At 37.4% G+C, this 144,179-nt stretch overlaps 1 protein-coding gene and 2 long non-coding RNA genes across 5 annotated transcripts; 1 reads left to right on the top strand and 2 right to left on the bottom strand.

The window, feature by feature from the left end:
• Positions 1-67,652: 67,652 nt before the first annotated feature.
• On the bottom strand, positions 67,653-115,277 carry ZNF608 (zinc finger protein 608). Of its 3 annotated transcripts, XM_053473896.1 has the most exons (10): positions 114,893-115,277; positions 113,227-114,257; positions 96,340-96,595; positions 74,886-74,973; positions 72,258-74,694; positions 71,637-72,045; positions 71,091-71,266; positions 70,408-70,555; positions 69,859-69,940; positions 67,653-68,669 (listed from the first exon to the last, which is right to left on the bottom strand). In XM_053473896.1, exons 2-10 carry the CDS (start codon positions 114,091-114,093, stop codon positions 68,663-68,665), a joined length of 4,470 nt encoding a protein of 1,489 aa, XP_053329871.1. In that variant the 5' UTR covers positions 114,094-114,257; positions 114,893-115,277; the 3' UTR covers positions 67,653-68,662. The 3 variants fall into 3 exon arrangements, with proteins under 3 accessions (XP_053329871.1, XP_053329884.1, XP_053329878.1); XM_053473909.1 differs by lacking the exon at positions 69,859-69,940; XM_053473903.1 differs by lacking the exon at positions 67,653-68,669 and having other exon boundaries at positions 69,591-69,940.
• LOC128503741 (uncharacterized) lies at positions 104,310-104,897 on the bottom strand. The gene is made up of 2 exons (XR_008355295.1): positions 104,487-104,897; positions 104,310-104,428 (listed from the first exon to the last, which is right to left on the bottom strand). It is a non-coding gene; the product is annotated as an uncharacterized LOC128503741 (long non-coding RNA).
• Positions 113,791-116,331, top strand: LOC128503734 (uncharacterized). Its single transcript, XR_008355290.1, has 2 exons — positions 113,791-113,866; positions 116,171-116,331. It is a non-coding gene; the product is annotated as an uncharacterized LOC128503734 (long non-coding RNA).
• The last annotated feature ends 27,848 nt before the right edge of the window (positions 116,332-144,179 follow it).

Here is a 144,179-nt window from a genome sequence, read left to right as displayed (position 1 = left end):
CAGATACTCATGCACAGATATTCATTCACTTATTCACAAATACTTATCCATGTACTCATTCACACATACTCATTCATACATTGACTCCATGGCATACACGCAAAAAGCATATGTGAAATGCCTCATGTGTAAAACATTTGGACACCACTTATGGAAAAGACTACTTGTGGAAAAGATTTTTAACTTGCAGTAAGCTGTTTTCACGTTGATATTTATTAAAAACAGGAAATTATTTTTATAATAATAAAAAGGTTGCCAACATGGATATCGTCTGGGTTTCAAGCCAGAACAAACCCTGTTTCAATAACTTTTCAGGCCACAAACATAACCCATATACACACTTGAAATTGATGGAAGGTTCTGTAAGTTTGCTACCATCACTTTATTGTGAATGTGAGGGAATTGATGGTAGGCTCCTGAAACACATTGAAACACTGTTGACACAGACTCCGTTGAAAGAGTTATGATTGCCTCAACTGACATTGGCCACTGCACTAAAAGGTAGAAAACCTGTTGAGCAATTTTAGGGTTGCTCCTCTTGATGAAAAAATTATACAAAATGCCGGACTATTTATTGCAAAAGTACTTGGTTCCTCAAAAGCAACTGTGATGTGATATGATTTGAGCAGTACCACAAAGCAAAAACTATATATTTTTTTTTTGCTGTGTCCACTTTCCTCCACAGTGTTCTTTCACATAAAGCATGCATACCCTCCATGCTATGGATGAACATGCTTGAGGGAAAACCATCATTATACCCACTTCAATATGGTTACGCAGAGGAAGCTTTTAAGCCCATCGTAATGATGGAATATTTCAGACCTCCTGAATTTGCGTTTCCTGCCAGAAATATTTGTCCTTGGAGAGTTGAAAAGATATCTTGCTGTCCATTTTGCAAATGTAAGGAATACAATCTGTTTAAATGTTTAAATAAAAGTGCAATTAAAAGAATGTGTTATACAGTTTTGTGTTTTATTTTTCTGTTGTCACATTTGGAGCACAGTAATTGCTTTTTTAAACTTTGTTTTTAGCTTTTTTGGATTTAAAAAAAAAAAAATTTCAATGTTACACAAAACACCCTACATTGTGTATCAATTATTTGTTTTAACAAAAATGACCACCATTCAGATTGTATAGAAATAGCCACAACAAAACAAACTCCTGGCTCTTACAATTCCAACAGAAATCTCCTAGATTTAAATGAAAATTTCTTTCATCCTTATTTTCGTGCTCCATCTAACTGAATAGATGATGTGTCTACATATACAGATAATTCTAAACGCTTGTAAAGCTCAAAAACCGTGGCATATACAGCACATGGAGTATGTTGTCATCCAAAATGTTTTGGGTCACCTTATTAGTGGGTCACTTGGATAGACAAAATTTTGGCAGTCATTCCCTGTTCAGCAGAATACTGGGTGTTGTGCAACCAATACTTAAGGGTTCTGAGAGTTTACATGTCAGCAGCACCTGAGAAATACCACTTTCATTAATGTTAACATGCTCTGTTAACTTCCTACCCCAATTCTTTGTATAATTATTAAATTATCACATGTTAGCATAGTTTACTTCTTAATAAAAATGTATAATTCACTTCTGTAGCTTGCGGTGCCAGAGTCCTGTCTTGTAATAAATTACATTAGTTGTATACTTTTGATTGATTGGAATCGTAATTAAAATTATTAGACGTTATACAATACCACTGAACACAGTTTAAGGTTGACTTAGTTCAATATAAGGAGCCATTGTCCAAATCAAGGTAGTCTTACATTAAGCTATGGATTTGTGGAGCTGCCTTTTTTTTAACTCTAAAAACTTTAGGTGTGTTGGACATTTCTGTTGAGGTTCCCTTATGTGTCATTAACCTAAGGATGTTTGCTGACTGCATATATGTATGTTTTATGTTTCTCTTGATACTTCTGCCTCCACTGAGAAGCTATAAATACATTTTTATATTTTATGCTTATTTATTTTTCACAGGCGATCATGATTGTATGTCCATGGTCTACTAATCTATGTCTACAGATAATGACAACAATTATCAAAGGTGACCTCTCAACGTGTTTTTATTACTAGTAACATATTAAAAAATGGTACCACTTTCTTTTTTTTAACAAACAAAAAGTCTAGTTTATGCATAGTCTTTTTTTCTGGGTGTTGCATATAAGCCATTAAGCTCTGATATCTTAGCCCAAATCAACTAGACAAACGCTCTAACTCCTTATCTTACTGTGGTAAACAATACATTGGCTCACTGCTAATTACCCAAAATATCACAACACATTATATGTGAACTGTCTGGTACTAAAATTGAGAACATGTTTGCACCGCGCCAACACATCTGCATAGAGTTAGAACAAAAAAGGACTATGAAATATTAATATTCTGATCATCCCTTTTCTACTAAATGTTCTGAATTCTGGAAACATCACAGTTCTCTTTGTTCTTTTACCCTATTTTTTCTGCATTGCTTTGCTTAGACAAGACTTGCATTAATTCAGTCTCTCGAGGCCTTACTGAGCACAAAGAACTCTTCACTCCCACATTAGAGTTAATATATGTCCGCATTAGTTATGAGACATAATATTTAAAAATTAATAAAGTGCGGTGATTATTATTTAACAATTGCATACATACAATACAAGCTCATCAAAAATAGGAAAAATATATTGTCAACCAAGTGTAAAATCAAACCTGAAATGACCACCTGAGCTGGTACAAGCTCTAGAACTACAGACGTGGTTCCTAACACTTTTAGTTGCATTTATATGAAACACAAATAGGATTCTTATTGTTTTTGCAAACTTATATTTAAAATTTAGACACTGGAGAGATGTTAAAACAAATTGTATAAGAATTGGACTATTATATTATAATTATATTATATTATAATATAATTATATATTATATTATTATCTTTTGTATCATTCACACACTTTGCTGTTTATTCGCCAACCTAGTTTAGTTTATGCTACACGTGGCATTCACATGACACTCATTGAGACTGTTCTTGAAGTTTCAGTATGTTCAATACCACATATATTTCAATAGGGAACTAACTTAGGAGCACAACCCATGTCTTGATTCCATAGATTACTCCACTTTTGGAACTTCTTTATCTATTTAAAATGAAGTGAGATTGCATTTGTGGTAAGGGTAAATGAGTAGGAATGGAGAGGAGGAGGACAAGGGGGTAAAGAAAATTCTGGTCTTAAATGTGCCACCAGGTAGGCCTAGAAAAGTGCCCCCTATTAAAGAACGAAAGGAGACAAATGTTATTTCAGTATCTTTTTCTTCTTATTCATATCAACAATCCCTTCTACAGCTGTTGATTGTGCCTAACATTTTTAATAGATTGTAAACTCGTTTGAGCAGGGCCCTCCTCACCTCTTGTCTCTGTAAGTCAATTTGTTATGTTGCATACTACTTGTTATGTCCTGTCTACCCATTGTAGAGCGCTACGGAATTTGATGGCGCTATATAAAACAATAAATAATAATAATAGGGCTTAGCAAAATAAAACAAAGAAATACAAATTACATTTTCATCTCACCAGAGCTGCAGTGAAACCTGCTCAATTGTGCACATATATGCTATAACTCCAAATTAGCTGCAGGAATAATTGTATCGAGGAAATTACCCCCTTGAACCTACACTTCAACTAGACAGAGCTTTTTACTATAGGATATCTATCAGCTAGTTGACCACAAAATAATTAATAGCCTGTTGTCACACAGCTATTTCATCTGTTTGCACCTAGGGACTCATTTTTGTCGAGACTCAATACCAGGCAGTGGACACTAAGCAGGTATGTTGATATGAGAAAAATGACAGCCTGTTGACAAAACAAGTTTTAAGACCCAACAGATAAGAGTAGATGTAATTAGGATAGTCTGTACTGCCCTGGGGCTAGGAGGCTTTATGTTCACTTTTATTTTGCTAATTACACTGCACCAAACAGAGAAGGGGCCACATGTAACATGAAGATGTGTTGAAACACTCATATAGTGTGTTATCTCATCTGTTACACTGTCAATGAAAAGGCTATTTTATGAATGTATCTTTTTTCTTATTTGTAACAGACTGCTATATTTTGCTGTTTGCTTTAAGTTGGTGATTTTGAACTTTGCCCTTTTAACATGTCATGTAAGGAGGAGGGGCTAGAGTGGCAAGAAGAAGAGGACAGGGGTGAAGCCATGTTCTCTGGCTCTGCAGAAAGAAAGTGTATTCCTACTGTTTTTTTTCCCCTGATTATCCACTTCTGCTGGGACATTGAAAGAAAAGCAAGGGAGGTCTAATGCACTGCAAGTACAAGAGTTAGAAGACTGTCATTTTATGTTCAGCTCCCTGCAGACATCTGGAACTTTCTGCAGTTTTCACAGTCTGTCAGCAAAAGGAAGAGAAAGGATTGCTATCCTGCTCCTGCCCTCCATTTTGCTGGACTTCTGGATATTTCTGGTAAGGTGCACTCACAGCCTTGTCAAGGACCAGGGGAATCTGCACCTAGCCAGTTTTCCTTGTTTGTTAGAACTGGAGATATCTACAGTTACAGGTGTCATTTAAAGGTACTATCTTCAGAGATTACTTCAGACTTTTTCCTCATTGTATCTGGGTAGCGCTACCAACATCTAAGGGCCCCAACGTTGTGCACATAAATTACCTGCAGGTACCCATGAGTTTATAACTGTTTAAACATAGTTTTTTTCCATGTTATTAAGGGAAGTTTATTGGCTGCATTCCTGCTGCTAAAGACTCTTGTGACTGTATTATTCCTATACCAGGGACTTATTATCATTGCACATTAGCCAGGAACTGCATGTTTATTTCTGCTGTTATATGTGTATCTCTTTAACCACAATACAGCCTGTATTTCCATGTCTGTACTTATTTCATGTCTTTGAGGTTTTATTAAGTGGAGGGTACTCATCTACTCAGTGGGGTGGGTTTCCTATAAATAGAAGTTGCACTGAGTGGAGGCACTGTGTTAGAAGAAGATGTCCCGTTCTCCCAACTATGGCGGAGGCTCAGTATCCCTGTCAGCGTCAGAAGAAGATGTAACTTCTGCCAACTACCGTTTGTCGCCAGGAGTAGGGCAGAAAGGGGTTACAGATGGAGGCACTGCTGAGATGAGTCGGGACTGCAAAATTGTTAAAAAAAAAATCCAATGTCTCAGCCCCAAAGAAGTCAGGGACTGGGCCAGGAAGAAATCAATTCCCCCTAACCAAGTTGTAGCTGTGTGTAACATGCCTCTCAATCTGGAGAGAAAATGTTTTGATGATGCCATTCGACAGATACAAGGGTTGGAGAAATTCCGTCTTATACAGACACAGAAGGATGAGAAGTCGGGACTTGCTGTTGCTCTAGTAAAGGGTCATAGGCCACTAAATAAAGAAGATTGTCCTAAGTATTTACAGTTGCCAAAGACTCAGCTCCCCGGAAGTCCTTTGATTTTTGCTCAAGATGAGTCAGAAGATGAAAGTGACCCCAATGATGGGGACAGTGATCACATATTTTGTATTCCACCTAGGAGAGTAATTATGACTGACACTGAAACAGAAGACAGTGATGAACATGCACAACAGTGTTTGGAACTGCCCAGAAGGAGCAGGACCCATAGGAGGCTTCCTAATGTTCCCACAAGTCAGAAGACAGAGAGCCTCTCCCTAACTGAAGTCTTAACCCAGTTATCTAAAAGTGTGGTCCAAGCATCTAATGAGCATAACTACAAAAGACTTAAAACTTTCTCTGGAATTATGCCGGTGCCAGCTGGGGAAGAAGGATTTGTCCTGTGGAAGAGTAATGTAACCCAAGCACTAAAGGAGTGGACTTGTACTGAAGAGTCCAAACGACTGAGGTTGATCGAAGGCCTGAGATCTTCTGCATTAGAATTAATAAAGTATCACCTACTACGCTTCCCAAATTCTCCTGCTGATGATCTTTTAAAGGTGTTAGACCATACTTATGGTGAGGAGAGTGAAGAGGAGGAGCTCCGTTTACAATATGCTGCCACAGTTCAACAGGAGAAGGAAACCCTCACTTCCTATCTCATACGATTAGAATTAATGCTAGGGAAGTTGTTTGAGAAGGCTGTTATCACATCAGATCAGTTTGATGAATACAGGAGGAGGCAAATCCTAAGAGGGACTTTACCAAATGATCCTATAGCTACAGCTTTGGTCAGCCTTCTACGCGCTAAGGGATTGTTGGATTATGCTGAAACAATGAAAGAAGCCAAAATAATACATAAACAATTTGACCATATCCTAAAACATCAGGAAGGCATAGCGAAATCATCATCACATGAAACCCAGAAAACACCTAAGACAAAATTACCAACAGGTGTATTAAACAAGGAAGAAACCATAGTTCAACGCTCTAAAAAGAGTTCTCAAATCTCTCCTCAGCCAGGGAAGAAAGGAGAATTTAAATGTTTTAGCTGTGGGCAAGTGGGACATATCTCTACCAAATGTCCCTTGAAGGATTCTCTTTTTGCTGAGGGCCTAGTTGTTGACCCAGGCCCGGCATGTGGCAGACGCTTGAAGAATAGATGGTTTGGAAGGAAGAAGTTCTCTGGTAACCACTTGGTTGAGAATCCTAGAGTAGGGCCAAAATCCCTTGTATCTCTTGTGATTGAAGGCATCCCTTCTTTTGCCCTCCTCGACACTGGATCTCAAGTAACAATAGTCTTCCGGTCCTTTTATGAGGAGCATCTAAGCCATTTACCAATATCACCAGCTAATGATGTGAAATTGTGGGGGCTGGGTTCTCAAGCTTACCCCGTCGAGGGCGTAATTAAAGTACAGATTGTGATCCCTCAATTGGACACTGGGAAAGAATGCCCTATGCTAGTGGAGGCTTTGGTGTGCCCAAATCGAAGTCGTCCTGGGGTTCCCATCATATTGGGGACTAATACTCAGATGGTGAGAGATGTGTTTCGAGTTTACTTGAAGGAAATGGGAAATTCCTGCTTAAACAAATTGAATGAACTAGAACCAGCTCTGAGGCAAGAGTGTCACCGACTAGCCCTTGAAGCCGGAACAGGTCAGTTCCATTATTGGGGACCAACGCCTGTTGACCTTCAACCAGGGGAAATGAAATCCATTACTGCTGTTGCAGTTTTACGGGAAGGAATGCTATCTGGGGAGTGTCAGTTTTGTCTAGAGTCTCTTCCTGAAGAGGATTCAACTAAAGGCTGGACTATCATGCCCGAGGTAAAAGACTGGAGAAGAAAAAAATTGATGTGTTTGCAGTAACCATTCACAATCGGTCACCAACTGGTGTACGCATAGAACATTGCCAGAAGCTGGGAGTTATCCATCTTTTGGAAGAAGTAAGGCCCATTTCATCTCTGACAGTTGGATTGAGCCAAGATTCTCTTCCAGAGTTGAAATTTGATTTAGAAGGTACCAGTCTACCTGCAGAATGGAAAGATAGACTACAAAGGGCCCTTCAGGCTAGGGAAGAAGTTTTCTCTAAAGGGGATATGGATGTAGGATGTGCCATGAGTGCCCAGCACGCCATTCGGCTAAATGATTCTACCCCATTTAGAGAGAGATCTCGAAGGATAGCTCCTCGAGACATTGAGGATGTAAGAGATATCCTTCATGAGATGGAGGAAGCAGGAATCATCCAAGAATCAAGAAGCCCATATGCATCACCTATAGTAGTGGTCAGAAAGAAAAATGGGTCAGTACGTCTTTGTATTGATTACCGTACACTGAACAAGAGAACTATTCCTGATCAATATACCTTGCCAAGAATAGAAGATCTTTTGAATGCCTTGAATGGCAGCCGGTGGTTCAGTGTCTTAGACCTACGCTCTGGATACTATCAGGTTCCTATGAAGGTGGAGGATCAAGAAAAAACAGCTTTTATTTGCCCTTTAGGATTCTTCCAATTTACTCGCATGCCTCAAGGCGTTACCGGAGCGCCTGCAACTTTTCAGCGATTGATGGAGAGAACTCTAGGAGATATGAGCCCTAGGGAATGTCTAGTTTATCTGGACGATATAATTGTGTTTGGAAGAACCCCTGAAGAGCATGAGAAACGACTATTAAAAGTATTGGATCGTCTACAAAGAGAAGGCCTGAAGTTGTCTCTTGATAAGTGTAAATTTGCCCAGACTTCTGTGACATATGTTGGGCACATTGTATCAGCAGATGGTGTTGCCACAGACCCAGCCAAAGTAGAAGCTGTTGTCAACTGGCCTAGGCCCAACAACATTGAAGAATTGCGTTCCTTTTTGGGATTTTGTGGCTACTACCGCCGTTTTGTAGAAGGCTATTCAAAGATAGCCCGAAGCCTCCATGACCTCCTGAAAGGGGACTCTAGGAAGGGAGCGCAAAGGACTGCTCACTCCAAGGAACCTATCGGAGTGAAATGGACTCCGGATTGTGAAGAGGCTTTCCAACTGCTCAAGAGAAAGATGACTGAAGCACCTGTATTAGCTTATGCTGATCCCAATATGTCATATATTCTCCATGTAGATGCAAGTTTTGAAGGACTAGGAGGGGTTCTCCATCAGGCGTACCCTGAAGGCCTAAGGCCAGTAGCATATATTAGTCGGAGTCTTACTGGAAGTGAAAAGAACTACCCAGTACACAAGTTGGAGTTTCTTGCTCTGAAATGGGCTATTGTGGACAAATTGCATGACTATTTGTATGGTGCCCAGTTTGAAGTGAGGACAGACAATAACCCTCTCACCTACATCTTAACCACAGCTAAGTTGGATGCCACAGGACACCGGTGGCTAGCAGCCCTATCTAACTATGATTTCTCTTTAAAATACAAGCCAGGTCCTAAAAATGTGGGAGCAGATGCTCTATCTAGGAGGCCTGGATTACCTGTTACCAAAGAAGATGAGGAGTGGGTTGAGATTCCAGGCCCAGGAGTCAGAGCCCTATGTCAGACCTCTATTGTGGAAGATGGATGGGTCAATTTTTCTGAGTTAAGATGTATTGATTCTCTTAGTTACACACCCAAGGCAATTCCTGAAGCCATGTGCCTTCCAATTACTATCCCTGAATGGTCTGTTATCAGCTTAGATGAGAAAAAACAAGCTCAAGCTCAAGACCCAGTAATCGGCCATCTCATAAAAGCTGTGGAAAAGCAGGATTTCAAGTATGTAAAGAAATTGCCTGTCGAACTACAAACCCATTTTAAAAGGGAGTGGAGTCGATTCTGTATTGAGAATGGAATCCTATTCAGAGTCATACAATACCATGATCACCCTGGTCGAAAACAGTTGGTTCTTCCCCAAAAGTTCAGAGGAATGGTGCTCAGATCCCTACATGACCTCCATGGCCATTTAGGAATTGATAAGACTTTCGGCATAATCCAGGATCGATTCTACTGGCCTTACATGAGAGAGTCTGTGGAGATGTATTGCCGAAGGTGTAGAAGATGCATCCAGCGGAAGACTTTGCCTACTCGTGCTGCCCCCATGGGTCACCTAACAAGTTCTGGCCCTATGGACTTAGTATGTATGGACTTCCTATGCATCGAACCTGACTCTACTGGTAAGAGCAACGTGTTAGTGATTACAGATCATTTTACTCGATATGCTCAAGCTTACCCCACCAAGGATCAGAAGGCAGCCACCGTCGCTAAAGTGTTATGGCAGAAATTCTTTACCCATTATGGTTTTCCTAAACGATTGCATTCAGACCAAGGTCGAGATTTTGAAAGCCGAATAATTAAAGAAACGCTGAGATTGTTACAGATTGAGAAAAGTAGAACGACTCCATATCACCCTGAAGGAGATGCTCTTCCAGAGAGATTCAATCGAACTCTATTGGACATGCTGGGCACTCTCAAGGATGTGGAGAAGAGGAATTGGAGTCAACATGTAGAAACTCTCGTCCACGCTTATAATTGTACCAGACATGAATCCACTGGGTTTTCTCCTTACTTTCTGATGTTTGGCCGGGAGGCAAGGTTGCCCATTGATATCCGTTTAGGAGTGTCTTCTGATGGTATGAGCCATACTTCTCATAATCAATATGTTAGGAATCTGAAAGAGAGTTTACAGAGGGCCTATGAGTTGGCTGAGCGAGCTACCGACAAGATTAATGAAAATAACAAGCGGAGATATGACTTCAAAGTACGTTACAAAGACATCCAACCTGGAGATAAAGTACTCTTGAGAAACCTGGGAGTTCCAGGGAAACATAAATTAGCAGATCGCTGGAGAGATACTCTCTTTGAGGTTATTTCCAAAGTTCCCGGAATTCCTGTGTATCGAATCAAAGGGCCTGAGGGTAGGATCAAAGCTTGGCATAGAAATCACCTATTACCTATTGCCTTCTCTGATGAAAATTCTAGTTCTGAGGAAGACACTGGTGAAGCCAATACAAATTCTAGCATACAGCCTCTTTCAGAAACTGACTCAGACAACCCTGGAGAAGGTCCCAGTGGGACATCGCAAACTACTGATAAAAAAGAAGCTACTGCTTCCAGCCCTGAAAGAGATTGGTGGACAGTGCCAGAAACACAGTCGGTGCCTCCTACCTCTACTCCCTCTCCTTCTTCCTCCTCATCCGGATTGAATGCTGAGAGTCCCAGCTTTGTTCCCCATCCACCAGTCAGGGACTCTAACTCTATGGAAGGATCTGGGCAACCACAGAGCAACCTGGGGAGATGCAGAAGAAATAGGAGACCCCCAAGATTCTTGACCTATGATACCATTGGGCAACCCACCTATTCTCAGGACCCCCACACTTGCACTAAATTAATCAATGTATTGCATGTTTTGACTGAAATATTGAATGATAGAACTTCCTTGTATTAGATTTTGTTGTACCATCTTGTAAAACCGTATGATAGATTGCTCTTGCCAGTGGAAGGCAAGAATTTTACAGAGGGGAGGATGTAACAGACTGCTATATTTTGCTGTTTGCTTTAAGTTGGTGATTTTGAACTTTGCCCTTTTAACATGTCATGTAAGGAGGAGGGGCTAGAGTGGCAAGAAGAAGAGGACAGGGGTGAAGCCATGTTCTCTGGCTCTGCAGAAAGAAAGTGTATTCCTACTGTTTTTTTTCCCCTGATTATCCACTTCTGCTGGGACATTGAAAGAAAAGCAAGGGAGGTCTAATGCACTGCAAGTACAAGAGTTAGAAGACTGTCATTTTATGTTCAGCTCCCTGCAGACATCTGGAACTTTCTGCAGTTTTCACAGTCTGTCAGCAAAAGGAAGAGAAAGGATTGCTATCCTGCTCCTGCCCTCCATTTTGCTGGACTTCTGGATATTTCTGGTAAGGTGCACTCACAGCCTTGTCAAGGACCAGGGGAATCTGCACCTAGCCAGTTTTCCTTGTTTGTTAGAACTGGAGATATCTACAGTTACAGGTGTCATTTAAAGGTACTATCTTCAGAGATTACTTCAGACTTTTTCCTCATTGTATCTGGGTAGCGCTACCAACATCTAAGGGCCCCAACGTTGTGCACATAAATTACCTGCAGGTACCCATGAGTTTATAACTGTTTAAACATAGTTTTTTTCCATGTTATTAAGGGAAGTTTATTGGCTGCATTCCTGCTGCTAAAGACTCTTGTGACTGTATTATTCCTATACCAGGGACTTATTATCATTGCACATTAGCCAGGAACTGCATGTTTATTTCTGCTGTTATATGTGTATCTCTTTAACCACAATACAGCCTGTATTTCCATGTCTGTACTTATTTCATGTCTTTGAGGTTTTATTAAGTGGAGGGTACTCATCTACTCAGTGGGGTGGGTTTCCTATAAATAGAAGTTGCACTGAGTGGAGGCACTGTGTTAGAAGAAGATGTCCCGTTCTCCCAACTATGGCGGAGGCTCAGTATCCCTGTCAGCGTCAGAAGAAGATGTAACTTCTGCCAACTACCGTTTGTCGCCAGGAGTAGGGCAGAAAGGGGTTACATATTCATGTGCAATAAACAGAAGAAAAAATGACAAATGATCATATGAGCCATATTGTTTGCCCACTACATCAACCACTTAAATATATTGTATATTAACCACACTGGGTTCCTCACTCCCAAGCCCCCTCCTAAAAAGCATGCAGGTGCCAGACCAGTCTTGTGACGGTAGCAATTAAATATGGTAGCATGACCTATGTGCATGTATTAATGAAACCTTCTTAAAGGCTCCACTCCCTGTTGACGTGCATAGTGGGTTAGTTAAGCCTATGGGTTCTTAGTTGTTTAAGGTGGTCTGAACCTCAACTCACCATATCTGATTTCTCATGCACCCATATTTCTTGCCCAATGTTCCTTTGACCGGTATCTGCTCCTGCTGCTCTATTGCATTTGCTCTGAACTCTCTCTTCACTTATATTGGTTACTTTGGCTCTGGATCACTAGCAAATAATTTTTGGACTTTGGCTTCCCACTCATTTATTTACTAATTTTGTGGATTTGGCCTAGCCTTTGACTTGATCTGTTCTAAGTCTCACCCCTTGTGTATGCACAACACACCTTTTACCTAGATTCCAGTTGTACATCCTTAGGGTGATATGCCTGTTTCCCTTTTCCCTGAGTTGAAATCTCTGTACCCCAACTCTTTCAGTCCAGTACATGGGCCTGTTCCAGCTCCCACTTCTGCCACCAGTCTTCAACATGTTTACTTGCTGTCTTTATGTTTCCATGTGTGGTACTAGACAGTAGTACTTGTACCACTAACAGTGGTATAGCTACTATAAAAAAAACACCAACCCTAACCTAAGTATTTAATTATGTTAACTGTTAATTATCTGAACTGTGCTAACAGTGAAATGATTGTGATTACCTGCTTCTCCTGATTGGTTGTTTTGTGGATATCCATGTGTCATTTATTTGTTCTAATGTCTAGTTTAAATAGTAATCTACTGTTTTATTACCTTCTGTTGGTCTGTAGTATATTTAAACACTCACTTTTATCCCTAATAAATCAGTGTTTTTTTACGTGCACTCGGTAGTAGTTGTCTATTTTATTTGGTTTGAAAAGCTTATAACAAGTTCCTACAGAGAAGTTATATTCCTTTCTCTACAACCTCCCATAAGACGGTTTCTATTCCTGAATATTTTGTTTTTCTGCCTGTGTGCTTCACAGGATCATTCCTGGAAGACATATGAACTCTAATCATTAATTTCGAGTAGTGGAATTATGCCATTGAGTATGGCAATACCCTGACTTGAGGCTTGTCTCTTCATATTTGACTGTTTTATCTGCATAAACCTTTATCTGGAGCCACAATTTCTATCTAGAATTTCCACAGCAGACAGAAGTTGGTACTCTTCCCATGTGGTTGAAAGTTTTTGCACATCTCTTACTTTACTGTTACTTAATTGTAGCACAGCCAATAACATCGACCGTATACTCTCATGAACATTTGAGTATAGCCACTGGGAAGAAATATCTTGTAGACCTTCATCAGTTATTGAACAGGGCTTTTTTTTTTTAAGACCAGCGGCATGGCAAAATGGTAGCCTATCCCATTTCTATTCATGCTTCTTTCTGAACATGCATAAACTGTTATGGCATAATGCCAAAAATATGTTTAGAATATTTCAGGTGTATGCAGAGACCTACAACATTATTTTATGATTCATATTAATTAAGGAAGTGCGTTGTTCTTTGTATAAGTCAAAACCATTACATCAACAACACAGTGAGTCACAGAGTGTCTACATGTGTGATGCAATGCAGTGATACCAACTAGCCAAACCAAAGTGCCCACTCCATTTAATGGAGTAATTAATAAAAGTGTCGCATACCAGAATTTGTCAAATTGGCAACTTCTGGTTGCGACGAGTTATAGAACTTGTTTGTAAAGTCTAATAAATGTCAATGCATCAAAGGCCACCAATTTCCATCTTGCAGTATTGCAACGCACACTGAAATATATAAAGGCACCTTGACTGCCCTAAAATATTTGAACCTATTGGTTGCACTAATGTGCAGCTTTACTTTTTATGTGTCTCCCCCCAATGTCTTAGTTCATTTTTTTTCTCTTCACCTCATGTTCCAGCTGCAGTCCTATCCATTTTCATATTTAGGACTTAACTCCCATTGACTACCTCTCCACGTTCAGCTTCCCCCAGTACTTCCACTAATTACATCTTCAAACCACCTCATTGATCAAGTTAATGTTATTTCTGTCTCCTCTCAGTAATGAGTGGATGGATGGTTGCACACAAATAAAATCAGACAGTGTTGTCTGTGTCAGTACATTTTGAATTACATCATAAAAACAGCCTTCTTCTTGTTGCACACCACTACTGTGATATACACAGGATTTTATTCCCTGCAACCAGATAACAGCTGGCCTGCAATATACATTCGATAAGCTTATTTTATTTGTGGGGCATATGAGTCAGCCTTTTAATGTAACCAATAAATTATTTAAGAACACTAAGGTTAAACTACAGGTTCTTCTGGATGTGTCGACAAATTTATCAAGACTGCAGTCTTAACAAACAATATGGAAGCTAAACTCATTATTTTCTTCTTTATCTCTTGATATCTTCCCAGAAACCCAATCTAAGATTTATCTTTGTTATTTTTTTATTGTAGTTGAATTGCAGCTTAAAAAAAATAAAAAGGCAATGAGGATTTCAGTGTTCTTCAAGCTGTTTTATGAATTCTGAGCAATACAAAAAAATCTCTGACCCTTTTGTTTGTTGATATTGGATGTGTCGTGTCATTCAAGATCTGCTGAGCACACACTGAGCTTCAGCTAAAATTGATTTCCTTTTTTTTCTTAGAGAAAATAAAAAAGCAGCTGGCATTAAAATGAATAGCCTTCTTTAGATTTTTTTTCTACTTCCACTGGAGCATTCAGCGACTGTAGCAAGCATAATAGGTTGGAATAAACAGTGTCAGGTTCTGTTACATCAAGAGGTCTTTTAAACCAAGCAGACAGTATCTGAAAATCCTGCAAATAATTGAGGCAGATAGAGAAAATGAGTTTGTTTCCTAACAAGTGTTTTGACAATGTCAGGGAAAAGTAGAATGAAATGGTTTGCTAATTATTGCCTCTTCTGCTTGTACTATTCTGATTTTATTCCATTAAAAAGGAAAATAACAGTTACTGTGTGGCAAGAATAATGTTATGTTATTCAAATAGCAAGTTTTACAGCATAAGATATGGCAGCTATGGGTAAATAGAGACACTAAATTCTGGATTTTAGTATAAGGGGGAAATAGCTGAGAAGAATGTCATATGCATTTAAAATGTGTATAGTTAAAGAATACATTATTTGAAAACATTAAATCAACATGTGCACATATGTATGGAATTACATGTTGTATCACGGTTGCTTGGACCTCCCAACCTGGGAATGTACCACTTTCCCTCACGCTTGTCGTTTCTCCAAGCGTTTTCTCCAAGAGTAAAGAAAAGGGAGTTTGGGAGGGAGGAGTATGGATGTTTGTATGTGTGTGTGTTAGCATGAGTGTGTGTATATGTATGTGTCTACATTAGGGTGAAAGTAAGTATGTGTAAGTATGTGTGAGTGTAAGTGTGTGTGTGTGTGAGTGCGTGTGTTAGATACCAGGAGGCAATGGGCTGATGAGGCCACTTGGCTTTACCTGCCCCCTGAGCCAGTAGGTGCCAACCCTCCCCTGCTGTTATATCCCAGCACTCTTCTTCTCCCAGAACTACAGAGACCAACAGCATCATGGACAGTGGACCCCATTTGTCCTTTTATTAAGGAAAATGGGCCCTGTAAATTCTTCTTGCCACAGGCTGTGCAAGTCATGAGGGACTTGTATTTTAACCCCTTAATGTCCATTGACGGGTCACGCAAAAACAGTCAGGTGATGACCAATGACGTGCCTGGCACGTCATTTCATTAAACAAGCTTTCAAAAGTGATCCATGATCACCACTTAAACGGTGTTGTTGTAATGCCTCGATGTCGAGGCATTCAGCAACACCGAGATCGACATCAGGGATCATGTCTTGCCCCTCCCTGGGGCGTCAACATCCGCCATACACTGTATGGCGGCAGACGCCCGTTCAAAAAGTTTAGGAGGCGATCAACTTCAATGGTGTTGCTGAAATGCCTTGATCACGAGGCATTCAGCAACACCGAACACTCACCCCAGGACTGGGAGTGATTTTGCCACTTGCAAGATAGCGATACGTCCTTTAACAAAATAACAAAGTTGGAAAAGTTCGCAAGAGGGTCTCCACGTGCAGGTTGAATACAGATACTGCATTCAACCATGCAAGTCAATGGAACACAGCTTTCTAATCACAATGTGATTACTAAAATATTTTAAAAAATAATTTAAAAAAAGTGGTCACATCTAAAAATAATTATGCATCAGAGGAACTATCCAGTTCCAGCAAAATGTAAAAAAGTCCAAAAAGAATTAAAAAAAAATAAAAAAGAATACATTTTATTATTATGAACAAGTTCTAAAATTAGCGCTGTATCTTCCCAAAAATCTTGACATGGAAGGAGTAAAAGTAAAAGCATTTCAAATACTGAAGGGGTGTCTAATTTAAAAAAAATGAATGATTTGATGGGGTAAATTGGAGTGGCCGGGCTCAAAGATAGGCCATAGGCACAGACTGACCAAAATGGGGAAAAAAGGCGCACTTCCCAAATGTGACCTTTTAGCGCCCAAACACCAGACAAATCCATGCATGGGTGGTATCACTGTACTGGGGAGATGTTGCTGAACACATATCGGGGTGTTGTTTGATAGCTGGAGCTATAAATTTATGCCTGAAGTTCAATTTGCGTGAAAAAAAAATAAAAATATTACTACCAAAAACATTGGCAAAGGCTGGTGGTAGAATCTCATGCATGGAAAGGGTTAAAATACTAGCATTTGAAATACCTTGGGGTGTGTAGTTTTCAAAAATACATGGTTTGATGGGGTAAATTGAGTTACTGACTTCAAAGATGGCCCTATTAACACATCAACTTTGAGGGAGAAATGTTCACTTGCTGCCTAATATATGCCACCTACTGACAGGTGCCATGATAACAAGATTATCAGTGTTTTTCATGACGTCACCTGATGGTCATAATGTTATGGCTGATTGGTGTATTAATATTATTATTTATTGTTTTATATAGTTCTATCTTATTCCACAGCGCAGTACAATGGGATACAGCATATAAATGTGACTAATGAGGAGAGTATTTATAAAAATAGGTTGATAAATAATATTTTATGCATTTTGCATCAGATAAAAATGTGCAAGATAGTAGTTCATTGGTCATTGCAGCAAAAAGTCTGTTTTATTTATAAAATATTTAAAAAAAAATGAGCAGGACAGAAAATAAAGAATATGCAATTTAAACTTCTTTTAATTAATCTTTTTTTTAAAAAAAATTATTTTATTTAATATAACTTACAGTTGTGCTAGTTATGTAGAAGAAAGAAAATTAAACGCAAACAGTCGCATACTCCAGACTGAAATGTTGAGTTCTTTGTGCTGTATATTTTAGTATATTCTCCATTATTTTGTTCTCCATTATTTTGTATTTTTCTAATTTATATTCTAGACTAAATTAATATTTATTACAGAATAATTACTTGATATTGTAGTATCATATTTTCATGTGTAGGCTGGTCTCCACTTAATATGTATGTTTCCCTCATTCTTCAAGTGCAGTCTGGGTTTGTTGAAAAAAGGTTAATTGCATTCTAACCCATAAGATAAAATCACAGATCAAAGCCTGGATTCTTTGCCATTAACCTAAAGGGAGAGTTTGAGCTTCTAAAGGAAGATAATGTAGCAGCCTTGTGTGTCTGCAGTGTAAAGTACTACATCCTAATTTCCGCAGCTCCTAGTAACATAGGAACCATAACACTGAGGCAACACATAGAAGTACTTCCGTTCATATTGCTTAGTTTCAGTGTAATCCTTAAAAATCTTAGTAGAAAAGAACTAATGCCTCTAAAAGAGATTAATGAAAAAGCAAATTAATGTAAGAGCAGTATTAAGCCTTATCCTTATCTATTCATTAAAAACGATGCAACAAAGTATATATATATATATATATATATATCTATATATATATATATATCTATATATATATATATATGTTCCATGCATTTAAATACTTTGAATCCCAAAACCTTGTGTGTTCTATGGCCCATATTTATTTACTTCATGATTAAAATGTATTTGAATCATTTAGTTTCACAAACTAATGTTTCTAGTTGGGATACAGATTTCTGTGCCCACTTAACTTGTGAAATGAAAATAACAACTTTTATTATAACAAATGTACCATTCCAATAGGCAACATGTGTTTGTGTTTTTAACAGTTTTAACAATAAACATCTGATTGTAGCTTAGCTTGTTATGTCTGAATCCCTGCCATCCACTACCCCCCCCAGCCCCCATCCTTTTTCGTCCCTATTCTTTGTTTGGTGGTTTTCTTTTTTTTCTTCTTTTTTTTCTGTGTGTGTGAAATGTAATACCATTTCAAACAGTAAAAATGTTAATAAAATTTATGACTGAACAAAAGAAAGGAAATTCAAGACAGCGAGACACAGAAGGCTTATCTGCTTTACCCCTTTGCTTGGTGAGTTGTTATAGGATTGAGACCAAGACATGATGTGGAAGCCTTAGCCAAGCTTCTAAAAGTTGCCTCCTTGGGGTTTTATGTGTGTACCCACTCAGTGTATTAGTTGAGTATCTTGGTTGGGCCTGTCATAGGCCAGCACTTACCTTTTACCACTTACGTTTATGGCCAGTGTCCAGGTAGGCACAGGCTTTCTAGGGACAGACCTAGATTGTGCTGATAACATAAGAGATCAAAGATCTCCCCAAGCAGCCAATTTTAAGGCAAGACAGGAGGCTCCTATTCTGCATATCTCTCTTTACTCTCACCATAGCAGCAAACAGTGATTTTGGAAAACAACCAATAAGAACACATTAAACATCATGCAGCCTGCTCACCGTGGCTGCCAGTCAGATTCATTTTATTTTTCCTATTAGGATATATTCTTAGTCTTATTTCTATATTGGAATACATTTGTATATATATATTTTATATATATAATTATTAATATAGTTATCTACATATATTTTATATACATATATACCTTTTCTTTTTTGGTCATATGTTTCCCAGTTCTTCTGGAGATGTCTTACCAAGATCCCCTAGCCCTCCTCATGTTCCTGACTCTCCTGGCGGGTCCAGAGGGTCTGACGCACCCTCTTATTATAGAGGGGCACTTGTCCTTGGTGGTTTGGACAATCACGGGGAGGGAGGAGCAGTTCAGGAGCTATCGGTGCAAGCTCAGGATCTGCTCAGGGAATCTTGGGCATCTGGTACCCGAAAGTCAGCTTGGAGAACTTGGCGGTCTTGGTGTGTGGGACAGGTCTGCTTAGTTCCTTCTGGTTCTTCAAGTTCCTCGTTGTTGGAAGAAGAGTTCTCGTGCGTAGATGGCACGGGCTTCGCATCACCTGAAAGAGGAAGTGGCCTAGGGGTGCTAGGGTTTTATACTATGTTTAACGTGTTCTTATTGATTGTTTTCCAAATTCGCTGTTAACTCTTCCTTTGCTGCTATGGTGAGAGTAGAGGAGAGGTATGCAAAATACTCGCCTCCTGTCTTTATTAAAAATGAATTATTCGGTCACCAAGGCTAGAATAATTTTTAATTGTGCAGTGGTACACTGGGGAGCCTGATTGCCTATAGGACCCAGACAGGCTAAACCATCATGTGTAGGGATAGAGGTAAGGTTCTGGCTGGCCCTAGCTTGCTTGTGCTCTGCCATGGCCAGTTGAGGCACCTCTACTTTTGCATTGTGTGGATAATAGCAGAAAATGGACGGAGTGTGCCTGGCAGCCACATACTCTGCCTCCACCTGCAGGAGGTGATTGAAGTCAAGTCCACTGTCTACTTTATGGAGATTGTGTCTCATATATGTGGGAAAAACTTGGCATTACTGGAGAATGAGACATCTTTTTGATTTAAGCAGTGTTTCTGAAGGATTACTAAAATATTCTGAAGGAAAGTGGGTATTAAATATAGCGCAACTAACAACTGTATACACAAGAGCATTTACCCGAGGTGTTCTCATAACAAAGTAATTGAAAAGCTATTTTTCATGTCTGGTGGAAACAAATTTGAGCAGTATTTGCTTTGTTAGAGTAGATGCTATTAATGCCCGTTCAGCATCTATTTAAATGGAAATCTTCTTGCAAATAACCATTTGTAAATGGAAAGGCGGTTTGTGTTCAATATGTAAAAATAATGGGAGCCATGGATATGGTAATAAACTGAGGGTTTTTCATAGAAAAATATGCTTTAAGCTAATCATTTGCAATACTTATAAGTGGCTATAGCATGTAAACATAAGAATGTAAATGTTATGATGCATGTAAATGGTATTTTAGCCAGGTGTCAACATGCTAGAAATACTTGTTCTAATAGGCTTATGTAAAAATGTTCACTATGTAGTACTCTACATAAATTATGAGTACCAAATAATTGATATTAATAATAATTGTTGACGACATTATTAAGCAGTAATGTGCAATGTCGGAAAAACGTCTTAGTTCTATTCAACATTTGACCCATCTGTAAAAGGAAAGTATCAAAGAGCTTATGGGAATCAATTTGTGTGATAATATAGCCAATCAAACCAAACAAACAAGTAGTAATTACTGGGGTGGGAATGAAAATCTTTAAATGTATAAACACAGCAGTGTGATTCAAAATAGTTATATTTTCTATCATGGCCTTGCCAATGTGGAACATTACATCTGTAGAAATAAGGGTATAATCTGACTTAAAAGATATGGCTAGTGCCCTAGATAAGTGTATAAAGGTCATTTATGGTTAACTGATGTACCTTGATGGAAAAGTGAGATGTAATATATGTTTGAGCAGTCAAGTTTTGGACATGATGTATTATTATAACCATACCTGGTTGCCGGGTGAGCGCTGCTACTTCGGTTCCCTGGGTCAAGACCTGAATCCTCCGGGTCACGGGAGCAGGGTCTTGACATGCCCCGCTCCCCACCCATTTTTTCCTTTAAATGCGGTTGTTTCCCGCTGCCCTCAGCGGGAATGCCCCCAACGTCAGCGGGAACTCCCCGACGTCAGTGGGAACGCTGCCAATGTCAGCAGGACCGCCCACCGATGTAAGCGGGGCCACCCACCAACCCGCTGATGTCAGTATGCAGTCCTGACCACGTCCTGACAGGGAAGGCTCCAGGTAGCCGGAGCCGAGAAGTTCCCAGGTATGATTATATCTGTAACCTCAAATGATTTATGAAGAATATAAATTGGTATAAAAACACTGTCAATAATCCCCCAATGCCAAGGGCAAAGGAGAAACTCGCTATCCACTTGATCTTAGACCATCTCAGAGCAAACAGAACACCACCATGCTCCGTTCTATTACAGTTAACCAACTCACAGATGGAAAATGTATAACCGAGCAGTCTTTAGCTCAATAACCCCACTGGTAACCATTTAATAACTATCTCACCTAATATCTTAACATACTCCTGTTTTAAAATTGTATCCTTTTTCAATTGAGCACCCAGGGATCCTTATAAACTGACTCCCTGTGCCCCCTTAGCATTAGCCGCTACAGAACCCTCCCTAAACTCTGCTGTGAACCCACTAAAGAAGTTGGGCTTGACGCTACCTCAGATGCTGCTGCCTTGGAAAACATAGCTATAAGAACTGTGGTAGGACTGCGTCCCTGCACCATGAGAAACCCTATAATGAGCCCACACTTGTGAAGGCTGCAAAGTTGTAGCCACTGCACCCAAGACAGAGCTGAAGATGTTGCTGCAATTTGGGGCTTGAAATCAGACGCGGAAACGTCTGTGGGCAACAACCAGTGGCGTCGCTACAGGGGGGGCAATTGGCCCCCCTAGGTTAATCCTTGCCCCCCCCTGTTGCACCCCTGCTGAATTTGGAATAAAGTCGCAATGCGACTTTAAATCCCGTCTTTTTTTTTATTATTATTATTTTTTTTTAATGCGGAGGAGAGAGAGGGTGTGGCCCGCGTAAGATCGGCAGCCAGGGCAACCGATCTTACGTGGGCCGCACCTCGAGCCCTGCTACTTACCTGTGGGAGGGTCTTCTGTACTGCATAGAGGAAACAGAACCAAGCAGAGTTCACGTAACATCACATGACTCTGCTCCAGTCCTGCTTTCTCTGTGCAGTACCAGAGAAAGCAGAGGGAGGCCTCGCCCTCTGCTGAAGTCTGTGAGCGGCATCGAGGAGCTGCAGTGCAGGTAAGGGGGTGGGGAGGGTGTTTGAATGAGTATGCGTGATTGAGGGAATTAATCTGTGAATGAATGAGTATATGAATGAATGAGTGTGTGTGTGATAGCATGGATGTGTAAGTGCTGGAAACTAGGCATGATGGGACTGTGATTGCTAACATGCCAAGTCAGCCAGTAAATTCTGAAACCTAGCTAGCTGCCCCCCTTGTGTATTGATGCTGCCAGCAGTATGGGGTCTACAGATCACTTACAGCCACCCTGTACCAGCATGTACTGGCTGACCTGGCATGATAGGAGTGTGATTGCTAACAGCAATCACAGCAAGCACAGTCCCATCATGCCTGGGTACCAGCATTTACTGGTTGCCTGGGTAGGATAGGAGTGTGATTGCTGTGTGGGCAGTGTGGACGCCAGGGCTGGCTTTGGGGTGTGCAACCTGTGATCTATGCCTGTAATTTAGGGGGTTTTAAATATACGTTTTAATGACGTGTTTTTATGTGAATTCCAATTGATCTATACCTGCAAAGCTGGGTTTTTGCTTTATTCTGTAGATCCAGATCTATATATGTCCATACATTATTTATGTATACCTGCAAATACAGTGTTTGTATGTCTTATTCAGTTGATTAATACCTGCAATCAGGGCCGGCCGAAGACTTAACGCCGCCTGGGGCGAAGTTTAAAACGCCGCCCCCCACCCCGCCGACGCCGGGGGGGGCGAAGTTTAAAACACCGCCCCCGCCGACGCCGTGGGGGGGCATTTTAAACTTTGCCAACGCCATAATCTACGATCCCCCCCCCGGTACTTACCTTTAAACAGTCCTGCGGCGAGTCTCCCTGCTCTGCCACGGTGCCGGCTTGTAATGCTGAGCGCCGGAAATTGACGTCACTTCCGGCGCTCTGCATTACAAGCCGGCACCGGGACCGAACAGGGAGACTCGCCGCAGAGGAGAGAGAGAGAGGGGCGCCGAGCGGGTAAGCGAAAACCACTCGGTGCCCCTCTCGCTCTCTCTCCTCCGCTTCAAAAAAAAACTTTAAAAAAAAACAAAAAACGATTGGGGCGGCAAAGTGCCGCCCCTTCTAAAGTGCCGCCTGGGGCAATTGCCCCAGTCTGCCCCATTATAGGGCCGGCCCTGCCTGCAATGCTGTTTCCATGTATTTATTTGATCTATACCTGCATTGCTACGTTTCATATACTATTGTTTACCTGCAAATACAGGATTTGTATGTCTGATTCTGTTTATTTGATATATACCTTCAGTGCTGAGATCACAAGTGAATTTCAGTTGATCTATACATGCAAAGCTTGCTTTGTGTGTTAATGTGCTATCGTGCTAATGTGCTTGCTTTGTGTATACCTGCTATCGGCAACTGGGGCTCATATTAATATATATGGGCAGCAGGGGCATCAATACACAAGGGGCAAAAACACTAAGGGGGGTATAAACGACAATGCAGTGTGAAAAATCCATCCTGATGTAGACGTCTGTGACGTAGATTGTGTCCTGCTGTTTGTGTGTTTTTGGTTATCAGTGTAGCAGAGCCTGTCCTCGGGTGTATGTGTATAGGTGTTGGTGTGGCAGAGCCTGTCCTGGTGTGTGTGTTCGGTTGTCAGTGTGGCAGAGCCTGTCCTGGTGTGTGTGTGTGTTTGGTTGTCGGTGTGGCAGAGCCTGTCCTGGTGTGTGTGTCTGGGTGTCGGTGTGACAGAGCCTGTGTTGGTGTGTGTGTTTGGTCATCTGTTTCCTGGCACTTAACTTACAGTAGGAATTATTTAATTTATATTTATCCAGAGATAAAATGCCCTCCTGAAGTTGTAGTGACTTCAGGGGACAAAACATTCAAGGCCCTGAAATCATTTAGTGGAAAAGTTATTTATTGTGTTATAATATTTATTTCAAGGATTAGTCGCACTCAATTGTGGCTTCAGGCTTCCCATGTTGAATGATCGAGTATTATTTTAGCCCAATAACAAAAGTATAATTCCATAGCACATTACTTTTGGAAATTATGAATGCCCCCCCCAGTTTGACTGTGGGCTGCTGATCCCCTGTGTGCAGAAGTACCACCTTGAGAACAGCCTGACCCGCAGCCTGAAATGGCAATGTGAGAAAACAACAGAGAATACCAAAACCCACAGAAGCAGGCATAGGATGAAAACCAGAAAACCATAGGCTATAATGTACCCAAAACATGGCATGCCTGGGTATGTGGGGCATTACTTTACTTGGGGAATGTTTCTGATTACAAATTATTAAGAGTTGTTCCTTTACTTGCACATTTCCTGGAGAAGAAATCTACTAAAATACGGCAATGTGCTTGTTAAAAATTGAAGAAAAAAAAATGACTGCAGTGTTTCATAAAGCTTGGCAGTAAAATTGCTGAATAAAAACTGTTACAATGCCCCCAGTGAAATACCCTGGGTTATGAACTTTCAAAAACTACAAAGCTTATTGAGCTGGTACTAGCTCAACTTTTTAAAGTATGTAGTGATGCTCATCGTTCACATTTTTCCCTGTAACTACCAAAACTCATAATCATACGCATATGAGGTGTTTACAAAATTAGAGCACATACTTGAATTTCAGGGGTGGGCTGGTCCAGGGTGCAAGAGGGCAATTGCTCTCGGGCTGGTCCTAAATTCCTTAAACAGAGCCACTTGTCAAGATAAGAATGTCATGAGTTCTGTTTTGCAACCACTCAGTAGACGTGCAGCTACACGCACAGTGTGTGACCATAGATGAAAAAGTCTCTAGAAAACTTAATGATATTATAGTGCGAGGTGTGATAGAGTGAGGGTGTTTTAGTGTAATAGTAAGTATGAATGTGTGAGGATGTATGTATGTGTATATATATATATTTTTTTTTAACTAAATGAGAGATCGAGAAAGTGATAGCAAAATTGCTGGAAACCCTTCGGTCCTTAATTGTTAAAAAGGGAATACAATTCTTTAAAGGGTTAAACAGTGTAGGAGGTAAGGATTACCACAATTTGGGATTTTTAAAAAAAAATACTTGAGACATTGAGAAGTGGTGTAAAATGTTTCTGTCCCATATAACTCAATCCCCCGAATTTGTATTTAATTCAGATTAAGCTCTTTAGCTATTTTTGGAAATTATAATTTGGTTATGAAATATATACTTGCAAGGATTGTTTTACTGTTTTCCTCATGATGCCACTTTATAATCCACCTGTCATAGTATTGTGAATTTTCAATCTAAAAATTGTTGAAAAGTCACAAAATTTATCACTCATTGTAAACTGATAAATTGAATCCAGCTAGACATGAAGTAAAAATCTAACTTTATCTAAAATTGAAAACACTCATTTATTAAGCAGTAGTTAACCTTTATGTGAGTAAGGGTCTAATGCAACACCTTCAGCTAATCACTTGCAGGGTAATTTGGGTAATTAATTGGACTTGCCACCATAATAGAGATGTGCTTAGTTTGTGTATTATTTCATCAAATAATGTATGTGATGTAAATCAAAATTAAAATGCATAGACATTAACCTTGTACTTTCTTAATATTGTAAATTGAGTCAATAACAATAACAAATTAACAATCAAAATAGCTCTTTGGATCGCCAAAAACCTCTTTTTTGTTCAATCAATCCTGACGATGCTCCCTCATACCTGTTATATTTTGATTCATTGAAGCCTTGTATACACCTCTTTGTGTATAGTTTATTTTATTATCTCAGTTTATTTTCCATCATTATCATCAGATATTCGAGTATTTTGTTCTTCTCAATATGGGGCCTAAAGTTAAAAATTTGAGTTTGATACAAAAACCAAAAACAAACTAGTTCTTATATTGTTTTGTCAAAAAAACGTATAAATAGAGGGTTTAATAAGGCGATTTTCCTTGACTCATTATGTTCTGATCATTTTACATAGGATCTGACTTGTTTTACTCTTTTTTGTTTTCATTTTCAATTAAGTGAAATAATAAAATACAGACATACATGATATGCATAAGTAAAAATGAATTAAAATAATGATACCACAAAAAGAGATGGTAAAGTTGATAATTGATTCAAGTTTTAATTATGCTATTTGCACCCAAAGTGTCTATGCCTTACGAGAAATTGGTACATTACCATCATCATCACATATGCACTGCCAATAGGGCCTATTAACTAAAGATAGAGTTGGCCGGAGAGTTTGCATAAAAGTGTTTTTTTAACTCTCTCACTTCGCTATGCACTACAAAACACTAACACTAGCAGGTTCCTCTAGTAAGAAGTGCTAAGCTGGCCTGCATATATAATTTAAAGGGAGACTTTGGCGACATCTCCAACACATTATACAGGCCCAGTAAAGCTCTTCCTGCTGCAAAGTCTTATTTTGGGATGGTCTTTCATAAGGGATTTAAACCACAACTCTCCCTTCAGTGAATAAACCCAAATGTTTTATACTTTAGCATAGCTCCTGAGGAATATCAACAGACTATTTTTATCTCTCCCAACTGATATAGCTTAGCGTGTTTCTTAACATTACAAGTGAATAAGTCTATTCAGATAATAGCAGACTGACAGAAAAAAACAACATCTGACAGCTAAAGAAGCTGACAAAATACAAACAGACACTGCTTCTCACTATAATGATCCAAGTCTGTCATTCAAAGGGCACATCAAGGCTACGCATGGAACCATGGAAATTTTATCTTGATTGACATTAAATTCCAAAGATACCAAGTTCTCAGAGGTTTTTTGCTTAGAGATGTTTACATACATTAAATATGGAGCTGAAGCTTAAATCAACATGGGAAAATAGGTCAAATAGATGTTGAGAAAAAAGATTAAGCATAAGGACACTAGCTTACTACTAACATACTACACAAGATCAGAATAATGCAGACACATCCATGGAGACAAAGAGGAGCAAAATGGAACAGCCACAGCAGGCCCCGACAGGGATGTACTTCTCCCCTATTCCTTCAATTTGGAGAAGTGCTCCAGGAGGCCAGGTTAATAGAGCAGAGACAGGGGACAACCAGTCTAAGAAAGAAGATAGAAGAAAGAAGACAGGCGGACAAAGAGAGAGACAAGACAAGAAGTAAAGCTGCATAGAAGGAGACAAGAACACAGAAGCGATTGGCGGAGAAGGTACAGAGACATTGAGAGAGTGTGAGAGAGCACGAAAAAAGCATGAGAGAGTGTGATAAAGTGTAAGTGAGAGAGATTAAAAAGACAAACAAAATGCAAACAAAAATGGGTTTCCATGATGGGCACCAAGGCCCTCTCCATCTGTGTTCCCTCAGTCCCAACACACTGATCGAGTTTGAGCACTGGAATATGCAGGGCCGGCCCAAGGCATAATGCCGCCTGGGGCGAAGTTTAAAGTGCAGCCCCCCCATTATCTACCCTCCCTCTCCCTCCCTCCCTATTATCTACCCTTCCTCTCCGTCCTTCCCTATTATCTACCCTTCCTCTCCCTCCCTATTATCAACCCCATCCCCCCTTTGTACTTACCTTTCAGCAGTCCTGCTGCGAGTCTCCCTGCTCGGTCTCGGTGCCGGCTTGTAATGTTGAGCGCTGGAAATGATGTCATCTTCCGGCACTCAGCATTACAAGCCGGCACCAAGACCGAGCTAGAGGGCTCGCAGAGGAGAGAGACAGCGGCAAAGTGCCCCCCTTCAAAAGTGCCGCCTGGAGCAATTGCCCCACTCTGCTCCATGGTAGGGCCGGCCCTGGGAATATGACGTCATTTCCCAGAGTTCAGACACAGGCAATGTGCAAGGACTGCAAGAGAACAGACCATTCACCAGCCACTGAGCTTGCTGAATCTACAAAGTGAGCTGGGAGGGGGAATGAGTTTGTACATGTCTAAGTGTCGGGATATGTAAATGAGACTATATCCAAAGAGTTGCAAATGTTGCAACATTTTTTTCCAGTGCTATATTTAGCTATTACTACATCTTAAAAAATATGGATTTGATTATTCATGCACATGCTAGACATAATCTTGGCTGAAGGTTGTAAACATGAAAAAGGATCCTTTCTGTGAAAAACTATTAAAAATGCGTATGTTAACTCACATTATACCAATACTAGAATACTTTATCCAAATGGCTAATAAATAAATGACAGAACTAACTCGCATTTTAAGAAGCTTCTACTTGTTGGAAAGTACTTGGATAATCTGTACGTTGTCTTACATAGGTGATATTTGACACATTATCACTAAGATTCCATGATAATTGACATTATCCACCATGGAACAGAATGAATAAATTTGCCTTTTCTTAGGGAATAAGTTATTAGTTAAGCACATCTCTTTCCATGTGGAAATCTATTGCTTTGACAGCAAGCTAATAAAGGTCATAACTGATTTTGACACACCATTACAATTTTCATTTTGCTGCCTGCCCCGGCACACTGTAAAAAGGTGAAAAAATATATGTCAGCAGCACATATAGTTCATATTGGGGAAGGCTATGATCCGTTATTTTAGCTTTCCAGTTGTTTTTCTTTTGTACTTCCTTTAAAATAGATGAAAGACAACTCAAAAAAGTGTAACCATAGTTGTTTGCCCAGCTGTTCATTGAAACAATTTTAATTTGATGGTCCAAAAAAACGTGTTTTTTTAAAAAAACCTAAATACAGTACATTTTCCAAACTAGTATTTGTAACAGGAAAAGAAACAGAACAATGTAAAGATTTTTTAAAGAAATGCTAACATCTCCCTTTAACCATTTCCAGCAACTAAGTTGTATTCACTTTTCTCCCTATTTAATTTAGCCCGCAGAGTATGTTTGTGTATTGTTTGAAGAAAAGATGAAAATGTTAAACAATAAAGGTAATTTTTCACAGCATTCTTCGCTCATATTTACCAAGGGTGCCAATATTTGTGCAGGGCACTGTATATGCAAACAAATGCACACACATACACTTTTTAATGGAATATCTTCATAGGCCCTTTATCAGTAACATCACTCCTGTGTTCCAATGGCATGTTGCGTTCACTCATTTTAAAAGGCTTATTGATCATTAGAAAACCCTTTTACAATTATGTTATACGACTAAAATTACCTTGTTTTTCATAAAAACAGCTAAATGACCCCAGACTTTTGAACAATAGTAATCCTCCATCACTGCCACTGCATGCCAAGAAGTGATTTTCGGACCTGCAGTGTCATTGACGGAGGCTGATCACCTCTTTGTGGTACAGATGAGGCGTTAATCGGGCCCTGGGTGTGATAATAAGTAAGGGTGTTTGCCTAATCATTTTGAGCTAAGATGCATAAATTAACTAATATGCAAAACATTACATTAAGCAAAAACATTTGGGTGGGAGTTCTGATTTAAAAAAAAAAAGTTTGTGAATTAGACTCAAAAACCTGTATTTTATGGATGTTCTAAGAAAACAATCCTGTCCAAAATTTGCTCCTCACTACTCCTAACCTTACTTTTGCTATCAACAAGAAACAAAACAATAAAATATTATTTATGAAAAATAAATATATCTCCCACCTAATGATTACCTTCTCATATAAAAATGATGTTTCCAATGTTTCAGTGGGGACAATGTTCTGTGTAATACGTGAGAATGATAGCATAGGCCTTCAGGGTAAATGTAACAATTTATCGTGTGCAGAGGTCTAATGTTAGGACAAGAATTACTTTGCACTGACAGTTCTAAAAATGTGATGAATGTTATTGCAATGCCATTTAAAAAAAAAAATGAAACACCTTTTATACCGCGTGAGGTTGAAAAACAAACTTCTTTTGAAAAAGAAGTTTGTTTTTCAACCTCACGCGGTATAAAAGGTGTTTCATTTTTTTTTTTTACTATAATAAAATGTGTCAAGTCCTAAAAGGATAATTTAATAAAAAGAGATTACATAATGTGTCCTACCTGGCTTTTGTTCTTTCAACAAAATTGGAATCTAGAACAGATTCTTAAATCCACTGAGTACTGGTCTGGTATATAGCGATACATCACAGCGTGTCATTAATCATTTCAGCAGGCACTTCATCTCAAAGGAGATGCGGGGAAATGATAATGTTTTATATGAGTAATTAATCCTGAGGCAGATGTGGTTTATAAGATGAACCTTTGGAGAATTGACAAGTTTTAGAACACACACTTAAAATTAGGTGAGTACTGACTATTGATTAAAAAAGTCAATTACTCTAGAACCTATGTAAAATTGCTAAGGTCTATGCATTTTTAACATATCTCTGTGACCAAACTATTCTATTAAAATGCTGAAAATGTTATAGTGTACTAAAATGATCAAACAATCCACATGTAGGAATGGAAGCTTTATTGATTTTTCTTATAAAATGTAACAAAGTAATGAAATGTATGAAAATATTTATAGTATACAAGTAATCAAGTGTATAAAATATATTGACTTCTTGCCTCAAAGCTTTATATACAAAGCATAAACATCAACTTATATACAACAAAAATAAATGATTAATTGTACAGAAAATGTGATCTGCTCTACATCTAAGTCAAAAGTATAGACAACACAATGTGTTTAAGCTAATAACACACAAACAATCTCAGTGCTCGTGGAAAAAGTTAGTAAACCCTTGGATCTAATTACTCTTCAAACTTCCTTTGGCAGCAATAACCTCAAACAAGCACTTCGGGTAGCTGCAGATCAGACCTGCACAACGTTCAGGAGGAAGTTTAGACCATTCTCCTTACAGAACTGCTTAAGATCAGCCATATTCTTAGGATGGATGCAGGGGATATCTATCCTCCATTTAAGCTCTGCAATAAACAAGTGTTGAAAGCAGCCTAGTCCTGTATGCATTTCATGATATGGTTTCCGAAGTACTCACTTAAGCACTTGTTAGGATAGCTAAGTTCACTCCACCTGAGCCATTTGACTCCCAGCCTGCACCATGGCCTACCTGGAGACAGCGGTTTGCACGCTTCAGGATTGCATCCAAGCTGGACAAGGAGAGTGATGAAGTACAAGTTAATTCCCTTTTATATGCTATGGGGAAAGATGTGGAGCCAGTGTATAATAATTTTACATTCAGGGAGGGGGAAGAATATGACTTTGATATAGTCATGTATAAGTTCAGCGCCCATTTTGTGCCTAGGAGGAATATGATTCATGAAATGGCCTGTTTCCACAAGCGCACTCAGCATGTGGGTGAATCTGTGGAATCATTTGTGCACAGCCTTTACGAATTGGCAGAGTCCTGTGAGTTTGGAGCTGCCAAGGAGGAGCAAATTAGAGACAGAATTGTCATAGGACTTGCAGACTCAGAAGTCTCCTTAAAGTTGCAGCTGGAGTCTGAATTGACACTTGATGAGGCCATACGGATGGCCCGCTAAAACGAACTGGTAAAGCAGAGTGCTGATATGAGATCTGAAAGCATGGTAGAAGAAGTGCTGCAGTCCAGGAGAGTTACAAATGACATACAGGGTGTGGGTAGCAGACCGCAGGCAGCAGACAGGCTCAGAAGCAGTGGGGTGCAACAAACTCGTTGTATGCACTGTAATCGAACTCATGGAACAAGAATGCTATGTCCTGCTAAAGACAAGAGATGTAGGAAGTGCAACCGTGTTGGCCATTTTGAGGTAGTTCACAAATCACAGTGCGTTAAGGAAATGCACCTAGACAGTGACCAGGAGACACATGAGATATACTTTGTAGGGTCAGTGATTAAACAGTCTTGTTTGGCAATGATTGCTGAATTACACTCACAGTGATGGGTGCAAGGATTGCCTTCAAGATTGATACGGGGGTGGACATTACTGTTATTTCTCTGGCAACATTCAAGGAACTGCCACAAAGACCACAGATTGAGAAGGTTGTAACAAAACTTTACAGCCCTGGATGCTGCATTAATTGTATCGGGCGATTTCCTGAGGTCAATGTGCTTATAACCTTTTGAGCCGAAATGCAGCCTGCAGTCTGGGCCATGTTGCGAGAGTGCAAGAGGTCACAGAAGTCATGTTTGGAGATTTTGGCCTGTTGAATACAGCTTAAGTCTGAAGTTGTGTCACTACACCTCGTAGAATTCCATTCTCACTTGTGCCACAGGTTGAAGCAGAACTTGTGAGGATGAAGAGTATGGGTGTTATTCAGGAAGTCACAGAAGCAACTGACTGGTGTGCTTCTATAGTGTCTGTTGCTAAGAAAAACAGGAAAGTTCGCATTTGTGTGGTTTTAAAAAGGCTGAATGAGGCTGTGAAGAGGGAGAGATATGTGATGCCAACATTGGAAGATATATATAAGAGATTGTCAGGAGCTATTTTCCAAGCTTGATGCTTCCACCGTATTCTGGCAAATACCCCTTGACCCAGGGAGCTGCAAGCTGACTACCTTTATCACACGGTAGGTCGGTTTTGTTTCCGCAGACTCCCCTTCGGTATATAATCAGCACCAGAGATTTTCCAAAGGCAGATGAGCTCGCTCCTGAGAGACCATGAGGGCACAGTGGTGGTCATGGATGACATCCTCGTGCATGGGTCCACTCGAGAAGAGCATGATCAACGACTGCATCGTGTACTACAGACAGTAAGAGAGTCTGGGCTGAAGCTGAATAAAGATAAAAGTCACTTTGGGAAAACAGAACCAACAGAAAATGCCACACCATCTAAAGCACAAGCCTCTCTATTTGGCATTTCCAATGATGGGGAATATGTTGCATTATGTTCCATTTTTAACAGGACGCCACAATGATACCAGCATTACAAGAGATAATGTACTCAGCTTTAGTCTTTACATTGATTATGAATACTTGGATATTTGTGGTTATATTTTCAAACAAGCAATTCATTTATAATAAACACTGACATATATGCCTAAGACATACCTCCCACCAGTCCCAAATCTAGCGGGGCAGCTACCTTGTACTGTTTGGGAACAGTACCAGGTAGCTGCCCCACTGTCAGGCTTTTGCAGGCAGTGGGGATTATGGTTGGGGTCTCCCTTGGCTGGCCCAAGTAGCTGTAAAATCCATTTCATCTCAATTTCAAGCTCTGCAGCTTGGCACCTCAATGTGGCTTTTCCTGTATCTCGGATGAGTGGCCATGCCTTCACCCCACCCACTTCCAGGACCAACTCAGCCTTTCCCAGCCATTTGTAATGCCTCCCCTAACACATATGTCCTGACCTGAAAGGTAAAGGGTATGCTGAGGTAAAATATATTTTCACTAAACAATCTTCTTTGAAAAATCTATATGTACAGCAAAATAAAAGATAATGGTGTAGTACGTCATATAAAGTCCATCATACATATCATCAAGTCATGCATATTTAGCCAATCACTTCATTGTACTTGCACTTCAAAAAATGTCTGCTGACAACATTCCCAAAGCTCATGTGATGAGTCATCATCTATCATGATATAATTCTGCTATCATAACAGCCAAGGGAAAAACAGAATTGCTTTAGTGCCTAGAAAGCCCTGAGAGCAGGCTTCCTTTTGTCCATATTTCTTGGAAAAGCATATATCCTGACTAAAAGACTATAACAGAACGACTCTTCTTCTATAGAATCCCCAAATTACCATGGACAACCACATCCAAGTCAACAACATAGGATTTGCATTCTCCTAAAAATGCTACCGCAGCGGCAGTTAACATTTTATTTTACTGTGGCAGATGTAAATGGCAAGGGCACTTCCCAGGAAGGCAAGTCTGGTTGGGTACAGCCCCTGTGCTGCATTATCTGGGCAGATTGCCCAGTTGGTGTGGCACTATTTAATGTGATGCAGTCACCCATTGAACTGTTTTGTTCAATGGGTGTCTGCACCTTGCTTTCACGACCTTTGTAATAATGTAACTGTATTTTTTTGCTTTTCAACCATATGGGGCTTGACTGAAGGGACCTAACTAAATCCAGTCAAAGTTACAAAATACAGAATGGTCGTTCTGTACACGGTACAGGTCAATTCTCAGACACACCGTGCACTTCATTGAATTCCTTTAGGGGGGAAGGGTTTTTCTATGGCGTCTGCTCATAATTACCATCAAACATACAATCATTCTATGAGGTGTAGTCAAGCCTTCAAATGCTTATTGGGTCTCTGTTTTCACAGTTGAGGTCAATTAAAGTTAGTCAGGTCATTGACTTGAGCCCCTGGTTTTTAAATATGTGTTTATATCCATATATGACAGAAACATTTATTTCACAAAAGCTAAGGAAAAAACCTACTAAGTAGATTCTATTATTTATCCTGAGTGTAGAAATGCCCATTGTTTTTATGTTTTTTGCTTTTTTGCAAGTTGTAGGGCAATAAGTAGCATTTTGCAATTTCAAAACTGTTTTCCCAAATCCAGTCAACTGGCCCCCATGTCCTATTTGGGAAATCTTTGAAGCCGGCCAATTCAATTTACCCCATCAATCCATATATGTTTGAAAACTAGACACTCAAGGGCATTTCAAATGGTGGTATTTTAACTCTTTCCAAGCACTAATTCTACCACCAGCCTTTGTCAAAATTTGTGGTATATTTTTTTTAAAAACCCCACATTGTACTTTAGGTATACATTTACAGCCCTTGATATATGTCACTGACAAAGAACACCCCAATATGTGTGTCATAAATCTACTCACCCTCTCCCCGGCTCCAGCGTCGTCAGAACTCGGCGTCGGGTTTCCTCTCTGCCTCTGCTCGCCGACACAGACACAAGCAGAGGCTGCGTGCAGGCACGCCCCCTCCACTGCCAGCAGAGACCAGCAGGGAGGAGGACGCGTTCTCAGGTTACTATGGAGACGCGTCTACTCCCTGCTGCTGCCGATAGACGCCGGCTACGTAGGAGTTGCGTACGTGTTGCCATGGCAACGTGTCTCTTATTATGATGTCATTTTGGCGCCAATTTCAAACCATAAAAGCCCCTTCCACTTTGAAATCAGTGCTCAAGTATAAGCTGATTTATTGCCTCTATACCTAAGCGTTTGTTTCTACCTGTGTACCAGACCTTCCTTTGTGATTTTTGACCAGGGTTCATTGCAGCCTGCCCCGACCATTGCGTGTGACCTGACCTTGATTTTTGTATTTTCCCTTTTGTACCTCGCCTCGGACTTTGTGTTTGCCATCTGCTATTAGAAACCATCTACCTTTTTGGCTCACGGGTCAGCTGTGATAATGTGTTCAACAACATCTGCTAAGTACCGTGATACCACCCTGTGATACCAGGTTTGTCGGATTGTTTTGCACATTTTTTTCTTCTTTTCATTTTGAATTCTGGTTAGTCTGCGCCCATGTCCTATTTGGGACATCTGTGAACCAGGTCAATTTAAGTTACTCATTCAAACCACACATTTTTTAAACTAGACACCACATGGGTATTTCAAATGCTAGTATTTTCCATGCTAGGATTTTTGGGAAGATACAGTGCTAATTTTAGCTCTTGCTCATAAAAATGGAACTGGATGGTAACATCACTACATAATTTTTTTTCAATGTTACCACATTTTTTTTTATTTTTTTAGCTATTGTTGTTTTTTTTTCTATTTATTTTTTAATAGTTTACTAATCACATTGACTTGCATAGTTGAATGCAATACTTGTATGGTTGACACCAGAGTTCTGGAGGAGGGTCTGGAGAAACTCTCTTGGAAACTTGTTTATTTTTGAATGGGCACGGCTAGCTAGAGGCAAGTTTTCTCACAATGGTATCCTGGAGTGGATTTTCGGTGTCGCTGAATGCCTTGCTTTGAAGACATTTCAGCGACATCATTTAAGCTAAGCTCTTTTAAATCAGTTGATGCCCCAAGGAAGGGCCACATAGGGCTCCTGCAGTAGATTTCACTGTTTCTGAAAGCCTCAACATCGAGGCATTACAGCAACAATGGTTAAGCAAAGAAATAAATCATATTCTAAGCTGATTTAATGTCATGATTTACATGTTTTTTATTGAAAAAGTAGATTTGTCTCTTTTGCCAAATCCTACATTCTATAATTCTACACAATGCATGTGTAATTCTTTTATGGATCAACATAAGCACTAGGAATTTGAACCAAAAAAGATTTGGCTGATTTTTTTGTTTTTGGTTCATTCTCTACAGACCACAAATCTTGTTTCCTGCCCTTTTCAGTTCCCATGAAATTGTTGGCTTTGTGTAACGTACCTGGCCGGGAGATCCTCTGGGTCCCCCGCTCAGCAGCCACAACCACCGTGAAAAAGGGTGAGACCCCCCGCCTCTGCACGGCAACCACAGCAGCCACAAGGAAGAGGGAGACCTCCTGCCTCTGCACAGCAGCCACATCCGCCGCAAAGAAGAGGGAGATGCCCCACCTCTGCCCAGAAGTCGCAGCCGCCACGAAGAAGGGGGAGACCCCCCCGCCTCTGCATAGCAGTGGCAGCCGCCCCGAAGGCAAGGGAGACCTCCCACCTCCACGCTCCAAACCCGGCAGCTACAGACAGGATACAAAAAACAAAAAACAAAATACTGTCTGCGCTTCTCACCCTAATAAAGTTGGCAACAAATATATAAACATGATATAAATGAGAGGTTTTGGTTATATGAATTGGCCAAAGCATAATTAAGCTCACCCGCCACGTCAAGGCACACTCTCAATAGGGTGAGAACCTACTCTCACCTCCTACATAGTGGGCACACAAAGCAGTTTATACTGCTACCAAAACCAGATAAATGTGTTGGGGGAGGTGCAATTAAACCTCCTCCCATTTAACCCCTGGACAGCAAGCTGCAACCAGACTGATGAGGAGCCAACAACCTCAAATATGTGCAAACAGGGAAAAGAAAAAATGTCGGTGCGCTAAGCTAGTCTCAGGCTCAAATAATACAAATGTTTGTTGGCTGTACAATGTATACAAAAACAAAATACTGTCTGCGGTTCTCACCCTAATAAAATTGGCAACAAATATATAAACATAATATATATTGTTTTTTGTATACATTGTACAGCCAACACACTGTATTTGCAGCATGCTCACACTGTTTGGTAGGCCTCATATTATACATTTGTATTATTTGAGCCTGAGACTAGCTTAGCGCACCGACATTTTTTCTTTTCCCTAGCTACAGACAGGAGACAGGTCCAGCTCCAGTGTCTGGACTTGTTCCTCTTCACGCCACCTAGTGGCACCGGCGGAGATTGCATCGCCTTATACAGGGAGGTTACGTATACGCCACACGCAAGATGGCCGCAGAGGAAGTGATGTAACGGCACTTTGAATATTTGGCGGGAAAACACTAATTGGTGCCTAAACTCCTCTGCCTATTTAAGAGACTCTAATACACTTAGTCTTCGCCTTCTGATGGTCGTGCCTATCTCGGTAGTGCCTATTCCTCAGTACGCGTTCCGTTTGCCTTCCTGTTGCTTACCTGGCTTGTTCCCGTTTACTCTGTCTTCTGGTATCCTGACCTCGGCTTATCCCACGACGTTCCTGTTCTCCGGTATCCTGACCTCGGCTTGCATTTCAACGTTCCTGATCTCTGGCTCCCTGACCTCGGCTTCCTGGACTATCCCTTACCAGTCCTACCTGACTTCGGTGTCCCCTTCCTACGCTGTGTCGTGACACTTTGTTGTTGTTTTTTTCCTATTCTGGCTCACTTACTTGCTCTCTCCCTATCTTCTCCAACAACCACTTCCCTGTGTCTGCTTTCCTGTGTCCACCTCTCAATCACATAAGAGGAAGGGGGGTAGAGGTTGCACAGGGACCCCATCCACTCTTCGGGGTAGTTCCACAACCTGAAGGAGGCTCGGCACATACCGCATGGACAACCTCTTTTCCATTTCTCCTATGTGATTGGAGGAAAGGGCAAAGAGGTGGTTATCGTGGCGTGCACGGATGCTACACCCTTTTGCGGAAGTACTTTGAACAATGTTCAGAGGAGAGCGGAATGCTGACAGGGAAACAGCTGACAGAAAAGTCAGGAAGAGATGTGGATAAAAACAAAAAAATTCAAGTGAGAATTTTCCTTGTTTTCACTTGTTTCCTTGGTCCCTCTTCGTTTTCATAAGGTCGTACGAAAGAACAAATTGTATATGCCATTGAAACTCCAGTTTTAACTTCACTTTCTCTGGATCTGCACGATTATAACCGTATTAGATTATAGCTCTATTTTTAAATTGCTGATATTTGTTGGTTGGTTGGTTAGGGCAGCCTCAGGTGGAGTGAGGAGAACAGAGATATGGTCATGAAATTGATTAGATGCTACTTATGTTAGATTCTGCCAACATACTGAATAATATACAAAATGTGCAAGTTATAAATAAATGAATTAAATGGATGTAGTTACGGTAAAATATATGAAGGCTACAATACTATTTTAGATTATGATAGCATTTAACTGACCTTAAAAGCAATACATCATTTTGAAGTCACTTTGTTTTTGTCTTCCATAAATATCAGATAATGATGGTGGCCCACATTAAAAATACATTGTTATTTATTATTATGTATTGTTTTATATAGCTCCATCATATTCTGTAGAGATGTACATTACAAGTTTTACACAAACAAGCTGGTAATTAGGCCTAACTTTACCTTTTTATTCTTTAACGTTAATCTTTTTATACGTTATAAACAATAATTGAGCTGAGACCTCTATAAAATATCAGGATGTACTTTTCATTCATTAGTCTTTGTCACCATAAGTCAAGTAGGTCTGAGGTATTGCTAGTGTATCTGGCTGACAGATCTGGGTCACACTTCACTTAACAACTTACTATTGGCACCAGGACAAGTGGAAAAGATTATACAATTTCCGTTTCATTACAGCAACGGTATTAAAAGCCAATGTTGAAGTAGGCCAGTAGCTTTAGAGCTGGTCAAATCATTTCTGTACCTAAGATGTCAATTACTTGATTAATGAGCTAAATCTACAAATCAATTTTAGATGGCTGTACAGAAAATATTGCTAAAATGAACACAATGCAATTTATGGCAAAGATGAATTTCTATTTTTACATATACATTATGTGTGTAATAACAACGGCTATATTGCATAATAGCAAAATGATGACGCAGAATATGGTGAAATTACCATAGCAACCAATAAATTGTTCTTGCTGGCCGGACTATTTTTATATATATAACTCCTATTATACAAGTCCACTATCATACTATGACAGTTAAGTGTTACTGCTTTTGAGTTACAGTATGCCTTAGCCTAATGGATTTTCTAAATGTTTACAATAAAGCTATTTTTAATATAATTATAAGAGAACAATTATTTTTTTTATCATTCCCAGAGGAAGACTAGTAAGAGGAAGAAGTAATTTAAATTTTTTTTTAAGTTTCCTTGTTCCTATAAATATACTTTTAGCCAATACTGAAACTTGCTTTACTAACCAAAGTAAAAATTAAAATAAGATGAAAAATATATTTTAGACAAATGTAAGCAACGAAAATCATAGTTAAAATGACTTCTGTTTCTACTGGTCTGCAGAGAAATGCACAAACAAGTAACGTTATCACACTTAGGTTATGGATGTTCTTGCATGGATGTATAATAACGGACATTAATAACAGACATAATGGCTTCTGTTAGACTACAACCTTGGAAGCACTGGTGTACATGTGCTGTTAAATTAGCTTCATTTTTCCATTGTCCTAGTGGAAATGTAGACATGGTATGTTATGTTGGTTTTTTATACGTTTACTTTAAGTGAAAAGGTTGATTCATGTACACATCTGACAAATAGAAATTTTAAATTATTTAAATCATCTCAAATTCTTTATTTTAACTGCATAAAATGTTGCACTATATATACGCTTGTATTAAGAACTATATTAAACATTTCAGTTTGGAATGGCATGTCACACATTAGTTATAATTCAGTTTTACCTAATCATCCATCTAATCTCCCACTCTAGGGAATGTATAAATCATAAGATGAAAAGTGCAGTAGTTGTGTGAAATCTTGCATTCATCAGACTCACTTTTTATGGGCATTTAATCAATGCAGGACAAAAAGTTGGTAGAATTTTAAATAAATGTGTCACTTTAGGTTAAGCCAACACACATTTGAATGCGTTTCTTTATGCTATTTACCAGTTGTGTGCTGTTGGTGCTCGGTACAATTGATAATCTGTAAATCAAAAACATGAGAACAAGCAGTTTGAAAGTACTTGAGAGAAACTTTTCAGACATTGATGCATTTTACATATCATGAAAGTACAATTCAAGGGTATTTGAATAGATTGCCAAAAGAAGGTAGAACAAGGACTGAATATTTATCAGATTTTTGACAGGCACCCCTTTATAAACTCTCAGTAAAAGAAAGAAGCTCAGTATGTGAACATTTACTCCCAGGGAAGTTAAAATAAAAAAAAATATCATCTTAGTTTGTTTAATTTTTTTTTTTTATATATATAATATTTTTATTAACATCATTACAAGTATTACATCTTGCATATTATACTTTATCCATATTTCCATATATCGATTTAAGACATGTAACAATTTATACATTTTTCTAAAGTATCACATATTTAAAATAATCTTTATATGAAACTGTCAGAAGCCATATTCACCAGGCTACTGCAATCTAAACATATCATTCATCTCATTCATCCACATGACTTATCTCCGGGAGAGGCATTTACACAGGGTATAGGTATTCTTAATAAAGAAAGCAAACTTTTCTATTGTTATTGTTACGTACAGGGTATTTAGAAGTATTTGGAAAGAGAGAAAAAAAAAAAAAAAGGAAATTACTCAAAATTATTACTCTTCCCCTTCCTCTAGATTTCTCCTAGCACCTAAATAGGATATCCATGGGTCCCAAGTTTTAAAAAACTTAATGAGGTTCTTCTGTTTATAATAATATCCTTTTTCCATTCTATACTGATATTGAATTTGGTCAATAACTTTCTTCCAATTGCTCGGGCCATGTTTTTTCCAGTCCCTAGCTAAACAAATTTTCACAGCTAATAATACATGAGTAGCTAGGTTCCTTTGAGAGATTTGCAAATCCTGGAAGCCCAAATGAAAAAGGAACATCCAGGATTCCAATTTTCTCTGGGAAAAAAGTTTGTTTAAATTTAAAAGTTTTAAAAGATTATAAGTTTTACTTAAAATAAAGTTGTAGTGTCAGATTTGTAACCAAAATCTTGATTGTATTCAAAGGAGACACTGATATATATTTTGTTAGATAACAAAAATGGAAACTTTTAGACACCTCTATGCCAAAACTGTTTATAATCGACATATGGTACAAAACTGAAGCACAACATTTAACATTTTGATGACCATTTCCCCCAATAGATTAATAATTTCCTAAAAATCGAATCTCATACCTTAGTTTTTATAAGTAAATACCATTATTGTTTAACTTTTTTGTATGTTTGCCCAATATTGGCTCCAGATCCAAAAATGTCTTGCAGTGTAGCCTTTATTAACATTATTTTACTATTAGCACTATAACTTGTTTAATTAAAATACTAATGGTCACTGTGGTTAGCAGCATGTGGTTTTTATATTGGATAAAAGTTTTGTCCACATTTAAATATGACTCGACATAAAATAACTCTGCTTAGCCTTATTCTCTTTAGAGTCAAGTAATCATTTTTGGTGGTTCACATTTCGAAAAAATATAATAAAACAATGCCATACTTACAAACCTTTTGTCAAAAAAAATAATAAAATAACTAAAACAAAGGCAAATTAAATTTACTTCTGATTTTTGCATTACAAAAATTGCAAAGTAACAAAGATTTTAAGAGATAAGTAACCAACCAGGAAGATGAATCCTGGTGAATGTATATTTAATTATAATTATAGAAATCTATCAGCTGGGTGGGGCTTAAAGTTAGGTCCAATTAGAACATCTATGTCACATTGAATTTGACAGTGCTCTAACTGAGTGCTGTTAAATTCAATGGAGATTTAAATGCCAGAACAAATGTTCGGGCATCTCCTGCTCCCTTTGCTGAGGGTGTTGGCAATCCCTTCCTGCACCAATGACATGTGGGGTATGTATACACCAATGACATGTGGGGTATGTATACACCATGATCTGGTCTGCTGCCATAATACGTTGCTGACTTATCACACAATGTTTTGTGCATATTCCTTCTACAGTCCTAAAAGTCACAATAATGTTAGATAAAACAACAACGTAAAGCAGTAAACATGTATATAATAGAGAGAAAGATTAAGAACCGGTTTATCTTCTGGATTTTGGGTGCTTTTGTATGTAAAACTCCAGTAGAATATCCTGGATCAGTCATGACCATCGGTTGCACAATGAAAGATGGCATAGTTTAATGGAAATCTGTCATCTATAACAGATAAAAGGATTGATAATATATAGTTGTTATGACTCTTTTGTTTTGTTGACTGACATGATATCTTGATTGCTTTCTCTTCTTTTCCTAAAATTATAGACAATTTGCTTTACGTTTGTGTTTAGCTTGCGTGCTCATGTGAGTTTAAATACATTTGCAAATCTTTTGTTTTTGAAAGTTATGGTCCTGTTCCATATTTGTAAAATAAACTGGACGATCAATTAAAGTGTTAAGTAAAATACATATACAAAAAGGTTTGACCTCTGTCAAGGAGAAAAACAAATTGCTCATGTTATGAAGGTAGTGAATAAACGCACAGCTTGTTAAGCAACAGAACAAATATAGACCCTATCATTTACTATTGCCTCCTCTTGACCATATTCCATTGCTTAATTGATTTTTTACAGCGCACACCCAGTAAATAATATTTAAAATCACCTGTCCGAGGCATAAATATTGGGGAATACATTACACTATATGGGTCATATACTACTTAGCCATCTACTTCGTCAAAGTATCCCAATTTTAGGGAGTCTTGTGTAACTTTACATGGCTATATTGCTTACCAAGATGCTAAATCAGTGAGACTGCACTGTCTTTCAACCCACAAGACCCTCATGCAATTTAAAGCCCTCTCTGGACGCCATTCATGTGACACATATGTGGCAAATGTGGTGGTCAACCCTAAGGTTTTGCCAGAACCTGCAAATGTAATGTATAATTTTTCTTTGGATGAGACACAGAGAATAAGACTGTACTCACCTTGTTTTTTTATTATAATAAAAATATAGCCCAAGCTAAAATTTAGTTTGAATGTAAAGCTATGTTCTCAACCATTTGTTTTTGGATACCTTGGAATTCAATATATAATTAGTGTTTTGCCTGAGAAACCCAAAGTTTTGAGAGTCAAATAAACTTTATCATAGGTTAGAAATGTGTATATATATATATTGGGCTCATCTATATGAAAGGATCTTTTTAGCTATCATGTTATACATGTAGAAAGGGAGACAATAACCGAGCCATGCACTTATATGTGCATTATAGGACCAGAGCAATTTTAGTGTTTTGACATGTCCACACAAAGAATATATTATTTTTTTCACAACAAGTAGGGCTTTTGGTGGAAACATTTTTGATACACATAGCACAATATTTTTTAGGACTAAGATATAAAAAAACACTGGGACCAAAATAGATATCCCTGGAAGCTCCACCATTTTGGCAGAAATTCTCTGGGTAGTTATGTCTGCTGGGATGCGGATGAAGAAAGAAGTGAAAAAAAGGGAAGATAGAAGAGAGGAGAACAAGAAGATGCAGGACAAGAAGATGCTAGACAATGAAGCGGCAGTGAAAGGCAAGAAGACATTTATGAATGGACTTCTTTTTCCCATTATTAAAACCTTTTGGTTTCCATCATAAGTGATTAATGGGAACATGGTTCCCATGGCTATAAAAGTGACCAGCCCTTGCCCAACATGAGCCAAGTGGGAGAAACCAGTCCACAGCTTTAATTCTTTATGCTGCTCTTGCCTGCTCGCCTACTTGCCTGCCGTATTACCAAGGAAGAAGACGAGTCTTAATTAACTTTGCTCCAACTCATACTTCTCACCTTTTCATGAGCCACACTGAGATGAGCATAGGGCCCGAGTGCAAAGAAGAGTGATAACTGAACTGGTGATTAGACATTCAAATGAGAACTGAAGATGCTCTAGATCACACCCAAGGTATGATCATAGCACATGTTAGAAACATTAATTTTGATTATTTTGATGTTACTGATTATAGATCATTACACTACTCTCCCAAACACATAACTGTAATTTACTTTATCATTTTTCATTTCCAAAATTATCACTATCATTTGTTTATTGTTTTTTTTCATTAGTACATTTAGTTGTTTGTGCACACTTTGCAAAGTTGTCAATTCTTGATCTTTTATTTAACATTGTTAAAATCTCAAAGGAGCACGTGAGCCAGGTAACCTTATCATAGCAGGACACAAAATAAGTTTGATTGGTTTGACAGCAAACTGCAGAGGTTTTCTGCTTCTCCATGAATCACAGACCCAAAGATTTTAATCAGCTCACACAGGGAAAACAAAGAAGATGATCTCAGTTAAAATGCCCTTAGTGGTTTGAGGATTTATTTCCTGTGTAGATTCATACTAAAAACTGAAAATATTCAGCAACAACTGAAACATGTAATATCTTATGTATTATAAAATAAGGATTGGACATTTTGGTAATAGAAAATTGACATTTGAATAGTTGCAAGGGTTGAAAAAAAGAATCTTCTTCAACATTAAATTCATCAGCGTCCGTTTAGCTTTGGAGACAGGGTTGAGAAAGTATTTAGCATGCAATAAATAATAGCTCTAATAAATGTAGAGCTAAAAGAAGACTAGTGTTATCTTCATAGTCTATTGATTAATAGGAGTGATGAACCAATATAACCTTTTATTGATCTGCCTTCTTCCCTAACTCATTTCTTTTGCAGCATAAATAAAATATATAAAGATATATATATATACATATATATGTATATATATATATCCTGTACATGTCGTCATTCTTTTAGATCTTAACAATTCTGTTTAACTTTCTGTTTTTAGTTAAAAGGATATATGAAGTATTCATCCATTATTCAAATATTGTGTTGTCCAAAATTTTAGTTTAGAAACATTAACATTTGTCCATAAATTGATTAGAACATAGGACGAGCACTTTACAAACAAGTATGAGGATCAAATGAGAGTTTCTCTCCCGGCAAATGGCAATCAATACTTTCTACAAGAGAGTCAATTAACAAGGGAAGCCAGGGGATCAGAACAAAATACTCAAGGTAAGAATGAGCAATGCAACAGCAATTTGCAATAATGGTGCGATTGTCAATAAAGACAAAACATTGAGTTCTTGTCAACGAAACTTGACAATACAATTAAAATCCTAATTATTTTAAAAGCATTGTAGGCTGGTGAGAAAAAGCTGCATTGACGTGGAAATGTTATTGTTTGAAATATAATGTACTTCAATTACAAAGAATTCACAATGGGGATACAATATGTATCACAGAGACATGCTACACAAAGCACATGATACAACTGTGCTTTTAAAAAAATCAGAGAGTGTTTTTTAACATTGATATTCTTTGCTTTATGTATTCTGCATTATGTTATTTAAATTTTAATCGTGTTAAATAATTAAAATTATGTAGTTCTTCACTGTTTAAGGCCTTCTGAATCTAATTTTTAATGTTAATTAAAAAATGCCTATGTAGCATTAATACCAAGCAACATGCCCCCATCCTGCCCCACAAACATCTTGCCTATGCCTTCTTTGCCCTCAGATTGTCTGTCCCCCAAAACAGTTTATCTGTGCCATCATTGCCCTCCAAAAGCTTGTCTGTGCCTTCTTTGCCCCTTGCCACAACATACACTCTGACACACATATGTAAACACACTTACACATGCTAACACACACACACTCATATTCAAACACACACGCACACACTCATCCTAACACACACAAACTCCATTGTCTCCTTCAGCTCACACACACTTATTCATAGACATCCATGCTTACATATACTTTGTGAGGTTAGAATGAGGAGGAGTCCGGAATGTAGGATAGCAACAACTAGGAATGATTAGCAGAGAAGAGCCTAGAACCACTCCAGGGATAACACTAATTAGCAAGATCAAAATGAATAGCCAGGGCCAGGATTACAGATGCCAGCGAGGTTAAACAAGGATAACCAGGGTCAGGTTCACGTCAGCACGGTCAATAGGGAGTCCAAGGTCAGCAACAATAATCATGAAACAAACTGCACAATAACTAGGCACTGAGTAAAACTCAGTGCTGGGTTTTAAACTCGCCTTGTGGCAGCCCCGCTCCTGTACTCGTCACCTCAACCCGGGAATGAATAAAGTTGTTTGAGAGCGTGCGCACACGTGCTCAGGAGCGGCTGTTGGTTGATGGCAGAGGATCTCTCTGCCAGCGACCAATAGAGTCGCTCGTACAGACCTTTAACTCTTAGAGTGGGGAGACCAATGGTCTCCCCAGACCAAGTCCTACATCAGGAGTTAAAGGCGTTAATGGTCCCTTTCCTATCTAGCCTTATCTACGCAGCATCGTAGGGGTTAACGGGAGCATAAATCCATAGGCTCGCCTTCAGGAGTTAAAGGGCCATAACAAGACTTTACTGGTTGCCGGCAGGGGCCTCCTCTAGCATCACCCAATTGGTTGATGCCAGAGCAGGCCCCTGCAGGCTACCAATAGAGTCGCTCACACGGCCCTTTAACTTGACGGCGAACCTATGGATTTTCGCTCCTATTAACTCCTGCGATGCTGCGTAGATAAGGTAGGCATCATGGGGAAGGGACCAGGGAGATTAGTAAATGAAGACAAACACAAAGATTCCTCATGTTGTTAGTCTTCGTATACGTTTTGCCGCCGCCACGTTTGTTTGTTAGGTATTCGGGCTGAACAACAAAAACGCACCCTTCGTGTTCGTTTTCATGTTCGCCCAAATACGAAAGCACAAGTCTACTAACCACTCCTTCCACTGTAGTAATACCCCTGAATTTACATTGAAAAAATCCCTTTTTGTTTCCCCAAGGTGAAATGTGTAACCCCTTTGTCTGTCAGTCTAGCAATCTTTCTCTCTATCTATCTATTCATCATACCAGTCATCGATGAACATGTTTATTTATCATTAATATATAGCTGTCCAATGAGCACCTTATAATATTATAACAAATATAGGTTTTAAAAACAAATTCATAAAATCACAAGGGTTCCTTCTAGCATTAGCCATTGTATGTGGTGGTTAAAAAGTATGATGTACTTAAAATCCCCATGGTGCTGCATACATTCCTTGAAACCAGATGATTATGCAGTGGGCCTGTTTAAGGGATATGCAAGCTGTATAGTCACAAAGGATGCCATAAAGTGAAAGCACCATGTCGTGCCCCTAACAAGTAAGATATACCGTATATAAGGAATAAAACATGCTGAATGCATTCTTTGAAATTAGATGATTATGCATTGGGTCTGTTTTGGGGATAAGGATCTTGCATGGTACAATGGGATGCCATGTAGTGGAAGCACCATGTGGTGCCCCAAGAGGTAAGATATGTGTAAGGAATAAAACATGTATGTAATATGCCAAGTAAAGTTAAATATAGCGTAGAAAACGTGAAAACATGGTTTTGTGTTTGTTTTTGGTATTATTCTTCATTATTTCTCAGGCTTTATGACCGTGTAAAGTATCAGGGACCTCACTTATTCCAGATTCTATATATTTTGCTTGCTTTTCTTGAGGAACCAACATCTTTGACCTTTTGTTCCCTAAACATTCTCAAAGGACGCCATAATATGTTAATTTTTTTATTTTACACTAGATTTTATAATATTTCAGATTGATTCTCCTCAGAGTGTACTTTTATACTGATGTATTTTTCAAATACATTTTAGTATTTAAATAATGGCAAGAAAAGTATGCATTACCTTTCACAAATGATTTCATGAAATGGATGGTTCTGTAAACAATAACACCATGGGACATTGCTCTGGAATTGAAATCTAATTAACATTCTTTCCTAGAACATGAACATCTTGATGTTTTTGTCTTCCTCCATCAAAGAAACACATTTGTCATGTGTATAGATGTTGGTAGAACATTTCATTAAACAAGTAATAAGTCATTATTAGAGAACATAAAGCTTAATAAATGAAATAATTATATAAGACATTAACATTGCCCTAATGCATGGAAGATATGTAAGCCCATTAAATCAAGTGCTATCCATTCATGTGAATTTATAATAATTTTTGTGACCTAAATAAATCAGATTTTTATTCCATTCTGCTAGCTTTCTGTTCTGCTATCACATGCTGTATTTGTTATTGCCACTACTCTAAATGTATAGCAGTCTCATTTTAATTACAGTTGTCATGAAAGAAAAATAATATATATATATATATATATATATATAAATATATATTCTGTTATCTGATGCTATACATACAGTGGCGGAACTACCGGGGTCGCGACTGCGACCGGGCCCTGGAGTTCTGCCAGCCAGGGAGCCCAAGGGGTGCCGAGCGGTCGTTTTCAGCAACCGCTCGACGCCCTTCTGTCTCCTCTGCTCCTTGCTGCCGCCGCCTGCCTCAGCGCTGCCCCGATGACAGTCATGAGAGTGTGAGGTGTCTGTCTCGGGGTCCGGCGTGTCATATGCTGGCGCTCAGCAGTGAAGCCGTGTGCACCGCGGCAGAGCAGCAAGACAGAGTCCTTGCACCCCCACCACAGGACTGCCCGGTAAGTGACCTACAAAGGGGGGTAGGGAGAGGGTAGATAGTGAGAAGGGGGTAGGGATAGGGTAGATAGTGAGAAGGGGGTGTAAGGAGAGGGTAGATAGTGAGAAGGGGGGGTAGGGATAGGGTGGATAGTGAGAAGGGGGTAGGGAGAGGGTAGATAGCGAGAAGGAGGGGTAGGGAGAGGGTAGATGGTGAGAAGGGAGTGAGAGAAGGTAGATAGCCTGAGAAGGGGGGAGAGGGGGTAGATCGGGTTGGGGTGGGGTGGGTCGGGGGCCCCTTAACAGATTCTTGCACCTGGGCCCTGAGGCTTCTAGTTTAAAATAATTAAACAAAGTGTCACATTTATATTGTGATTATTTATTATTATTATTGGGAAATTTTTGCCTGCACTTCAAGATTGTTGTGAAAAGTACAATCACAATGACATTTATATATACAAATTCAAACAGCACATTTGTAAGTCTTTACTTTTCACTCTTTGGCTCTTACTGTGATAGAAACATTGTGTGCTTTTAGTTTTTCCTGGCAAAAGCAGATCTTATTAATTATTTGAGATGTGCTGATGGTCTAATGCATGTTTTATTAAATTCTGGATATGCTTTTGTATTATAAGTAATCCTTATAATTATTTCTTGACTCTATTAAGTATTAATTTAAAAAAAAAACCTTCTAAACCAGATGTACGGGAAGTTCAAGATTAAATAAACTAATATATTTCTTTTAAATAAGCTATTATAGGCTTGGATGATAATTTAGAGATCAGCAAAGCACAGTGTCAGCTGAGATCAGTAAGCCTATTTATGTTAAATGTTGCATCATTTAATCTTCTTTGTCAAGGCTGTCAGCTTCTGAATCACTTATTGATATTCTTATATCTATGTATATATATATATATATATATATATATATATATATATATATATATATAGTTATATTCACTTGTGTGGTTATTTAAAACATATTTTCTTATTTGAAATATGACAAATTGTATAGTAGTACTCAGTTTCAAGCAAAACACAAAGTTATATTGTGTCTATGCAATATAAGTATGTAATAAATTTCACATATGTACACTACATGGTCGAAAGTATGTGGACACCTGCTCGTGTAACATTTTATTCTACGCAGGGCATTATATGGAGTTGCATGGGCTCCCTCTTTTACTGGTATAATATCATCTACTCTTCTAGGAAGGCTCTCCAATAGAAACATTGCTAAGGGGATTTACTTACAGCCAGCCACAAGAGCATTAGTGAGTTTGGACACTCATGTTGAGTGATTAGGCCTGGCTCACAGTCAGGGTTTCTATGCATGCCAAAAATGTCCAATGGCTTCAGGTCAAAGCATTGTACAGACTCACAAACACACAGTTCTTCCACCACAATCTCCACAAAACATTTTTCTTTGAACCTTGCTTTTTTGCACAATGGCATCATCTTGTTGAAACAAAAAATAACCTTACTAACCAAACTGTTGCCACAAAGTTGCAAGCACAGAATCATCTTTAATTAATTGAATGCAGGATGATTACAATGTCACCTCACTAGAATTACAGGACCTGATTAATAATATTCAGGGCAATGTGCAGGCATCTCCAAACCCACTTGTCTGTCTGACTGCTATATAGTGAAGAGTGATTTGTGACTAAATAGCGAGCATTACATCACTCCAATCTACCCTTGGCATTGCACGTTGTCTGTGGTTGCTTAGTCATGGGCACCTGTTTTATGAAACACCTGACAAACGGTTCTAGTGCGTTTAGAGGCAGCTTGTAATGCATCAGGAACCAGGGAGTCACAGAAAATGTAAAGTATAAAGACGCCTTTATTAAGGCAAAAGCAAGGTAATAAAATTGTGATCCAAAATACGTCAATCAAAAAACAAGCCGGAATCAGTAACCAAAGCGGGTAATCAGCATAGTCAGGTTACATATGGCAGGTTACAGGAGCCAAGAGGGAAGTCAGACGCAGCACTCTGTGGTAAGAGAGATGGAAAGACCATTAATTAAAGATCAGCTGGGTTAGTCTGTCTTGGAGAAAAAAGCCACCAAAAAGAGATATCCACAGGCAGTCTCCTATCCAAGTACTAACCAGCCCCAACCCTGCTTAGCTTCCAGGATCAGAAAAGAGGAGGCATATTCAGAGTTGTAAGGCCATGGGTGGCAACTGAGTAAGCCTGACACAGTTTCAAATGCAATAGTATGTGTTGTATTTAAACTCCACTCCACTTGTTTAAGTGTAAGCTCGTTTGAGCAGAGCCCTCCTCACCTGTTGTCTCTGTAAGTCAATTTGTTATGTTACATACTACTTGTTATGTCCTGTCTACCCATTGTACAGCGCTACGGAATTTAATGGCGCTATATAAATCAATAAATAATAATAATAAGTGACCTGTAGGAAATGTGACGTTGCCATGCTGAGAGCCACTGAGCTCTGCAGTGCAGGAAAGTACACGGTCAATGTTTGTTTATGCAGATTACATGGCTTTGTTCTAGATTTTATACACTGGTCAGCATGTGTCTGGAATGGCTGAATACACTAATTAGAGTTTGTGTCCACACTTTCGTCCCTATAGTCTATATGGGAATTTTTGCATATCTTAGCCTGCTGATAGAAACATTGTTTTGTAATTGCTTTTAACCACTTGAAAACATCAATAAACAGTAGACTGAAAGTAAGACAACTTCCTTTGGCATGCTGAAAAACAGCTTTATATAATTTTTGTAAAACTCATACATAATCAATGATGCAAAATGCTCTTTCATGCAAAAGGAACTTTTGTTTTAGTGATAATGAGCCTTGAATAATGACCACTATTACTTCCAATAATTTCCATATAAATAGAATTTCCTGTGTTTGAGTATCTCCTGTAACATAGTTATCTGCAAATGCAGTTGTAAACCACAAATCCATAGTCATTAATCAGGTTTTCTGAACCGATCAAGCCTGGGGCTACCTAGCAAATGTAATCACATCAGCCCATGTATACAACATCTCATTTGCCTATGTGATAGGATCTCAAAAGCACGGTTGCCCTGGGCTAGTCAAAGGGTTGTGTTTTCAGACAGATATTTAAATATCTGTGTGTAACAAAGGCTAGTAATAACCTGGTAATGTTTGTGGCTTTTTATAATAATCAGTGAAGGAGGGCTTCTGTTACCATTTTTGCAAAAGTATCATTAAAAAAGCCAGAGGAAAATGTTTTCTCGATACATTTTATAGACATACAATACCTTAATATAATTACCATATGAAAATTGTATACAAAGGGATATATGATTCAAATTCAAGTAATATACTTTGAAATCTAATGCATATTTTTGCAGAACTGTGAACAAAATAATTGGCAAAACAGAGAAGTAACAAAGTTCCAATGTTATTCTATAAAGCCTTGTTGTTTAATAGATCAGCCTTGTTGATTAATAGATTTAATTTAATAACATACTGTTGGAGCTAGCCTGGTGTTTTCACTGTATCCTTGTTCACATGTTGTTAAATGATTAACAAACAAAAAAAAAGAGCAACCATAGAGCTTTGAGGTCCCTACAGGTTATCTCAATACTCCTGTCTGTTCAAAAGGATTTTTTGACCTATCTATGGATCCATCCTTCTTAGCTATTAGGTAAATCTAGATATGCACTGGTTTTGCCAGCTTGAGATAAAGGAATACTAAGAAGATCGGTCAACAGTTTGAGAAGACAATAACAAAATCTGTATGCAACAATTGAAACCAGATATTTTTACAGACTCAAATATAACTGTCTCTATGCACTGTTCTATGGAGTACATTCAACAGACGCCAGGAAAAAAATGCAAAACCTAATAGTGTATAAAAAAAATATGTAAATGATGGAATTATCTAATAATTAAAAGATGTATCATTTTCTCTCTTGATGAAATTTTGAGAACGCACAGACTGTATTAACATAATAAATAGCTAAAATGTTTTTTTAAACTAATTAAACATAGTGGAGTCCTTCCATATCATATAAAATGGGAGAATATATATATATAAATATATATATATATAAAATATATATATGAATTTCATTTTGTCATTGTTTTGGCTCCTGTTGATTTACTTATGACCTTTGCCATTTTTCTTCCTTGCTAAACAAATTCTACATTCCCTGTAGAGTCAAAAATAACATGTGTTAAGAATGTACACATGGTGTGCACACCTATACATTTCTTAAAATAATAACATTGCTGTGACTCCAAAATGTTCAGAAGGGATATAACAAATAGACACATTGCAACATGTCATACAGGGCAAGACTTACATTCCAGGAGTCCACAGAAAGAAGGACTACATGCGTGCTAGAAAACAAAAATGGGAAAAGATTAAAAGGCTTTGTAGGAGGTTATTGGCCAAGCTGGGCATGGGGACAAGAAAGTCATGGAAGAATGTGCTCAAAGGTGGGTGGATCATGATTAAAAGCTGGTGAATCATGTTATAAAAATGGATAATTCTGTAGGCAAATTTACATTCTGCTTTATGGAGTATCTTTCCGGGGAAAGAGTGCTCCGTGGAAACTTTGTCCTGCCTGGAAATGGCCAAAATTGGATGTGTTCATCCAATATAAACAAAACTTCTATGAGTGTAGTGCATTAAGTTTGTATTTGTTAATACGTATAACTGGTAAGTCTAGTAGAAATTAGCTAATCCTTCAGACTCACACAGCTGTATTTTGATAAAGGGCTGGTTCCTGAAAATTGTACTATAATTGTGTATTAGAAATGTCATAGCCAGTTGGTGCAGTACTGTTGTTTTTATTAAACAGGCTGTCAGGATTTATAATTCACACTGCGTCATTTAGACTGCAGAGGCCCTGAGGGCCTTAACCAGTTCTAGAAGACGGCAAAAGGACCTTTGCATGAAATGGGCTTTATGTTCTGAATGAGTTTGTTTATGACAGAATAGTGACATTATTTGACATATTCTAAAAATATATATAATTCAATCCAGCCGTAGGATAAACAGCTTAAACGATTACAAAAAAGATACAACAGTGACAATTGCAGAGTGGAAATCAAATTCCCACTGTAGGCCGGGTTAAAGGTGAATTCTTTCAAATGCAGCTTGGGAACAAAGACAACTTTGAAAAAAAAGTATAACTTGCTTCTCTAAAGCAGTGATTTATATTCTATCCTTTTTATCTATTAAAAGCTATGGTGAGTGCCCAGAATCTTTGTGTTGGTTAACAAAGTATCTTCAGTACAGAGATTGAATCTTTTCCAACTTTTAATGTTTCTAGTGGTGTTGTGTTTGTGCACCAAACAAAATGCATAAAAATGTACTTCTACAGAAAATAGAATTCCAGAGATACTTTCTTGTTTGCCATTGCAGCACTTGTTGCTGAGCTATACTGTACAGTACTGTATAGTTTTTTAATGATTATATGACATTTATAAAAAAAAACTCTGCCACATATCAGCTCAGAAACAAAATAACTAGCAGTCCTCACGCTATTTGAAGGTAACTAACTTGGTTGTATAACTTAAGCACTTTCTATGATCTTTGCAGGTAGAGAACCCTAAACCTCACATAATGGGATAACCATACCATGTTACTTTCAAAGACCCACTGGTCAGTTTTTGCCCCCCTTTAGCTCCTTATAGGAGGCAGGAGAGGAATGTGGCTGGAACATGAGGCAGAGCTGCTCATGAAATAGTAGTAGTAGTTGCTAAATGCTGCACCACCCAGTGGGAAACTATCCCAGGGGCTCATGATAGCTTAGACTTAAATCTACGATTCGGTCCATCTAGAGTGGGATGTCTTACCACCGAACAAAATATGTCCTACCGTGTTATTGTATTTTGATGATGAATAATAGCTATGTTTTATTGATCGCTACATGAGGATTGTGATTGGCTGCAATCAAATTGCCTTTTTCTTTGTATTTTGTTTTGAATGATGCCTAATCCTCCAATTTATATGCTATATATGCTAACATATATCTATGTTAAAACCAGATCAGTATCCTTGTGCTTGTAATTCTTCTTGGTACCACTATATTTTAGCATCTTAAAACACTGGTTGAAGATCATAGAATGTTGCAGCAATGAAAAGCAGCTTACTAAAATGGCTGTATTTACTCTAGAAAATGGGTGTTTTGAGTGCACATCACAATATACAAATATACAAAAGATCTAATTAAAATTCATGGACAGAACAAGACGTGAACAAAAGTCTTTCTGCCACTAATCTCAGGGCAGATTGTTCTATGGAGTGATCGGTTCCCTGGTGAGTCGCTGCTCAATGGACAGGTTTCAAGGAGGAACCTCTGTGCCAGTTAGGCAAAGTCCTCCATAACAAGCTCTTCCAAGGAGCCATGAATCCTTTGTAAGTGCTTGGATATGAAGTTATGTCCTGGCATTGAGAAGTAAGGATGGCAAACACACAGGGAGAGTGCTGTCCTGGGTCTGGCCTAGTGCATTGCCGAAGATAAGTCCATTGCTGAAGGCCATATAAAATTCATATAAAAGGCTGTTTATGTGGTGATTACGTTGAATGCATATTGTAATTATATATATGATATTTAATTTTGTTATTTTTAACACCAGGTTCTGTACTTCAGTACTTCCAACTGTGGGTCTCCCTTTAGATTATAAGGCCCATTTAAAAGGGCTCTCCATACTTTCTGTCTCTGCTTATATTTTTTATTGCCTGGATAATCTATTGCACAATGCTGCAGAATATGTTGAATATAATGAATATAATAAATAATAATAAATAGGGGTTGAAAGGGTCATATACTCTTAACGAGTGCAGGCACATGTCATTACAAAGTGCCTGAAACTTAGACTAAATGATTCTAACAATACGTATATTACAGTAATTACTGTAATAGCAGCAACATTGTAGCTCTAAAGCAGAGCTGTCACATCTCAGCTAATAGAATCACAGTAAGTCATCTATATCTTGTGTTGTTAGGAATTTTAATCAGTGCTATTTTAGGTTACCATGACTCCTTTTGTTTCCAGCTCGGGTGTTCTTCAAAGCTATAGCTAGGACATTTAATGCACAATTTCCTTTATTTCCCAGGATCCTTCAATAAAGATTGCATTAGGATCCTACCACTAGCCAATGTATTTCCTTCACTTTGTCTGTATGTATTGTTGTGGCAGCCTGCAAATACTCCGCTAACAAAAGAGAATGTTTACAGTTTATAAGACCCTTTGTAGCGTAAGGGCTATACAGCCCTTCGTAATGTGATGCTGCAGAAAGATTCCAACCTCATATCCAGCTCAACACACAAAAAGAGAGGTAGTTTTATATTCATGTTTACATGAAAGTCAGGGAGAGTGATTATGGTGTCACATAAATTGTGTACACAAGTCTCAGATTCCTGGTGAAAAGGAACACAGAATTTCAGGACATGAATATGCATACCTGGGATCTTCCCAGGGTAAGCTACCTAGAACTTCATGAAGGAGCAGTGCTAGCTGCATGAAGGGTAAGGCTTGGCCCCAACATAGTTTAGTTGTTAGAGAATGGGTAGAACATGAGAAGAAAGCAGGAACACCACTCTCCTGCTTGGATGGAAACTCTACTGATCTACTGAGCAGGGCTTCCTTCCTCCGGAGACTCTTGGTCAAACCTGGAAAGTTCCCAGATATGCGGCTATACTGTTGTACATTCAAAACAATGCTCTAGGTCTATATGTGATGCTACAGCTTAATCTGCTGAACAAATAAAAACTAAAACCTGTGTTTATTTATTTTTTTCTTATATTACAGAATGTGATATTTTTACCACTGTTATATTTTGACCACTATAGTTCAACATACCATTTGTTAAAATTAACCAAAGAAGCGCATTACAATATATACAATAATATAGTGTTTAAAACCCAGCGGTATGTAACATCTAGTATATGTCAAAAAACCTAACTCTAAGATGTTTCTAAGTTGAAAGTCTCAGAGCTATATCATAAGGGATAGTGGGCTTCCTGTTTTATGGGAAATGGCCTTGGGCAGATTTAAACAAAGCTCCATTGATTTCCTCAGAACAACATCTCCAGAGAATGTAAGATTTACAATCTGCCCATTAAAACATTTGTACATCAGACCCCATCTGTTTCACACATCGCTGTTCACAACCAAAAAAAAATAACTATTACATTGTATACCCATAATTAAAATTCACGATGCTTATTCATTAAAACATATCTGCTTTACTGTCTATTAAGGTTCTTGTATTTTGCTCCCAATCCTATTCATAGCCCTGCATTCATATAGGAAATAAGTATGTAAAGAGGCCATTCTTACCTGATACTGCTACTAATATACATTTTAAATGCCCCTATCCCTGATAATAGCAGTAAATGCAATTAATATATTATCTAATATTTCATATTATGGCCATTTTAACTTTATTAAAAGTCAACATTAATTTTATCACGCTATCGAAGTGGATGCGTAAGTACAATATACAGTGTCACCCTTTTTTATATTATACATCTACCAGTGTCACCCTTTATAAGGAAATGTTTCACTAATAATTATAAGATCCTATGGACATTTTTTTAATTACATAACAGAATAAAAATAATAATGTAATCTACACACTAAAAGTTTGTCACTTATAACCCTAAACTCAACCTGAAATAGCATGACTAAAGTCACATACTTATATATTCACTCATATATTTACTTTGTACTAGTTGTTTGTGAGTTAATTAGCCTGGTTTTGACTTTTGACTCAAATGCAGCCGATGATATCCTTCCCAAACATAAAAGAGGTTCCCAGTGCCTCCTATCACTCTTATTAGTCAAACAAGGGATAGTGAATGCCTCCTTATTGTACCATAATATGTCCTTTGTAGGGCATAGAGCCCAATAAGTGGGGAATTTAATATATTTTTTAAATGCCCTATGAGAGGTCTTCACATCCCATCCCAGATTAACCTTTTTGGTCCCTAATTTTGCTTCCTCTTCCCTTACAGAGGAGATTAAGTAAAGGGATTTAAAAAAATAAATCTAAACTAAAAAAAAAAAAACAATAATATATCCACATTTTAGCTCCAAAAGGGTGCAACCTGGAAAAAACAATTTTTATTTTTCTTAACTTAAATGCCACATTTAAGCAACGCCATTGATCCCATGGAAGAATAACAATTAATAAATAATGTACATATTAAAAAAAACTAAAGCAAAAAAACTATCTCACTCACTACATGCCTGATGGCAGCAGATTCTAAAATGGGCAGTTGTTACGTGGGAGTGTACGTATATACACCAATGTCTAAATCCACCAAGGGGTTAAGGAATGCATTTTATTCTCCGTTGTTTTAACAGAAGTCTATTACTTGTTCCAACACAGGGTTAATAAACCACAAATTACTGTTGTTTTTCAAATCACATAAACTCGGCTTTGCTTGAGTTGAGTTGATGGGAGATCTACTATGTTTCAGGTGAGTGTCAATGCATGTTGGCAATAGTGAATATGCTTGTTGGACAGTTAGTCCATCTCATGCACATTTCTTAATGCAAGCTCGCCTCAACTGCTTACTTTGTGTCTTAAGTAGAGGTCCTCTGACAGGAAGTAACTTTCAAGAGCTTTTTTAAAACTCTTATCCTGCATGGGTGACCCATGGGTTCTGTTTTATTACATCCTTAATTTAACTCTGTGTAGCCCTCTATTCTAAAATGTTGAACAGCTCTGACCTACAGCAAGCTAGTACTTTGACCTTCAAGTTGAGTCTCTAGCCTACTAGATTTTCATAATTTTCTGGTCCATGAAAGTATACTCCCTGTTCATTGCGTCATGATAATATGTTTTTTATGTATATATTTGTTTAACCTTGTTGAGTTGGATTGTTTTGCTAGAAACACATGTGATGAAATTTAACGTTCTCCTGATTCCTGAAATATTTTCACCATGGATGATCAACTGCTTATGAACCTGGTTCTGCGAAATATGCTTTGCAAACACAATTTTAGTCTTATCTGGCAAGAAATCTTCTATACAATGATAGCGCTAGTAACTGGAAAAAATGTTTTATGATTTTTGTGCAGAAGAATTTCCAACTACCATCCTCTCCTTTTCTTTATTCATGCAAGATTGAGTCTAGGATGGAAATAAAATATCCATACTCTGTTCTCCTGTGTTTTCCTCCTCATGAAAATAATACATGCGCTGTAGATATAAAGGATGGCCGTTTTGTTTAGAGAACATTAAAGAAAAACAGCTAAGTGACAAATTTAGACATTCATGCTAAAACATGTCTGTCCTGTTTTCTCAGTGCAATCTATCGGGATAACATTTGCTTCGTTCTCTTGAACAAACACAGACTTCCTTGTTTAAACATTGTAGTTGTTCTAAGAGAACAAACTACTTTTAATCAGTTTCTTTTATGCAGACTGGCAAGTATCTAAGGAAATCGAGAAGACCGTGTGTGCTAAAAATAACACATCAAAAGACAAGATTTCTGTATGTTAAAAAAAAGTAATATGTGATTTGACATCAAGCTTTTCGAGATAAAATGGATGAATTTTAATGTATTCAGATACTATATATTGTATAAAGGTTTGGTTATAACCATCTATGTTTGATGTGTTCCATGTTTCCTGGTCATTAACTATAAGGGCTTTTTGCCATCCATTGTTTTACTACTAGTTTCACAATAAAATACATTTTCAAGATATTGTGTCCTTTCCTGTTTTAAAGCACTTCTACTTTTCACAAAATATGTTTTCTGATGGCTGCATATTAGTTATGTGTATGTGTTTCAGCTCTGTTATCTCAGCCCAAACTACCACTGCTTTATCATGCTAGCATGTGGTAAACAATAGAATGGCTCAGACTTAATTACCCAGGAGACCCTCTGACGCATGAAGGTCTACGGAGGAAAGGAATTCATTAGATAAGCAGGACTTCATTAACACCGCCATAAAAAGCCAGCTCAGCATGGTGTTTGAGCAAGGTAAGCCAACCAATATATCATGTTACTGTCTACAACGCCAACCTTGCAGAAGAAGCAAGTTTATTGAAACAAAATGAAGTTGTCTTCAATGCTAACCTGCATTACTTATTACTTATTATTATGAGGGCAGCAGCAAGCGTCTTCTGTCCTAGAGTTCACGGCCGTTACACTGACGATGGCTGACATTCAGCCATTTGTTTCTTGCAGCATCACAGCTCGCACTAAAACCTCAAACAGCATAAAAGAGAACCTGTAGGGACTGTACTGCCCCTAATAAGGTTTATGGTGACCTAGCTGTCAATGATTGCTCAAGCTGTGATCAGGTACCCAGGGCGGCAGAAAAAGTCAAAAATGATTAAAAAAATAAATAAAATAGTATTAAAAATTTTGTAGAAATCCCTACAAAAACACCAAGCAAATCTTTAGCCATGCTGCATTGCTCTCTGATGAATTAAAATATAAAAAAATTAAAACATTAAAAAACCCTTAATATTCCTTACCCTGCGCAATTGAAGTATAAAATTAACCATGAAAATCCTGTTTCCTACAACAAATGAATAGTTTTCAAAAATAAAAAAACAATGTTGTGTGTAAGGGAGTGGTTTCACCTTCCAATACATTGAAAAACTATATATGTGAGATATTGCTGTACAATTATTATTATTAGTGCTATTATTTTATTTTATTATTAAAAGTTTGGTTCATAAGTCATAAAATGTTTTTAAAAAAAAACAAAACATAAAGCAGCTTTGGTTCTTAAGAAGGTTATTCTCAAAGAAAAATATTTTTTTTTCCATAGGACTTTCCCCTTAAATGATTATGCATTGGTATACTATAAATGCAACCAAAGCCTGCCACCTTTTTCTTGTATTATTAAATGTTGGTTGAGTTCATAAGAGATCCAGTGCATTTTTGATTGGGCACCTTTTCTAGATAAGCTCCCTTAACAATTTATTTCAATTCTAGCAAAATTAAAGTTGGTTAGCCACTCACATATTTCCGTCGCATTACTTATTATTTCTCAGTTAGTGGCTCACTTTTATGTTATTACATGCATCCTTGTACTTTTAAAAGCTGGTGCTAGCTCAGCTTGATCTTGGTACCTTTCTTCTGTTTTATCATATACAGCTGTCTATTCTCCTGTCTCTTTGTTCGTGTTTTTGAAAGAAAATTCTTGTGTTTCACTCCAGCTGCCACTTCCTTGCAGAACAATATTGGCTTCCACTTCATGTACTTTACAAACCTGCCTTTCATAACGATCCGTGACCTTTAAAGTTTCCCATCACTCATGCACACTGGACCACTCCTTTCTGTCAAATACTTCTTTAAATAGTTTTCTATGGCTGGAAAAAATGAACTATTTCAAAACATTGTTTCTTGTGATTTTACCCATTCCTTGTTACCACAGTTAATCATCGGAGATAAGCCCTACCCTATGATGACCTCTTAAGCCCACTCTCCATTTGTCAGAATTAATGGAAATCCATTGCTCTTTTTATCCATTATCAACTGTTCTCGTGGGATGGAGTATTTTGCTACCAGTGTATACCAACAGGACCTTTATTTTAAAAAAAAGGGAGATTTTTCATTATTAGATTTTATTTATATAGCGCCAACAATACATATATTCAAGTGGAATGAAGAGACTAGAATAGACAGCTTAAGGCAAACCTATACATTAGGCAAAGCTCATCATTGTTAATTACTTACAAGTAACAAGTTTGCAGTTAATATACATAATATACTTTTTTTTTTTTTTTAATTTCAAGAGTTTTCCCCTTTAATCATTTTGAAACATCTAGCTTTATATACTTTCCATTGTCCACAGTTAGTAGTCACCATTTTCCAGAAATTTTATTTTATGATGTCATTCGCAAAACTACAAAAAGCAGGCAGCAGGCATTATACATTTTACTAAGACTTTCCACCTGGATCATTCCTTTACAGACTGGGAGCTTTAGTTATCTATATGTACAAAATCCTATTTCATAACATGAATCCGAACATATCAATTCAAGTGACTTATCCTACAATGGGGCGTTGCATTGTAATATTTATATCTTCCTTTACCTTTAACCCCTTTCTTTTATGAGCCGTGTTCAAAGGGCATATCACATAAAGAAAAAAATTAAATGTGACTCATATTCCAAGTTCACACCAAAGGCAGCTAAGCCATTGCGGCATTCCAGTATGCCTTTGAAATCTATATGTGGAACATCTTGAAGGATCCTTGTCTAGTTTGAATTGTGAAATAGATACACGGCAGCCTTGAATCCTTGTGTGAGCATTAGATTATTTACTTTCCCAACTAATCGATGGTTGTTATAATTAAAATTGATAGTTGCAATAACATGACAGAGGACTACTGCCAGAATACTGATTGTGTACTTGGCTGAGAGAGTCAGGCTGCAGAGATGTAGATCACTTATTTTCCAATTTGTATTTAGCCATGTGCAAATTACTTTCGCTGTATCCAGCTGACTTAGACCTTGCCTGGAGGTAGACTAGATTAATTGGGAGCCGCACATTCATTGCATACAGAATGGGTTCTGTAATTGGTGAAATTTGTTAGTGCCAGTTAGAAAATAAGTACATAGTTGTGCTGCTTACTTGTCCTTTCATTACTCTTGCTGTATATATAAAAAAAACATACAATTAGAATTCATGAGAGAATTGCAGTTATGTTTTTGTCTGTTAACATAAACCGTTGTATTGATGTATAAATAAAGAAATAACTTTTTTTATTTTTTTACTTTTTTTTATTTTGTTTAATTTTTTAAACAAGCTAGTTAAAGTAATCTGAAAATATAACAACTTTACAATTATTTGATTCTTGCAGTCATTTTGGACCGATGTATGTGTATCCTCTGGGTAAATATGCATTTCTATGGTTACAAATGGTTTGAGTTGTAATCCACATCATGAAGGGTTCTACAGTACATTTTTTTGTTGTTTTAGTAAATTCTATCAATATCCTTTGTATGGCTATCACAATTGCTTATTATGGTGTGTCTAGGTACTCTACCATCCTAAGCTATAAAGTATCCATTTATTTGTGTATAAGATTGTAATGAGTTTTACATTTACTTAACACTAATGAATTATCTAACTACACTGTGTGACCAAAAATGCATGACATCTCTTTGTCAAACACCTCATTCATGAGCCTTCTGGTTAGTCCTCCTTTGGCTACTATAAGAGCACCCACTCTTTTAGGAAGACTTTTCACTATATTTTTGGACATTACATTGGGGATTTACTTCCATTTAGCCAGAACAACATTAGTAAGGTTGTTCATTGGTGTTACATATTTTTTTCCCAAACACTTGAAAGCACAAACCTGTTGAAAGGGTGGTATCCTATGACAATGGCATATTGGCAGTAACAGTGCGTGGGGATCACATGTCATTGACTTTATATACCTAGCAGCAATCTGTGAGGCTGAACTAGCTGAATCCACTAATTAGCGAGGGGGGTCTCCACATGCTTTTGACCATGTAGTGTAGAACTGACAGCGTAGATGAAAAGGAAGAAATCTAATACCCTATCTAAGGTCAGGAAGAGTGTTTTTCTGCAGGCTCCCAATTGATCACTTTAGCAGACATGCAAGACTAAGCTTAATGGGCTGCGCTAGGCACACATGTTGAGTTTTGTTTTTGAGCCTATAACACAGGACAAGTAAATGGGGGACCACTGAGGTTATTATTATTATTATTATTTATTGTTTATATAGCGCTGTACAATGGGTAAGCAGGACATAGCAAGTAATATATAACATAACAATTTGACTTACAGAAACAACAGGCGAGGAGGGCCCTGCTTAAACCAACCTTACAATCTAGAGGGAGTTAGGCTGTATTACACAAGAGGTAAAAGTGCACTGTTAGGGATGGAGCAGCCATGGGGTGTTTAGGGTTAATTTAGGGGCAGTTGTGGTTGATGGGGTCTTTAGGGTTGATTTAATGCTGAAAGGTTAATTTAATTAATTTAATAAAGTTAACTTAAGGCGCAGTTAGAGGTAAAGGGGGGACAAACTAAGGGGAATCTAAACCCTGGGGGCAGTAAAGATTAATCCTGTATTATTTATAAAAGTATTGTGTCGGTGTGCTGTGAATGAGTCTGTGAATCTATGAGGGCACTATGGCATATCTGGGGGTATAAGGCATATCTGGGGAGGACGGAGTGACATATCTGGGGGTATAAGGCATATCAGGGGGCACAGTGGCATATCAGGAGGTATAAGGCATATAGGGTATATAAGGCATATGTGGGGAGGGTAGAGTGGCATATCTGGGGGGGGGGTGTGGCATATGTGGGATAATAGGGCATATAGGGTATATAAGGCATATGGCTGGGAGGCAATGTGGCATATCAGGGGAGCACAGTGGCATATCAGGGGAGCACAGTGGCATATCAGGGGAGCACAGAGTGACATATCAGGGAGGCAGTGTGGCAAGCCTGGGCTCAAATGTGCATAACGGGGGGGGGGCAGGTTGGGAAATAAAAACAAGAAATACATTCAGTATAAATCTCCAGTTTTACTTGATGAATGGACAGAGTTATGAAATTCTTAGAGTTTTCTTCTCCTTCTGCCCATATAATGAATATGTAATCTATGTAGAGGTGATATTTGAAAGGTTTTTGGTAGTGTCAATGAATCTTGGTGTTGTATGCTGCTGTATAGTGAGGCTACATCCATGGATGCTAAAATTGTATTGGCAGGTAGGTCGTTCATCTCACTCAGTGTGTTGAAAAAGTCAGTGGTATCTGCTTGTTGTGGTATCTGCTGGTATAAAGCTGGGGTTTATGGTGTTTTTTATCATGCCAGAATCTGTTATGTTAGTGTACCCATACCTGTTTTTATTGCCTGGGTTCCTCCTCCATATATTTAAACAAGAATTTACCTTCTTGTTTTTTTAACCAATGTCGAAACGTTCATAATATACAATAATATTGTATATTATGCTGTTGAATTTCAAGTTTCATCTAATAATTTGGACCATCACCTATGTTCCAAAGTAATCATCCATTTTTTAGGTTGAAGTCATTTTGGTTTACTGTCATGCATCTGAGACCAGCTACTGAAGCGGCAGCTAGCCAGAGCGAGGTTTCCGTGCAGCATCTACCTACCTGATGTCAGTCTTCGGAGTTGTTCCATTGGGCTTCCAGAGAATCTGTCCATGACATGCAACGGGGGGCAGAGCAGGCTGACGGATTATAAAACCCGGAACTGCTAAGCACCTTATTGTGGTCCTTTGGTACGTATCTGGTGATCCTGTAGCTTTGTTTTGAGTCCTGGCCTGTTTGTTTAACTACTTTCTGCCTAGCGATTTTGTACCTTACTGACCTGCTCCGTGTACCATACTTGGCTCACCTGATTACCTGCTCTTTGTACCACCTTGACTCCATCTGACTACCCGGTTAGTCTATTGAACCCGGCATCGGCTGTCTACCCGTTCTGTGTAACTGTCCTGGCTTCCTGGTGCTACCTGTCCTGGACAACTACCTGTAGCATCTTCCATATACAAGTATCTGGCCCTCTGGCTAGTCCTCTACAACCTATACTCAGTTCCTGTAGTATTTGCCTCAAACTAAGCCTCCACACATCAAAGTCCCTGGTCTCCTGCAAGCATTAGGGCTCAACCCTTTGGTAGGTTATTCAGGGTGAATAACTCATGTATTCTGCGCTCCTAGTACTGGCATTATGACACTTACTATATGGTAGGACAAACTCTTGTATTAGATGTTTTAAGCATTACTTTCAATCATATTATTCAAGCTGTTATTTAGATGAATACAACTGGTCATAGATTAATAATGCACAGAGAAATCAATACACTTTATTATTAGCCACAGTAGAAACTGCATAGATGTCTATTAAAGAAAATCAGTTTTACTGTTATTAATGGTTGATTTATCATGCTTATGCTTTAGTGCCGATTATGACAACCAGGGATTTTTAATTGACCCTCAGATGATATTGTCTGCTCAGTGTAAGAAACTCTGCTAATTTTAAAAGCAATGCTTGACCTTGGTCAATTAACAGCGTCAGGATCAAATTTAAAGCGTAATCATAATATATGTGTTCTGGAACACTGATTGTTAATAGCTACACATTTGCATAAGTAATGAGTTTAAGTGCATTTAGCTTTGTAACACTAGCTGCTCCCTGTTTTCCTATGTTGAGTATCTCAATTTAATAAACTCATCAACACAAATCATCACAATGCATTTAAATGCAAGGGTTAGTGTAGATATGAGAGCATGTGAACCATGTAGACTCACACAATGGGTTAAAAGTTGACCATTATTGCTGGTAAGGCTTAAGGATTCAGCACCAATTCTCAAATTCCTTCTTAGAAGGTATCTCATACATCCCTCTTAATTATTGTAGGTCAGGTGGAGACACATGAGGACACAAGGTGTAAGTATACTGTCATGCAATGTCCATTATAGAATTTGATAACCCCTGAGTCTCTGGGTCAGGTCAACTAAGGTCTTATCTCTCCATTCCAGGGATTTATTATCCTTCTTATCAGGGATGTTCACTTGGTCTGCAAAGCCAGCATCTCTTTACTTCTTGTCTTGACTTTACAAGGGAGCTTTTGTGCTTCATGTTTAATGTACGTAATTGTAGGTTTGGTTTTCAGCGATTGTAATTGATCTCCTCTGTTAAAATGTAGTACACATGGTTTATTTTTATTTTTTTCCATTTCTCAGGATCTGCATGATTATTTCTTCTAGCGTTATCTATTGTTACATTGATGATTGTTGCTGATTGGTTCAGCCAGCCTTCGCAAAGACAGGAAATTGATCAGCTAAATCTGGCTACCACTCTAAGACACAGCTCTCAACTTCCATGGAGATAACCTTTAAACAAAACATCTCAAAAACAATTACACTGCTTACCAAACAAAAATCGTCACCTATAGGTAGTCTTACATTACATTAAAAGTAATGTTTTGTCCCTTTATTTTTAATTGGATTCCCTTCTAATAAAGTCATGTTTTTTATAAAAATGTCCAAACCCTTTCATAAAAGCATTAAGGTGATGAACCAGTCTACCTTAGCTCATGGCTGATTAAAATGATAAATAGACAAATTCCAGAATTATAATGATCATAATATTTAGGTACTTTAGGTAAAAAGAATTGAGGATTATTGGGATGATGCTCAGTCATGTGGCAAAACTGTAGTTGAAGAATAAGCTAGTTATACGGTACATCTGGATTCTATAATGTTTGGGACCTACTGTATATCAAACTATAATAAGCAGCAATTGTGTACATCAGTTACACTTATAAACAAGCTTTTCAACCATCAGTTTGTGTTTTTTTATTTTACCAAACTCCTAATTATTACCATACCAAACACATTGGGGCCCATGAAATCTTGTAAAGCCTAGAATTAATTTACACTCGCAGAATATTTTCTGTAAACCTCGATAATCTTGGTCCCCACATGATTTCAGCGAGTACCGAATCCAGGAGCTCAGCTCACAGGAAACCTATAGTCAGGGCAGATCTTAGCACCAGTCATCACTAGCTGCGGCACCCAAATCAAGTCACCTAGGGTGACAAGTTACAAAATCTTGATCGTTGCCACTTTTGTAAAATTGTGTGACTTTGACATGTATTATTTTGGGTTAAATGTGAGTATTGGTTGGGTACAGAGTTCAGCTTCTGCTCCATGTGCTCAGTTATCTAATGAGATAGCTTGATAAGAGGATGGATTGAAACTGTAGCCAACACAGCGAGTGGATGGGTGAGGATCATAGTAAAGTAATGATGGTGCCAGAGGTACAGTGTCTGTGTAGCTCCTGTATACAGGTTAGGCTTGTGTTAAAGGAGGTCCACTGCCATATTTAGAGAAACTACTTCCCAAGTTGTCAAATCCATCCCAAAATAACCTGCTATTTTGGTAAGTGTTTTATCTGAGTGTTTTGTTTACGACACCCTTTGTTAACATTTTTTTTATTTCATGATGTTTACGTTTTCAAGTAAAAAGAAGAACAAGACAGTACAAAAAACAATGTATTTTATTCTGATTGCCAAATTATTTAAGGCAGGTATAAAAAAAGAAAGCATTCAATATACATTTTACATAAAATAAACTAGATTACAGCATAAAACAAGTAACCAGGCAATGGCGTTTAAGTCTCTCTTCTAAAACAGTATAATTGTAAACATTAAAAAAACTGCAGGACTATTCAAGTAAGAGAACAATCACAGATGTCTTCTGGTACGCAGAATGCTGGGTTATTGGCCATTCAAGATTAAAAGATATACATTATTCACAGATGTTCATTATTTCTTTTTTTTATTATTTTTTTTTTATCCTTATTTTAATTTATACAGTATGTACAAAAGTATTTTTATAGTACTGGCAACCCCATGCCTTCCATATGTATATTTTCACAATACACTTTTACAATAAAAACAGTTATTACAGTAACATTATACACTGATGTATCTTAAATGGGACCCACCATATAGACATCTACATTGTACCAAAGTGTCTTCATGACAGCCTGCCTCTTTTAGAGCCTACGGCCAGTATGATTATAATTTGCAAGTTTCAGGCACGTGGATACATAACATTATTTACATGTCCAGTAAAATAACAGCCATCTGTAATAAAACACTTTTCCAACATGACAAATACACTTGTACTGTATGGTTTTCAAATTAGCAGCAGACACCTACATGTGTTTGCGAGCCTGGTTACCGATACAAAAAAAGTAAAGAATATATATATATATATTTATTTATATATATTTGTGTGCATGTAAATATACAAACATACTGCTGTGTACATATATATATATATATGTTGTACTCGCACATGGACATCTAATTACAGGGACATGTTTATTCTCTTATAAAATCTGCAAATTTACAAAAAAAAGATGAAATGACGTTTTGCCTGCCATTTAGGCATTTTCAGATAAACACCATGGAACTGATGTCTGTAATAAAGAACTCTCCCATGTGATCCAGTCACATGATTTAATGTACATTTTCTATGTATTCATTCCCTGAAACAGAAAGAAAAAAAGAGAAAAGTCATTAGTTAACATTATTTTTCTCTCCGGCAGGCATATTGATCACATTTAAAAATCTGCAGTTTGCATAGTGTTTTGGTGTTTAAATCTGCATTTTCCAGCTGCGGACGGCATTATTTTCACTTCAGAAAGCCTCTATTGATGTGTGCGTAATTTTTATTGTGTCTCTAATTACTTAGTACACATCTGTAGCCTGGAAATTGCATTCCCAGTAATTCTCACGGGGTCTGCTTACTCTATGGTTATCCCAGGCAGCGTTTAGTGGACTAAATATTTCCAGTCGCAGCTACTTTGCCTAAAACTGCAATTTTGCTACAAAATCTTAATTGCCAGGTTCTCTTGTCTTTCTGTAATTTTTTTTTTTATTTTTGTTTTATTTGAATTTTTTGTAACAAAAACAAGCTGACCTTAAGTGTTTCTTGCAAAACACTTTAAATCAATAAAGCCATTGCATCATCTGAACGTTTTAAACGTCTTGTGAATCTCAGTATCCGAATCTTCATCATAATAATAAACAAGCCGTAACAGTACTCCAGTGAATAGCTGCTTATGCAGTACTAAAAGAATCACATGCAGAGAACTAATGCTTGCGTTGTCATTCTAAAAGTCATACACAATACTCACAAAATCACCAGGGAACTTTTAAGCATTATTTTTTTATTAATATCTATCATAAATTAATATTTCACAACCAACACATTAACGCCTGACCCATTTTTCGTCTCATGGTTGAAGCTGATAAAAAAAATGCAGTGCTTTACAATTACTTTCTCTATGTATCGCTGATAAAGGCTAAATGCTATCCTAAAATAGAAAAATTATCTAAAACAGCAGTTCCCAACCCGGTCCTATAGGAACACCAAAAGTCTGCATTTTTTAATCTAGGTAAATTATTCTGTCCTTTTAGTGTGTGTCTTGGGGACTGGGGTGGGACATACCGGTCTAAAACATTTAGGAGGTTCCAATTGAGCAAATTCTTGAAATATAGTCACATGTTATTTGGAAGCAATGTGAAGGACAGTAGGCTGGAGTCAGAGTTATTACAAAATAATCAAAATTTGGAAAATTGCTAATACTGAAAAGTTCCATCACGTGTGCGTCTGTAAGTGTGCTCATAGGTCCATAAATACATTGCCATTGGACTAATATACACTCTATTTACCTTCTTTGTGTAGGAAACATACCGGAGGAAGATGCCTGAGAAGCCACCTGCTGAGTGGCAACAAGGGTAGCAGAGGTCAACCCTAAAGGAAAAGCCCCATGTGAGTACATTCCATTGAATGCAGTACACATGCATCACAAACTGAGTTTCCTTATGGCTACACAAATAATTATACCCTCACATAACATATAAAACAGTGAATGGTAAAAGGGGCTGCCTACAGAGGACTAGTCTAGCTTCATTTTGTCAGTAATTATTGTTGGATGTTGAGCTCTGCTTACTACACAACCTGTATGGTTGAATATGTTCCAACTTTCTAATGTGAAATGATTCCAGTTGCTCTTATACTGGCAATTAGTTTGAATTTCCTTATTTTGTGTGTTATGAGTGTCGGCCAAATGTAGGAATCTACTATAATGTCCTCAAGTAAAAATCTAAATAGGGAACCAGAAACATCCTTTACGGCAACCAAACCATGACAACATGCTCAAAAATGATATATATATTTAACTAAAAGAAAAAATGTTAGATACAATTCTTAATACCAACCTTGAAAAGGGTCATATTGCCCAGGTATTAAAGGATAGCCCATTCCAACATGGGTATGGTGGTGTGTATGAAGATGACGTTGCCCAAATGGGGAATGTCTGTCTCTTTCAGTTTCTCGCTCACGTTCAGTTGAAGCTTTTTCAGCCAGCTGAAGGGATATTAAATAGAATTATTGTAAATGTGTGAAATTTTTTTAAGGTATTCATGCATAATTTCATATTCATATAGATATATGTATTTATATATATATAAATATATATATATATATATATATATATATATAAACATATATATATAAACACACACACACAACAAAGCTGGTAACCTATTAATTCATAATTACATATAATCCTGCAAATGGACCATTCTGCTTCTTGTAGTATTAGAAGAATGACAAGTAGAAGTTGGATCTTAGAAGACATTGGCTGAATGGCCCAGATAAAGGCAATTTCATGCTTGTAGAGAGAGGTTTCATACTGGTTTGTGGATTTTTCTACATCTCCTAGCCTGTCTGGGGACATTACCCCAGAACACATCACACGTTGCTTGAAAATAATATCCCACCTCTTCAAAATGATGGACACCATTGTGGAACGCATGACAAAGTGCACAGTCTAGGCATCGTTAATATATAGACAAAACAACTATATCTGCTGCACAAAGTACACATAGAGGAAACTTACAGCAGGGGACTTGGTGCGATACTGATTGGCATGCTGCTGGAGTAGGTCTAGGGCTTTTGACTCCGATGCCGTCTTTGAGTTAATGTTGGGACTCGTACTTGCTTTCTCTGCATCATCTCTTCCTGATACCTTTCCGTAAACAGAGTAGTGAGGGTAGCCTGGAGAAAGATAGGCCCCTAGGAAAAAAAATGAAGAAAACATTACAATTTACTCTTCAGATTATTGAAAGCTGCATTTTTTGAACAAATTACAGTGTAAAATGTATTGTATTAAATATATCACTAGCAGCCTCATTACGTTTTTCCCCATTGAATTTGCACAGCAATGCTGAAATATTTATTATCCGTTTTGTTGACATCACTGATATTTCATATTAACATACATATGATGTTAAAACAGTTATTTTGAAAATACAGTATATGCCAGTTTTTGTATGTTTTAACAGTTTTATTTACAAAATCCTTTTTTTTAGACTTAACATAACAAAATAAACTTTAAAATCATTGCAAATGATAATAACCAAATGTCTAATAAAGTTCAACATACCTGGATAACCATGCATTAAAACAGGAGACACAGCCCGGTAAGCTGGGTGGTTTGGATCATACATCTGAGTATAAGGATAGGCATGAAGATACTGTATATATGACTGATGTTGGCTCATGGGTGAAGACACTGCCACTCTAGCATTTCTAGAGTCCTTCCAATTTACTGGAGTTTTCCTGTCCTCGTTCTTGATTTTAGTTTCCTCTGTTAACTGGATATCTGAGCGTTTCACATCTTTGTTTTCTTCCTTCACATTAGGCAATGTAACAGACATAATACTCTCTTTATTTGGTGTTTTTACAGAATTTTCCTCTTTAATTTTTTTCTCACGGTCCATTTCTTCTGGCTTCTGCTGCTCAACGTACTTTGATTGGTAAATGTAATGATGCCATGATCTTGAGTCAGCCTCCTGAAGAACGGAAAGTAGACTATACATTAAAAATGCATTTAGCTTAAATATATTATGTCTATACAACTTGCTATGAAACATATATGTTTCTTGGGACGAAGTTACACATACAGGCTAAAACCTGTGGTTTGTACCATAGACCAGAATTAAAAAAAACATGTTTAACGTGACAAGTGGCTAACATCATAAGTGAGGTATTACAATAGCCTTACCTGTTTAAATCTCATGGTGGGATCCACACCCGTTTGTTTCATGGAATCCATGACAGATTTCATTTCCACTGCTTCTTTTATTAGCTGATGGTTTTCCATTTGCTTTGCCTTGAAACTTTCACACTGAAGTTGCTGATGGTTCGACAGAATTGATGATTTCCCAGAATCCTCTGTTTTATTCGCTACTCCAATTTTTGGATTAACTTTACTTGGCTCTGGAGTTGAAGGGGCTTTGGAAACCGTAGCAGATGGTATGTTTTTTAGCTTGTCCTCTTTTACTAGTTCCTTTGATGAATTTTCCATTTTTCTCTCAGACTCCCTCCCAGCCTGTACCATTTTTTGCTCAGCTATTCTCTGATCTTCATAATATTTTTCATATTGTTGCCTATAAGCCGGGTTTGACGCTATTAAAGACTTTTGATCCATATACAGTCCATATGCATATTGACCATAGTAAAGTGACTGGGCTAGTGCAGGGTGTCTTTGAGTGATAACCGATTGATGTTGAGGTGGTATGTTATTTGGGCTCACTTCATTCTTTTTGCAATCTAAGCTTTCTGTTTTATCTTTTTTCTCTATTTCTTCTTCAATATCTTTTTTAATTTTAATTCCCTGTGTGGGATTACCATGGCCAGGCACAGTATTGTTGATTTGTCCCGAGTGAGCGTAATTTGGTGAATAGTATGGATCATAACCATGGTAATATGGCGAATGAGATTCCTTTACTTGAGATGATTGCTGTATGGGCGTAGAATGTCCCTTGACTATGCTGTCCTTACTACAAATAATTTCTGAGGGAGAGCTAGTCTTGGACCTTGCACCTTCTGATCTGCTATCAGAACCCCCATCATCAGCAGCATCTGAGATATCAGAGTACGCTGGACTGTTTGTTTTGGTAGCTGAACCGTCACCACCATTTGGTGTTAAAACATGCAGTGGAGCAATAGGTGACTGTCCATTGATCACATTGCCGCACTCTATCCTAGAGGCACTTCCGATTGAGGGGCTGGGTGCGTTATCTGTAAAAGTGTAGACCTTATCTGCCTCTGCTTTTATACTAGCCATCCGGCTCTCTTGCATATCTGATAGTCCATTTGCAAGAACTTCACTTTTGCTCAAATGGTCTTTTAAAAAATGCCCAGACATATCTTTTCCAGGTCCCTTTGAATCCTCACATTTACCAACTTTGGAGTCTGTTTTGGGGCTTACGGGCTCCTTGCTTTCTCTTTCTTTAAGTTTCCTTTTCTCCTTTTTCTTTTTGTCCTTCAGCGTTGTGAGAGAAGGATTTACAGTGCTTGGCTCTCCCATAATTGTGGGCTTTGGTTGAATAGGTTTTAACGGTGGGCTCTTTGGTGTTGCCTGGACAACAGTAGTTGTTAGTGAGGGTAATCCAGGTATTGTCCCTGTATTAGAGTTTGCAAATGCAGTACTAGGGATAGCGATTAATTGAGGAGGTGTGGGAGCTGGGGCAGGGGCTATAGGACGAGCGGTTTTGAGCTTGGACAGATTTTTGTCATTTTTGCAGTTATTGGCTTTTTTGCCTTTGTCTTTTTCACCTACAGTTTTCTTGTCAATAACCCCCTCTGCTTCTAGTCTTGGCATTTCCACCGTTAAGCCACCATCAATCACTGAACAACTTTCCAACGTGGTGGTCATATTAGAAATCACTGGAAGGTTATTAAGTTCAACACTTAAACACTTCTTTTTTCCAGAATTTTTTCCAGTTTTGGAATTGGCAATTTGATTGAGTCCATTATTTGCCAATTCTCTTTTGCCCTTTGGGGTGCCAGGGGCACTAAGTGAACTAGGAGAGCTTGGTGCTTTTGCTTGATCCAAACTTGTGCTTGACTCGCTGCATTCAAGTGCTGCATTGCTTAGTGCTTCCTCGCAGTCAGAAACTTTATCCTCACTGTCCTGCTCAAACTCCAGTTTATTTTCGGGATCTAAGTGTGCGTGTGCCTGGTGATAGCGCAGTCCATTGATGTGCTTGTACTTTTTGTTGCAATTTGGATGAGGGCAATCTATTAAAACTGGAGAAGAGCAGCCTTGGTCCAAAAAAGAATTCTCATTTTTACCTTGCGGGGTTGTCGGAGTGCTTCGAGAATTTGTTCTGACCCTTTTCCCTGATTTATTGTCCTCAGAACTGGAATTTAGGTCTAGCTCCATTGGGGGCTTGTTTTTTCTTTTCCCAGCAGGTGAAGGGCTTGTTTTAATATCCTCCATGGCACAATTTGGGGGTGTCCTGCGCCCACTTGTATTAATACTTCCACGTCTCCCTTTGCCATTTGCCCCTCCCCTGTTTTTATTTTGAAGCCCTCGGGATTCTGTAAAAGTTGTATCACTGGCTGGTCCTGGTGCGGCTGCTGTTGACCTTGATCGCTTTCCTCTACCACGTCCCCCACGCATTTCAAGGTCACTTGTAGGCGAGTCACAAAATCTGCAAATCAACAGTTGATTAATAAGGTCCACAAAATCTTAGGTTACATAGTCAAAAAACTGAATCAGACTATGCAAGTTTTACCAGAAAAATGAGTATCAAGGAGAAAAAAATGGAACTTTTTACATGTTCGTAAAAGGATTTCTGCTTAATCTCAATGACATTTAGATTTCTCCAAGAATACAGCATACCTTGGGGGTGCCCAGTCATGTTTCGTGCAATCCAGTAAAGTGCCTACATATGTCTTGTTCCGCCAAGTAACATTAACAACCAGCACACCTACAAATGAAAAGAAAAATGTTGAGTTCATATTTTTTTTTTTTTTGTCATTTAAAAAAAAAAAGTACATTCGGAAATTCAGTTAGGATTGCTTTTAATAGCTGTGGTCGACGTGCTTCCTTTTTTCGGTTTTAACAACCTCAATTTGAAACCCACAGGAAACGGCGTATGTGTATGCACAATCGAGATAGGAATGACAGCAGGAAATACATTTTACTACGTCTTGCTGTAAATCGCCACCTCTAAATGTTGCTATTATTAAACATAATTGCTCTCACTTAACAGGCAGTCGGCAAAAGCCAAGCACCAGTTTGTATGGATTAAATCAGAAAATAACCACAGATAATCTATATTGCTTTTAACAGACAGATGATAAAGATTGTAACATAAAGGGATGTTTAAATCCACACAGAAACAAAGAAAAAAAAAGAGTGACTTCACAATCTAGTCTTCATAACCAAGCTGACATTTTGTTTCTTTTTAATGGCTAAAACCCACAATGTATAACAGAATAAAAATCGCTAGCAGAAAAAGCTTATTTAACCATTTGTTCAAGAAAAATGATATAAGGGAATACATCTACGAAACAACTCAAGGCATGTTCCATGAGCGGCAAATTGTATACCATTCAACAAGGACCTCTGTGTTCGACAACCCTCCTCCAACCTAAAAGATTTAATAAAGCCATGGGATCAGATGCTCTCCAGGCTAGTGTGTGTGTGGTGTCAAATACCCAGCTTCTTAAAGCTCCCTTGTAAATCTTTTGTATATGCTGCAAAGGCATATATTGCTATTGCCTGTAAGTCAACGGAGTATAGCATTTGAACTATAGATGCAGTAAACCGGTTTGCTCTGTTATAAAGTCTCTGATGTAGCACATATGTATAATTAAAAACGCTTGAAAGGAAACATAAAAGAAACAACAAGCCCACATTGGAAGACTCGTAAAATTAAAAACAGGAAAGCCTGCTCAAGTACTTAAAACCTAGCCCCCCTATGAAATCCCTTTATTTCCTTTACCCCTCTCCCAATCTAGGGTTCTCAGTTTGTCGGTAATAACAAACATGAGACTGGTCTGCATTTCATGCCAAACAAGCAGCAGGATTGCTTGGATTGAGATCTTTTACATAAAACTTAAAATAATTAAAAGAAAAAAAAAATACTTCTAATTCTAATTTATTTGCTTTTAACGAAATATGTGTTAGCAACTTAAAAATATACTTACATTTTCTCGAGTTATAAATGTAACATTCTGCATTTAACATTTGTGCTTGGAATTTCAAAAATTTAAATATTGCACATAAACGGCAGAGAAAAGGAATACTGTGTTGACAATGTTTTGTATGTGGAGTATTTTAGTTTTCCTAAAGCACCAGCAAATGGTAGATGGGATCTAGTTAAGATCCACTCTACCAGCTTAGGTATAAGTCACACTGTTCACTAAAAGAGCAGTGAGTCGGCAAACAAGCAGTTCCGCTGCAAGCAAATGGTTCCATCCATCTGAGGAAGCAGCTTGTAACTTAGTATTATCTTTTATTTATCTAGCACCAACAATTTACGCAGCGCTTAATACAATACATATATTCAAGGGGTATGACAAGACGAGAATTGACAGACTAAGACAAACCGATACATTAGGTGGAGAGAGCCATGCTTGCAAGCTTACTTCTTATGTGTTTACGTTTTAGTCTCATATCGCCCAACATTTTTCGTGGTTAACCAAAGGTGCTAATATTAAGAACAGATTTACTTCTTGCATTTGAACCAAAAGTCATGACACAAGCAGAAGAAAGTTTTACCTTCGATCATCATCTGTCAAGAAAAAATTTTGTGCCGTCAAAGGGAGTTAACATTCATTTTACAACAGTATCCATTTAGACAGGGCTAGAATATTCTATTTGTTTTCTTTAGCTTACATACACATTAGTTGAGGAAAGATATCTTTAATGAGTAAATTGTAGATACTTCTTATAGGATCTAGGTAGTAATAGTTACACATATCTGCCAACAGCAAGAAAATAGGTCACGAAAGAGAGAGTTGTGCGGAGAGCTGTGGTTTCAATGCTCTCACTTGACTATTTATTATGAAGCACGTACATTCTCGGGTTCCTTGAAGGGTCAACACCAAAGCAGTACTAGGAACTAGGGTGTGAAAGGCTGGGAGGCGAGATCCTCTGAGGTATCTGTGTCATGTCGCCTGAAGTCCAAACAATGATAATGTCTTGTGTAACACCTCCTGGCTTAGCAAACCAAACATTAAGTTGTTTGCATTAGCAAAGCTTCCCAAAGTACATCTCTGCCCACAAGGTTCCTAACTTCCAATTTAAAAACATATAGACTGCAATAACAAAAAATCACCTAATCATAAATTCACGTAGTTTGATTTCAAGGGATGAAATACGGCTGATAACCAGACTTCCTTATATTTCATGGGTGGCTACCAAAACACCGCTCTCGCTGTCATAATATGCCTATGATAAATTTATACAATATAAAACTACATGATATAAGACATGACACATTCCCTACAGATTTCAATCTTTCTTTGTGTAATTAAGGATAAAAAAAAAAATCTTTAAGTGGCATTAATACAGAAATAAGTACATTGGTTTTTAAATGAAAGATCTCAAGCTGCAAGTGGTGCCTCTAAAACTACAAAAGAGAAAATCAGGCGAAAGGGGGAAAAATGTGCCAGGTGACCAGAAAGAGCCTGATTTTTTTTTTTTAAGAGCTCGACTGCTGAGCCAAATGTTTGAAGAGTCATTTTAACCACATCCTGTAATCAAACCATCTGGAACACAGAGCTGAGATTAGTCACCCTGAACATTGAGCTTTATCTGAACAAATAACGTACTGCAATGGAGCTCAGGAGATAGGGCAGCAGTAACAAAGGCAAAGCCTAATGAAACACTTTATGCCCTAGTGAGCTGCAGCTACTACAGCCATAAACCTTTGAGACACATTGCTCTGGTGTTAATGTACTAAGCACAGATTATATTGCTGAAAGGGCTAAAAATTGCCAGTTTAGATAGCCTCGCTCGGTAGGTGGCTGGAGAGGCTAGACTTTATTTGACATTTATTAATTACAACTCCTCAAGTAAAATGACTATCCCGGGTAATTCCCACAGTACCACTAGCATTATAGCTGCACATTATAGGGAATTTTAGTTTCTTAGCAGGCAGACAATTCACCCTTGAGACACTCTTTCATAAAGGGTGTATGTGATATATATACACACACATATATACATACACCCTTGCCCTGATGTACCATTTTGTCAACATATGTTTTTTGAATACTCCTCGGAAACCAACACAAAGAAGGCAATGAACAGCATAAGGCAGACTTGGCGTTCCCCTGGGTTTTCCCTGCTTTTAAACACAAAAGAACCTATGAGCACCTCAATCCCCGTCGCATCCCCCGCAGCCTTTGTTCTGATGCCTGATGAGCTGTATTGATTTGGGAAAATCGTTCAGCTTCTTGGAAAACTAGACTCAAGCTTATTCGCTGCCATCTATTTCTTTCTCGTGAAAAGACAGTTGGTCAATATTTAGTTGAATGGTCAGCTAAAAGCATCTCTCCGGTCACTTTCTTTCTTTTTTATTTTTTCCTCCTCGTTTCTACAGCAACAGTAACCTTTCACAGATGTAATGCATGACATGATGTCATTGCGCGGTATGGACTGGTGAACAGTTCACTAAGGGTATGTACAAAAATCACAATAACTACAAGCTACGATGCAGGCATTACATTCTTTATGTATACAATGAAACAAATTTCTATTGTTATTAAGACATAACAATGAAATCGTTACATAATGTGGTGGTTCTACAGAGCAAAGCATAGAACCACAGGGTGCCTTAGAACACATGCTTGAGTTTTTCTTCTGCAGAGAAGAAAAACGCGATTTCCTCCAGAGCCCCAATCCCTCAAGCCTGTTAAGACAAGCTATATATATATATATATATAGCAAAGCTATCATGCTTATCTGTCAGACTAGCTTCCTGTACTTTGCATTAATTACTTCACTGCCAGATATCTCTCTCGCTATCCTGAATCGCTCACCTTATTACCAGCACAGAACATGCAAGGAAACTGAAGCAGAATTCAATTTATTTTTCCTGTGTATGAAAATCCATCCAGGGATTGCAGAAGAAGAAAAACATCCTTAGTCTCATTGTAAATTATCTTCGGTTACTCTACAGAACAAAAGACTACTTTAAGGCAGGAGAGATAATAGTGTGGTGTTCAAAATCGTATATTAATGTGTCCCCTAAATTTATCTTATTATTAACAAGCAGGCAATTTTATTGCAAAGGAAATCCTATTAGGCTGTTTGGCACAACAGAACGCCCAGGATTGACTATTAAAACAAATTAATTTTCAGGTAGCAATTAACTGCATGGCATATTTGACACAACAATAAGTAGTAAGATGCAAATATAACACACAATAGACATATAACACAAAAAACTTAGATACGACGGTAATGAAAATGTAAATAAATTTGGGCTAAACTGGGGCCATTCTGGTGCGACATGCCGGTGTTGGAGTGAAGAGCAGAAATATTTCATACACGCATTTTTGCTAATTGTTTTTTACACTAGTAATTGTAGTTTGGTAAATGCCTGGAATAGGCAAGAACTATTGCATCATGAATAATACCAAAAAATGAGGGTTATTGAGTAATGCTTTATAAATTACTTGGAAATCCAGCAGATGGAAAAAGGCTTCTTGTAGGTCCACACAAGGCTAGTATCAGGCATGTCTACAGTTAGAATCCATTTATAAAATGTGGAGTTTTTTTCAACAGGGACATGTCTGATTAATGATCCAGCTCTTTAAGAGAGTGAATACTAGGAACATACAATACAGATGATCTTTCAAACTTCTATGTGTATGTTCGTCTTTTGCCCTTTTTCCATACGAGGTATTTAAGAATCAAACTGTACATAACAAGTCAACGTACAAGACTTACATTTGTACTTAGTCATATATTTTATGCACAGAAACGGCCAGTGAAGCAATGCATTTTTTTATGAAGACAAAGTGGAGGGAAAAATGGACATTGATTTTTTTCCCCCCTGTAATTTAATAGATTAAGAAATATCTGCGTATACTTCAAGGAATAAATTCCAGGTTTCCATTGTGCAAAAGGCAAGAATGTGAATACTTACTGTATATATAAAGCACATATTAATCATTATTTGCTGGCGGTAATAAAACAAAATGAAGGCTTTTAGGTTTCAGAAGAAGATGTTAAGAGAGCAGCAAATATTCTGTGCTAAAGTAAAAGCAGTTATCTGTCCGTGCCGTGCTGGAGAGAGTGTGGAATGTAGTCTCATAAATTATGATGTTTTAGTTCAAGTCAAAGCATTTATTTGCTTTTGTGCCAGTTCTGGGTCCTTTTCATCTTTTGCTACCAGGCCCTAGAGAACACATTCCTAAACCTCTGCTGGCAGCCAGCTGAGGCCTCCGTAAATCACACAGACTGCTAATAAGCCCTTAAATGGCTGCTATTGCCTTTACTAGAAATGATCTTCCCCTATTATGTCTTTAGGCAGAATTTCACACAATCTACAACAGACTGCAAGAAAAGCAGTGCCTGTCTGCCTCGTAAAAAAAAAAAAAATACGCATATTCCTGTATAATCAGAAACAAGATGGTGTGCTCACATGCCAAAAGATTTATGATATGAATATTAAACCGATTAACTAAGAATTGTGCTTTAGAACAAATTTCGGCCAACGCACTTGAATGCCACAGAATTCACCTTACAAGAATAAGCCTAACCTTAGTGATGTTAACATCACTTAGCAACTAAAAAGGGAAAATTCGTATTTTTATTGTAATTACCACGTTCTTCCCTTTTGTACATAACACATAATCCAATTAGCCATGTTATGGGTTTATCATATTAGGGAATACACAATGGCATCTGTTGGCTATCCAACATGCTTGGAGATAAATAAGCTTTGCCTCGTCAGGTGTACAATGTATTCTAAAATGTTTTTGTATTTATGGTTCATTGTTATCCTTTCTAGATCTGAATCTAGAAAGCAAAAACCAGAACTCGATTAATCTTTCCAATTAAAATAAAAGGTTGCCATGTAGCAAGTGGGACGAGAGCCAATTTACTCACGGCCATTGATAACCCTGATGAGACGTGGACATTTTTTTTTGTGTGTGCATAGATTTTCAAAAATAAGTACCAAAAACATGAGATATTAGCAAGAAACACAAGCTTTTTATCTCCAAAAAAATATATATAAACCTCATTTAAACTACTAATAGATAAACTGAAAGAAAATAAGAAAAATTACAAAAATAGAAAGACTATTGCGTTTTATAAAAAAAAAAAGAATTTGACTTTCATTGAAGTGTTCATTGCTGCCATAGTCTTTAAAGGCAGTACACAGAATTTAAATGCACAAATTGCTTTATAAATTCAGTTTATAAATTCTAAGCCCGTGAGCAAGGAATTCCTTTTCTTTTCTTTGCTTATAGCCTGCTAACCCATTAACCAATGTTTCTAGCGTTTATTCATACCAGCGATGACTTAAAAGCTGATAAAGCATTCCATGGTTAACAATTATTCTGTACATAACAGATTACTGGGGGGAGGGAGGGATGCTAAATGCCTTATCGGTTGCGTGAGAATTTTCTTTATGGTCTTGTGTACTTTAATTCCTCGCAGTAAGCAGCTGGGCTGCACTTTAGAAACAGATTTGTGACAGGTTTTAAGGCTAACAAAGCAATTCAAGATAATACAGACAAGGAATGAAATGACTACAGGAATAGCCCAGCTTTTCCTTCCTTTGATACAGACCTGCGCATATGCTCATACAGAAGCGTAGGTTTATCTAATATGGCCAATTTATGGGCAAAATTCAATAAAACGGCTCTGCTTGCGATTGTTATAAGCCCAGCTTTCCACTTGACGATGGGGGGTTGTAAGGCGCATCCCTCACTACAAGTCCCACATCAGCAGGTCAATCTCTTTTGCCTTTTAACCATTTCAGGGCTTGGTTGGGGGTGCTAGGCATTTCTTTGAAATGCATAGCAGAGTGCTGTGGCAATTTAATGGTTATGGGCAAAGAGACTAAAAGGAAGGGGGGGAAGACAAACAAATATTTCAATAGCAGGCTTGGAAAAGAGATTTTTTTTTGTAAACAAGTCTAATGGAGTGTGACTAATTGTCTGCTCCTGGAGCAAAAATAAACAGCCCTGTTGGTAGTCAATGAAGCCAAGTTGCATTTGTTAACAGGACAATAAAGATTACATCTAAAGTGGCATTTAGATGTAAATTTTCCTTTTTTTTCTTTTGTAAATCTTATTTGGCATTGCGTATGTTAAATGAACACTTAGTAGTTGCACAGATTATATATATATATATATATATATATATTATATTAAAACACACACCATTCTTAAATTCTATGAGGTTTAAAAAAATGATAGGTTTAGTGATCACCGATTATTCATTATCTGATGCTGATTTGCACATGGTAGATGCAGTTATGTTGGGATAAAAGCCATTCTTGCAGGGCCACATGCACAGGGCCCGCTGGCAACAGGAGTTCTCCAAAGCTGGCCTTTAGATGGGTCCCGGGAGATAAATGGGACCCAGAAGGCACTTTGACAGGGGAGGCAATTAGACAAGGCATGTTCTTTCAGCATAGATTCATGGAGAAAGAGAAGCGTTTCTGCACCTCTCTTTCTGGATCATTAATCAGACATGTCGCTGTTGAAAAAACACTGATAACACATTTTATAAATGGATACTGTGTAGACATGTCTGATACTAGCCATGTATGGACCTACAAGAAGCCCTTTTCATTATCTGGATTTCCAAGTAATTTGTAAAGCAAGTAATTTGTTAAATATAATTTTTTGTGTTATTCATGATACAATGTTAATCATGAAATGTCCAGAATCCCCATTCACAATGGCCAACTTGACACTGCTATTATTATTGACATTTCATGAAGCGGTTACAATTTGCCACTCTAAGGCAAATTTGAAGACTTCTAACTTTGTATATAGTATAAACAATAAAGTAGATTAATGCATAGATCTACTAACATGTTCAAAACAAATAAAAAATCCTGAGATCCTGGACCCATACACATACTGCAGCTCGTGTTTGTTACCATAACAAAGGTGGCTGAATCTACACAAAACTATCAAAGAAGAATGCTAAAAGTATGTAAATAATGTCTGCTTTGCAAACTGTCTTAGTGAAGTGGTACTACTATCCAACACCTGGAACCGGGGATCTTAACCACAGGGGATCTTAACCACAGCTGTGTTCATAGTCCTACTGGGGATTGCCACAAAGAACAGCCCCTCTGCATGGATTTATAGAGTGCCTTAAACTGAAGGTGTGGTAGCAGACACATTTAATAGGGAAGCCAACATTGTACAAGGAATAAGTGTTGTGCTGTACATAGGTGGTTTTCATCTACTGGTCTCCCGCTCCCATCCCAACCTCCCCCACCGGCTGCGAGCAGAAGTGGACACAGCCAGTGTGACTGACTCAAGCCTTCTTCTTTGGCTAATTCTACTAGGGAATTAGTTAGTAAATTGCTCTTTCCTACCTTACTAAGCATACGTACTTAATATGAGAACTGAAGGCACCTGCTGACCCCTGCATGTGGGTTTTGAAAACTGGTCCTAATGTACAGTTAACAATGTCAGCCATTTTTATTACTAGGAATACGCAAGGTGTTTGTCAATATAAAACTGACTCATTTTGAGCAAAATCGTGTGTGTTTATTTGATCTATAATAAAGTTCAAACAATTCCGTTCTAATTTCACAGGATTTTGGTTACATCACTCCTTGGACCCACTGACCATATTTATCACGAGCTGTTTATTACACGCGTTTTTATATTCGAACTGTGCATTCATGGATTAATCGATTTATGAAAATAGTGGCCTCCTCTCTTCTATTTATGACAGAGATGCATCAATAAATGCCTTATTCCATTTACATTTTCCAAAACACCCGCAAGCATCATCATAATTATTTTCTTGGTTTCTATTCAAGTTATATCAATGGCTTCTGACAGATATATTCCAAACACTTCTTTAAACCTAAATTACAAGCTATCGTGGGCTTCTTTTTCAACAGATAATCTGTAACTCTGAGCGGCACATGAAATCCTCTCAGAAAGGATAAGAAGATTTTTTTGTTTTTCTCTAGGGACTCCGGAGTAGACGCTGGTCAATCAAACCCTTTGACAGTTTTTCCAGCCTTTTCCCATTAGGCCTAACTCTCACTGCAGGGTTTCTATTCACACCATTTTCCTCTTTCTTAGATGAAGTTAAGACAAGGCCAAAGTTTCAATAAAAAAAAAAAGAGGCAATTGTAATCTGTTTAGTCTGTATTCACTTGCCCAAAAAGACTTTGCCAAATTTAAGCAAAAAAACAGCAGGAGTTTCATTGACTCTTTCCACAAGAAGACTTTAGCTTTTCGAACACGGTTAAAATTATTTTCTTACTTTTACATTCAATTTGCTGTCGGAAACACACTGTGAAATGTAAAGTTTCTGTCAATTCTACCGGTAACATATCTTGACACAACTAAATAAAATCCAACCTTAGCTTTCAGAAGTAGAATATGTCCTTTTTGTAGCTGCCCTTGACACAAGTAATTGTCGATTATACCCATAACTTGTTATTTCTGGGTATTTTTCACATATAAAATTATCTAGTAATACAATAGCATTAGGATGTTCATATTCTACTATTTGCATTAAAAAAAGAGCGTTATGGGCTATCTTTAATGCTACTTTCTCATTACCTAGAACGTGATGGCAGATAAGAACCATTTGACTTATCAAGTCTGCCTATTTTCCCCATGTAACACAAAAAAAATTGACACAATTGAAACAATTTCTATATATTTAAGTACCTTCGTTAACATAAAACTTTATGTTTTAACAACATAACATGATCTATAAAACACTGTTTGAAAGAGCTACTTCATCCGTTAAATTCCTCACCAAACCTCTTCCCCCCACATTTTCAATTAATGCTAAAAGCAGGGCATAAGACACTTGGCACATACTGTAGCAGAAATTGGCTGCGTCTCAGAAGGAATCTTAAACTGGAAGGCGCAAAAAGCAATGAATCCTCTTTTTACCAAGTCCCTGGACAGCAAAGCGTTCATTTCATGTTGTTCAACACATGAAAACATGAAAAAAATACTGATTTAGGGCAACTTATTCACAGAATAGAAAAGCAAAATGGAGAAGAAAACAAATATTAAAACCCACTTAAAATACAATAAAAATATAATAGTTCTCCATATAAGTTCTTTGTATGTTTTAACTATAAACATACATAGATTCCCCCCTCCAACTCAGATATTTTTCCAAATCCTTTTTCTACAGCACAATTTATTTTATGAGTCATCTTACATTTCTAAGAGAATAAAACAAGAAGTGAACTTAAGAACAATATCCTTCCTCATTCAATGAAGTGAGGATTAGCACAGCTGTGTTCATGCCAGCGCTCCTCTTCGCTAAATAGCTTCTTTGTAAAAACAAATGGCAAAAAAGAATCCTAATGCGTACGAAGACCATGGATATTCAAAGCGAGTACATTTTAACTAGAGGTTGAGTCATTTATAGCTATTAGGTGGTTGCTAGCTGCTCGCCAAGCTGTTAGATTTGTACATGAAAATAACCTTGAGAGCCAAACCCCTTTTTACCGTGCCCTACTAACCCAAGACAATAAAGACATCTAGATAATGGTGAGAGGGAGGGGAAAAAAATCACAGGTGCAACCATAGATGACAAAGGAATGTGCAAGAAGATTTACTGAGCCGAGACAATATAGTCTCTCTTACTGTGCAAGCTTCTGCTAAGCCTAAGAAAAGCAAATGGCTGTAGGAAAGGATAAAATGACAGCCATCAACGCCTTACAAGGAACGTAAACAATAATCGAAGGCATTCGCGTTTGTTTAACTGCCGACGGCAGATATTGCCTGAGTAGGGTTGACTCGGTTCCATTATGTCCAAACGCAACATGCTTGCAATTATTTCTATGATATGTTATCCTAATTTACCAATGTATTTTGTTTTTTTTTGTATTTCACATTAAAATTATTCTAAACATTTTTGGGTTTTTTTTCTCTAAACAATTTCTGGGGAAATATTAAATATATTATTGTACCCGTGGGGTGTGACTCCATTTTGATGTTATAAAAATAACATGTAACAAATTTATGTTTCTATTTCCATTTTTTTTCCTTGTTGAGTTGATTGTAAAAATGACATCAGTAGTAAATAAAAATACATAAAAATACATAAAATTTTCAGCCCAGTAGAAAACACACAATCATACATACATACACATTTTACATACATACTCACACATATATGTACACACATGCACAATAAAGAAGGTGGTTAAATGATTAAGGGAAGTTATGAGTCAGTGGCATTTATGGATTATTTTTGGTTAAAAAAAAACACATCAATTTACTAGCACATTTACATAGCTCATGCTGGGATTCTGGGTCGTTACATGCAAATGGGAAGCACACACAGTGTATCCATTCATGCATTTATGCACTTTAAACATAGATCCCTTTTGTACAGAAGGCATATGCAAAAAGGCTTTTAAGACACAGCATGGGTTAGAAGGGCACAGCCAGAAAACCCACACGCAGACAGCTGTTTGGAGCTTTTGGGTCTCATCAGTGCTAGGCTGGTTTCTAGCAATTGATGTCTGAATATTGCATGCGTCCTCACGCCTAGAAACCCTTGACAGTAGTAACACTGATTTTGAATCAATAGAAATCAGTCATTGTACAATAAAGCACAAGAATAAGCCACGCTATAAATGGATTCATAGAATTCCACAGTAGATTGTGCCGTCTATTGCAAGGGATTCTGGTATAGCTACATGGAAATGAGAACCATTGCAATTAGGTATAATCCTACGTATAATAGCTTTACTATGAATCAACCTACGTTTATGACGGAATTATATGGTTTTTGCAAAGTAACGACCTCTAACAAGCTTTCTGTGGTCAAGGAATATTAGTGTAGCTTTTGTTAGACTCCAGTCGAAACAGGATTTAACACAGCAACTATATTAACCCAGATTTATCTACGTATTTTTCATGTGTATTCATGAAACACTGAAAAGCCAACGAAGAAATCCAATCTTTATCACAAAGAGTTTGCTACTTATGGACTCTCGTCATAACCTTGTAAAGAAAAAAATATCTTCACATGAGATATGTGTTTATGACATAAAATAAGTTATTCCCATTGCCAAGTCAGACTTTTTATGAGAGATCATATGGCTTATTCTGTAAACTGTGAGTTAAGGTTAACATTTCATCTGCCCGATTTCTTATGCCATATGGGCAAAGCCTGGAAAGAGCCTCACGAAAGAAGGTCTAACAGGCATTCTCGCAAGGGCAGTGTGCCATATAGCCTTTCCATATTGTCTAGTAGTACATTACTTCCTACAGATTAACCCCTAGTGAACAAAAAATCCTTTTTTTTGTAGTTCACAAAAGCATAATAGAGTGAGCGAGCGCCTAGTGACAATTTCCAATTAGCTGCTACTGCTATTTGAATTATTTAATATTTTTAGCAAGGCCATCCACTCCGTTGGCTTTAGGTAATGATAATACTTTATCAGGGCACGTTATTCTTACATTACAGGTACCTCACATTGCTCAATATCTACGCTTTATAGTATAAGGGGATGAAAGTATTTTACAAGGAGAAATATCTAAGCATAGATCGCCAACGCTAACTCTCCAACCCACGGACACACCCAAAGTAAACCAAGCTGGCATATAACTATCTATACTATATAGCTCTTTCAAAATGCCATAAAAATTCTTACTTAATAGGGGATAAGATAAAAAGCAACAACAAGTCTTATCTCTGTGTAAAATATAACGCCAGCATATACCTGATATACACACCGCAAGCACTGTATGCGTGCAAAATTCTGTTTCCTCACATTGTTATGTGCAACGTTTATTACCAATTACTATTTGTCAGTTTCCTGATTTAATCTTCCACACCTCATAAGGAAGCGCAATGGCAGTTTGCTTCGTTCACGCCGTGTAATGCAACAATGTGACTGACAGCCACTGATTACAACCACAAGCTTGGGACAGAAAAATATAAACTCTGTATTTTCCCCCAAGCAATTAAAAAGAAGGTTCCCGCTGCCTTTTTACCTGATTAGTGTGAAACCCTTAGATTTGTCTACGTCGGCAGGAAACACATTTGGCAGGTAATACACATTTTATTTTTAATGAACATAAAATGATTTCGCAATTACACGCTAAAAGCAGAGTACAGTCAAATTCCAAGGGCACAGTAAGAACTGTTAAACATGTCTGGTCACACAACATGTTTGAGTTAATCAGCATTATGAGCTCTCACACACACAGCACGTCACCAAGTATTTTTCTGGTTTTAGGATATGGGGGAGTCTCTTTCGGTTGTAGCTATCATGTGACGTTTGGGCTTTATCATCTCAATTTGAATGGCCTGATTTCCCTTCTAACAAGGAACAAAGATAGAAAACGTACAATCTGGCAACAGATAAGAACCATTTAGCCCATCTTGGCCACTCATTTTTGCCTGCAAAACGTCAAACCTTATCTTGTCCGATGCCCATGATAGCCTTTTGCCTCTGCCATGCACCCTTAACTTCCCTCCTGTATCAGCCTCCACCACTCCTACACCCTCTGAACTATTTGTTAAACTGCCTTTTTTTTACAATTACACTTAAATATCTGAAAACTTTCATAATGCATTTTTTAAGACCCTATCCGAGATCCCTCATGTTCACTCTCCTCAAAACGGATTTATATACATTATGAAGCAGAAGACAACGAGATACTTAACCGCGCAGTTGTTCTATAATCCTAATACTTAACTTGATTACCTATCTTTGCAATAATCAACAAATCACAGTTCATAAAGATATATCTATTGGACTGTATCTGAACGCGATAACGTATACAGTTTTAACCACCAAACGTGACCAGCTTTGGAGAATACAAAACTTGTTTGTTAAGCTTGGTACAGGCAGGCAATTTTAAATTGCATTTGGCTCACTGTATGAGTTCTTTCTCGCTGTGATCTCCAACAGTCCCCTAACAATTCCTAATTAAAAACAAGGCACTTCAAATGACCCTTTATTGTATGACCAGAAGCACCGTGAATGGTCACCATCTTTTATTTCTAGCAAGCCTACTGGCCACCTATTCAGGTAAACAGATAGCAATTAGAGCGGTATTGCTAATTTAAAGGGATTAGAGTAGATAACAAAACCACACTGTTGACTGTGGAGTCTGAAATCCCTTGAAGCTTCCATTATGAGCGCTGCTGGAAAAAAATCGAGGAGAAAAGACCAGACGTCTTGGTGATTTTGTTTTAAAAAAGCACAACCCACTTATCTGGAGATGATGAAAGCGTGAAGTACATTTTTAAGGAACAGATCAGCTGTGTAGTGGATGTTTCGCAGGACAATACCATTAACCCATCAGACCCTTATCAAGTCTTAAGTAATTTGGTCTCTATTTACAATTTTGCTTCGACTACTTTTCTACTTAAACCTCCCTTCCCCTTTATCTGCCTGGAAAAAAAAATGTGGTTACCATAGTTTCTGTGTCCTGCTGAGACTTGATCTGTAGAGCTGCTATTAAGCCGCTGATAACAGTGTTTCTGTTGCAATTTATGAGAAATGTCAGTCGAAGGCACAGAGAAATTGTACACACTGTATTTTCCCAGCTGGAGATATCCGTGAATGGAAAGGGAAACATGAATACACATGCACCGTAGGTTAGAAAAGGCAGGTTCGAGCATTTGTCGGGTGGTCTCGATTGTAAAACAAATGCTGGAGTGATATGCGAACGCGAAATGTGTAGCAAAATCAACAGATTTTAAAGGTTACTCCCATGGGGTTAGGTTGGTGCAGACCAGATTTAAAGCTACATACCTAGTAAGGTATCAAACTAGAATATGCTACAGGCACCTAGTTTTTTTTACATATTACACATATATATATATATATATATATATATATATATATATATATATAAAATCCATGCAAACAGCTCTTCCTTGCTCCTTAAAACGTCACATTGGTTTACCTTAAAAATAGCAGTGGTAAGCGGATTTGCAATTATTTTAAATGCATGTAAACACCCTGACCACAAATATGTTTAATTCAATGTTTAACATTCCTGACCGCTCAAAACTGACAGGTAGCTTACAAATCATAGCGTTTGCTTTCTAAAGCAAACTGACAGCGCTGGCTCGTAAGCAGGAGTTCTATAGGGACCTTCCAAGTTGCCTGTATTGTCATGTTGTTTCTCAATACAGCGTGCGTGATAACTTCCTTGTAGAAAGTGAAACAAACAATATATTGTAACTATTATCGTTGGAAAACATACATGTGTAAGTCATTACTACCGTTAGACCAGACCACAGGGTGCAGCGGTTATACGGGATTAGGTTTGGGACGTCACTAAAGATTTCTGGAAGGCATTAAAAGTCCAACAATGCTCTCTACACAGCATTGTCATCAGCGTTATATCAATATAAGCATTAACTTTTAACTTTTATGACATCATTGCATTTTATAATGTTTCTTTAAATTGCTTGCCATCAGGGCTTATGAATAATATATGACTTAGTTGAACGTTTGGAAATAAATATAAACAAGATATTTTTTTTTTAGACTATAATTTCTTTTCCTATTGCTGCCATTAGCTAGAAGTACTTAAACCTACTCAAGTTCTTTACAAGCCATTGATCCCAACTGATGTCATAAACTCACACAATTCAGAGTCGCATTATAGCAACATCCATTTAACAAGCACACATTTTTTACAGGAAACCAAGGATTAGCTTCTCTTCAAACCTTTACAGGAAAGCTCTTGCAAACAGGGAAACGAAGAATGGTTACTTATCCGCACAAATCAAAACATTATGAACTGTGGCAGGCAGCCAGCAAAACTATTTCAGATCTGTTATCCCATCTGGTTCTCTTGTAAACCAGTGGAATATACAAGCTAATATCAAGCCTAGAAACAAATACTTGCTAGGACTCGTAAAAGTCAGACTTCCTTCGTGTGCTGTTTATTATGACTGTATAGCTTGTGATCCTTAAGGAACAATCTTCAGACACTTGCAGGGATTGTTAAGAGTTAGCCAAAGCATTTGAGCAGCAGAAAAAAGGGGGGGAGGGGTGATTTTCCTTTCCCGTTGCCCAAAGACAACAAACACTCAAGAGATCATTTCTTACGATCATTTTGGCAGCAAACTAAACATCACATTCATGCCAGTGGTCCATTGCCTTGTTCTTAGAATGAAACTGAGCACATCATTTCTTTTACCTATTCACTTATAATATAAATGCCTAGGCATGTTTGGCCGTTTCTGATTCAATGGACTTTGCGCTTAGGAAACTATAACTTATAAGCACGCTCACCTAATAAAAGTATACTCTATGCTATTCCAAGATATGCATGGAGAAAAAAAGGGAATATGAGACTACTGACCTCATGGAAGTTGAGATGCAACAAAGCAAACAGCCGTAATTGTTTCCCCCAATCTCTTCTTCTCACCCACCACTCACCAAAAAAAGGCTGCCCCCAAAGCAGTACGTAAATGCGTATAATCTGTCAATTCTAGTTTTGTCATTACATATACATAAGAGGCATTGTATTAGTTGTTATATATAAAAAGATCATATATTATTTAAAATGAGACTCAAAAACAGATATACCCAAGGTCAAATTTACCATATGTGAGATCCATCTTAGTATGGACAAAACACAACGTAATGTGTTTAGTATAGAAACCAGATTGGTCTTCTAAGAAGGCGATTCTTTTTTGGAGCTTTTGCGGTTTTTTTAGCTGGTTAGTAACTTTTTCGTGCCTATTTACAGAGAATTACCACCCACAGTTCTATTTACTAAAAGCACCTGAAAGTGACATTTGAAATGCATTCCAAAATGCTCAATTAGAAATAATTCAAATAAGAGAATGCCCTTTTAATAATGGTTTAAAAACAAGTCAGGGGGAACTGGTGAGTGAATGGATCACAGTGCACTTAATGAACGCTTCAATGGTTTCCTTCTATTTGTGAATGTGCAGTGTTCCTTATAAATGTCTAACTGATGAGTTAAAAAGAAAGTCCAGTCATATTAAAAATGGATTCATTATATGAATGTGCGTTAACACAGGCATGTATGTTGAGACCGATAAAACACAAAGACTAGATGACAGATGAAGGAACTGTATGGGACATCTGGTTCATTTTAATGTAAATATCACAATTTCCAATCATAGAAAAAAGAAAGACCTAGAGAACAAACATGAGAACCGCACAACCATTTTTTAGGGTGACACCACCTTTCGATATAGAAGTCAAACAATAGAGTGAGAGGTGATGCGGGGGACAAATTCCTTAAACTGTCATATATAATATGTCTGATATTAAGTTATGCACAGTTACTTGTATCGATGGGCTGTAATACAAAGAAATATTGTGCATTCAGCACAACTTGTCATACTTGCCAGAGCTTGGAAAGCGTTTTTTTTTTAAATGTTGTGATTGGTTTGTACGAGCTAATATTATATGCACCACCCTGAGCCGACTCTTTATGGCAATGCTAATAAAGTCCTTCAATACATAGACATTAGCAATACATAGAAGTTCAGAAGGTCCCTCTGGGTGATTACGATTGAGACTATTGTTTATTTATTATTATTATCCGTTGTTTTATATAATCCCATCATATTCCACTGAGCTGTATAACACAAGGAAGTATGATAAGGAGTCAGTGCGTATGTATAGTAGCTTGGGTCAAATAACAGAGCTAGAACACATGCAAATGACAGACATGCAGCAGTCTAAAACCCGAACACAATTAAAGAACACATTCTTAATGTGATTCAACCAATGTATGGTTAGAGTTCCTCTTTAAATTTCTTTTACAATTTCTGAGAGGGTGTCACAGCTGAAATGTAATGAAATAACGATTTTAGCAAGGTAATATTGAGACAACTCTATAGCACAGTATGGTACTAACGACCAAGTGATGGGGTGATGATGTTCAATGAGACAATTTGACATATTGCAACTTATATTAAAAAAACAAACAAAAACACCATCTTCATAAATGCGCTCCATCACTCCCAAAATACACTGCGCATCATTGAAGTTCTTAGTGTTCCACCAAAACTCTGAAATGGTTAACAAAATACATATGCAGTTGTGCAAGCATTAAAATGTAAATGTAATAACAGAGCATGGATTCAAAGAGGGTCGTTTAAAGAGTCTAACAAAATAAAGCCACATGAAACATGCATAATAGCATTAGCAGGGGGGAGCAAACGGTAAATAAAAAAATAAAAGAGAAAAGAAAAAACATAACAGAATGTGCCACGTTGAGAAGCAGGTTTTATTTTACAGTATGGAGTATTCAATTCCTTAGCTTATTTCTCTTTAAACCAAGCATGAGATACAATTGAGGCCAAAGTGTTTCATGTCGGAGTGCTTACATTTTCCCAGGAACAGTTAAGAGAAGCTTGCAGAACAGCCCATTTTAATTAACAGTAAACAAGTCATTTAAATAACTTCAAGCAGGTTTGCTTTTGAACAGATGACGCTGAACGGACACCACAGCAGTTAGCACCTACTATGATCAGAGCTCGTACGAGCAATTTAAATGAAGAGAGGTGCACAAAATGAGTGGCAGGACACAAGAACTAGTTAGTAAGGGTCTGCCTGCTGAACTACAGCATATAGATACAGAGCGAACATTAAAAACAAACACAATCGAAGCACAAACCACAGAAACCAAAGACGGACTTCTTACAGAATAATGAGCATGAGAAGAAAGCTGTGGGGGGATATGTCTCCCCCCATGGAAATTCACCACACATATTTATGGAAAGCCATGTGTGCCCCAAATGCTACATCTGAATTGTCATGGAAGTTGGTTTTTTTTAGCATCTGTGAACAATTTAATGCAACATGTTCTTGTGCCAATGTACTTTTTTTTCATGGGATAGATCAAAAAGGAAGAAAACCCAAAACAACCTCAGACAATTCTGCATATGTTCTAAAGAATCCAAGTCCCTTTTATTTTGTTTCTTTTTTTTTTTGCTTTCTTGGGTAACATAAATGTCTTCATTTGAAATGAAGTTGTTTTGTGATAGCAAGAAACAGCTGCTGAAACAAGTTTTTTTTTAGCCAACAAGTTTAAAAACATTCCCTGAAAATGTTCCCTTTCACCAAAGTCTATAGGATCACCCAAACAAAGCCTATGTGCCGTTCTGAACAAGAAAATCCCTCAAGCCATTGCAACACAACCAAAAAAATCGCTTACTTTACAGTAATGTGCTCGTACCTTAAAATCCCAACACACATCCATAACAGCTTCCCAATAAAGCTTGGCATTATCCTTTGTCCCCATGGTGGTGATACCAGGCAAATCGCTTCTTCTAACAACAATATCCATTATACGTCTATGTTGTATTTGGTCTTCACAAAGACCAAATTCTACTTAACATTCAATTCAACTGTGCGTCAGTTACCTCCACTGCAAGCTACACAGCATCGGTCTCTTTATTGGAATAATATTCACTTTAGATACTATGACAACAATAATCTCAATGTGACTACCTTAGGAATAAGCTAAAGAAGACGCCATCAGTGGATACAGGCACCACTTCTTACACCTTGTTACAAGCCGGGTTACACAGATGTAGCCAGGTTCCTAAAGACATTTCTGTGTAAACAAAATGACATGATAGACAATGACATTTGCTTAATAGTGCATTAAGATAACTCAGACAAAAAGGTCAGCTAAGGAGTGGCAGGTCTGTAGAACATAACTGACAATGCTGAGATAAGGAAAACAAATGTGGGTGTTGTTTGAATTGTCATTATCTATGTCAGTATGTTGAAACCATGTTAATTATAAAACTTGCCTTTTAAGCCAAAAGGCTTAAAAAGTAAATAAAAAAACAATTACATGAATTGTGCGTCAAAGAAAATTCCTTACTTATTATCCATATACAAGAATCCCTAAGAACGAATCTTATCAATAGACCTTGAACTGCCCTTAGAGCCATATCGACAATCATGTTGGTCAGCCCTTGGACCTTCTAATTAACCACATATTATGGATTTCAAGTAATGTGTACTCATCTCAAGCAACACTTTCCTCACAGGTTCTACGGGATTAAGATATGCATACATATTATAATGAAAACATTTGGCAACAAGGACGATAGTATCTCATCCTCCAATGTTTTGCCAGCCTAAAATTTGTATACATAACATGCGACCCAAGCCATAAAAAAATAGGCATCAAGCTCTTATGCTCCTCAACTCTTCAGGTAGGGTTGGGTAATCAAGAACACAATGTAACATTTGCTTGTTTGTATTAAGGAATGTTCATGCAAACACATGATACTCAATTCTGTGAAGGTCAGAAGTTTAGCTTATTCAACTGGAGAGACTACTTAGATAACCATCTTGTTAAACAACTTCAAATAACTGCACTGGTTAGCACCTGACACGAGAGAATACAAAACCATGACGTTCTCTTGCTAGAAGGAACTAAACTTGTTCTCTGTATACTAAGGCACACTTAGATATAAACAGTATTCTCAGAGTCTTTAGATGAAACCACACTAAATCTGCTGCTTTATATTGATTTTCTACAAGATACAGTAAGTTAGACACGACAAGCGTTATAAACTATGATAACATAAATTAGAGCTGAACCCAAAGGTTCTTTTCATGGTTGTAAATTGATATCATAATTCAAGATAAGAAAGGTTTTAGACCTACTTACTTCACTAGGCACCTTGTATAACTATTTTTCTTCAAAATCTTATCTGAGAACGCATCAGTGCTTAGCTTAGCACACAGTGAAAAGAATATACACAAAGATGGAGATGTTTCAAAGCAATTGTATATGTATTCAGTGGGTTGCTGGTCAAGCAGTTATAGGTCTTGATCGTTTAATGCTTTAAAGATTAACAGGACGATAAATCATAGTAGAAAACAAATCAATAAAGCTGATGTGGATATAATGTCACAAAATGCAATCACATCTAAGTCCTACGCCCGGCATCAAATAGAAAGATTTAAGAGGATTTCAACCAGAGAATCCAAAAAGATGGAAAACGACACAAAAGGGGATTATCACATTTGTGAGAATGTCTGCAGTGTTATTTGTGTTTAGAGAAGCTTTACAAATAACCAAACAATTCAAATATAAATCAAAAAAATGAAATGTTCAATGAAAAGAAATGACACTAGAGAATTTAGGAGCCATACCTTCTTCGGTTTCATGCCAGACAATCCCCTCCAAGTTAACGCTGGTACCAGGTTCACAAGGTCCAAGACAATCAGGTTCTGTTACTACTCCAACATCACATGTGTTTACACCCACTGACCGAGTTCGTACCAAAAGTTGTTCCACGGGGGCTGCAATAGTTGATGACGATGGAGAAAAGTAGGTTGGCAGGATTTGAGGAGAGATACTGGTAGAAACAGGTGGTGGAGGTGCAGGCACTGTAAACAGGGGATCAACCTAGGAATAATAAGAAAGTTCTTTAACTCCAAATACTTTAGCTTTACATTTCTGAGTAATTCAATTAGAAACGCCGACTGTGAACCCATATTGCATGTAGGCAAAATAGAAAAAAGTACTGGAATTTAAAATTTCCAGCCATGGTCATATGTAATGTAATGGATTAACAATTATGTATGTTGAGACCAATAAAAAACAAATCAAGATACATACTTAACTAGGTGTTACTTCCTTGTTGGTTTTAAAGACATAAGCCCATCACGTTTATCAATAATGTATTTTATTTGTTTTTGTTTTTTTAGGTAACACAGATAACGAGCAAACCTCATTTATATCATTATTTAGGCATTCAGGAGAAGGCAGTGAAAATAAAGATATTCTTTAACCATAAACCCATTATCCACCTCTGATCAGCACTGGCAAGATTCGAATTTGTGGTGTAAACATGAAAAACATATAACAGAAACACTATAACTTCCAAAAAAATATATTTTAGGAGAACATCAAAATAGATATTACCTTTAAGAGGCATTATGTTTGCTTTGAGAGAAAAAATAATGGGGCAAAATCTGATGTGTCCGTAGAGTTATTTTTTATATATATTTGTAACCTTATAATAATGAGAAGGATCATGTTATGACGATGTTATTAGTCCTACAACAATTTCTAAATAGGGGTGTTACGTTAAGCATGGAAGAAAGTCTATTTAAAATTATCTGGAATTAAAATAACTTGGATATACAAAAACAAACCTTTAAATATTGATAAAAAAGCATCTCCCTCTTTCATTACTCAGGGCTGGGGCATTCTCTCTCTCTTCTCCCTCAGGCTCAGAAAGCCTTCTCCTCCCACCAGCGACACGGTTGCTGCATGGTCTGACTACCTCTGACCTTTATAATTAAATCCCTCTGTAAAAACTATTAGCCACCAACACTGACATTTTTTAACTATCAAGGTTTTTTTCTATCTTCAAAGACCTTGGACAACCACTTCCAAATAATTAAAAAAAAATATCACTTGACTATGACGGCATTCGCTTCAAGGAGAAGTCATACGAAGAAATCATCATTTTTCAGAAGGAGAGAAAATGCTTCATTGAAGATGACAGAATCGTGAAATGCCTCTGGGTTTTTATTATTATTAATCAAAGTATGTCGACACGCGCAAAGAGAAACTTTGAAGACATGATACTGCAGTTTATCAAATATGATTTATAAGCATCACTAATTCAGCTGCTGGATGGAACTGCTGTCTAATTATTTGTAAGCAGACAAAGGCTATGTGAACACATTAATTATGGCCCAACGCCAAAGGCCTTCTAGATCTGGAAGATTAGCAGCCAATCCTCTGTGTTACAAGCTTGCATCATAAAGAATATTAACAAGAGGAGTGACAGAGGAGGATTTTCAGATTAACAAAGCATTTTCCTGATGCCTAGAAAAATCTACAGGAAAGCAGACTCAACCGAATTTCCAATCACACGCGAGGGAACACAAAACCATATTTCGGCGAACAAGTTGTCCGTGGATCTTTAATTTACCATCCATGTAACTTATCGCTAAATCGCTACATCCTGTTTTTGATTGGCATGGGGTGTAAGGTTCAGGGGAAACAGTATCATCACATCACTGAAATATATATATATATATATATATATATATATATATAGTTATTGATTATTGTGACCAATGTGCAAATTACAAGGGAGGGGGGTAAAAGGCTATTAAAATTAACTAATTGCTTGTAGTTCTCTTCTGCTTATTATTTGTATTTATACGTGGTTTAACAAAGCTTTCTTGACAAAGCAGGTGCACCGAGCATTAAACAAATTTTTTACAGACAAGGGCCTATTGATTCCTTTTAGTTTTCCTAACACCATCCCCCACTCTCTAGCCAGCCTTTTTCTTCTGATTACATGCCTTTCTATTTCGTTTCAGCACTCACGGACTATGCATTTAAACAGTCTGCTGCTTTTCCAATCCTACCAATGAACCAAAATACAATTAGCACTAAAAGGCCGTACATTAGTAGTCATGCAGTAAAAAAATATATACATATACTACATCCTGTACGGTTTTCCAATAGCTAGCACCGCTTAGAATAGATTAATATCCCCTCAAAAAAATATATATATGAATTTGACAACACTGGTATAGTAGATTCAATAATAAAAATGTTCCAGGTTTCTAAAATGTTTTTGCTATCTAAATGTCACCATCGAATAGAGTCGTATATTGTGCTTCTTGTAATTTGAGAATGACTTTTCCCATGGGGCCTTATTTCTTTCTTGGTTTCTTTTATCTGCAGTTTCAACAGATAATGGCAATAGAAGAAAAGGAGGAAATGGCTTTATGCTAAACTTTCTGCGTACACAAAGCAGAGTAGTTTTACCTTAGCTCAGAAACAGCACACAACGCTTCACTATTAGAGACACGGTTCAATAAGGAACGATAACCTTTAGGTTAAAACGCTTACAAAAAAATAACATAAAATGCCTAAAAACAAAAAAAAATATGCTGAATGCCCTTATTCAAAATGTAGTGTCATGCTCTTGTGTATAATAATTTAAATTTACAATAGCTTTTTTTCACAACAGTAGTGAAGCAGCCGCATGTGTATAAAAATAGCAGACAACAGGTTGTGAGCTTAATTAACAAAATAATGGAATTCCCAGGAATGTATGCAGACAACCATTGTACCCACTGGGAACTAATGCTTAGTCTGGGAGCTCATATTAAGCCACTCACTCACAGTCCTTTCATTTCTCAAACTGTGGATTATTGTCCCTGGAGAGGATATCCTTGTTAACAGCAGTTTGTGAAAATGAGAAATAGTAGCCTTGTTTGTCTTCTAGATCTCCTTGCAAGTTTGTCTGAACAATCAAACACCTGTTATGTCCAGAATTGGAAAAAGGGACTGTATTTAAGACAACTAGTTTTTTTTTAAAATGTTTTCAATTATCAACAGAACGCAGAATAAAGCACTAAAAAACAATGCTTGTTTTAGTTGTCTGAAGATTGTAGTTGACGTCAATTACGACAACACGTTTGGGACAGTATGTACGCAGCTACTACCTCATACAAGGGCTGGTCACAAAGCAGACTGCCTGCTGTGAAACGGCAATTAACACGATTCTCAGTCATTCCAAAAAATACATACCTAGGATCCTCTCACTTATGCCACATCACATGTGGTCTAATTGCTACAAGTGTGCAATGTTAATGTTGTAAATGGGGTAATTCCTTAGTGGGGACTGATTGGAGATAAACACCAAAAGAAGCTCAATATGCTACCCAGAACCTCAGCAACCAGCATTCATACCCAAAGCCTTCAAGACAGATCCAACCATGTAGTTCCTAGGTATGCAAGAACATGACTAAGAACAATGGGAACTTTACATCATCTGAAGATTTGTCTTACCACATGGGTCTCTGGGTCTATCATGCCAGAGACAATACCGTGCCGCTCCCAAGACCTGGTGTATGACAGTGCTTTGCCCCAGGTCGCACAGCACAACGTTCACAGTGTAAATAAATAGATCAGACACAGGGATGTTTTTGATCTCCCCAAGAGACCCCTTAAACTGTGGTCCACTATGAAGTTGGGCTGTCCAATGGCTGATCTCCCCCACAGAGCTTTAAGTGCTGGCCATGATATGCTGCTGCATCCTGCTCTGAATTTTCTACCTAATATTGTTCTCCGCAATACTACACAAAAAAATCATAAAAGGTACAGAGCGAACACCCTGTGGCTCACTAACACAGCTTTTATTTTGACTTTTTCTTTTAATGCTGAATCTAGTTCACACAAATGATTTATGCAATATACTATTTATAACGAGCACAACACTTAACTAAATCACAAGTAAGAGAGTATGATTACCTGGAAATAAATATTTCTACATCTACTGTTATATTGTGAAATAGTTTCCTATCTGTCCACACATTATTAATATGACCAACAGAAGAAATTGGATTACAAAACCAATAAAGAAATCTTCCAGCCACAAATAGACCAAGTTAATAAAATATTGAGTAATCATACCAGTGGCTTTTGGCTTTACTTTTTATTTCAAAGAGTATTATTAAATTAATTAATAACGGTTCATGCTTATAAGAAAACAATGAAAACAGACCGCTATGTTCTTATTTAGAATAGTGATACAACTTTTAATTGTGTAGAGGTTTGTAATTTTTTTATACATTTTATTTAGTTATAAATGTTAACTATAAAAAGGATTTTAAACTACCATCAAATTACATAACATAGGTTAAATTAACGCAAAAACATATTAAAAAATAAATCTAGTGTGGGTAATTTCAGCTGCATGTTGCTGTCAGTCTACCGATTCAAAGAAAAGGTTACATTTGAATTATATTGTTATATACCACTGACGCCATGTTCACTTAAAGTTATTAATAACCAGTTGACCCTTCCCAACACGAAAAGGTATTTTTTATAATGTAGTCATAACTAAGAATATGTCTGTGTATGTACACGTGTTGTTCTCAACATACAGTGTTCCGGTTAAGGGTTCTTTCTTCTCAATGACTTCTGAAGTTATCATCAAGCCTTCACCAATAAAACATGAATTACGCATAATGACATAAAATGTGTAATTATTTCTCGATGAGTTTTGATATACCAGAAGTCAACCTTAAGGTGCTCATTTTAGTTTTAAATGTTCCATTGTCGGTAGAGTAGGTAGACTAGCTATGTAAAATGTAGCAGAAGTCTTTAAAAGACTTGGTAACACCACTTTACTCAGCTCTCTTTAGATGTGTCTATGTAAACAGGCCAAATGGCAGTACTTAGAGAAGGTATTGTGTTTGTTCACATTGGCAACCATTTATCTCCCCCACCTTTTGTTTGGATTAACACGGTTGTACAAAACAGGAAAGTTCTTCTTCTGACAATGACTAGTGTGCAATTGCTGGGAGTAATCTGGGTTTATCTGATCCCAGTCGGAAAGTACAAACAAACCAACATGCTCCCCTCCTCCACCAGTTTTTGTTAAATTAAGACAACAGAAAGAAGCAAGTGAAATATGGTCTTCTCATTTCATCTACCAAACCGCCTTTGGACATTTAAGTGATGCCTCAACAACTTATAAAGCCAGACATCCATTTCCTTTACCCCCAAACCTTATTCTTTTTTTTTTTTTTGTCCCTATAGGTTGGCTACCAACTAGGTCTTAACCTGTAAACAAATGATTTGCTCTACAATTAAACTATTCAGTTCTTCCCCTCCCCCTCCTACGCTTTTCTTTTTGTAGGTGGTTGGCGGTCATCCAATCTAGAGGCTCATAGCTTTTTCTATTATTTAGCACTCATGATGGTTAAAAGGCAATAAGCTCATTTGGAGTTTATAAGACTGTAAGCTGTCAACAAAAGCATTAAATGCTTCTCAGAAGCACTCTGGCTTTTGCCTACAGAATTAATAATGGAAAAAAAGAAGAAAAATAAATGTTCTTGCTCTGTTAAGAGTACAGAGTCACTCTGTCAATTACTGCAAATTGCAAAATAGATGTATTCCACTTGAACTGTAAAAATCTCTTGGTAATTCTTGAAGGCCATAAAAGAATAATACATTCCAAGCAGGGATACCAGATATAGGAAGCAAATGTATTCTGAAAGACAAACACTGTTTTTCTGGGAATACAAATACTGCTGGATGTTTACTTAATTCATATTCCTTTAGTCGTAGCACCAAAATATACAATGCACACATTCATCATACTTATTTCATACAGCGCAAGAAAAAAAAAGACATAAAAAAAGGTATAATACGGATCAGATTAAATAGGAAATACAATGCAACCGTTGCAGGATTTACTAAATGATTTATAAGAGCAGCAGAATATTTTACCATCTAATATCTAAAGCAACCAACATGCACAGGTTGGGGACACAGACTACTTGAGGTGTTCAAACTAAAGAGTAGTCTGGAGAAATGTCACGAAACATAATCATCTAATACAATTAGCACATATGGCTAAGGAGTTATGTATAACGGAAAATCCCCACCAAGCTGGCGTGTCATATGTCAGAACAACAAACTTGTCACTTCACATTCAGCAAGCGAAGCACACGTCGGTGTGACTTATTATCACATTTAAGCGAAACTGTAAAGGCCAAACAGACTCGTACCAACCAATAGACGAATACCAGGACCCAATGGCCCTTCATACATACGATGCCCGTACAGCTGATCCAGTGCTTTAATCTGCGGCCGTCTACGATCTACAGGTGTAGCTTGAGACCTCGCGTATCATGCAGGTGGCTACGTACTTGGCACATTTCACCTGCTGGCCTCAAGGTATCCAGGCTTTAATCAACGGTATATTATTGTGGCCAAATGCAATTTGCTCACAACCGAACGATTATAAGCTTAAACAAATTCTAATAGAAGCAATGCTCTTAAGGCATAGCAATTTCAAGTACTGTTACACATGTCATATTAAAAACCATCAAAAAATACTAAAGGCCAAACAAAAGTCTGTTCTTGACTAATATTCTCAAAGGAACAGTATGTGGTACAGAAATCTCCCCGATATTGGCCTTCTCTCAGCTCACACAAAACAGGATATTATACGTGTTTCTATATTTATAGAGGACAAAATAAATTAGGCTTCAAATGGTAGAAATAACCGTGTGCATTTACTTTCATAGCTCATTGATCTAAACTGTAATCCATCTCAAATTCATTTGCAGCAGTACAGTTCTGCAAGTCCTGTGCAAGTGTCATTGCTTTGACATCAATCAGCAAAGCCTTCTGGGTGCTAAGCTCTGCTGCTGATTTACGCTTGCAAATTTAGCTACCGCTTTACAGCACTGTTAAAAAATACAGCACGGAATATGTTTTTTCCCAGCCGCTTATAACACCAATCATGATTTAGGTATTCTAGGTATGCATGCCATAAATTTCTAAAGAGACAACAGCGATGTGCATTAAGCGCTTTAGTGGCCGAGGAAATTCCATATCTGAAAATAATCTCAGTGGCGTATAAAACAAACAGTATTACTCAAAAATAGTGCCCCCGAGTCCAGTAATAAATTAACCATCACAAACATCATCTGTATTGCATACTCTACTGCTACACACGGTCATAATAAGTGGCCTCCCATCATTATGTATATGCTTTAACAAGATTATTTTTAAAATGATTAAATAAATAGACAAAAGGTGCTTGTGGTGGGTGCAGTTTTTGTAGGACAGAACTGACATTGTGAAATCTTGATTTGGAAATCTTTACCCCCTAGAGATATATAAGAGCCTTAAACGATCAAGTATTACCAAATCATTGTCCATTAATGGGTGGCCAGCTAGTCTGCACTGTGTGGAAAAGATGATAATTAGCATATCAGTTATCATTCAGAAACAATCAAAATGCTTTTTATTTGTTTTCTTCTTGGCCACTGATACTACTGTTTTAGAGTAAGCCTTCCTGGTGTAAATGTTATTTACTTCACACAAGTTACTGCCAATGCAGATGAAAACTCAAAAATCACCATCCAAGAGATAACCAGACTTGGTCATATAACTTATCTGGCAGAGTACTAATGGTATGTTCTGGTTAACCATGACTTCATACAAGGTCCTATATAAAGAACCTATCTTATATAAGAAAAGGACTTACCTTGTATCTCAAATCCTCATTCAACTAAACTATTTTAATCACCAGCCTCTGTATATAAGGTTTTGCTTCGATTAATTCTTTTTTATACGTTAGTAAAGACGTCATTCTTTTCTACAATCCGTTCATTCATGTTTCTATGAATAACTCCATTGCTATCAGTACAATGTACATTATGTACAATACCAGACTTCTGCCTTTGACTTTATTGTCAAGACATGTGACGGGTGTCAGTTGCACAGCAGAATCTGCAACAGTTGCGCATCCATTAGGAAAAGACTCTAGAATTGGCAATCTGTATGTAAAATCAGATGGAGGACAACATCGAAGACTACAATATTCCCTATGCTACTCTATTTTATGCAAAGAACAACAAAGCCAATCATTCCAACACCTTGAAATCAGATCAATCCCTCAACAGCCCAAGATGTGAGATAGTACTTACTTGCTGAATTATGTTCCCTTGGTGTATTCGCCCTACTAATTCTACACTGGCATAATATGTGAATAATAAATCAAAATAATTCATGTTCCTACAAAGGTGAAAATCCCTTTGATCAGGACGCATTGCACAATGATTTGTTCTTGCATTATGCATGGATGATACAGTTTAATCAAGTTACTGAGCGGAAGGCTTTGTCGGTACAAAAGCATTCCAAATCTTGTCAACATCTAAGAGTCAAAAATGGAACTAGGGAAATCTCTTGAAAGCAGCTGGGGACTTTTATGGAAAATTAATCCACAAGCTCCAGAAAAGAAATATTCCAATGTATTAATTTGTTTCTAGATGGGAGCGTGAGAGTAAAACAGCAGTTATAATGTGGAAATTTTCATTCACATTTTGCAACTAATTGGAAGCAGATTAGGATTCTGCCTCCGGGGAATGTTGTCAAACTAGAAGCTTGAGTAAATGAAGAAAGAGGTGAAAGTATGGAGAAGAGCTGACAGATTTACTGTGCTCAAGGCAATAAACGGGTACTAGATGAAAATGAATATGCTTCACTGTAGTGCATGCAGGTCTGTCAGTCACATGTGAGTAATAACATCATACAGCTAGGAAACAATGACTTTTAACTGATGGAAGGAAAGGAGTGATGAGGACTTGTCCTGCATTTTAAGCTAGAAGAAAAACAATCCTATACTGTTCAAGTCATGTTACTCAAACCAATAACATTATTAACAAATATGATTAGGAATGATAATAAACCCTGTGTAACGGATGTGTTGGAAGAGAAGCTGCCAACCTTTGGAATTAAGTTATATTATATTAAAAACTAATACTTATAATAATACATAATAAAAAAGCAGAGGTAAAGAAAGATGCCCTTTGGAATACATTCCACATCACATATTGGTAACAAAGAAGCACAAGGATCGAAACGCAGGTTATAAAAAAATGTCTGTGTATTTCGAATACATTTTAATGCAGCTCCAATTATCTGTATTAAGATGACCAAAACAGCTTTTTAATCAAATGCTTTGCTGTTTGCATCTCAAGGGCCATTATGTTCAATGGCGACCACAGTAGTCAGCAGAGATTAGCACAGTAAAGTACAGTTAATCTTGTGTGTTTAGAGTACCATCCCCCCATGCAAGCAAAGAGACATCACACGCATTGCTAACTACACAGCATGATGTTAATATACTTGGGTGTCTGGTAGTAATCCACAAGACAAGACCAGCTCAACCATGAGATTATGTACAAAAAGTGATTCTGCTGCAATATCTGAAATATGGTCATACCACTTCAACATCCAACTGAATGGTCTGGTTAGTATGAGCTTTCTTTAAACATGAACCTTTACCATTATCAAAGTAATGTTAAAATTTCTAGTAAAGTTCAAAATCTAGGCCCCCAGATTGCTATGGTCACTAGGAATTGACTCCTAGACCCTAGAGTTTCACCTTCTGGATACAGAAACTGGCTTTATAGTGCAGATTCATATGCCCACCAGCTGGCTCTATACAGTGCCCACTTTTGTTCCCCCAAGCGCTGCCTGGAGGAAGGGGCTCAGCAGTCACATGACCTCACCGTAGTAGTTGGGCTCCTGCATGTTCTACAAATTTGTTGAGCCGTGGTTTTAAGGCCACTTGTATATGTTTTGTCGGTCACCCGTGTTTCATAGATAATTGATGGTTCTCTTTTATATAACCTTTCTTTGCCATACTGAATAATACTTATAAAAACACTCATGACTTCTTGTTTTCTCCTTTACAAAAAAAAAACCAACAAAAACGCTTATTTGCATCAGAGATAGAGCTGGCAGGAAAATAAATCCCAGGCAGAACGCACAACAAGAAAAGTGCTGCTGCTTTGCAGTTATAAGCCTATAATAAAGCCCAGATTTGATAGCATTATCCATGTAGTGCGGTGAACCACACACAAACAAACAGTTCAACGAATTCGAACAGTATGACGAATGAGGGCCCGAAGACCAAACCCCTCCAATTCAAACATCATTATTGCTTTTTAACGTGAGCCGTCCAGAAATATCCAGCCAAGGAGGTAAAAGGAAATCCAAAAATAATTTGGTATGGTTGTATACTTTGTAAAATGAGCCTGCAGGTTGCGAACTGGAGCATTACTTGGTTAACTCTTATGCATGTTCACTATTTGTTTTTTTTTTCTCTCCAAAGGTCACTGAAAAGGGCAGGAGTTCAGGATTTCTAATCACTTACGTTAACCCTTTGTTGCATCAACTGCTTTGAATGGCTAATCGGCAAATATCCAAAAGAAAAATAATGACCTGTGATCTGAAGTTAGAAAAAGAATGTTTACGTCAAATATTTATCAATAAAAACATATCTAATCTTCTAAATAGAGGTTTTAGTAGGCATTTATTTAGAAGTCTTTAGAATACTTATTTGATGGAAAGCTATTGATATCTGGAAGTGTATTTTCAGAAAGCCAATTGTACACAACTGGAAAGGTTAAAGAGATTAATGTATTATGTAGCAAGCATTATATGCTTAGAGCAATATTCAAGTACCTGAAAATAGCTTTGGCTTCATTCAAATGTATTGTCTGCCAGAGATGGCAACTCCCTATCCTATCACATGGAAAATAAACGTAAAGAATGGAAAATGTACATACAAAACAAATTACAGCTCTTTAGAGCATAGGTTGTAGATAACAGACACTCCACAATGTCTCTATTTAAACATAACACTACTGTATATAGTCACATTGTAAAGAGTTGCAAAATGTGTTGGTGATGTATAAAAGGATAATTATGTATGACAATCCAAGTGGACTTTGTCTTACTAGCGCAGTGTGAAAAAGTAGTAAAATATAGAAACACCAATATAGATAACAGGTTCTGGAAACCTCCAGCAACAAAAAAAAGTGGACAATAAATAACAAAAACATACCACTTAAAAAAAATATGGTTAGGTCTACTGATCTTGAGTTGGATTTCCTACCAAAAAAAGTGTAATTATAATCCTTTTTCAGACAAGCTGGACAACACACAACAGATGCAATCTATATTCAAGGTCTGCACTGAATTACTACAGAAATCAGGAACCTGAGAACATTTCAGAATGTCCTTTGTTCCTGCACATGTCCCATTTTTACTTACTGCAGCTTTTCTCACACTCAACCTTAACACATAACCTTTTGGATTATATCAGCAAGATGTGTCAGGTAGCCTTTTACCATATGAAAATTCTGTATAATAAATAAAACATAAAAAAAATAATATTTCCAATGAGATAGTGTGTATTTTAATATTCTTTTATTTTTTAAATAATTCTTTCAAGAAGAATAAAGAGGATGGTGCAAATAAAACTTGAGCTGTCCTGGAAACAACATTTTTTGATAAAAAAAAAAACAACCTATCCTTGGCAATCTTATTCGGTTCATACTGTCATGGTGTGTTTAAACCTGAATAGAGTTACAGTCCTGCATTGAAATGCAAAGCATACTGTTCCAATTACCAGGCCTGCTAAGTGTGAACTGAGATGCAGTCAGACTTTTGTAGCAGCCCCTAAATCGTTCACAATAGAGTAAAGTACATAACAATGCTGGTGGTAGAATAGGAGGAACAAGATATAACAGCCACCTTACAACATACTGAGCAGATTCCCACAATGGGGGATGGGTCCTTGTAACCTATAATTCATGGTCTCCTAGACGTCTAAAAGAACACAACGCAGAAAAGAGTGGATGGAAAAAATAAAAATGCTTAAGCTTATTTAGCTGTAAATTGAATTAAAAAAAAAAGGTTTTATTGTGAAGAGTCAACCTACATTTTAAATAAAAACGTGTAGGATATGTAAAACAGAAGACACGTTCCAGCCTAGGATTATACGAAGATAGTTCTAACAGAATTTCATAAAATGCATTTATTTGTAGAAATAAATCTAATATGTCTCAAAACTGTATTGATATTGAAATATCAGACAGATTTACTTCTGAGAACAGTGGTGATCATCTCCATAACTTCATACCTTATAAGGTCCAAGAAGTGGTAGCAGCACAGTTTGCTTTTTGGCAAATGGCACCAGCTTGACATTAATTGTTAACCGCAACAAAATGAACTGAAGATAATGACACACAAACTACATATATATACTGGGCTGTAATCAAATAAAAGAATCCATTGTTTCCTCCTGTAGTTCGACTTATGACAAACCCTTCCTGGTTCACTATTAACTTGTCTGTTGCCTGTCAGACCACTCAGAGATAATGTCATTTATCTCAGGGTGGCACAAGACCAGTCATTAGCCTCAATAAAAGACCTCAAAACAAAGGCCAGATGCTGTTTTCCCTTTCAAGGCTTGTAAGCTGGCAGGTCACAGTTGTAATGGATGAATGACTAAAATTTAAGTCTGTGGAAAAACATTCTGCTTTTATTGGATGCTCTGCCACTTACCAGACCACCAAGTCAAAACATTCATTTTCTTATTCAATTAAGGGGTTGACGGGTGATATATATATATATATATACATATATATATATATACATAAATACATACATACATACATAATTCAGCTGTCATTAAGCTTTTTTTATCTTCAGTTAAAAAAGTACTCATCAATTATTTTCAAAAATCTATTTTCAAAAACACTGTTATCTGGCTTTAGAAAAAAAAGATACTCAGAAAAGGTCATCGTTCAGCTGGGTGGTGGGGAGTATTTTAAGTGGAATTTGTGAATGAGGTTGAACAGGGAATAAGGATGGAAGTGTTTTGGGGATGGTGAAAATTGGGAGCAGATGGTTATTTTGTATGGGAATAATGTTAACCCTCTAGATCTGAAAGAGCAATATAAAACAATTACATCATATATTAAATTGCGTGTGTACATGGATAAAAGACAATGGTATATTAAACATGTTTACGGTATTTCCCACACTATATACACTTAACTGTATGCATGTATTTAGTTATTTACACATAATGATGTGTTGACTTTTTTTATTTTATGTCTGCCTTTTAATATTTATGGTATACTTTACTATTTCAGGCATACTCTCCATTTTGTAATCTTTACAAGCCAGCCATATTTTTAGAGATAAACTGTATAGTTTCAGACAGATATGTCTACACAATCACCGACAACTAAAATACACTAAGAACCTTTGGGCACCCATATTCAGCTGTGCACCCACCAGCTAAATCGCTTATGTAAATTTAAGAACTGGCTGCTGTCAAGCCTCAATAGACTTTGCCCTTCAATTAGAGCAAAATGACCTTTATGGCCCTGTGCTTTACGCCGCATAAAAGTATACCTTATGTGCAAAGATTTTAAAGACACACTCAATAATCAAAAGCATTGATTCATTAGTCAAAGTGTCTAGTGTGAGCTACAAGATCTCTGAATGGAAACAAGATTAGTGGACTCCCAGTTGACATTGTCATGTAAAACAAAGGGATCATTCTGGCAGTGTGCACCAAATGTGTATTTATATAATTAAACCTTAAAAAATGATATCTGGAGAGTATCTTAAGACACCAACAGGACAAGAGGGTAAGTAATAGATCAGATTTAATCAAGAGAACTGTTTGTTAGGTGTAAGTCAATGTCTGCATGCGGTTTCTTTTAAGTTAATTTTAAAATACAATTACATCTCTCTTATTAATAAAAAAGTTGGCCTATGTGCCTCTACGCTGACTGATTGCTGCATTCGCTTAGAAAACCAAGTCAAGAGCCTTTTGCACAGGGACCTTAGCTCAGCATGTCAAGAAATCCATTTCTAGTATTAATCTAGCCAAAGATGGCAGAGGCTGAATCAGCTTTCCTTCCTCCGTTTAGATCATGTAAACACTGCTCGATTGTAGGTTATCAAGAGTGCACTTTCATGGAATCCATTTAAGATTAAACCCACTCTTAATGACAGAAAATTGATCTCAAGCTTAAACTACAAAACATGAGGATGTATTCACTGTTCTAGCCCCCCAAAAATAAATATATTTATTTTAATCATTCTATATATATATACACACACACAATATAAATATATTATGCATAGTAAACTGACTAAATTTTAATCTCAATCTTTGTCATGTTGTTTATAAGAAGAAGCTTATTTATATAGGGACAACTGAGCCTTCTGCCAGCAACTACTAACTGTATTTAACAGTGTGGGCTTTTTCTTCGCCTTATGTTTATGAGAATTTCTGAGACTTAAAAAACAAGCATGGGAGAGTATTGTGGAAAAGAACATATATGACGAGTCTAGTTGTGCACACAAGGCATATGTTGTCTTAATATATAACCAGCACAGTGTTTGAAACAGGATGCCACTTCTCCTTTGGACCTGGAGCTTGCCAAACTGGGGAATGGATTATTAATGGAATTACTGTCTGCTTTATTGAAAAACACTACTACCAACACAGTGAAAGACAAGTAGCTACACATGCTAAATAGATCGCTAACCACTACATCTTCTAGTTTTAAAATGTTAATATCCCCAATATAGATTTAAGTAACTTTACCAAACATCTTGTTATACTGCAGAAAAAAAATCTTAATCTTCTGGAAATATGATTACAATTCTTGTCAATTTTAATACCAAATTTGGGTATTAACGGTTGTATGGGTATGGTTGTGAGTAAAGCCGCCACGGCAAGATATAATATAATAAATTGATTAACTTAATATACAATGTTTGATTAACCAGTATTAGGCTGCACCGTTTCACCACCAACGTAGCACTTTAATAAATTGCCTGGCAATAGCAGAGACATTGATTTAATGAAAAACACACAATAAAATCATAATGTAGTATTTTGTTTCCACAGCAGAGTAAGACACATTAATCGCACATAATCCATAGCTTGCTGATCTTGGTTGCCATGACAACAGGCTTTGAGATACTGAAATGTACAGACTGCCTCCTAAACAAAATTGTTGAATGCGAACATTTGGCTGAAAGATTAAAAGGCTAAAAGGAGACACAAAAGGGCAGTGCCTCCCACATTCCAGGAAGCCACTGAATCTGACTCCTTAACCAGAGCTATTAAAATCACTGGATTAGGGAAATTTTTTGGGACAGTTAAGGTTGATTAAGAAACTGCGCTTCAAGATCACTGACAACTGAACGCCCAATGTAACAGAATAAAAAATATGAATATTAGGTTTTTCTTCCCTAGATGAATCTTCCGCAGAGTACCAATTTTATTTATTTGTATATCGAGTCTGTAGACGGTATGGTGCGGCAAACATAGACAGACACATAAAAACCACCCTAAATAATATACAAAAATTGAGACGTCGTCGGAATCCCTCATAGTGTCAATTCTAGAACGGTTACTTAATAATAATTATTCACACTTACTCCAGATCATTTTAGAATAAATGTATAATATTTATATTAAAAACAAATGGCTGCGAAAGAAAAATCTGTTTTGGTGGGTGTACACTAATTCTTAAAAAGTCACAATTATACATCCTAAGCAGCAGCATTTTCCAGTAAAAGAAAAAAAACACACACACACACAAGGGTTCACAGCCTGTAGAATGCATTTGACCCTTAATTATCAATCAACAAAAGCACTAGTTCCCCTGAGAAACCCTACGCCCTCTGGATAACTGCTAGTAAATAATGTGCTTCAGTGAGCAGCAAGAATAGCCATGCTCTATAACCAGCTCTAACATTTGATCTGCTCATGTGCTTTCAAGCTACTTAGCATTCACACAGATCAAGACAGACTGGTTCAAATCAAAAGAGACTCTGAAACAGTGATGTCTTGCCTTTCTCCAAATAGCTCTCTGGCTACATCCTGAAATACACATATACACACGTACATACACACAAACCCCCCACCTCCACTTTTGCACCTTTGCAGTACTGTGTTGTACAGTGCTGCCAATGGATGAGAATACACAAAACACCTCCCCCCACCAGTGGGCAAACAGAGCAGATTATTGTAACCATGTCATTCCTCACTGGATAGTTTAAACTCTTGCCTGTTGTGCAAATAGAGCTGGCTGCTACATGCTATGTGGTGTGGGGGATGGTAGTACAGTAGCTACAGAACAGATACACACAGGAACCAAGAACCCTAATTATCTTGATAGCTAAACACTAGCTAGAGTATGCAAAAAAAAAAACAGTTTATAAATACATATAACAAAACAAAACAAAAAAAACAGTTCTTGGTGCTCAAGAAATGTTCTTGGTCAGTTTAGAAACACACACAATTCTTGTTTATGGAAGGAAATGTTGCATAATGGAAACTGTAAAATACAGTGTAACTAATAAGGATTTGGGACATGGGCCAACAGCTCTCTCTCTCCTAGAACATTTACAAACACGTGTCTAGTCTTTATACTGAGCTTCACCCTGCAGGAAGATGTGGGAGGTTGAGAAGGTTAAAGTTTAACATACTTCTACTCCCCAAAGCAAAAAAAAAAAACTGATCAGTGATCAGTGTAGAAAACATGGAATGCAATATAAGAGAAAAACAATGAAACACATAAAAACAGATTTATGAAACATACTGCCCTTCACCCACACTCAAAAGGCTAACAAGTGCCTCCACTTACCTTTTCTGTTTTTAGTTTCTTATTTCGCCTGTGGCTGTCTTCATCTTCCTCTTCTTTTTTAACGTGCACAGAGTTATTCATAATCCCTGAATCAACAGTATTCTTTGCCAACTCTCCAGCCAGGCTATTGCCACAGTGATACGGGCTACTATTCCCAGAGACTTTGCCACTTCCAAATCCATACAAATGTACAACCGCTTGGCTGTTTATTCCAGTGTTTGGATGTCCAAGGTCATACAATTTGCTATTGTCCTTTCTGGACTTTCCAGAATCTTTATCCCTTTTTGAGCCCCTTGTGCTCTGACTTTTGCCTCCTGTTTTCTCCTCTTTGCCATTTTTTCCACAAGAAGGGTTACCAGTAAGACCAACTCCATTGGTGCCATGACCCAGTGCTGCACTCATGCCAACTGTAGATGTCACCTCTCCAAGCCGTCCTGCCTCCTGTTGCCTCTTGCAGGCACCACTACTGATCTCTGGAATCCCATACAAAGCAGCAGAAGACAGAATCTTGTTGGAATCCTTCGAAGTTTTACTCCTTTTTACTTTTGATTTGCTAGTCTCTTTGTGGTTGTTCTCTTGGGGAGCTGACGACTGCTGCTGCACTGAGGCAAATTTCAGGCTCTCAGATAATGGAGAGGAGGTAGAGTTAAGAGTCCCACCAGCTGCCAAGCCATGTCCACCTTCCTTGGAAACACAACCACTGTTGGTAGAGTTGCTCATTTCAAATTTCTGTCTGTCTTTCTCCAGATCAGCATCCAAATCAATAATTAAATTCCCCACACCAATTTCCCAGTCATCCCCACTGTCGTACACATCAACTGCATTAGCATCCACACCTTTCCCTATAGAAGTAGTGCTTAATGACATCCTGAACAGGAGATTTGTTGTATTAAATTTCCATGAACTTCTTGTTGAAGAAAAGGTGACATTCGTTTAATTTCAGATGGGTTGCTTTTTAATAGTAAAAAAAAAAAAAAAAAATCCCAATAAAATATGTTCTCTTTTTCTTTTATGATGTGCAATTACATCTCCTGTGGTGGGGGGAGGGAGAAAAAAAAAATATTTATTTGTATATGATACAGGAAGTGGTAATTATTTGCTACTTAAAAAAAAATAAAGTAAAATAAAATAATACATTTAAAAAATAAAATTATTCCCTAATGTTTCACTAAACCAACCAGCAGAAAATAATACAAATGAAGCCATAAATCACCCCAATGTTATTAAAAAAAAAATACAGTTGTTTTACAAGTATCCACTTCGTAAAAATAAAAGCTGCTCAGTGATCAAGCAGCAGAGAGAGAATTGTTAACTATGTTAATGACAGCAGTACTGACTACACAGGAAACTGATTAAGACATACACTTCTGCGCCAAGGTGGCTTTAGCGACCACAAATGATCTTGTGCCTAACAAAGATGAGTTAAAAAGGTTTATCAAAGCATAAAACATCATGCCTACATGAAGTATGAGTATCAGATATAGACATACTTCTTACCTTTTTTTTATTTTATTTTTTTGATCCCAGCTTGTCATAATAATTAATATTGTCATGAAAATAAAAAAAAGAAAAATCCAGAAACCCAAAGGTTAAGTACAAACTCCTTGTCTCATTCTTTACTTATACCCCACACATGATCAAGGATAAAACAAGCAATGTACTGTACCTCAGCCAGAGGGTAGTCATGTAATCCACAATATTCTGTTAGCAACATTAAAACAAATATATAAGAACTGTCTGTCTCCTTCCTGTTCGTACTTCTTTCAGATTTACAGCTTCAGATAGTTTCTCATGGAGAAATGGTTTCACAATGTAAAAAAAAAAAAAAAAATTAAAATAAAAACAGCCCCCTCCCCAAAAATATAATGCCACCCCCCAAAAAAAACATTGGAGGAAAAAAAAGTTGTGTATATATATTTTTTTGTCTTGACACCACTTCAATCACGTCTCTCCTTTAAAAAGAGATTTCAGAGCCATCCTGATCAGTTAAGTGATGATCCCAATGAACAAACCTACAGGCGTCCAGTTGTAACAAGACAGAATGTGCTAACATAGGGATAAATTAGTGAAAGGGAGAGGGGGGAGAGGGAGAGGGAGAGAGAGAGAGAAGAAGAGAGAGGGACTGAAACTCTGGTCTGGATTCAGCTTTCAGCTTATCCAGGAAGTGGCATTTCCCACACCCTCCCCCCCATCCACCAGTTTTCCTGACAAATCTGTTTCTTGAATAACACTTGAAGACATGAGAGGAAGGAGGGAGGGGAGTGGGGCTGGGACAGTGATGTATCTGTGATCTGATAAACCTATTATCAAAACATTTTTAAGTGTGATACTCAATGTACAGGGGGTGGGGGGGGAGTCCTGTGCACATCTGATAGTGCTGCTTCAGCAAGTCTGTGCACCATGTAAGAAAATGCAGTGATCACATTAAGGAGTATTAACTCATCACAAGGAATAGAAAATACAAAGAAGACTCATAGTCATCAACATGTCACTTCTCTTTTTATTATTTCTTCTCTGCCAGGCAAATGATCTGTGCATGTTTAGAAGTATTTCCAATTAGCTGGCAATTCCAGCTTAGAAAAACCCAAAAAACTATAATGAATTGTTGATGGATTATTTGGAAGTGCGGAATGTGGTTTGTTAGGAAAGGAAGAAATAGAAGAGGAGGAGGAGGTGGTGGTGGTGGGGGATGGGAGAGTTAGCAACAAGCCAGCCTTATAACAGCAGCTATTTTGTTGCTGCTTTGGCTGTTACATCACGTGAAAATCAAGAGCTAAATTGCTTGTCGTGACGTGCAAGCAAAATAGGTGACAAGCAAATCAAGGAAATTCTCTTCTCGCCTTTAAGACGCACAACACCTTTTCTTTCTTTTTTTTTTTTTATTCCTCCATCCTTTGCTGCCATAACTATTACTCCTGAATGCGAAACATTTTTTTCTCTGCAGCTGTACATCTGTGTCTAAGGAAGAAGAAGGAAAAAAAAAAAGAAGAAGAAACGTGCTGTGCATATAGAGAAGACTAGGCGTGTGTGTATGGATGAGTGTGCAGTCTGTGTGCATTATGGCTCGAAGCCAAAAATTCTGGCCATCAACCTTTTGAAAATAATTTAAAAAAAAAACAAATAAACAAATGTGGGTTTCCAGCAACAAAGTACATTTATAAAAAATAAATAAATGTTAATTGTACATGATCCCTTTGCGATCATTGGTTTATTTTGAAGGGTTCCAGTATCAGATGTGATAGAAGGGAAGAAGGCTAATTCTTGTGGCATAATAAATCTGCGAGGCTAAGGATCCCAATTGAATAGGAAGCAAACAGTGAATGCTAATTAGTGTATTGCATTTAACCATGTTAAGGTGTTGAGTTTGTGTTTTCCCAGCCCCCCCCCCCATCATGGTAATCTGCATTCATCCTGGTAGGAGGGAGAGGGTGTGCGAACCTCTCCAACACCAGCAATCACAGCGTTAAACACGCAGGGTGCTGAATATGTGAGAAATGTACAACTCACCCTTTCATGTGAACCCGTATCAAACCACTTGTCTCTTTTTTCCGAGTTACAGCTTCTAATAAATGACTTTCCGCAGCATTGCACAAACTGTACTCGGAATCTGAATAGGATCAGACTGACCTTTGCGTTTTAATTGCATTGAGTGTTTATGCTTGAGTCGAGGGCAGAGACCTCCTTTCCTGATGTATTCATACCTATTGTACCCCAATCAAAAAGCCTATAGGTTACATGACTTATTATATGACAGCACTTACTGCACCACCCCTTTATTATACTGTAATCCATAAAGCGCTAAGTAAATCTATTAGCGCTGAATAAATAAAAATATACATACATATACATACCTATTTTTTTTTCATTTGTCTTCTTGCCTATGCATTGGGTTAGGAACAAGTAATTCAAAACCATTACCTGCTTCCTAATAATATATAGAAGTTCACTGAGCACTTAGTGTAATGGTGAGAAACTGAAATGAGAGAAGAGCATTGAGCACTGCACCTTTTTTTTTCTGCTGAAAGGACTTCTCTTTGTTCCCAATGTCCTTTTTGTAGGCAACCAATCACAGGCTAGCATTTGTGGAACTGGGGGATGTGATTGGCTGGATGTTTCTTTAAGCTTGAGTGGGGGAGGTAAGGGAAGAGAATTCTCTGTATATACTAATAGAACAAACAGGCACCAGTGCTAGAAGCCAGTAAGCTTATGACATGCTGTGTGGACTGAAACTCCGGCAGCACTTAACTGAGCTGTGTAATATACAAATGGCATGTCCGCTAGAGCTCGGCTATGAACACTAGTCAGTGCCTGGAAAAAATAATGACTTCAATTACTGGGGTATTTAAGTATTTGTTAGCAAATGGTATTTAAGTAGTTATTAAGAGATGACATTTACTCTGTATACATGTAAGATTACTGTGCAATTTGTTTCTAGGAACTGCACACGATTAAATGTTAATCCGGTATCCGTGCCTTTTATAAATTACAAAGCTTCATGTCGTAATGTACTTATTATATACCTGCACGTATTTTACGTCTCCTTTTCTTATACGGTAAACCGTAAAGTAAATCAGTTAACGCTTATTAAATACAAAATATACAGGGATACCTACAAATTATACAATTCCACCTCTGCTCTGCTGTACTTCGTAAATAGTGAAAGCTATAAAGGAGTTAAATGTCATACGTGTAAGCGCTATTAAAGATAAATCTAAAACTGGTTACTTAAATAAATGGAACACAGATTCATGACATTTTTTTCCCCTTGTCGGGATCAAAAAGCATATTACAGAGAACGGTTACCACTGGCAACCAAAATATTTGACTAAAACAGCATACTAATTAGGTGTGTTATTCAAATTTATCACAAAAGACATTTTATTGGGAAAAAGGGTTTTCAAATTTCAGAACAAAGCACAGACATAGTCAACTGGTAATTTGATATATATATATATTTAAATATATTTGAATTTCTAGTAGAATTTCTACTGATTTTGGGCATGTGTTTGCCATGGATGCATGTACTAAAAGCCAACAGTAGTGATAAGGCAAATACAGAATATTTTATTCTATTAAAAACTCATCACCCTCGGTCACCCAAATAGAAATTGTAGTCCAGAAGCATCTGCAAGTCCACATAATATATACAGTATTATTGCATGGTCTCATAATTAGTTTATATGGATAATTCTCCAATGAGTGTAATAAAATAATTTGCATGTTAACACCAACTGAGTTTGATTATTTATTATTTATTATTGTTCTATTATGCTTATTGACAATATTGTACAGATTTCCCATGGCATACCAGCAGGGTATGAGGATATACACCCATATGTAATTATTTGCTTTGTAGACAACATCATTAACTGTAAAGAGCTTGGAGATTCAAAGTCCGCAACTGGATTTGTATTGATTATTAAGTGGGACTTGAAAGGTCATACATTAAATAGTGCTGGTTTAGCAAATACACATAATGTGTTTATCAGAGACGAATACCAGCAAATAGTAATACGAAATGGCATGATACTATCTTAGAATGCTTCACCTCTATTTAATATACTTTTTATTCACTCAGTGTGGTCTGTAAATGATTCATGATTATGGGAACGGCAGTCCATATTAGCTTTCATGCCCCAGAAATCTAGAAGAGAGAGAGCACAAACCTCCCTCTGGAATCATAAAGGTTAAGTGATACATTTTTAAAGGACTGTCAGTGTTACAATTATCTAATACTTGTGTATCTTTTGTCATGTGCTCTTTGCGACATAATAATATTGAGGTTAATGTCCCTGACTGACCCACTAAAGAAAAATGCGTATTAAAATACACTGTGAAAACGTTGATATGCATTATTAAAAAGAATAAAGAAAATAAATAATGAGATAGAAGTCTTCCTCCATGTTCCGACGATTCTTACCACCGATAGGATGCTTTAAACAGCCAATAAATGACAGGAAAGAACTACTACTAAAATCAATGGGAACATTTTGCACCAATATGCATGGGAGTCATAATAGAGTTCACCGAGCTAACTGAATGTATATCACGTGGAGATCTCCTACATGGAAAATAGCTGGGGGGAGGGGTTGGCAGGTGTGACATGCCCCATCTGTTTTTCCCATGTTATGTCCAGAACATGCCCGTTTGACCAGTTTCCCCCTTCTCTTCTTTGCCTTGGACCATGTGGAAGGGGGCTTGGCCCTGTTCCTGTCCGTGTAGATTTTACCCCATCCTTGTGTTTTACATCTTCTGTTAAAGGAGTATATTCACTGACTTCCCCAACGATTATGGGACCCTGTTTTCCCCTTGTGTTAGCTGGACTCCCTTTTCTACCTGCCTTGTGTGCGAGCAGTCACACTCTCACAGCAGGTAAAATTATGTTATGTGAACACTTTGCTTTTGCTTCCCCTTGAACCTTGACCACGACCCCCTTATTAAGAATTTTGGAGCAGTCTGGTGGCAGTTGCCCCAGAAAGTAACAACTAGACTTGGGTGCCGGCCAACTCTTTATGTTTGTGGGGAAAAAATCTTCGTATTCCACGAATATTCATCCTTTCCTGTGTACGGTTCGGGCGAATATTCGTGTACATTGTTCCTTTTTGTCGTTTTTTTGTAGAAGGGGTTAATACAGGCTTAACGCGGTACGCACTACGTAGCAGCTTTGGCGCCAGGCTTTTTAAAGGTCCGTATGAGCAACTCTATTGGTCACCGGCAGGGGCCTCCTCAGACGAACCCTTTGCTGGCAACCAATAGAGTCGCTCGTACAGACTTTTAAAATCCTGGTGCCGCAACTTGGCCAAGTTGAAGTTGGACCAATAGAGTCGCTCTTACGGACCTTTAACTCCCGTTAACCCCTGCGATGCTGCGTAGATAAGTTAGGCTAGTTGGGGAAGGGACCGGGAAGATTAGTAAATGAAGACAAACACAAATTGTTGTATAAGATACTTGTGCATCTTGATGTCATATAGAATAACTCTGGGAAGGTACAATAAATTGTTGTGTGTGAATAAGTAAGAACTACATTCAATCAATTAGTAAGATACTGGAAGAGAGACCACCTTCAAAAGATATGTGCATGTTTACACTACTACATTGAAGAATAATTCACTTTGTAATGATTCCTTTCTTCTTAATTTGTTGTAAAGCAGCTGTGTAACCAAAGAATCAATAAAGTCAGCACTAAAATAACAAGCACTTTGAAGGCAGGGTGTTTTAAGACATCAGCAAAGTGTGATAACAAAGTAATACACATGCATTATTAATACCAATAGTGCTCTGCTTATTATATAATGTTCATCTCTCCCTCGTTCTCTCTCTGGGGTTTATTTACTAAACTAGGGGTTTACTGATGATTTTAACATTTTGCCTAGCCAAATTCTGTATGTAATATGAGGGGCCAACCTTGGAAACCACTTTAGCAAGTCGGCTGAGTGGCGCCGCCGCCAGGGGTCATTATCTACCCTTCCTCTCCATCCCTATTATCTACCCTTCCTCTCCACCCCTCCCTATTATCTACCCTTCCTCTCCCTCCCTCCCTATTATCTACCCTACCCCCCCACACTTTGTATGTCACTTACTTTTCAGCAGTCCAGCGGCGAGTCTCCCTGCTCTGCCACGGTGCGCGCTGCTTTACTGCTGAACGGCGGAAATGACATCATTTTCCGGCACTCAGCATTACAAGCCTCTCTTCCACTTTAAAAAAAAAAGTGCTTTGGGCAACAAAGTGCCGCCTCTTCAAAAGTGCCGCCTGGAGCAATTGCCCCACTCTGCTCCATGGTAGGGCCGGCCCTGTACACAGTCATTGCAGACAACACTGTTTTGTATTCACCTCAAATGTGATGTGTTGATGTGAAGGTTGAGGTTGTGTGCTTAATTTAATTCACAACACTAAATCCTCGTGGCTATTTAATGTATACAGCACTGTGCAAGTGTGTTAGGCAGGTTTTTAAAATACTGTGAGAATGCTTTCAAAAATAGACATGTTAATAGTTTATTTTTATAATTTAACCCCTTAAGGACAATGGGCGGTCCCTAAACCCATTGAAAACAATGCATTTTGAGTCCGTACATGTACAGGCTTTGTCATTAAGGTGTTAACAAAATGTACAGTGAATGAACAGAAGAAAATTGATGCCTCTTTTTATACATGACAATACCTTACTGGCCTTAGCAACGGCAGACTGACATTGCACATTGTTGCCTAGTTTTTTGTCTATAACATTTCTCAAATCCTTGTCATTTGTCGTTACCCCTAATTCACTACCATTTAGGGTGTAAGTTGCTTGTGCATTCCTTACCCCGAAGTGCATAACTTTGCATTTATCTACATTAAATCTCATCTGCCACTTGTGTGCCCAGTTCCCCAGTCTAAATCCCTCTGCAGCACTGTAATATCCTGCTCACATTGTATTACTTTACAGCGTTTAGTGTCATCTGCAAACACGGAAACGTAACTTTCAACGCCTATTTCAAGATCATTTATAAATATGTTGAATAAAATAGGTCCCAGAACAGGACCCTGAGGGACACCACTTACCACTTTTGTCCAGCTTCAAAAATGACCATTTATGACAACTCTCCGGCCAAACTTCTCTGAGTTATACTGATTCTGCCAATGGTGAGCTGATTGCACTACTGGGCATCTTCCGATTGGGAAGGGAAGTAAATATGTCTTTCATCTGTTGCACTAAGTTCCCTTGGCTGGCCACTGCATCTATGATCCTCAACATTGCCAGTTTCTTTGTGCAGCTTGGAAAGAACATCTGGACACCCCTGTCTGCCTTAAACTTTCTGCCTGGAAGAGACCTTGCTGATGCAGTATAACTACCTTTGCATGGTGTAAGACTTGTAACATTAAACTGGCCAACAACCTCACTTTGTTAATGGGTTTGGCTATTCCACATCCAGTTTTATTCCTCCTACACAGTTTCTGATATAGTTAATGATTGTGTTTCAGCCTACCTTATAGATTAACGATCATTGGCACCTGTTTGGTATAATTCTTTAATAACACACCTAACTATATGCCTACAAAATCCCTGACTTTTTGTGCAAGTGTACCAAGAATAACGGGTGCTGTTTTGAGAGCAAAGAGTGTTAACACCAAATATTGAGTTGATTAAGATTTTTCTTTTGTTCGCTCACTTTGCATTTTGTTAAATTATAACAATAAACTATTAACATGTCTTTTTCCGAAAACAGCATTTTTTCACACCTGCCTTAAACGTTTGCTCAGTACTGTATATTTGCAGGTTTACATTTTAGCACTGGTGATTTACTCTTCGTTGTTTAATCAATATGGCTAAATATCAGCAGACATGAAGGGGTGTGATAGGTGGGCCCTTAAGGTACAGGGGCCGACGTGATAACCAGGGTTATCCCTTAGTTATGCATTATGAAGTCAGTCAGTTAAAACGTTTAGCTCACGGCAAACTCCCATTTTATGGAATCCATTCCCACGTCCTCTCATCCTTCCATACCCTTCCACCTCCACCCCTCCTCATCGAAAACATCAGGGTGCTTTAACCTTACTGACCAATCATCGCAATTATGTAAACAACAACCTTACTGTGATTGCTGTAAATGAATGAAGTATAACAGCACAGCTTGTAATTTATAGGTTTGGTTTCTTAAATGCTGTTTCTCGTGTAATCTGCTCAGAATATTATTAATAATTTAAGTCCTCAGCAATTTACCTAAGGAAGAAGGATTATCATTCAACGACTAGAAACGTCAGTTTTATTTTCCTCTCCTGCTGAACGCGGTCCCCACATAGGCATAAATTAAGTGAAAACCTTCTTGTTCCTGACTACTGTTGTTAGGCCCCATTGTTAATACAAAAACCCCATGGATCTCAGAAAGAGAGCAATTGTCTGTAAGTGTTTAAGACTTTCCTCACATTGCAAAGGGTCATATTCTGTGTGCAGAGCAGAGAAAATCCTGTTTCCAGTCATCCGTTATCCATAGGGAAATGGTGTAAATGCTAGGAGAAGCAATTTCAAGTGGCATGCCATAATTGACATTATAAATAACATTTGCACAGTAAGCTATTGATGTGAACTACAGATAAAGCAGACTTCCTGCAAGTTCCTGGTCTGAGAACAGAGCCATTAACAGGTCATGTGGGGCCTCTTCATGTCATTGTTATAATTGGATATTTAACGTTATGCACGGAAAGCAGAAATATGAAGAAGAAAAAAGAAGAAAAAAAAAAGGAAAAACACTGCGACCGATTTCAGTCGTTCCAATAAGTCTTCTCCATAATTTGAGCTGACAAAATAGGTATTTACATAAATTAAAGGCTTTGTTGACATTAGTGGAAGGGAGGTGGTTCGGAGAGGATATGATTGCATTCCTTCAATTGTTTGCTTTTCAAATGCAAACACATGCATGGAAACAAACAATGCAAGGACAGCCATCTTTGTGCCGCTATAAGATTTCTGAGTGTTGATGCATGAAGTAACCACTGTTTAACACAAAAGCCGCCCCCCATTTTAAGGATTAGAGTTGGTGCAGTAGTCATCATTACTGTCGTTAACAACAACGGAAAAGGCGAAAGCCAACAGAGGTAGATTTATTTCTGGTGAGGTCTACAAAGATGGCCTTCTCCATTTGTGTGCTATGTGGAAACAGAAATTAACAATAGTTCTGATGTTGTTTTTTTTTACCCCTTTCTCCCATTTAAACAGACAACATTAGCAATGCGTGCTTAGCGAACTGAGGCATTTAAAAAAGATCAGACTTTGGCTGTTGAATGATGAAAGGTTGCTGTTTGCGTGACTCACATACCAAATGGAAATTTGCCTTCAAAGCCTATTTTACTGTCTAATTATATATACACAAAACAGAGCCGACTATTACAAACAAATCATACGAAAAGAAATAAAACTCCCCTTAAAGATGCAATTTCCATGGTTTGTCATAACCTTAGAATGTAGGCTGTTAATACTTACAGAAAAGTGCAGCTGCTAGGTCCAGATAAGGCCGACGTAATTGTTTTGCTTTTAATTATTACTTCATGAAGACATTGTACCTCCTACTCGGAATAAGTAAAATTATCCTCTTTTCAATTTTTTAGTATTTTTTTTTTGGAGAAAGAATAGATCATTTGCATTTGTTGGAAATCTGCATTAATTTATCCCTTGTGGGACAGAATCTGTATTAGGAATGGAGCTTTCTATTCCAACGGCGGTTTTTTTTTTAGCTACCAACACATTATCAGGCTACAGTGAGGATAAAAAGAAATGCAAAATATATTAGACTCCATAGCAGCAAAATTCTAATCAGCTGGAATACAATAGCTCAGTGGGTAAAGTTAATATGCATCGGTGTTCAGAGCTGCATGCAAATGAATAGTGGAAAAGAGATACATTAAAAAACTGTGATGGTTATATTTGTGTTACTAAAATTGTAGTATTTACTGTCATTATGTGATAATTGCAGATTAGCAGCTTGTGGCATTTCATACAGTAGGGTAAAATAATGGCACTGCAAATGTTATTTAGAAGATTAAACATCTGAAAATCTTCTACAGACACATTAAAGGAAATTTCATTTTTTTTAAATGTGGGGGATAGTGATGATACGTTAATTGTATGTATATGTTTAGTGTAATGCGTGTGTAATACACAAACCCACATATGTGTGTTAACAGGGTGATGCTGAGGATCAATGTTTTGATTCTCTTAAAAAAACTTACCATGATAGTACACAATGACAGAATATTACATAGATAAGAAGATATGTTATTAATTACTGAGCAGAGAATACTGTGAGGTGAAGGTAACATGGAAATGCAGAAAGGATTAAAACCTATTAGGCTAAGCAGATAACTAGTCCTGTGCTTCTCATTATCTACATGAGATTACTCATATCAGTTATGTCTCAGAAGAGATTATTCTTTGGAGGCAGTTGACACTGTCCATTTATATGATTGAGCTCTTTCAATCATTGTTGGGTAATAAAAACATTGGGCCATTTGGGAATATAGGAACCTATCTCAGGATGCATAAAAGTTGCCCTTATGTGCTAATTAATTCCATGATTCACTTGGTATTACTTGAAGCTATCTTAGAGGACATTGGTCCACCTTATTCCAGGCTTTGCCTTGTCTCTCCTTCAATCAACATTATATCACATGCTAAGCGCTCCTGGTTTCCTTGAATAACATTTTGAATAGGTTGAACTTGATGAATTTATATATTTTCCATCCCTACCTACTAAGTAACATCTCCAGAAATATAGAATTTGATAGCAATTAAGAACTTGGCTCATGACCATGTGATTATGAAGGCATTCAAATTATATAATCTGTGATGATCTGTGATATAATTGTGGTGGCCATTGTAACTAATAACATAGCAAATTATACAAGCACATTTTGTTTTTACACTTCACTAAACTATTATCACAAATAATCATATTTACCCTGGGGCAGGGATTGGCAAACAAATATTTGCATTGGGATTACAGGGCATTTGACCGTCATTGGCCATTGAAGCAGGACCGTCCTGTCCTTACAATGAGATATTGGATGCATTGGGCTCAAATTAAAGGTGTTTTTGGAACTAGTCAAAAGGAGCCCCCAAAGTTCCATTGCTCTCAATCATTACTGATCTTAGTTATTACCAATTATTTACCAATCAATTATTTTAATCTCATTCTTAATTTTTAGCCTTAAACTGGAACAATCTAAACCTGTCATTTTTCAAACAATTAACCTTGTTTATCTCACACTGTGAGGGATGCTTGTTTAATCTACACGTGACATGTAGTGCGAGTTCCTTAGTTGCTACTAGCTCATTTCAATCCTTCTCCCTTCCTGCATAAACAAACAGCTAGTCGGGCTTTATGGTTAACCACATGTTCGCTCCTTACTCAGGTAAATAGACTTTGCTAATACCATGTGTAGCTCCCATCAGGGAGTCTGTGCAATGATTAATCTGGATAGCACATGAGCCCATTTGTAAAAGGGTTTTCAGCATTACTGTGAATGCGTGGGGGAGGGTACAAGAGCCAAAAGCACAGAGAATAATCGTAATAATCCTAAAACGCTATAACAAATACAAAATAAAACAGTGGGAAATAGAACTGCCAATCATAGATAATGAGATATATCAAGCTCATATAAGAGTACGGTGCCCTCCCCCATTACATTGTATTTGTTTTATACCTGGGGAAAACACTAATGTTCTTACATGCAAGCTAATTACAGGCAAATTGCAATATAGCTCTAAGTAGGAAAGGCAACAGCCTAATCAATGTTAGAATACTGTTGCTTTTAAAACACTGAATATTCAGGTGGATCATTGATTTTACTTACTTTGTGATATTGTGTTTCGCTGATGAAAACAGCACAAGCACCTAGAGAAAGAATTTAACAACCGGTGATTCTATTGAACTGAAACACTTCGAATAACTAAATGTGAGATTCCTAAAATATAACAAATAGGATATGTTAAAAAAAAAAAAAAACATTACATCACCATACGAACAGGAATTAAATAGTGCTCGTCTGGTTCATGAAAAAAAAAAGATAATTTACATTTTATTTACATATCTTTCTGTTTTCACACAGGGGTCAAACCTTGTTGTATTTATTTGAACTCTCTATTAAAACAATGTTAACCTTTATTGTTTTTGTCTGACATATACAAGAAGTATTTTACCAGGAAGAAGACTGGTTTCTATTACTCAAGGTTCGATGCAAATCTGTCATTGTGAACTTTTGCCATTGGCCAGGCAGTTTTGAAACATAGATAGGACATACTATATGGGGGCAAAATATTTTTAATGTATACTTTGTCCATCAGCATTTTCTTTTTTAGGGATCCAATATATAATATAAAAACTATTAATGAGAGAAGAGTAGATTTTGTCTAATTGTTAGTTTCCTTCTCTCTATTAATGGTGCAGCCATGCTTTGTCTAAGAGTAAACTACTCTCCTTAATCCCAGTCTGCCTCCCATGGTGCTATTATGTGAGACATCCATCACTGTGGAAGACCAACAGACCTCAATATTTATCTTTGTAGCTGGCACTTAACGATAAGAGGCACTTTTTAGGATGACAGGAGAGTCCAGTTACCTATTAGTATTACTACTTTATTGAGATAGTTTCCTTATAGTTCATTCATCTCTCCAGTCTTCATCACCAATTATTTTAATTTCTGTGCCATCCAACAGTGGCAAAATATATATATGTAGCCCATAGGCTTACGTAGCCCATGGGTTTTTTAGCATAATTCATTGAGAAAATAAATCTATAATTTCTTGTGTTAAACTACTGTTTAAATAGCGTATAATCCCTCAGCCTTTATGTAGATAAAAACCTAGACTGTTTAGTGAAGATTAGTTTGACAAATCATAGAACCAAAGAGAAAACCTTGTCATCATGACAGAAAAAGTATAAACAATAAAAATAAATATTTTGTAAACATTAAGGAATGTTTCTGGTCTGAAGTCATGTCAATTTCTCTTTTTTTTCCCCGAAGGAATGTAGAGTTTATTTGTATTTATTATTTTGTGTTGCAAAATAGTTAAACAGGACAAATAGTGCATCAAACAACAATTTTGATTTACAGAAACAAAAGGTTAGGAGGACACTGCTCGAATGGGATTACCATCCAGGTGTGAATACATTGCACAAGGTGAAAAAGTTTGAAGTGGACCAGCCGCACCTCAATATCCCAGTGTGAACAATGTTTAAATAATATAATAATAATAGATAATAGATATTAGAATATAAAACAATGAGAAACACTCAACAACATGAGTATGGCAAGGAAAGGTGAGACAGTGTGTGTGTGTGTGTGGGGGGGTTAATCTGTCCGTTTATATGCTTTACTAAAGAAGTTTGTTTTATGAGATTTTTTTAAAGAATGGAGGAAAAGAAAGCATATGGGAAGTCAATGAGAAGTCTTGTATACAAGCACCTGAAATAGAAATTAGAGCAGAGGAAAGGGGAAACTCATCATATGAGTGGAGAGAATGGATAGGTATGTATTTGGAGATAAATGAGAAGAGGGGGTAAAGTTAGGGTAACTTTTATACAGAGCTTTGTTTGTGAAAATGAGGATTGTATGTAAATAAACGGGCAGTTGTGAGTATTTTTTAAACTGCAGTTTTTTTGCAATAGAATTAGTGTGTGACTGAGGGGTCAATAGGGGTGAATGAAAGGTCAAAGTTGATGGGGACAAAAGGTAGCAAGGGTGTGTGGTAGGGCAGATGGATGCACCATTGTCATTGGAGGGAGAGAACATAAGAAATTCAGTTTTAGATTAGGCTAAGTTTTAGGAATGACACAGACAAGGGCAATGGTGACAAAATTAAAGGAGGAATGTAAGACATCAGCACACAGGTGGAAATGTAAGCCAAGGGATGTAAATAGTTTGCCAAGAGAGGTAGGGTTTTGTGGGAACAAAAGGGGTCCGAGAACTGAGCCTTCGGGGACCTCAACTGATAGGGAAAACAGAGAGGAAGAGTTAATAGAAAATGGACACTGAAATATAAAACAATAAATAATAATAATCATAATAATAGAGAAGTGGATAGGAACCAGGAAGAATAGTGTCGTGGATTTAGCAATCAGTGGTCCCTTAAGTAAATGCTGCCTCAGTAGATTGTAAGAAGTGGATCCAAATTTAAGATGGTAAATTGGAATTAAGAAAATATGTTAGCCACACATATACAGGAAGCTTGGAGGTGGGAGTAATCAGAGAGATTGGACGGTAGTTTTCTAAGGTTGGTAGGGTCCAGAGAGGACTTTTCCAGATGGAAGTTATAGTGGTATGCCTGAGGGAAAGAATCCAGTGGAGGGATTTAGGATGTTTGGTTAGGGACAAGAATGGAGAAGAGTGTCTACTTGTGTGTAATTTAATCTTTGTAAAGATTTAGAAAAGATACAATGTACCCTTTCCAAACTCCATCCACCCCCTCTCAGTGTGTTTTTAAGCAAAGTGCATTGGCATGATTGTGTTGGTGTATGCATGTGCATATCTATGTATGTGTCATTGGGAGAGGCTAGTGCTAGTGAATGAATCAATAGATTTTTTTTCCTGATTATTAGAGTAGATAATAAGTGTTTATGTAGTCTCAATTTATAATTCCAAGTGTGACTAGTGCCAAAAAATGCCAAGACTCTGAACGTATGGAGGAGCTACAATATTCAAATGATGTTACTATCAAAAGCATACTGTCACTTAGTACTTATGACCTTACAAAATCGAAAGTGTGATAGAATGACCCCAGACAATCTAGAATTTCATTATTCCATCTTAAAGCATAGATCAATTCAACATTGTTTCTGCAGATGTTCACATCCAGCATTGTACTAAATACTATAAGTTTAACTTATACCACAACTGCGTCTTTATACGTCAATAAACCAGCCACGTCCTCAATACTAACTTTGTTTTTCAGTTATAGGGGTATGAATGTATTTAGTAAAAACTCTTGCTTTAAATAGATGTCATTGCAAATAATATATATGAGATCAGTGGAGCTCTGGAAAATATGGTGCTCATCTACCAACAGACTGGCCATTAATGAAATGTGTATGATGGTGGTGTTTTCCCATACAGTCTTTTCATTGTTGTCATTTTGTAGTATTCTACTTGCTGTAGGTATCATTGGCATTGTAAAGATGGGCAGCTAAATCAGTAGGGAAAATCCCAATGCATTTGGCGCTGTTTTCTTAGCCGTAATTATCCAATCTTCTCTCCTGTTTAGATAATGACAGAGCAATAAGCAACAGGTTTTTGTCCATTACATATTGTATTTGCCCATTGCATATTGTATTTGCCTCTGGCAAACACAGCATGAGAACATTTACAAAAGGGTCATACTCTAACACTGCAAACATGTTTTTATCCAAGTAAACTACCCGCCCCATGCAAAGATTTGACTAGAACATATGCTAATGCTTTCCCATTGTACTTTACAGAAAAGCATAGTGCAGATCTGAATTTAGACCAATGCAAGCCTTGTTTTTTTTATTTTTTTTATTTTTAAATAAACAGATCACTTACAGAAAAACAGAATAAAAGCTACACTGGAAAGATAACCATTAGTAGAACACTTAAGTGGCACCCCTTTTATTGAACAATAGCATGGCTAGCAGGTTTAGGTGCCAATGGTTTTATCTGGGTTCAATTGGAAGCTCAATCAGTATGGGAGAAAATGCTTGGAGAGTAAAATTAAATGAGTGAGCAGTGGTTCTCACCAAAGCATTGCTAAAATTTTACTGTCATAGCAATATTGCTCATAAAACATAATACAAATAATTGAGAAGTACAATTGGAGGGTTTTTGGCATAACCTTAACATAGGGCGTTTTAAAAGCAAGAACCCAGTGGACATATTATCTTACTTTTCTGCAAGAAACAACTGTAAAAACTAGTTGGATCTTGTCGGTGAAACAGTAGGTGGGATATAAAGTCCTGTAAAGCCGGATTGGTCATTACACCATTCAGTAAAGACTGCCTGGGGGGTATTACTTGCAGGGGGTGCTAGACAGTTTTGTCAAGATCCGGCTTAATTAGAGTTGTCAGCAACTGCTACTTTGGTATACCTGTAAGACAGTCTCTCAATTTCTCTAATACCTACCATCATACAGAGTTTAAAAGATAAACAAAATACTACATTTAAATATTATAAATGAATTACCTTTACATCATGATAAAAAAAATGCCACAACGCTTTTATTTATTTATTTAATTATTTTTAATCTTTTTTTTTCTCTTACAATTCCATGATCATTTTCAGTTGAAGCATCATATTGTGGAATGGCCTCTCTATAAATTTAGAATAGAAGCATAACTACTTTGCCGGAAGGAAACACCGGAGGAAATGATCTTGCTCCTGGCTTCTATGAAGTGCTGGTCTTGATTCCCAAAGTCAAAATTCTGATCTCTGTATTCAGGTTTGAATGGCTGCAAAGTGGTTAATACCCATGCGTGTAATGTCATAATGAAAAAAAAAAATGTTTGACAGAACTTTGCCTGGAGAAGCTGTTTCTGATTATGTTAATTTAAGCTTTTTCCCGATTCTCGAGCAGTGTTTACTTTTAACATACACAAACCAGATAAGTATACGATATGGGAAACAGTAAAATAGTAACATTGTTACTATGAATGATTACATGCTTAATCAACAAAAAAATCTGAATCAGTTTGTAGATTTCATGAGCCATTCCGACTACCTAACCACACAAATATTTAAAGAAACCATTGGAAACGCTTAATAGTATATTTAGCTTACCTCATAACTACCCCCAGGCTCTTGTTGCTATTCATCTACTTAGGGATCAGAGCTGACTATGAGAAAAGGGAGGAAGGGAAACATCAACATATTTGGATGGTATTGTATCTGTTTTATTTTCCCAGATTTTTTTTTTTTTAAATGTAATATACAAAATGACATTGTTCTTATTGTGAATGATTTTCCTGGATTTAAAATGCCATGAATAGCAAAACATGTTTAATGTAGCCTTTTGTACTATAAGCACAGTATTAGATGAATGATTAGAGGCAGGAAAGAGTTAAGTGGGAGAAAAACATTAACACAATAGGGCATTTTTTCTTTGTTTCTTCTTTTTTTAATAGGAAAGGAAAGAAAGGATGTTATATATTGACATTGTAAAAAAAAAGTACTAGTTCCCTGTCATACTAGATTTGATACGAAAAAGATACATCCAATGCCCCTAAAGGTCATGCAACTCTACATAGCTTTCTATATTGGCTCAATAAAGACCCTTTTATCTTCTCATGAACCAATGATGCTATATTCATTATCCCCTACCATATTAAAGGAAACTTATCCAGTAGGCCATGAGCCCTGACTAGCAGAACATGTCACATTGTGGTGGAATGATGGTTGAATTAGTGAATGAAGAATGAAGGGGACCTTCTTGTCTTTGATCCTCTGTTTCTAAACTTAAGCTGCCACTAATTTCATGTTGCATTTGCCTACTGTAAAATCATATAGGGAATAATATTATGTGCAAACATGTCTGTTCTCTGTAATAAAAACAGGGTATTGGCTTAGTTTCTAAGATAAGTAAAAGAATAAATCCTGTAATAATTGAGTCTGTGAGTATGTTTTAGGAGTTAGTCACTATGGTGTTTTTCCCACAATCACAAAAGAGCTTGAGTGTAAGGAGTATTTAACCTGTTTTGCAAGCCGATGAAGGGTCTGTGAGATTGTTAATTATGAGGCGTCCGAAGGTCATAATAGAGGGATCAGGAAAACCCTAACAAGGCATGAAAGGGCACTTTTGTTCCCACATGTTAAACTATTCAAGCTTCAGAGTCACATTTGTGTTAGGATTTAGGAAGAACTTGCTTTAGCATAAAATTGTGTGAGGTCACTTGAAGGTGTTTCTTTACTAGAAAAAGATCTGCTGAATATTGCAATAGTTAGGTGTTTGACATTTATCCAATATTAGTTAAGAAATGTTTTCTCTCTAGAGATTTCCTTAAGTAACATAATATCAACCAATTAACCCTAAGTATCTCTGCGCAATCTGTTAGGTATTACTGCGTGAGGCTATGCCAATCAAGGACAAACCTTCCACATCCATAAGGCAATGGCAATGTATACAGTAGAAAATATTATTTTTGTTTGGAAAAACAAAAGATTAGGATTTTTCCAGAATGACATGGAATTATTAAAAATTATAATGGAAACATTAAAAAAACAACAAACATCAATTTATTATAAAGTGCATATTGGTTCAATTACATTGCAAAATCCCTTGAATCATTTTCCTTAGAAAAAAATCTTCTAAAAATTCAAGGTCCTACTCACATAATGAAACAAAAAGCTATAAAACCCAGCAAAGTTTTCATAAGGGATTAGGGGAAATTATGTACAAAAAAACTATAAAATATAATTAGGCACCAGATAACATCTCAGAGATAATGTTTGTGTAAATTACTTTTTAGCTTAAACCCCAAATGAAGACCCCATGGATAGGGAGCTCCGACAGGATCGTGATGGAGCAAAATTAACATTTCTATCTCAATTTTAACTGTTGAATCTACCACTGCACATCAGTCGCTGAACACCAACGGATCTTGCAGGCATGCTCATGGCAGCGCTTCTCTGTGATTAAGGACTAGGAAACTTGTCAGTATAGAAAGAGAAAGGAGTGATTAATAGTGCAGACAAGTACTTAAAAATCTCATCTTTTTTTTTTAAAACACAATAGATGGCATTCACTCTTTGTGACAAGTATTTAATATGAAGTTTAGATCCAAATTCACACTTGAGTGAGTGGATAACACTATATAAGACAATCATGCATGTCCTTGAGTAACTTTGTTAAGAACTTGAATTTAATATAATTATTTATGTCACAAGGGATTTGAGAATTACTTAGCAGGTCGTTTCAGCTATAGAATTACATTGTACATTTTGTTGTTTTGCATGTACATGTCTCTTATAGAGCAATTATGATTTGCAATTATTTATACCACTCAATTAAGGAAAATGGATGAGAATCCCTCCAATGAAAAGTCTTCAATAAAAGTATTTTACGTATTTTACTCCCTCATAGCTCCTTCTTTGTGCTCTATTCAGTGCCACCCAATGGTGTTTTCTGACCTAGGCCAGCTAGGTGTAGGTTAGTAGCCTCTCTGCCATAACACCAGACACAGATTGTCCACTAGCTGATATATTGCTGCTCAATAAGCTAATTAAAAATCAGAACTCAGATATTACATGGATATGACTTTGTTTCTCTGCAGTAATCGGTAAGGACTGTGGTTGTACAAGGGGCAGCTAAGGGTGTTGCCCTGGGTAAAGCCTAGGACAGCTCCAATGATAAATATGGCACTGGTTGCACCGTTAATATGTTATTTGAAATATTACTTCTATGACATGGGTATAGTAAATCAAATATAAACATGTTTTAACTGCATGCTCTAAGCATAACTATGTACAGGCGAATGAATGCTTAGAAAGTTGAAACAGGCCTGAGTAATAAGAATGGAATTGTTATTCTACAGCAAATGTGCAAACCACATGAGCCTTACTTTGCTTTTTTTACCTTTTCTTTTGTTCTTGGTGTGAAATAAATAGCTTGGTAATTTACAGCAAGCCTCAAGTGGCAAGAGCTTTCAAGACAATAAAAAGATAAAATAAAATGTAACCAGTGTAATGCAGTGCACCTTTTTACTTTACCGAAATGATATTAACACAACATATTGCAATATGAGAGAGTAACATATTGCCAAATAATCACATATGAAAATGCAGTATTTTATATTAACAATATTCATCAAATATTCGTTATACTTACTCTTATAAATTATTGTTATATGAAATACCAAATATTACCAAATACCAAATGTTTCATGGCCTTCAGTATCTTGTTTTAATAAAACATTTGGGTCAGGAATTCACATACAGAATATTCATCTCTTTGTAGGGCTCCTTTTTTAGGGACATTGTGGTATTGATGTAGGAGAAGCATATTGTCACTATATTCCCGAAATTTTAACCTGCAATGTTTTACTCATTTACTGCCACTTTGACCTGGTGGACCTAGCCCTGAATATGCCACTGGTTCTAACTCCATCCAGCCTATATCCTGCATGTATATGACTCATGGTCTGCCCTATCCAATCTTTATGCTGCCATATTTTACTCATGGTCTGCCCCAATCCAGCCTTCACTATGATCTGTTTTCAGGGCTGCACTGACCTACCGGGATGCTGGGAGGTTTTCCAGTAGGCTGCTTCCTCTGGGGTTGGTCTTGAGACCGACAATCTAATTATACGTGTGCCCATAGCCGCGGCCACCGATTAAGCTGCCAAAGCAAATTGGATTTTGCCCCTACAGCTGTATAGGTAGCCACAGCCGTGGCCAAACCTATATTTACTCACACTGCGCACATGCTAATTATCGCAGCCCCAAATATGGCTTTATATCCGGCAGGGAGCTGACTGGCAGACGTGACCTCATGGTAATAGCGAGGCTGCTGACACCAGAGATGAAAGCTGAGGGGCCATGGCATGCAGGAAGAGAAACTTCAAAGGGCCAGATAAAGAGAAATCTGCGGGTGAGGTTAAGCGGTGCAAGAGAGAGAGAGAGTATGTATGTATGTTAGAAAGAGAATGGAGAATATATGCATATGTGTGTGTGTTAACATGAATGAGTTAGTGACTGTGAGCATGAATGTGCATGTGTAGATGTATAGTCTTTTGTGTGTAAGCATGGATGTGTAAGTGTTTGTGTGTTAGCATGGATTTGTACGTGTTTGGGGACAGAGATGGCACAGGCAGGCTGTTTGATGGGACTGACAAGCTGTTTAGCAAAGATGGTATAGGCAGATGGTTTGGGGGTTCTGACAAGATGTTTGAGGACAAAGATGGCACAGACAAGCTATTTTGGGCACTGACAAGCTGGGGCAAATATGGTAAAGACATACTAGTAAGCTGTTTGGGGGCACAGCCAAGATGTTTGGGGCAAAGATGGCACAGATAAACTGTTTAGGGTCAAAAAAGTTTGTAAATGCAGTGTATATCTCTATATGTGAAAGAATAAACATAGGTTGTTTTTGCTGGTTTTTAATACAATATCTCAAAACTGTGTTACTAATTAGTTACATATGTCTACTGTATAAATACTACAGTAATAAAAAAAACCTGGAAATGAAAACATGCAAACTTAACAGCAAAGGTCTGATAAATGCAACAGATCCTAGAAATGTGACAAATTATATTTATTTAAACACAGTCTTGTGCATGTTAAACCAAACTGTTAATTGCTTCCTACATCTAGTATTAGATTAGGTTGGATTTTTCTTTCTTTCATATCCAAGTCAGGCAAACCTCAATGTACATTATCTGAAACATAAACAATTTGACGAGAGTAAAATCATTTTGGAACCTTAGACAAGCGCCTAATAGTTTATGTAAAAATATATAGCATCTATTATAGAAAACAGTTATATGTAATTTTAGCACACCACATTGCAAATTCCCCATGATCTAAAAACAAACCGTATAATCACATTTTAAATACCAGTTCCCTGGATTTACTTATAGGTTTAATTTGCTTCGGCGTGGATTTGAATCATATTTAAATTCTAGAACTGAGGTCTACTGGGGAAATGAGTCACTCATTAATAATTAGTAACAATAATAACAGTGATCTACCATGTCTCTTGTTCTCTCTTCTGTTTTAATATGGGAGAATGAATGGAGGGCAGTCTATGTTAACAATGTGCTTATCTCTGTGTTACATTCTATTATACACTACCAACCCCCACTTAACACAAGCAGACTGTCAAAGTAACATCATTATAATAATAAAAAATAATGTATACGATAAGTCTAAAAGTGGTTCATAGGTTCTCCAGTGCATATAAACAAAGCATAATTATCAGACTGAGATTAAGTCACAGTAGATTGAAGGACATCACGGTATTAAAAGATGACTCTCCCAAATAGCACTTCTAGGGTGAAAGAACATTGTTATGTCATTTTTGAAAACCTATGGTTTAATAATATATTTTGATTTTTTTTTATTCATCACCAGTCTTGAAGAGTTCATTTTTTCCCTTTGCACTTTTTTTTTATTTTTTATTTTTTTTTGATCAGCAATACTTATAGTGACCAATAAGAGAATGGTTGAAGGGTTTGTAATGGCGCTATCGATTTTAATAAATCTCAAAAGAGGAGACAATATTCTACACATCAGGGAAAAGTGAATGATGCCACAGGCAGATAACCTAACTAGAATCTTTCTTAAAAAAAAAAAAACATAAATTATTTAGCAATCGCAATACTTAAAATACCAAGCTTTAAAAATGAAGTCAATCATGTTATTTTATTTTAAGGGGTTTTATACACTTTCATGCAACTTGACAATAAATGAATTAAAACATTTAACTGGTTTTGTCTGCTGTGTTTAGCTTTCATTCGTGACTCTAAGATGATTCTTACTGCCAAAATCAGAAATAATAACATAATAACAGAACAAGGAAGTTTGAAGGTATGGTTCTTTATTCTAGTTTATGATGGTTTGATTGTTATACTTTAACACATTGCAGAGTATTTTCTGTAATGTGCTTGGATTGAGACGGCTGAAAAGAATTGTGCAATTTACCCACTTTATTGAGATTCTTTGGTATTTTTAAATGTCACATCTTGGAAATATTTCTTTCCACTTCATGAATCACATGAAATATCTTAAGAATGATTTCAAGTCTTTCTATTCAGAACCAGGAACACATTTATAGGAAATCTGATTCACTTGCTTTCACATCTAATTGGGTGTTATATAGCGGCATAACATAATTCTGTACCCCCTGCAAGCCGTGTTGAGGAGGGGGTTGTCATGTGTGGTGTGGGTCTAAATATTATGGATGAAAAATGCAGTTTTGTTCTAAATATGAGCCAGTGGTATGTCAACTAACACCTTATGAATGCTCACTAATATCTAATATATATTTTTTTTAAAATACAGACATCATTTTCAAAGGAAGCTTTGGTGTGCCCCCCGAAACTGTGTTATGTCCCTGTCAGCATATATAAGTTACTTAAATTAATTAATTTAATGGTCACTTCTGTAATACACCAGTTCATTTTTGACTCATTAGTTTTCAGGCAATGAATTATGTTACTGCCCATTTAGTTTGGCCAAAAACATTTCCACATTTTCTTCATCTTTTATCTTCTCCCTTCTCTTCTTTCTCCTGTTTTTTTTTTAATCTGCTATCTTCAGTCTTCTAACTTTGTCCGCATCACTGTGCACATAACCCGGTGAAAACTTCTACCAAAACAGTAACATCCTCTCCTTGATCTTCTAGTCGAGAGAGAGGACGCCACAGAAGGCTCCATCTTTAGCCCTAAGTTGAATTTAGGGCAATATGGCAGTGCTTCCGGTGATGTCCTCTCTCCGATCCTCCAATCCAATTAATAGAAGATTGAAGACAGCAGATTGCAGAAAGAAGAGAGAAGAGAAGGGAGAAGATAAAAGATAGGAGAAGGAAGGGAAACATTAAGATAGCGTTAGAGACAGAGTGAAAGACAATGAGAGTTTAAGAGAGTAAGTGAGTATGTGAGTGTATGCGAGTGAATGTGGGTCCATGTATTTTGGATGAAATACATGAGCCAGAAAGCTTTGCTTCATTTTCGTGCGATTTGTGGGCGAAATTTGCAATTCCAGCGTTATTATTTAACAAGTATAGACTTGATATATATATATATATATATATATATATATATATATATTTGCTTGCCAGCGTTATGTATAGACTTGGACTTGCTTGCCAGTGTTAAATATTAAAGCAGAAGGCTTTGGGATATCCACTTTTCCAAATGTAGTGATTCCTTCAATGTGTGTTAGGAAGTGTGTGTGGGCAGATTAGAAAGCAATTGGAAAACATGGGGGGAGGGGTAAAGTGAATAAGTAAGGTTTGTGGTGGCTGGGAGAGAGATTTGTAAGTGGAAGTGCATTGGGGGAGGGGGGATATGAGAGTGAGAGATATGGTTTGGAGTTAGTAAAATGTGTTGGATTAGGACAGCATGAATAAGAATATTGTGAAGGAAGCACTAGTGAACAAGTGCAAAGCTTTAAGTCTTCAGCTTGCTTCTTTGACACTGTGTTTTAGGTGCCACCACATGCTTTACCTTTTAATTGGTCAATATTTCTCATTCTTGTAAATTGTACATTTATTGTATTGTTCCAATACAACACATACACATACTTTACCATTTGATTTAACAGACATATGTAAGAAGGCCTCTGTTCTTTGTTATATATTATGCTATTAAATATGATATTATAGGTATTTTTGTCTTTACATGGTTCCCTGTGCAATATATATTGACTTTATAAATAAATGTGTATTCTGGGATGGCTGGATTACCTCTGAAGTATTTTCCTGCGTTTATCATCGTTACTTTACATTATTTCTTCCTGTCCTACACATTCTAAGCATTTCTTTAATATGATCTGCCACCGCCTAGTACTCTCTGTGAAGAGGCTTAAAACAGAAATGCTCTTTACTCACATTTCTAAGCACATGCTCTTTAATAATCTCACATTGAGAAAAGCTTGACTGATATGCCTCAAGCAGTAGCATCCAGTTGCTTTGCCGAGCTCGTTACAAAGGAAGCAATACCTCAATGATAGCTTTCTTTAACAATGTTAACATATATTGTTACAGTGCTTTCTGTCTTTTAAGCAAACGTCTAACTTCAGATCCGCCTCACATGCTTTCTTTTCAGGGTTTAAAGTACGTGATTAATCTTGACTTGACTTAATACTGTTAGGAATGTGGCAATGACCTCAGCTGAACACTGGCAAATTGATTAATGTTACATGCACTGGGATACATTTTACCCTGGTTCCTGAATAAACACAGACAAGCAGGATTCTGTTTCAGACCTTTGCTAGGTTGAAAATATACCGTGGTCGCAAGAAGTAAATGTTTCCAATGCGATAAACAGTCTTAGCGGAAACATAGCTCCCCTCGTTAAAGAAAACGCTGTTTCAATGTAAAGTCCCCGTGAACATAAAAGATTGATGATGCAATAAACAAAGCCGAGGCAGGACAGGTCCCTTTCAAGACTTACAGCAAATTCCATTTTCCAAAAGCAGGATATTGTACGGTATAAAAAGTCAAAAAAAATATTTCTTTCTTTCAGGAGTTTTACGTTTTTAAATGTAAAATAATACTAGTAAAAATAATGTTTCCATGGTAACTCTGTACATATGACTTATCCAATATAAGTCACCTTACACGTATAGCCGTGTTTGCATCCACGCTGGAGATCAGATTAGGGAGGTTTAAAGATAAACCTCCAAATACCTACTTATGAGGGTGTTAAGGAAAGCAGGAAACCTAGCCAGGTCAAATCCAGGTTATAAAACATGTACTAATGTGTATGTGATTTTTAGGTCAGTTTGGTGTGTGTTTTAACTATTGCCTACCTAGTTCATAAGGGACCTGAAGAAAACGCTTGTTTACGGCAATGAGGCATCATTTTATAGTTGTCACTTATTTAGAATGAATGTTAATCCCATAGTTTGTCATTCACATATTTATTTTGAGGCACTGGAAATTTGCCACAGGGTTGTAATACCTACAAATGCATTCCATGATTATTTATAAATCAGTAGGATTTAGCTTCCTACACTCATTTTTCAAGGAGTGGGTGAAAGGCCATATGTTCTTCCTTTCATCCTTCATATAAAAATCACCAAAATAAGTGCAGAATAAGTACAGTAAACATCCCTTACAAACTGCATAGAGCGCAGATCTACTTGGGGATGCCTCCTCTGTGGTGGAATGGACAGCAGTCCTGTCCTCTGCAGAGGAAGCACCTCACATTGATCCACTGGAAGTGCAGGGCCGGTTGGAGATCTCCCTCTAAATAAAAGAAGCGTGAGGTCTGTTCAGACCATGGTCTTACTGCTCCCTTGCAATTTTGCCAGCTTCTGTAGGTGGAGAGAGTAGAGATATAAAGAAGAGATAAAGAGGAAGAAGAGGAGAGATAGTGAGAAGAGGGGATCAAAGAGAAAGGACAGAAATAAAGAGAAAGATGAAAGAGGGAATAAGATAAAGAGAAAGAAGAGATAGCAAAAAAATGGAGAGATAAATATAAATAAGAGGAGATATAAAGAGAAAACAGATAGATAACCTAGGTGATGGACAACTACTTTGGATGCAACTTGGGTGCTGGGCAAGTCCTGTGGATGCAATCTGGCTACTGGGGCAAGACCTGTTTGAGCAATCTGGGTGCTGGGGCCAGTCCTATGTGTGCAATCTGGGTGCTGGAGTGTGGGACCTATCGTCTGTGCCTGCAATATAGGTTGTTTCAATGCAAGGGGGGCAGGTCATGTGTATGATGTGTTCACATGACTCTGCCCCCAAGGGTGGGATACAAGGGACAGAGCCAAAGGGGGGCAAAATGAGGTTGTGCCTTCGGTGACAAAAACCTTGCACCTGACCTGCTTAGAAAGAGTGATTATTTTATCATGTGTGAACTAGACTTTGTCAAATCCTGGGACCACAAACAACTCCTCATAAACACACATATATGCAAATATGTATAGAGATGTGTATGTGCTACAAAAATATTCTTTTTGCCCAGTGATCAATATTAACACATATTACTCCAGGTTGTAAAGACAGCTCACAAGCAGAAATAGTTTCAAAACACACTATACAAGAATCAGTATCCTAACTGCAGTTAGACAGCTTGTCTATTTACCAACAAAAGCATCCAGGTGTCTCTCCCTACTCTCAATAACAAAACAACACACCTTTCGTATTATAGGAAGGTATTTAACTGCCTGTCCCATTAACTAGTAGATGCAGGCCAGCAAAAAGTGTTGGACACCCCCCACTCAAGCAACCCCCTCCCCCCCGGCTGGATTCCCTACTTCCCATATGTCAGCTACATGTAAACTGTGGAGTGGAGCACTGGCCTGTCCGACTCAACAAATCCACCACCCTCCCTGCAATATAAATATATATAGAACCTAGCTATGAAATCATATCATGGTGCCTCATCTCTAAATTATTATTTTTTTTACGTTATATCTCATTCACTCTGATTAATAAAGTAGTTCAAATCATTCATAACTAAATAGCAGCAAAAAAAACTCAGTTGCGATCACCATTATTATGGCGATACATTGTATAAATCAGCCAGTTCCTGATTCATTTACTTATGTTTATTACTTCTGCAGACACAGAGCCTTAAAGCACATGTGAGAGGTAGTTTAGAGAAATCTGGCACAGGACTAGTTGGCAGACACGTAGAACAAGACTAAACTTTGTGCAAAACTTTACAATAAAAAAAGATTTGCCTGTAATTTAAGCTTTTTATTGCCAATCTTATTACATGCATGGAAAAGAATAATTTTCCTTTCAATGGCTATGTCCCTTGTGGCTGCAAAGGTTCCATGAAAAGAATATAGACATTTTAGGCTCATTGGGCTTTTCTGTATTTTCAATAAAACTCTGTCTTTAAGTGTGTTTCAGTTAGTCTCTGCAGTCGCTCACCATATTCCCAGTCTGGCTCTAGCAGTGACATGATATCTTTAAACTAGTTTTCCCGACTAATACTGTCAAGAAATTTCGATAGAAAGACGTTTCCAATATCATCTATTTGACTTTAATTGACTTTTATAAACACCATATATTTAAAGCTAGGGTAACTTATTTTACTAGAAAAAAGTGATTATACATATATGAATTAGGCATCTATTGTCCTGGTGGATAACTCATGGTGGCATACTGTTGTAAGTAATAATAATATTTATTGTTATTATTGTTATTATCCTTTTTTATGTAGTGCCAACAATTTAGGTGGTAAAGCATGTAGCCTCTGCGCGCACCATGGGGACAACCTCTTCCGCTAGGGCAAACTAAATTTGAATGGACCAAAAACAAAATGAATTGTTTTTGGTCCATGTGTATGTCTACTACACAATCAGTGGCACTATGAAAATGTAGTAATAATGCAATGTCCATGCGCGTGAACCTGTTTAAGTAATGTAAGTTAGACATGGCTAGTGCTAAGGCACAAGTTAAGGTAGAGCTGAGCTGTGCCCATAGCTTAGCTCATCAAGCTGGCCCTGGCTATCGTACAGTCCATATGGATGCTGATGAGGACACATCATTAGAAGAGAGCTGGCTAGTATTGTGTTGTACTCCTCCACTCTTGAAGGGGTTTGCTCAGCCATAAAATAAGTGTGTCTGTTTACATTAAAATGTTTTTTTTGATTTTAAAAAAAAACAATTATGAAAGAAATTCTGTTAAAACACTGGTTGTGACTGCACAAAAATAACTGTTCTTAATATACAAGTGAGAGGAAAGGAAATGACCGTAAATAACAGTAAAGATAGGATAGCTTTTAAGCATAATACATGTTGACATCTGTTTTGGTCATTAGTTTTCAAACTGAATGCAGTTAAAGTTATTTCAATGGTGACAAAACTGTAAGGTAATAAGGTAAGGTAATAAGGTAATGACTGGCTAATAACAGTTGACCTAATGTTTTTTACTACAGATTTCACATGAATTATAATCTTTGTATGTGAACCAAAGAATCTAATGTTCATTTTTTTTAACAGCATGACAGAACCCCTGGGTAAGCATTGTTCATTAAAATGTTCACTTATTTAAGCTACGAAGACATGTCCTCAATAGAGAATTTAGTGCAGACAATAAAAGGCGAAAACCGTTCAGTTAATTAAACAATGCTAACAAAGACTATATTTTACTTTTCTTTTTGAAACTTAAGAACAATAATGGTATAACAGCTTCTCAACAGGTATTCAGCTAAAGGGAACATTAGAATTACCAAAATATGTTAAATGAATCTACTAAATTGTCCATTCTTGCCAGCAAACCAGCAAACAGCCAGTCTCACCGGTTTGTAACAAATTGTTGGACAAAGTGAGAGTTTCAGATATCTGATACCATTAAATATGTTACCGAAAAGAATATTCCATTACCTCAAACATTCTGATTTCCACAGGATGATACTATTCCTTTCCACTTTTCTACAAAAGCCATGTTGTTGATTTGAAACCAGGTACAAATCTGTCTGGACAGTTTTATTGGGATTAGACTGTACCCATCTGGGATTTGTCCCAGGGAATTTAATAGCCTAGGAGAGCATTATATGGATTTATCTAACTAGTATAATTCAAGAATTTATAGGATTACTCACCATGGTTATTTGACTACTTTACCTTCTTACAATCGTCCCTTCTTTATTAATGAACTTTCAAGTCAATAACTTGATCTATCTAAGGGGCCTACTCATGCAACACCTACTAATAAAGATGTACTAAAACCCTGTACTTATGATATATCGCTTGATTATAATCCAGAATATTGTTCACACGTGTATGTTCACATACTCTATCCAGAAATTCCAGTCCTGATGTGTGAACATTTGTACTTTCGCAAATCAATGA

Source organism: Spea bombifrons, chromosome 1, assembly GCF_027358695.1.
Source record: "Spea bombifrons isolate aSpeBom1 chromosome 1, aSpeBom1.2.pri, whole genome shotgun sequence".
NCBI lineage: Eukaryota > Metazoa > Chordata > Amphibia > Anura > Pelobatidae > Spea > Spea bombifrons.
Note: the sequence above shows the minus strand (reverse complement) of the source record. Positions and strands in the feature narration are given on the sequence as shown.

Excerpts from the sequence above, each read along its gene's own strand:
- ZNF608 (XM_053473896.1), bottom strand. The coding sequence starts at position 114,093 with ATGTCATTAAGCACTACTTCTATAGGGAAAGGTGTGGATGCTAATGCA. Across the intron at positions 96,596-113,226 it reads AGAAACTAAAAACAGAAAAG|GTTGATCCCCTGTTTACAGT; the intron begins GTAAGTGGAGGC and ends TATTATTCCTAG. Across the intron at positions 71,267-71,636 it reads TTTAATGCATGGTTATCCAG|GGGCCTATCTTTCTCCAGGC; the intron begins GTATGTTGAACT and ends TTTTTTTCCTAG.